General features: G+C 37.2%; 1 protein-coding gene across 1 annotated transcript; it reads right to left on the bottom strand.

The window, feature by feature from the left end:
- Positions 1-34,310: 34,310 nt before the first annotated feature.
- On the bottom strand, positions 34,311-97,158 carry CWC22 (CWC22 spliceosome associated protein homolog). Its single transcript, XM_019931591.3, has 20 exons — positions 97,031-97,158; positions 76,227-76,361; positions 71,297-71,364; positions 69,839-69,949; positions 67,016-67,255; positions 62,917-63,045; positions 61,205-61,373; positions 60,767-60,820; positions 58,404-58,539; positions 58,107-58,313; positions 57,954-58,016; positions 53,657-53,761; positions 52,309-52,390; positions 48,671-48,731; positions 44,846-44,923; positions 44,065-44,217; positions 41,789-41,916; positions 39,743-39,844; positions 39,432-39,649; positions 34,311-35,140 (listed from the first exon to the last, which is right to left on the bottom strand). The coding sequence occupies exons 2-20, from the start codon at positions 76,251-76,253 to the stop codon at positions 34,569-34,571; spliced, it is 2,703 nt and encodes a 900-aa protein (XP_019787150.2). The 5' UTR covers positions 76,254-76,361; positions 97,031-97,158; the 3' UTR covers positions 34,311-34,568.
- Between the last annotated feature and the right edge of the window lie 46,771 nt (positions 97,159-143,929).

Below are 143,929 nucleotides of genomic sequence, written 5' to 3'. Positions count from 1 at the left end.
GATTCTTCAATATATGCAAATCAATCAATGTGACACATCGTTTTAAAAAATTGAAGGAGAAAAACCATACGAACATCTCAATAGATGCAGAAAAAGCTTTTGAAAAAATTCAACACCCATTTTCGATAAAAACTCTCCAGAGAGTAGGCATAGAGGGAACTTACCTCAAAATAATAGAGGCCATATATGACAAACCCACAGCCAACTTGGTTCTCAGTGGTGAAAAACTGAAACCATTTCCTCTAAGATCAGGAATAAGACAAGGTTGCCCACTCTCACCACTATTATTCAACATAGATTTGGAAGTTTTAGTCACAGCAATCAGAGAAGAAAAAGAAATAAAAGGAATCCAAATTGGAAAACAAGAAGTAAAACTGTCACTGTTTGCAGATGACATGATAGTATACATAGAGAATCCCAAAGATGATACCAGAAAACTACTAGAGCTAATCAATGAATTTGGTAAGTAGCAAGATATAAAATTAATGCACAGAAATATCTTGCATTCCTATACATTAATGATGAAAAATCTGAAAGAGAAATTAAGGAATCACTCCCATTTACCATTACAACAAAGAATAAAATACCTAGGAATAAACCTACCTAAGGAGACAAAAGAGCTATATGCAGAAAACTATAAGACGCTGATGAAAGAAATTAAAGGTGGTACAAACAGATAGAGAGATATACCATGTTCTTGGATTGGAAGAATCAACATTGTGAAAATGACTATACTACCCAAAGCAATCTACTGATTCAATGCAATCCCTATCAAACTACCAATGGCATTTTTCACAGAACTAAAACAAAAAATTTCGCAATTTGTATGGAAACACAAAGACCCCAAATAGCCAAAGCAATCCTGAGAAAGAAAAACGGAGGTGGAGGAATCAGGCTCCTGGACTTCAGACTATAGTACAAAGATACAGTAATCAAGACAGTATGGTACTGGCACAAAAACAGAAATATAGATCGATGGAACAGGATAGAAAGCCCAGAGATAAACCCACGGACATATGGTCACCTTATTTTTGATAAAGGAGGCAAGAATATACAATGCAGAAAAGACAGTCTCTTCAATAAGTGGTGCTGGGAAAACGCGGCAGCTACATGTAAAACAATGAAATTAGAACATCCCTAACACCATACACAAAAATAAACTCAAAATGGATTAAAGACCTAAATGTAAGGCCAGACACTATGAAACTCTTAGAGGAAAACATAGGCAGAACACCCTATGACATAAATCACAGCAAGATCCATTTTGACACACCTCCTAGAGAAATGGAAATAAAAACAAAAATAAACAAATGGGACCTATGAAACTTAAAAGCTTTTACACAACAAGGGAAACTATAAACAAGATGAAAACACCACCCTCAGAATGGGAGAAAATATTTGCCAATGAAGCAACCGACAAAGGATTAATCTCGAAAATATACAAGCAGCTCACGCAGCTCAATATCAAAAAAACAAAAAACCCAATCCCCAAATGGGCAGAAGACCTAAATAGATATTTCTCCAAAAAAGATATACAGATTACCAACAAACACATGAAAGGACGCTCAACATCACTAATCATTAGAGAAATGGAAATCAAAACTGCAATGAGGTATCACCTCACACTGGTCAGAATGGCCATCATCAAAAAATCTAGAAACAATAAATGCTGGAGAGGGTGTGGAGAAAGGGGAACCTTCTTGCACTGCTGGTGGGAATATAAATTGATGCAGCCGCTATGGAGAACAGTATGGAGGGTCCTTAAAAACCTAAAAATAGAACTACCATATGACCCAGCAATCCCATTACTGGGCATATACCCTGAGAAAACCGTAATTCAAAAAGAGTCATGTACCACAATGTTCATTGCAGCTCTATGTACAGTAGCCAGGACATGGAAGCAACCTAAGTGTCCGTTGACAGATGAATGGATAAAGAAGATTTGGCACATATATACAATGTAATATTACTCAGCCATCAAAAAAAAATGAAATTCAGTTATTTGTAGTGAGGTGGATGGACCTAGAGACTGTCATACAGAGTGAAGTAAGTGAGAAAGAGAAAAACAAATACCATATGCTAACACATATATATAGGCAAACAAAATGGTTCTGAAGAACCTAAGGGCAGGGCAGAAATAAAAACGCAGATGTAGAGAATGGACTTGAGGACACAGGGAAGGGTAAGGGTAAGCTGGGATGAAGTGAGAGGATGGTATGGACATACGTACACTACCAAATGTAAAATAGATAGCTAGTGGGAAGCAGCCGCATAGCACAGGGAGATCAGCTCAGTGCTTTGTGACCACCTAGAGGGGTGGGATAGGGAGGGTGGGAGGGAGATGCAGGAGGGAGAAGATATGGAGATATATGTCTATGTACAGCTGATTCACGCTGTTATACAGGAGAAACTAACATACCATTGTAAAGCAATTATACTCCAATAAGGATGTTTAAAAAAAAATGATGAGGCTACCTAAAAAATATCTGGACTGCCACAGTGAAAGGGGAGATCTCCACTGTGAATTCCTGTCGAAACAACACCTACAAGGTCCAGCTACAGTCTGCTTGGTGGCCAGTGCTGACTCCTCTCCCCAAGACGGCTCCATGCATCTTGCTCATGATGCTCCCAGTCTGCACACTGACGTGAAGAGTCACCTTTACCCTCTGGGATACAAGCCTCTTAGCTCCAGCCCTGCCCATGACTGGCTTAATTCTCTTCATTTTCCTTTACCCATGCTGTGTCTTAACCCTGACTGACTGGTTTATGTCTCCTGGATGAATTTCCTTTCATCCATTTAAGTATCACTAATGAACTTGTGATTAATTAATTCCTTCTCAGTTTCCAGAGTAGGAGTTTTATTAATAGAAAAGTAAATGCTGATATTACCCACACTTTCAAAAGAAGAATTCACTGATTTTTTTTGAGATAAATGTAGCTTTACCTACCACTGTTCTTTTTAAAAGAAAGGAGCCAAAATCTGATGATGAAATTATTCTTCAAAACTACTTCTTTATGATATTTGATATATCCAGTGTTACGGAAATGATAACATTTTTGTCAAGTGAGAGGAAAACACAAAAGTGGAAGGCATATAATGAATATTCAAGTCTTTTAATACACTAACATTTACCATTTGGATTTTCAATAATTTAATGGAACACCAAAGCAGGTTTTTATTATTCAACATATCTGCCTCTGGATTATCCATCAGAGATGTAAATGCCTCTAATTCAATCATGTTTATCTTTTAAGTATATTAATAACTGTACTGTTGATGGCTTTTGTGTTCTGTATTCAACTGTATATTTGTTATTATGAGAACAATAATTTTAGAAAAGACACAAAATTATATAAAGTAGAATGGTATCTAAAGGGAATGGAATAAAGTAAAAATTAATAGAAACAGAGCTATAGGAAATAAATTGATTTTAAAATTAACATTATGGTACAGAAGGTTTTTAAAAATCTGTATACCCTACAAAGAATTAAGATGATTCATGGATGGCTTTTGGCTCTGAAACTTATTTAAATTTAATAATTTAGCCTGAAAAACCCTTGGTATTTTATTTTAAAGTTCAATAAAGAATAACAAATAAAGTATGATCATCACAATCTGCAAGTGGTATTTATTAAGCTCCCATCTTCTTCCTTTAAAATCATATCCAGTACATAAATAACAAAATAGGGGCTCATTAAAAATTGATCTTCGTGCAGCTTCTACATTCATTCTCCTGTTTTTATTTACAGCATTTTCTATACCACCACCACATTTATTAGGTACCCACCACAGGTCAAGTACTGCACCCATCACTCTAATGCACAATCTCGCTTACCATTCCAGACAATCCTATGGCTAATTACTCAACAAGGCACAGAAGGGGAAACTGAGGCACAAAGAAGTTAAGTAATTTGTCCTAGTTCACACAGTTAGAGGTGGTAGAGCCAGAATTCAAATCGTACCTCTTTGACTCCAAAGCCTGAGCTCTTATCATTCCACTATGAGAGGGATTAAGAATGTTAAATCTCCTTCAAAAGACCTGCTGCTTCTCCAGCCCACAGAAATTTCACTCCCTTTTCTAAGTCAAACTTTTTTCCATATTTTGAGTATATACTGCTTTATATTGTTATGTACATGTTTAACGTGTGTAAAATTTGTTCTTCAACTAGACTGTAAACTTCATGAAGGTAGGCTTATGTCTAGTATGTGCCATACTACTATCAGAAAACAAAAGACAACAAGTGTTGATGAGGGTGTGGAGAGAAGAGAACCCTTGTACACTGTTGGTGGGTATGTAAATGGGTAAAGCTATTAAGGCACAGTATGGTAGTTCCTTAAGAAACTAAAATTAGAACTGTCATATGATCCAGCAATCCCTCCTTTGGGTATATACCCAAAGGAAATGAAATTGACACCTCAAAGAGATATCTGCACTCCCATGTTCACTGCAGCATAATTCACAATAGGCAAGATATGGAAACAACCTAAGTGTCGATGAATGAATGAATAAAGAAATTGAGATTATCTATCCTACCTACCTAATGAATATTATTCAGCTTTAAAAAAAGAAAGAGAGCCTGCCATTTGTAATGAACCTGGAAAATGTTATACTAAGTGAAGTAAGCCAGGCATTTACTCATATGCAAACTTAAAAAGTCATATACAGGGCTTCCCTGGTGGCGCAGTGGTTGAGAGTCCGCCTGCTGATGCAGGGGACACGGGTTCGTGCCCCGGTCCGGGAAGATTCCACATGCCGTGGAGCAGCTAGGCCCGTGAGCCATGGCGGCTGAGCCTGTGCGTCCGGAGCCTGTGCTCCGCAATGGGAGAGGCCACAACAGCGAGAGGCCCACATACCGCAAAAAAAAAAAAAAAAAAGTCAAATACATAGAAGCAGCAAATAGGATGGTGTTTAACAGGGACCGTGGGATGGAGAAACAGGGGGATGCTAGTCAGCGAGTACAAAGTTGCAATTATTTAGGATGGATAATGTACAGAATGAAGAGTATAGTTAATAATAATGTATTAAAAATAGAAATTTCTAAGACAGTAGATTTCAGGCACTCTCAACACACACACAAAGAGTAACTATGTGAGGGGATATGTTAATTAGCTTGACTGTGGTAATCATTTCACTATATATATGTTTAACATCATGTTGTACACCTTAAATGTATATAACTTTTATTAAAAATATATTAAAAATGTGCCCTATACTCTTCCAATTTACCAAATAAGCACTAAATAAGTACTAGATGAATTTAATTGAGGGTGACTATTTAAAGTAGGTGTCGATGGTTAATAAGGTATTTAGCACACTTATCTTAGTATTGTACTAGGTACTTTACATATATTATCTCATTGGATCCTGGAGGTAACCTGGAAAGTAGGCTTCATCATGCCCATTTTACAAATAAAGAAATGGAAGAAATATTAAATAATTTGGCCACGGTCACAAAGATAACTAGTGGCAGTGTGGGATTCAAATCCAAGCACCTAAAAAAAAAAAATCGATATTCTTGTCATCTACTACACTGTTACATTAGGACTTGGCTAGGGAAAGTGATATTAACAAAATTATTTTTGCTTCTGGGTACAGGGTGAACAAGAATTGATCAAATAGACAATATACATCATTTTTACATATTATGTGTCTGAGTACATGGGACTGAATATCAGCGATATGACTGATAATTTAATACTTACTATGGAATAGGGGAGAAGGAGGTGGGTAGAAAGAGAGCATTTCTAGATATCTCACTCACTTGGGGGACAGAAAATTGAATTTAGCCAAAAATATTATCTGTAATCCTTCTAGAACTAAAGCCTGACATTTAAATAGCTTCTGATTTCATATGAGATTGCCAACTATTTCTATCAGAGAAGTAAATCTACTTTTATTTTATTTCGACAACTTGACTTTTTGAGATGAACTAGCTTTAATATAAGAGATATCCCATAGTCCATTGTTATTGCATTATTGAAGAAAACAATCTCGAATATTCTCCTTTCACCACAAATCTCTTGGGAAACATCACCTGCTTTTCCTACTTCAAGTCTGTGTTATGTTAAATATTTTATTTTCTTAGCAGGGGTCAGTCTGGAGTCGTTCCTTCACTTCCTCTTGCTTTTGTCCTTTCACAAATTGTGTTCAGCAAGCAAGCACTGACCTCCATTGTAATTTCTCGTAAAGTGATGACTCATCTCTTTTGCGAACACTGGCTTCACTGATCGCTTCTGCTCTGTTGTCTCTATACCTTTGCCAAAGATGGCCATAACAGACTGGCAATATCTTTATTTGCTGGAAAGTAATACTTTTGATAGTTGATAAAGTAGCCGTATCAATAGTTAACAGCATCACCAATATCCAGGAGCAAACTTGATTTTAGTGAATACAGAAATAGAAAAAAGATTTAGCAGAGCTTTCCTTCAGCCTTCTTAAAAACTGCATTTAACTATATACCCCTTCATGGTATTATTTTTTAATGGTTAATATGTTGGCTGACCAAGGAAAAATATAGATCTTTAAAGAATTATTAATGATGAAGAATTAGAGATACACTAGGAGAAAGTGAGTTACTGCAGAATGAGGTACACCTGAGGAAGGCAGAAATTTAAAAAAGAGAAAAATGGCTTAACATCACCAACATTGAGAGGGAGATTGTCTCAATTCCAAGATGGGAAAAACAAATGCATTGCCCAGGAGAACTAACCAGAAGCACACCTCTATGTTCACTTCAGCATTATTTATAATGGTGAAGACTTAGAAACAACATAAATAATCCACCATTGTGGCTCACTCTCATGTGAGAGAACACTATGCAGCCATAAAAATAGATTGCAGAGGTATATTTAATGACATGAGAAAAATTCATTAAATATTATAAACAAATAAAAACCAGATTACAAAATGGTAGGTACAGCACGATGGAAATTAGATAGAAACACACAGATATACACATGCTCATAAATAATATAAAGACGGGAAAGATAAGCACCAAAATGTTATCAGGGCTTAGCTCTGGGTCATGAACTTGTGGATGGTTTTAATATTTTTCTCGGTACTTTTGTATACTTTTCAAATTCTCTATAATTAACATGTGTTACAATGTTACATGTCTTTACAATTCCAGGATAAAAATAATACATTGTATTTTTTAAAAGGAAGAAAACAAAGAGAAGGAATTCTCTTTTTGGCAATAAAGCTGACAAGGTACCCTAAATAGCACTTTTATTGAAAACAAGAAATTCTGGGCTCAAATAAAAATAAAACAAACAAATAAAATCCCTTTTAAAACATATTGCTAAGCTGGTAGAGATACACAGAAGCCTAAAACAAAGTCAAAGAGGAACTCCAAGGAGGTAAGCAATTACTCAAACGTCTTTCACTTTGAAGGATATGCCAAACTCTGGTGAATTGAGCTTGTTTTCAGAGCCATGTAGCAATGGTGTGACACAGCTACCTACCACCAGCCGAGAGCTGACTGTATACACCTCTTCCCAGCTTCAATTCAGTGATACCACTTTGGTATCTTGAAATCGGCCATGTGAGTATTTATAACACAGAAACTAGCAAATGCTACAAATCAGGGAACTTTTTCCAGAAAGCCAGTCCTTAGGCATTTACCAACACATCACTGAGCATGAAGTTCAGGAGACAAATCCTAGGGTCTATAGAACTTAGGGAATCCAATTGTAGACCCCATGTAAAGCTGGGATCCCAAAGAACAGCATATTTAGCATAAAAGAGAAGTAGAAATAAGCCTATTCCACAGACGGGATCATCAAGAAAACAAACTTGATGCTAGGCGGGGGATAAAATATCTTCCCTGAAAATTTAACCACAAGCTTACCCTTACAAAAATGTTAGGGCCTGAAACTCATACTACCTACTTTGAACCAAAATTCAAAAGTGGTCCCAGTTGGTAGTATACCCAGGCTTCTGGTTGATACAAATACAAACCCTTTCTGTAGGAATACACTTAAAACTAAGTCTCAAAAATTAGCACAAGAAAAAAATATCAGCCCACACTTTTAAACACCCAAGAAAATAAGGCAGTAAGAAACAACAGAGGGCAAAATCACATCTGCAAAAATTTAAAATATGTAAGCTAGGCACAAAATAGAAAACAAGTTGAACATTTTAAAGAAATTAAACAGAGAATTGTAAAAATATGAGAACAGAGTGAGATTCTATTAAAATAGAAGAAAGAAACAGGCTTGAGTCTATTAAAATAGAAGAAAGAAAAAGTCTATTAAAATAGAAGAAAGAAACAAATACAACTTCTAGAAAAAAAAAATCAAGTAATGGAAATCAAAAACCCAGTGAACAACTTAAACAGAATGTTAGAGCTGAAGAAAACATTAGAAAAATCAAAAGGCAGATCTAAAGAAAGTATCCAGAATGCAGCAAGAAGTGTCAAAGAAGTGACAAATATGTAAGAGAGGTTAAGCAATGTGGTAGAATGACGGGGACAGGGAGACACACATGTGGTAAATCCATAAATAAAGGCAGGGGAATAATAAATATTAAATTCAGGATAACAGTTACCTGTGGGATGGAGTGAAGCACTGGCTCGTGTGGGGCACATAGGGCTTTAAAAATACAATTGACCCTTGAACAACAGGGGGTTAATTCACATATAAATTATAGTCTACCCTCCATATCCAGGGTTCCTCTACACCTAGGGTCAACCAACCACCGACTGTGTAGTACTGTAGTATTTACTACTGAAAACTATTTTTGTATTAAGTGGACCCCATACAGTTCAAATCCATATTGTTCAAGGGTTAATTGTACTAGCAACATTCTAGTTCTTAAGATTAGCAGTGGATACACAGGTGTTCCTTTTTATTGTTATTCTTTATGCCTTAAAATACATTATAAGTGCTCTTTTTTATGTTTTCAATATTTAGTCCAAATATTTTATTAAGCTATTTTTAAATAGCCTAAAAGGAAATACCCCATGTTGTTAACTATAATTGCATTTGAATAATGCAACTATGGGCATTTTTATTTTCCCACCTTTTCTGATACTTTAATTTTTTTTCCTGAAACTGTATTAAATTTATAATAAAAATATAATGATGAACACACTTAATACAAAAAAAGAAGCATATGGTTTCACAACATGATAAATCTCTTTGCATACAATACCAAGCTCAGATAATCCTATTATCTAGAATCTTGTCTTTTATTTATAAATAGACAAATTTCTAAAATACTATAGAGTGGGAAGGCTCCTTTGTGTTCTGTTTTTTCTGAGTAAAAACATAATATCAAGTTTCCAATGAATTAAGGAAGCTTTATTACTCTTTGGAACTTATGAAGGTTTTTAAACTGAATTACTTCAGTTTCTTGATTATATTTAATGACAAATTAATTAGAGATCTGGGATTGATAAAATTATGACTGCTGAGAATTAAACTTGTTTCAAACAGTCTGTGACAAAGATGAGATTGATTTAATTTTGACTTAATATGTTTATAGAAAGAAAATGTTAGAATAGGCCCATTGGTAAGAGAAGCACTGACACTGGTAGACTTTTAGATAGAGAATTTGCTTACGCTTCAAAGCATTTTTAATAACGAGTTGAATAATCAAATCCTAAAGAGAAAAAGACTTTTTTTAATGCTGAATTCAACTTACTATAGAAATTACAGTTTGCAAAATCATGTAAGGGAGACAATGAGATTTTAAAAATCTCATTGGAAGCTGCTTCAGTTTTTCTAACATAAAAAAGAAAGCTAACTTATGCTTAAGGGTGAATACTGTTTCCTATTTGAAAAGTATAGCTTTGCCTGCAATTTTTATTTTAAGTGGTCTAAACTGTTTTTAGTTCTCTTTTAACTTCCAGCCATATTTATTGAGGTATAATCATATACAGTGAAATGCACAGATATTAAACGTATACTTCAATCCAATTTAACAAATGAATACACCTGAGTAACCCAAACACCTATAAAGATATAGACTACTACCATCACCCCAGAACTTTCCCTTGTGCCTACACCCTATCAACTTATAACCCCATGCAGCCACTTCCCTGATACCTATTACCATTGACTGGATTTGATTTTTCAAGAATTATGTAGTATTCACTCTTTTGTGTCTGGCTTTTTTTTTTTTTTCTTTTTGCGGTACGCGGGCCTCTCACTCAGCAGTGGCCTCTCAGGTTGCCGAGTACAGGCTCTGGACGCACAGGCTCAGCAGCCATGGCTCACGGGCCTAGCCACTCCACGGCATGTGGGATCTTCCCGGACCAGGGCACGAACCCGAGTCCCCCGCATCGGCAGGCAGACTCTCAACCACTGCACCACCAGGGAAGCCCTGTCTGGCTTCTTTTGTTCAGCATGATGTTTTAAAAATTGTTTCATGCTTTTTGTTCTATTGTATACCACAATCTGTTTATCCATTTTCCTGTTGATGGCCACCTGGGTTGTTTCCAGATTTTAGCTATTACAAATAAAGCTGCTATGAAAATTTTTGTATAAGGCATTGGTGAACAATATGTTTTAAATTCTTTTGGATTAAATACTTAGGTATGGGACTGCTGGATTATAAAGTAAATATATGTTGCTTTTTTCTTTAACTGCCAAAGCATTCTCCAAAGTAGTTATTCCACGTTACACTCCCACCATGAATGTATGAGAGTTTTGGTTGATTCACTCCTTGCCAACTTTCGTATGGTCAGCCACCTTCATTTTAGCCATTCTAGTGGGTGCGTAGTGGACTATAATGTTCTCTTCTTGAATATTCTTGTCTGATCTTGATTGATATCAGGGAAATCTGGCCTCATAAAACAAGCTGGGAAGCATTTCCTCTTTCTGTATTTTCTGAAACTTTGGAAAGCTTTATATGATGATTTTGAGTTCTTTACCAGATATAAGTCTATCAAGATTTTCTTCAAATTGTCATGTTAATTTTTGTAATTTGTATCTACATTGAATTTGCCTATTTCATCTAAGTTTTAACTTATTGGCGTAAGATTGTTTATAATATCCCTTTAGTATCTGTAGAATTTGTAATGATATCCCATCTATCATTCCTAGTATTGGCTATTTGTGCTTTATCTCTTTCTTGATCAGTTCTGTTAGATATTTAACAATTTTATTAATCTTTTCAAAGAACAAAATTTTGACATCATTCATTTTTTGGTTTTTGTCCATTTTCCATTTCACTGATTTTAACTCCTGTTTTATTAGATCATTCCTTTTACTTATATTTGGCTTAATTTGCTCTGATTTTTCAAGGTTCATAAGTTAGAAACCTAGGTCATTTAATCTATATCTTTTTTTCCTAATATAAGCTTATATTGAAACTTATATTATAAAAATATAAAAATAAAATATAAAAAATTAAGAAAAAAATGTAAGCTTATAATATAAAAAATATATTTTACAAGTTTATATTTTTTTCTAGTATAAGCATTTATATTTGAAATATAAATTTACCTCTAGGCACGGCTTTAGCTGCATGCCACACATTTTGAAATGCTGTGTTTTAATTGTTATTAGGGCCTAAATATTTTTAATTTCTCTTGTGCTTTCTTCCTTGGTCCATGAGTTGTTTAGAAATGTGTTGTTTATTTTCCAAATATTTAGGGATTTTCTAGACATCTTAATGTTATTAATTTCTAATTTAATTCTAGTGTGAAATAACAAATGTTGGTGAGGATATGGAGAAAAGGGAACCCTTGAAATGTTGATGGAAATATAAATTGGTGTAGCCACTATGGAAATTAATATGGAGGTTCCTCAAAAAACTAACACTAGAACTACCATATAATCCAGCCAATTCCACTCCTGGGTATATATCTGAAAAAAATGAAAACACTAATTCAAAAAGATACATGCACCCCAATGTTCATAGAAGCATTATTTACAATAGCCAAATTATGGAAGCAACTAAGTATCCAACAACAGATGAATGGATAAAGCATATGTGGTATATATACACAATGGAATATTACCCAGCCATAAAAAGTTATATTTGGCCATTTGAAACAACATGGATGGATCTAGAGGGTGTTATGCTAAGTGAAATAAGTCAGAAAGAGAAAGTCAAATACTGTACCTTATCACTAATATGTGGAATCTAAAAAATGAACAAACAAATGAATATAACAAAAGGTAAACAAATTTACAGATATAGCAAACAAACTAGTGGTTACCAGTGGGGAGAGGGACAGGGAGAAGGGCAAGATAGGGTTGGACATTAAGAGATGCAGACTACTATGTGTAAAATAAATGAGCAAAAACGATATATGATACAGTACAGGGAAATATAGTTATTATTTTGTAATAACTTTAAATGGAGTATAATCTATAAAAATATTGAACCACTATATTGTACACCTGAAACTAATACAATATTGTAAATCAACTATACTTCAATTAAGAAAAATACTATTGTGGTCAGAAAACATAATCCAAAGATTTCAACCTTTGGAATTTATTGAGACTTGTTTTATGGCCCAATATACAGTCTACCTTGATAAATTTGCCATGTGTAATTGAGAAGAATTTATATTCTCTTGTTTTGGGCGGTACTGTTTTGAAAGGGACAATTAGATCAAGTTAGTTGATCCAGTTTTTCCAGTCTTCTATATCTTTACCGATTTTTATTGTCTACTTGCTCTATCATTTACAGAGGTGCTAAAAACTCCCAGTAGGTTTGTCTATTTCATACTAATGACTTCAAGCATTTAAGAGCTTTATTAGATGCACACATATTGTTTTCTGTTTTATTATTATGAAATGTCCCTCTTCCATCTATGAATATTCTTTGTCTTGAAGAGTCATATTTTAAAGAGTCTCACTCTGATGCGTGAGAGCAAATTGTCTTTGAGTATGAGAATCTTAGGATTTCTGAAACATCACGCTAGCCTTTACTCAGATTTTCAAAATGTGTTAAAAAAGCCCAGCCATTTTCTTCTTACTCACTTTTGTGGCATCTTCCTCTTCCTCCAGCTGTTCCACCAAGAACGGAGCATCTGTGGATCTCCTCTCTCACTTTCTGAATTGTAGTTTATTAGGTTTCTTTGCATCCTCAGCTCTCTTCTGTGCTCCCCCAAAACAAAACAAAACTATGAATTTGTACATTATCTAGATTGTTCTCGTTGTTTAGGTAGGAATAATGCTTTCTTGTGACTTTCTATAGCCTACACCATAACTGGATGCAAAAGGGCCAACATAAGCATTTAAATAACATAAGACTCTCTCTCTTAAATCCTATACAATATTAAGTTCTTCAGATTAGTTTGTTACTTCTCCTTTCCCCAAGCAGGACCATGATTACATTAACCTAGACTTGATAGCAGGGGTCCTCAATCTTTTCTTGATGATGTTACTTTCAATATAATAGAAGTTTCATGTACCATCACAGAGATTATATCTAATATAAGTGAATCTTACCCTAAGCAAGTCCCTCAACTATGGAGTCTCCTCTCATTGGTGCCTCTCCACCATCCTTCTTTGTCACCAAGGCTCCCTCCTCTAATCTTGCTTGTTCTCATGTGCACTCTGTACACTGCTGAGAGATAATTCCTAAAACACAGAAGTGGTCCTGTAGCCAGTTTTGAAGCCCTTCAATGGTTCCCCACAGCACAGATTACAATGCTTCTTATGATCTGGCCCTGCATCAAATCTACAGCCTCTTCATTTTAGATCACAAGATATGTGGTTTTAGTTTCATCCAAAAACCCTCTGTTTTGAACTCTATTTAGTGACAGTAAAGTTAATCTAGCCAATCTGGGGTAAATCCAGTGAAGCCATGGTTTTCTTGTTCCCTCTTTTCTCCCCTAGATTGGGCCTCTCATTCTTTAGTGTTTGGGTCCATCTTGGAACACTGTAGTTATCACCACTCTTCTACACTGGCAAATCCTGTGATGTCTGAGTGCTCATGAACCCACAGTGTGAAACAGTTGTGGGTTTCACAGTGTATCTGCTGCTGTGCCTTCTCCCTCTTTTGATGCCCCAAACCACAAATCCACAGGTTCTCAGTGTCATATTCACAAGAAAGTCTTTTGGCTAGTTCCCTCTCCTAGCTGAGTTTTTTGAGGAATCTATAAGTCTTCCTAAGATTCTTTTGTCTATTTATTGTATTTAGACATTTCTAATGTATTCTCCAGTGCTATGATGATATAAAGAATTCTTCAGGGCTTGTTACCTTCCCAGGAAACCCAAAAGGGCAGCAGATTACAGGACTCTTTAACTCTGAGAATTTCAAATTTATACCGGTCATCTGTTCTCCCTTAGGATTCAGAGAATCTTTATCTTAGATGGGAGTGATAAAAAACGAAGTCCTCCTAATCACATATTCTTCAAATATCTCTGCCTTACTCTTTTGAAACTCAAAAGCGAAGACATCTTTGTTCTCTGATTCTACTGGGGCAACTCCCATTGAGGACAATAAGTCACCTGCCTAATGATTTAAATGCTGAAAAGGGTAATAGAAAGTAGAAATAGCAAGAATAGAGATAGCATTCTCTGCAATACTCCTGAACAGTCTTAATGATGGTGTTATTGAGCCTCTATCAGTAGAGCATATACTTGGGGAGGTTTTCTTATTGTGGCCACACAGTTGTGTTAATTATTCACCAGTCTCCCTCATCCTGCACCTCTGATTAGTAATACACATCAGAAAGACAGTGGCTAAGAGATAGGGACTACCATGCACAGCTAAGAGAACTGATTCATTATATAGAAGTCTCCTAAAAACTCAAATTACAAGCCAAAAGTCTCTCAGAGTGAGGAAAATTATAAAAATTACTGGCTGTCCTACTACACTGCAAAGAGATGAATGCCAACTTTTCCTGAGCTTGCTTCTTTATGTTGCATTTGTGGCATAAACTAAAATCATGGGTTTGGTAGGGATCAAAAGATTACTCTTAGATATGTCCAAAACAGAGAGAAGTCTTTCTTTCGAAAGCTTAAAGTAGATTCCACAACCCTCCATGGTAAATTTGTTCAACATTTCTCTGACAGGAAACATATTCCTTTAAAAAAAATCATGTAGTTGCTAAAGAACAGTTTTGACCATTATTTTCTAGACAGATAGGAAACAGTGATCAGCATGGTTTGTGGGAAAAACCTTACTATATCTGTAGGTCATTCCTGGAGTTTTCAAAGAGGCTGGTATAGTAAAATTATGATAAAAACAGTGCAATAGATATTTTAAATAGTTTAATATTTGTAAAGCTAAATATTGGAGGTTTATGTTGTAAAACTGACCACTAAGGAGAAAAGACTAGAAGAACAAGGAGAAATCTCCATCATTATTAAAACATTTGTTAACTGTGTAATAATATGTGAAAGGTATTATACTAGTTGCTGTGCAAAATGTTCAGAGATCATTGTTGTATGTATCTGTTAGGTTTTGTTGTATAGCAAAATACTCTTAAATCAGTGATTTAAAAGAGCAAACATTTATTAGTTCATAAAGTCCTGAGGGTTGACTGGGTGGTTCTTCTGGTCTGTGACAGCCAGGTCACGGCTCACTCATGTTTGGTGCTTGGCAGTCTGGTTGGTCTGGGGGCCTCAGTTATATGTGTGGCAGTTGTCTCAATGCAGGCTAGGGGGGTGGCCCCAGCCTCTCATCACCCAGCAAGCTAGCCTGGGCTCATGCACTTGGTGGGAAAAGGATTTCCAGCATCACGATATGCCATGCCCCAGTGACAAGACTACTCAAGCCTCCCTGTGCATGTTTGCTAATAGTCCATTGGCCAAAGCCAGTCACATACCTAGATTTAAACCTCTCACAGAGGTGTAAATTATATATTCTTGTTGTAAAAAGGCTGAAATTCTAACTAGGGTTCAGATAAATACTCAGATTCAGTATTGGGTATCTCTTTTGGTCCCAACAGTGGAGTGATAGAGTACAACTCAGTGATAAGGGGTGTGCAGAGAGAGATTAGATAAATTTGTGGCCCTGAATCTCCTTCATCGTGCATCTTTTTTTATAGTTATCATGAGGCAATAATTCCAGCTGTATCTGAGTTGGAAAGAAGGTCAAAAGCACCTATAGATTTTACACATCTGTATCGTTTTTTGGCTTTGCTACTGAACAGAAAGTGTACAAATCCAAAGTCAATGCATTAGCTCAAAATGAAGACAATTATGTAACTAATACCCGGGATGTATTAATTTTAGTAACTAGTTTTAGTAATTAGTTACAAAATTAGTTTTGTAATAATAACTAATGTCTGGAAATAGAACAATACCAGTACCCCAATAGTCCCATTTGTCTCTTCTCCCAACATCGTCCCACTCTCCTACCCAAAGGTAACCACTATCCTGATTAGGTCAGTTTTACTGTTTTCCTATTTCATATAATTGGGATCATATAGCATGTGTTCCTCTGAGTTCTTTCGTCAACACTTATGTTCTTTACATTTATCCATGTTGTTGAACACAGCTGTGGTTTTATCATTTTCATTTCTGTATAGCATTCCACTGCATGAATACAACACAAGTTTATTTATCCATTCTACTGTTGATGAATGTTGGGTTGTTTCCAATTTTGGGCTATTATGAATAATGATATTATGAATATTCTTGTACTCGTCTTTTGGTGCATATCTGTACACAGTTCTGTTGAGAAGAAAGGAGATTGAAATGTTTGTAGTGCTCTTAACTGTTCAAGTACCTAAGTATGTAACATGTGGTGTTTTGGGTTTTTTTTAACAGCTTTACTGAGGTATAATTGACAAAATTGTAAGACATTTAAAGTGTACAAAGTGATGATTTGATATACATTTACACTGTGTAAGAATATCCCCCCATGGAGTTATCTCTTACCTCACATATTTATCATTTTTGTTTGTTTGGCTGGTTGGTTTTTTTTGGTGAGAACATTTAAGTTCTGTTCTCTTAGCAAATTTTATTTATATAATACAATGTTATCAACTATAGTCACCATGTTGTACATTAGGTTCTTAGACCTTATTCATCTTATAATTGAAGTTTGTACCCTTTTACCACCCTCCCCCTATTCAACATGCAGTATTCCACTGCCCTGTTGAGTAATTAGGAGTGAAATTACTGGCTCATAGGGAGCACCTATGCTCAAATTTAGCTGATAGTGTCAAACAATTTTCAAAAACTGACTTTACTCATTTACCCTCCCATCACTTCTGTACTTTTTTTTCCTTTAACACACTTTTATGCATACATCTTTATCTTTCTTTTTTTTTTTTTTTGCAGTACGTGGGCCTCTCACTGTTGCGGCCTCTCCCGTTGCGGAGCACAGGCTCTGGACACGCAGGCTCAGCGGCCATGGCTCACGGGCCCAGCTGCTCTGCAGCATGTGGGATCTTCTCGGACCGGAGCACGAACTCGCGTCCCCTGCATCGACAGGCGGACTCTCAACCACTGCGCCACCAGGGAAGCCCTATCTTCATTTTGGTGTCCTAGGTTTGAAGCTAATGCATTCTTACCTTCTATTTTCTCTTGCTCTGCTACAAAATACTTACATTCGGACTCCAATTAGGTTAACAATAATTGATCCTGCATTTAAAATTTCATAAAACCCAGAGGATCCCAAAGTGTATCAAATCATTCTGCCTAGCAATAAACCAAAATAATCTGTTTGCCCATTCACTCATCAAATGCTTATTGACTACCTATAAGAGATAGATTTGAACCTGGGGACACAAAGGAATGTAAAATTGAATGTCTGACCTCCAAGGAGTGTCTACAGTAGTAGAAGACTCTTTTTCATTAGTACTGCTTGTTCCTCTCCAGTGCCTCCCGTCTCTCCTATCGATTCTCCAATACTTGCCTCCAGCCTAGGCGAGAAATGCAGCATCTTTCATTAACCACAAACACAACTTTTCCTCCTCTCTCTTTTCCCTCTTTAGACAACTATAATTAAGAATTTTGTTTCTTCCTTTTTGGACAGAAAATAATATTAAGGACATAAGGAAAATTGTTCTCAAAACTTGAGGAATGGCAATATTTACTTTCTGCGTTTTTTCTATATTTTGAGGAAGCATCTCTGTGTATCATGGGGTTTTCAGGCTGCATTTATATTCTGTAAGAAGATTGCAAATGTTCGAAGTCTTCTTACTGTTCAGTATTTCATAGTGTAAAATGATCAGGAGAATACATTAGTTGTAAAGGTAATGAGCTCAAGTATCTTTGTGGTTTAAAGGAGGCATTACAGCTCCCAAAATAGCTGCAGTTAGTCTTTTTCACTGGTAATATGAAACCAATTTTTGTTTGTGAACTGAATTGTTACATCTGTGCAATACATTTCAAAGCCCAGGAAGAGTGCTGTAGGAAAAGTGAGGTTCTGTTATAAAAATAGAGCACTAGTAATAAAATTAACCTCATTTAAAATCACTCATTTAGATATTTCCGTGAAGTATTAAGAGCCACCCAAAGGTCCTTTTTTATATTTTTCACAGGTTATCTTTATGGAGTATATATTTATTTTCTTCTATACTCAAAAGGAAAGGCTACATGCAGAAGTATGTAAGCAAAAGTATAGTGTGGTGGGAAGAGCTGTCCTTGTCACCCAAAACTGCCGAACAACAGGAATCACCCTGAATTAATACAGATGCTTTTAGTGCAAGTGGTACAAATCCAAATCAAAGTAGCTTAAACAGAAAAGTGAATTCATTGGCTCATATAACTTGGAAGTCTAGCGCCAGCCACACTTAAATTTATTTAGGAACTCAAAATTGTTAGGACTCCTCCTCTATCTGGGCACTGCTTGCTTTTGAGTTGTACTCATCCTCTGTACTGCAGATTGGCTTTTTCCATGTGGCCGTGGATGCTCTAGCTTCAATAAACACCTTCCTTGCTCCGTGTGCCCTTAGATATGGCCCTGTGTTTCATGTTCCAAACTGAAAAACTACTGGAGAAGCTCTGAGTGGCCCAGCTTAGGTCACATGCTCACTCGTGAACCAATGGCATTGCCCAGGGGGATCAGGTACTTTGTATGGCTAGGCCAGGGAGTTCTTTCTTTGGCAGGTTTACCAGAATTACCTGATCAGAGAGAAGGAATAATCCTCATACAAAAACAGCGAATGTTCAATACAGCCCTCATAAGGCTTTTATGACCATATATCGGTCGTAAAAACAATGTTAGAGGTCCTTCCCTGGTGGCGCAGTGGTTACTAATCTGCCTGCCAATGCAGGGGACACGGGTTTGAGCCCTGGTCCGGGAAGATCCCACATGCCGCAGAGCAACTAAGCCCGTGCGCCACATCTACTGAGCCTGCACTCTAGAGCCCGCGAGCCACAACTACTGAGCCCACGTGCCACAAATACTGAAGCCTGTATGCCTAGAGCCCATGCTCCACAATAAGAGAAGCCACTGCAATGAGAAGCCTGCGCACCGCAACGAAGAGTAGCCCCCGCTCACCACAACTAGAGAAAGCCCGCACACAGCAATGAAGACCCAACACAGCCAAAAATAAAATAAATTAAATTAAATTTATATTTTAAAAAAAGTGTTAGAGAAGGGTAGCTCTCTGGTTAAGCAAAACGGGTGCTATATAAAGTATGGGACTCATAAGGACTCCTAATTCATACCAGGTACTGTTCCAGGATTTTTTCTAGGAGGGAAACCGACTCACAGGAGATTCAATCCCATTTGCCCAATCATTTAGGTCTTGTAATGCATGAAATTACTGATTAAATGACTAGTTAATTCACTTTAACAACCATTTGACTGTCACTGAAGTGTATGATCAAAAATTAAGGTATTTGGATACTGGATAATCTAATTCTCTAATATGGGATTAAAAATAATACAATACTCACAGCTGGTTGTTTTCCATTCCTAAAATGTGTTGGTTATAATAAACAGCTATGACAAGAAACCAGAACCTATATGAGACAATCATTTGAACAGGCTAATCATGCTTCCATTTGCAGAAAATCTACCTTTTAAAATGTCAACCAGAATGTGTTCTGTTCTCTATTAAATGGTGAGTTCCTCATTTAAAACAAATCTCGCCCTCACAAAAACAAGAGGGCTGTGTAAGTAGACACAGCTTTATATGAGTGGAAGACAGTGAAGTTCCCACAATAAACACTATCATTGTGATCCACTGAAGGGTATTTCCTATGTGCTACATCTATGGCCGTGGTCATCAACTAGAGATGATTTTGCCTCCAAGGGCCTATTTGGTAATGTCTGGAGACATTTTTCATTTTCAGGACTGGGAGGCTGGTACTACTGGCATCTAATAGGTAAGGCCAGGGATGCTGCTAAACATTCTACGATGTACAGGACAGGCCCCCAAACCAAAGAATTAACTAATCCAAAATATCACTAGTGCTGAGGTTGAGAAACCCTGGTCATTAGCAAGGTACAGACAGAAAGGCAATGCTTAAGACAAAACTCCTGCCACTGACAAATGTATAATCTACTTAGGTCGGTTAAGACAAAAAATAAAAACGATCTCATTGTATGACATACAAGTGCTAATTACAACGTGTTTACTATGTGTGCCTTGAAATGCATCAAGCGCTATAGAAGCAAAAGCCATTGTTGGGTTCTACAGCAGAGCAACCTTCAAGTTAGTAGCAAGGTGGATGTGTGTTGAATCTTGAAAGATATGGATGGGCAAACAGAAAAGGATATTTTAGGAGGAGGGTAGGAGGGAGGCAGAAATCCAGAGAGGAGAAAGGGTAGTATCTTTCCAGGGCAGTAAATAACCAGTTCAGCTATAGCAGTGTTTGTGCGACAGGGTAACCTTAAGAAAAAACTGAGTTCACCTGTCATGTGTGATCACGTGGGGGATAGAGTTCTGGCTTTGCCATGTCTTAGCTGGGCAGACATGAGCGTGTGAGCTGTAAAACTGGGATAGCTCTCACCTTTTAGTTGTCGTTGTAAAAACTAGGTACTCTAAAATGTGCCACATAGTAGTGCCCAGAGGATGGTCAGCTGCTAGAACCAACATTAAGAAAGACAAATGGAACTTGAACTTTAAAAAAATGCTAGAGAGTGTTCTTGTCCCCACGGTGAGCCACAGCCACACCACGCCTCTGCAGGAGGCCCTCCAACACTAGCAGATACACCAGAAATACATCTACACGTGGGACAACTCCTACAGAGCACCTACTGAACCCTGGCAGAAGACCTCAGACCTCCCAAAAGGCAAGAAACCCCCCACGTACCTGGGTAGGGCAAAAGAAAAAAGAAAAAACAGAGACAAAAGGATAGGGACGGGGCCTGCACCAGTGGGAGGGAGCTGTGAAGGAGAAAAGCTTTCCACACATTAGGAAGCCCCTTCGCGCGAGGAGACTGCGGGTGGCAGAGGGGGAAAGCTTCGGAGCTGCGGAGGAGAGCGCAGCCACAGGGGTGCGGGGGGCAAAGCGGAGAGATTCTCGCACAGAGGATCAGGGCCGACCGGCACTCACCAGCCCGAGAGGCTTGTCTGCTCACCCGCCGGGGCGGGCGGGGCTGCGAGCTGAGGCTCGGGCTTCCATCAGAGCGCCGGGAGAGGACTGGGGTTGACGGCGTGAACACAGTCTGCAGGGGGTTAGTGCGCCACGGCTGGCCGGGAGGGAGTCCGGGGAAAAGTCTGGAGCTGCCGAAGAGGCAAGAGACTTTTCCTTCCCTCTTTGTTTCCTGGTGCCGGAGGATAGGGGATTAAGAGCGCCGCTTAAAGGAGCTCCAGAGACAGGCGCGAGCCGCGGCTAAAAGCACGGACCCCAGAGACGGGCACGAGACACTAAGGCTGCTGCTGCCGCCACCAAGAAGCCTGTATGCGAGCACAGGTTACCATCCACAACCCCCTTCCGGGGAGCCTGTCCATCCCGCCACTGCCAGGGTCCCAGGATCCAGGGACAACTTACCCAGGAGAACGCACGGCGCGCTTCGGGCTGGTGCAACGTCACGCCGGCCTCTGCCGCCGCAGGCTCGCCGCGTACTCCGTGCCCCGCCCTCTCCCCGGCCTGAGTGAGCCAGAGCCCCGGAATCAGCGGTTCCTTTAACCGCGTCCTGTCTGAGCGAAGAACAGACGCCCTCCAGCGACCTACACGCAGAGGCGGGGTGAAATCCAAAGCTGAGCCCCTGGGACCTGTGAGAACAAAGAAGAGAAAGGGAAATCTCTCCCAGCAGCCTCAGAAGCAGCGGATTCAAGCTCCACAATCAACTTGATGTCTGTGGAATACATGAATAGACAACCAATCATCCCAAATTGAGGAGGTGGGCTTTGAGAGTAAGATTTATGCTGTATACCTTTGCTTCCACCATTTGTCCTCGGGTTCTATCCGTCCGTTTTTTGGTTTTTTTTTTTCAATTTTTTTTCTTAATAATTATTTTTTTTATTTTAATAACTTTATATTTTATCTTACTTTATTTTATTTTACTTTATCTTCTTTCTTTCTTTCTTTTTTCCTTCCTTCCCTCCTTCCTTCCTTCCTCCCTCCTTCCCTACCTCCCTCCTTTCTTTCTTTCTTTCTTTCTTTCTTTCTTTCTTCTTCTACTAATTCTTTCTTTCTACTTTTTCTCCCTCTTATTCTGAGCCGTGTGGATGAAAGGCTCTTGGTGCTGCAGCCGGAAGTCAGTGCTGTGCCTCTGAGGTGGGAGAGCCAACTTCAGGACACTGGTCCACAGGAGACCTCCCAGCTCCACGTAATATCAAACGGCGAAAATCTCCCAGAGATCTCCATCTGAACACCAGCACCCAGCTTCACTCAACGACCAGCAAGCTACAGTGCTGGGCATCCTATGCCAAACAACTAGCAACACAGGAGCACAACCCCACCCATTAGCAGAGAGTCTGCCTAAAATCATAATAAGTCCACAGACACCCCAAAACACACCACCAGACGTGGACCTGCCCACCAGAAAGACAAGATCCAGCCTCATCCACCAGAACACAGGCACTAGTCCCCTCCACCAGGAAGCCTACACAACCCACTGAACTAACCTTAGCCACTGGAGACAGACACCAAAAACAATGGGAACTACGAGCCTGCAGCCTGCAAAAAGGAGACCCCAAACACAGTAAGATAAGCAAAATGGGAAGACAGAAAAACACACAGCAGATGAAGGAGCAAGATAAAAACCCACCAGACCTAACAAATGAAGAGGAAGTAGGCAGTCTACCTGAAAAAGAATTCAGAATAATGATAGTAAAGATGATCCAAAATCTTGGAAATAGAATGGACAAAATGCAAGAAACATTTAAAAAGGGCCTAGAAGAACTAAAGATGAAACAAACAACGATGAACAACACAATGAATGAAATGAAAAATACTCTAGAAGGGATCAATAGCAGAATAACTGAGGCAGAAGAACAGATAAGTGACCTGGAAGATAAAATAGTGGAAATAACTACTGCAGAGCAGAATAAAGAAAAAAAGAATGAAAATAACTGAGGACAGTCTCAGAGACCTCTGGGACAACATTAAATGCACCAACATTCGAATTATAGGGGTTCCAGAAGAAGAAGAGAAAAAGAAAGGGATTGAGAAAGTATTTGAAGAGATTATAGTTGAAAACTTCCCTAATATGGGAAAGGAAATAGTTAATCAAGTCCAGGAAGCACAGAGAGTCCCATACAGGATAAATCCAAGGAGAAATATGCCAAGACACATATTAATCAAACTGTCCAAAATTAAATACAAAGAAAACATATTAAAAGCAGCAAGGGAATAACAACAAATAACACACAAGGGAATCCCCATAAGGTTAACAGCTGATCTTTCAGCAGAAACTCTGCAAGCCAGAAGGGACTGGCAGGACATATTTAAAGTGATGAAGGAGAAAAACCTACAACCAAGATTACTCTACAGCAAGGATCTCATTCAGATTTGATGGAGAAATTAAAACCTTTACAGACAAGCAAAACCTGAGAGAGTTCAGCACCACCAAACCAGCTTTACAACAACTGCTAAAGGAACTTCCCTAGGCAAGAAGCACAATAGAAGGAAAGACCTACAATAACGAACCCAAAACAATTAAGAAAATGGGAATAGGAACATACATATCGATAATTACCTTAAATGTAAATGGACTAAATGCTCCCACCAAAAGACACAGATTGGCTGAATGAATACAAAAACAAGACCCATATATATGCTGTCTACAAGAGACCCACTTCAGACCGAGAGACACATACAGACTGAAAGTAAGGGGATGGAAAAAGATATTTCATGCAAATGGAAACCAAAAGAAAGCTGGAGTAGCAATTCTCATATCAGACAAAATAGACTTTAAAATAAAGACTATTAGAAGAGACAAAGAAGGACACTACATAATGATCAAGGGATCGATCCAAGAAGATATAACAACTGTAAATATTTATGCACCCAACATAGGTGCACCTCAATACATAAGGCAAATGTTAACAACCATAAAAGGGGAAATCGACAGTAACACAATCATAGTAGGGGACTTTAACACCCCACTTTCACCAATGGACAGATCATCCAAAATGAAAATAAATAAGGAAACACAAGCTTTAAATGATACATTAAACAAGATGGACTTAATTGATATTTATAGGACACTCCATCCAAAAACAACAGAATACACTTTCTTCTCAGGCACTCATGAAATATTCTCCAGGACAATCATATCTTGGGTCACAAATCAAGCCTTGGTAAATTTAAGAAAATTGAATACGTATCAAGTACCTTTTCCAACCACAATGTTATGAGTCTAGATATCAATTACAGGAAAAAACCTGTAAAACATACAAACACATGGAGGCTAAACAATACACTACTAAATAACCAAGAGATCACTGAAGAAATCAAAGAGGAAATCAAAAAATACATAGAAACAAATAACAATGAAAACACGATGACTCAAAACCTATGGGATGCAGCAAAAGCAGTTCAAAGAGGGAAGTTTATAGCAATACAGTCTTACCTCAAGAAACAAGAAACATTTCAAATGAACAACCTAACCTTATACCTAAAGCAATTAGAGATAGAAGAACAAAGAGACCCCAAAGTTAGCAGAAGGCAAGAAATCATAAAAATCAGATCAGAAATAAATGAAAAAGAAATGAAGGAAACAATAACAAAGATCAATAAAACTAAAAGCTGGTTCTTTGAGAAGGTAAACAAAATTGATAAACCATTAGCCAGACTCATCAAGAAAAAAAGGGAGAAGACTCAAATCAATAGAATTAGAAATGAAAAAGGAGAAGTAACAACGGACACTGCAGAAATACAAAGGATCATGAGAGATTACTACAAGCAACTCTATGCCAATAAAATGGACAACCTGGAAGAAATGGACAAATTCTTAGTAATGCACAACCTGCCAAGACTGAATCAGGAAGAAATAGGAAATATGAACAGACCAATTACAAGCACTGAAATTGAAACTGTGATTAAAAATCTTCCAACAAACAAAAGCCCAGGACCAGATGGCTTCACAGGCGAATTCTATCAAACATTTAGAGAAGAGCTAACGCCTATCCTTCTCAAACTCTTCCAAAATATAGCAGAGGGAGGAACACTCCCAAACCCATTCTACGAGGCCACCATCGCCCTGATACCAAAACCAGACAAGGATGTCACAAAGAAAGAAAACTACAGGGCAATATCACTGATGAACATAGAAGCAAAAATCCGCAACAAAATACTGGCAAACAGAATCCAACAGCACATTAAAAGGATCATACACCATGATCAAGTGGGGTTTATCCCAGGAATGCAAGGATTCTTCCATATACGCAAAACAATGTGATACACCATATTAACAAATTGAAGGAGAAAAACCATACGATCATCTCAATAGATGCAGAGAAAGATTTCGACAAAATTCAACACCCATTTATGATAAAAACCCTGCAGAAAGTAGGCATAGAGGGAACTTTCCTCAACATAATAAAGGCCATATATGACAAAGCCACAGCCAACATCATCCTCAATGGTGAAAAGTTGAAAGCATTTCCACTAAGATCAGGAACAAGACAAGGTTGCCCACTCTTACCACTCTTATTCAACATAGTTTTGGAAGTTTTAGCCACAGCAATCAGGGAAGAACAGGAAATAAAAGGAATCCAAATTGGAAAAGAAGAAGTAAAGCTGTCACTGTTTTCAGATGACATGATACTATACATAGAGAATCCTAAAGATGATACCAGAAAACTACTAGAGCTAATCAATGAATTTGGTAAAGTTGCAGGATACAAAATTAATGCACAGAAATCTCTGGCATTCCTATACACTAATGATGAAAAATCTGAAAGTGAAATCAAGAAAACACTCCCATTTACCATTGCAACAAAAAGAATAAAATATCTAGGAATAAACCTACCTACGGAGACAAAAGACCTGTATGCAGAAAATTATAAGACACTGATGAAAGAAATTAAAGATGATACAAATAGATGGAGAGATATACCATGTTCTTGGATTGGAAGAATCAACATTCTGAAAATGACTCTACTACCCAAAGCAATCTACACATTCAATGCAATCCCTATCAAACTACCACTGGTATTTTTCACAGAACTAGAAGAAAAAATTTCACAATTTGTACGGAAACACAAAAGACCCCGAATAGCCAAAGCAATCTTGAGAAAGAAAAACGGAGCTGGAGGAATCAGGCTTCCTGACTTCAGACTATACTAGAAAGATATAGTAATCAAGACAGTATGGTACTGGCACAAAAATAGAAAGATAGATCAGTGGAACAGGAGAGATAAACCCACGCACATATGGTCACCTTATCTTTGATAAAGGAGGCAGGAATGTACAGTGGAGAAAGGACAGCCTCTTCAATAAGTGGTGCTGGGAAAACTGGACAGGTACATGTAAAAGTATGAAATTAGATCACTCCCTAACACCATACACAAAAATAAGCTCAAAATGGATTAAAGACCGAAATGTAAGGCCAGAAACTATCAAACTCTTAGAGGAAAACATTGGCAGAACACTCTAGGGCATAAGTCACACCAAGATCCTTTTTGACCCACCTCCTAGAGAAATGGAAATAAAAACAAAAATAAACAAATGGGACCTAATGAAACTTCAAAGCTTTTGCACAGCAAAGGAATCCATAAACAAGACCAAAAGACAACCCTCAGAATGGGAGAAAATATTTGTAAATGAAGCAACTGACAAAGGATTAATCTCCAAAATTTATAAGCAGCTTATGCAGCTCAATAACAAAAAAACAAACAACCCAATGCAAAAATGGGCAGAAGACCTAAATAGACATTTCTCCAAAGAAGATATACAGACTGCCAACAAACATTTGAAAGAATGCTCAACATCATTAATCATTAGAGAAATGCAGATAAAAACTACAATGAGATATCATCTCACACCAGTCAGAATGGCCATCATCAAAAAATCTAGAAACAGTAAATGCTGGAGAGGGTGTGGAGAAAAGGGAACCCTATTGCACTGTTGGTGGGAATGTAAATTGATACAGCCACTGTGGAGAACAGTATGGAGGTTCCTTAAAAAACTACCAATAGAACTACCATATGACCCAGCAATCCCACTACTGGGCATATACCCTGAGAAAACCATAATTCAAAAAGAGTCATGTACCAAAATATTCATTGCAGCTCTATTTACAATAGCCCGCAGATGGAAACAACCCAAGTGTCCATCATCGGATGAATGGTAAAGAAGATGTGGCACATATATACAATGGAATATTACTCAGCCATAAAAAGAAACGAAATTGAGCTATTTGTAATGAGGTGTATAGATCTAGAGTCTGTCATACAGAGTGAAGTAAGTCAGAAAGAGAAAGACAAATACCGTATGCTAACACATATATATGGAATTTAAGAAAAAAAAATGTCATGAAGAACCTAGGGGTAAGACAGGAATAAAGACACAGACCTACTAGAGAATGGACTTGAGGATATGGGGAGGGGGAAGGGTAAGATGTGACAAAGCGAGAGAGAGGCATGTACATATATACACTACCAAACGTAAGGTAGATAGCTAGTGGGAAGCAGGTGCATAGCACAGGGATATCAGCTCGGTGCTTTGTGACCGCCTGGAGGGTGGGATAGGGAGGGTGGGAGGGAGGGAGACGCAAGAGCGAAGAGCTTTGGGACATATGTGTATGTATAACTGATTGACTTTGTTATAAAGCAGAAACTAACACACCATTGTAAAGCAATTACACTCCAATAAAGATGTAAAAAAAAAAAAAAAATGCTAGAGGAGTCACTGGACTTCAGTGGATAAGGACGAAAATAATGCTTTAGATTAACCTGAATCTAGGTAGTTGGTATATAAGTGGTCACTGCACTGATTTTTCTGGGTAGCTAATATTTTTCAAAGTATAAGTTTTTATTTTTTAAACTTGATCTTGTTTTCCCACAAAAATTTAGGCTCAACTGAAAACAGGTCCCCTGTTTGTGTGTCCTCTTTGCTATATCCTCAGAACAGTACCTGGCACACAGTAGATGACCAATAAGCTGTTGTCCAAGTCCAGCCATATGTAAAAAGGGCCAAGACTATGGTGGTGTCAGAGTGGGAAGATAGGGATATTTGCAGACTTCCAAAAGCAATATTGATAGAATTTGGCAATTTGAGGATAGGGGAACAGCTCTGAACATGCAAAAGTGACAGGAGATTGGTGGAATCATCTCACAGTTAAGTTGGAAAAGATGCAGATCTGAGGAAAAATGAATTGTATTTTGGATCCATGACATTATGGGGAATAGGCCAGTGAAATGCAGAACTGAAACTTGACACAAATTTTGGAGTAACTTAGCTAGAGGGGATTGCTGAGATTAGCAAAGTAAATGAGGTTTCTCAAGAAAGATGAAGGGCCTATTCTCCCACTATTATGAGAGCAGAAACTAAAGCTAAGATCTTCTTTGTATAATAACAGTGTTATTTCAAAATACGTGAAAGATCGTTTTTGAGGGTTTAGATTGGAATCACAAACCAGCTACTCGAAAGCTAATTTACCTGTAGAGACTGCTTTCTTTGGACCTTCAATAAACTTTGGGCTGTTTTAAACTTACTCAAAGTCATTGTCAACATTAAACAATCAAAAGCTACATACTAATTCTTATTCTTTAATCCTCTTGAAAACCAGGCAGATTTGTCAACCTCAGCCTACGGCACAATTGGGTGGAGCTGGGCACCTATTGCTGCCTTTAAATGACTCCAGTTTACCGCTGCATTTGATTGTTTCAGCTGTGTGATCCACCTGGCCCCTGTAGTTATTTGAGTTTGCAGTTCTTGGTCTAGTGGTACCATGTCAGTACACTGATAGTACAAACTGTAACGATGAGCACTTATTGCCAGGCACTGTTTTAAGCATGCCACAGAGATCATGTACTATTTGAGGGAGTTTCAATTATTAAACCATATTACAGATGAGAAAACTGAGACATAGAGGTTATAGGACCTGTCTGAAAAGTTAAAAAAAAAAAAGGACTGCCTGAATGAAGGTCAACAACCAGCAAGTGGTAAAAAGTTAGACTTACATGTGCAGTTAGCCAAATAGTATTCAATTTAAATGGTCATAAATTACTCTATATGAACCTGAGTCTTTTTCTAAAAGAAAGCCTGTGCTCTTCTGTACGTACACACAGACATACACACCCTATGTGACTTTGGCTAGCTGAGTATCTCCGTTCTTCTTCTACCTGTGCAAAGTTGGCCTAAGGTGAACTCAACAGTTTCATCCCTCCCCACAAAGCATGGTCTTGCGCAGTGAGGAGGGTGAGTCATAGTGGTAAGATGTCCACACATTTATCTCTAGAAAACATACAATGCATAGATAGGACTAACTTCAAGAAACATATGTTCTAGCTGGAGATATGTAATGTGCTCAAAAGTTTTTAAGGACATTTAAAAAGAAACATGTGGGTGGGTATAAATAGAAGTTGTGGAACATATCCAAGGCCGAAAGGCTGAGGGGACACAAGAGATCAGAATAAGGAGAGCCGGGAAAACCACGTGGAAGTGTTTCAGTTAGGGTTTGGAAGTGTGCACATGGAGATGTCCACAGGAAGGGAACACCAGGCACTCTGGGTTCCCTCCTAAAATATCAGCGGGCATTAAAGTTTGCTTGACTGAAGAAACATCCAGTGGAATAAACATGGAACAGAATGAAAGAATGTGAAAGGTCAGAAAGGACATCTGACTACATTGGAAAAAGTGAGAAAAGGATTAGGAAAAAAGGATCAGGGTTCTAAAAGATCTTGATGAATGAAAACATATAATTATAAAGTAGACATGAATTAGGGGGAAAAAACCCCACACCAGTAGAGTCAAAATGACAGTAGAATAAACAAAGTATTAAAATCAAGAACAAAAAATTCCCTCATAAAAAAAAATTCACTCATAACTATCAGAGATAATGAAAACTTTTTTTCCCCTTTCTGACAACACATTTGGGAAATGTGAAATCAGGGGTATAAGAAGCTAGCCGCTTAAATTAAAAGGATACATACATCTGGAAAAGAAGTACTATAATAGGAGAGAAATGATAGAGAATTACTCTTTGTCACACATTGACTCTAGAAAAATCCATTAATTTTCTGTGTAGCTATTTTAACACAATCCTTTTTTAACACTCTATCACAGATGACTTATAACAGAACAATCATGAGTCAGTCAACGAACCTCAATTTTCTCCTAAGTCTTTGCTAGATGCTGGGGAAAAAGAAAACCGGTATTTGTTAAATGCCCACTTTGTGCTGTGAATTACTACAGGCCTTTGACTGCTTTATTTCATTTAATCATCACTATAACTGTGTAAGGTGGGCACCATAAACTTAAAAAAAATTTTGAGGTATAGTCGATTTACAGTGTTGTGTTATCTCTGCTGTACAGCAAAGTGACTGTTTTACACATATATACATTCTTTTTTATATTCTTTTTCATTATGGTTTATCCCAGGATATTGAATATAGTTCCCTGTGGGCACAGTAAACATTTTAAATTTTAAAGATGAATGTGAAGGTTGGAGAGATGAAATAATTTGCCCAAGTCCACATAGCTGGTAGGTGGCAGAGCTGGTACTCAAATATTACTCCTCTCAAGCTGGAATAAAGCTTATCTGGGTTAAAATCTGGTCCTGCTACATACCAGTTTTGTGGCCTGACCTAATTAACCTCTGGATTTCACTCTTTTCTTCTGCAATACAGGAAGACAAAACCACTTCTCAAAGGGTTATTTTGTGGAAATTAGTTTATTCATTTGTTCATCTATCAAATGATGGACCACAGAACAAGGAAGTGAAGAAATGAGGGAGGGGGTAACATTAGAACAAAGTCAATAGCTCTAAAGTTGTGATGGAAGTAAAAAAAGGTTGCTAGAATAGCAGCATTAAAGCAGATGAGCTGGATGGGCAGGGGTCAAAGTATAGTGCTTAAAGGAGAGTTTTTAGAGCTTGTATGGATTTTGATGTCAACATGAAGGAGATGACCACAGGAGGGGGTGGCTAAGGATGTGAAAGGTAGGGATGGGGGAAGAGAATCTTGGAGGCAAGGAAGTTGCGAAACTGAAAAACAATGAGCAACGCATGCAAAGTATCTAGAACTCAGGTGATCCTTACAAAATGCTAATCTTGAAAAGTAAAAAATTAGACATAGCAAACATACTTCTTGTTTGCATATTAAAAAGGATGAAAGTGAGAAACCTGCCTGAGTGGCAGGCAGTGGACGGGAACACATATTTGACGCTATAGAAATGCATCAAGAAGGCAAATAGTTCATTGCAGCTCTATTTACAATAGCCCGGAGATGGAAACAACCTAAGTGCCCATCATCGGATGAATGGATAAAGAAGATGTGGCACATATATACAATGGAATATTACTCAGCCATAAAAAGAAACGAAATTAAGCTATTTGTAATGAGGTGGATAGACCTAGAGTCTGTCATACAGAGTGAAGTAAGTCAGAAAGAAAAAGACAAATACCGTATGCTAACACATATATATGGAATTTAAGAAAAAAACGTCATGAAGAACCTAGGGGTAAAGCAGGAATAAAGACGCAGACCTCCTAGAGAACGGACTTGAGGTTATGGGGAGGGGGAAGGGTGAGCTGTGACAGGGCGAGAGAGAGTCATGGGCATATACACACTAACAAACGTAGTAAGGTAGATAGCTAGTGGGAAGCAGCCGCATGGCACAGGGATATTGGCTCGGTGCTTTGTGACAGCCTGGAAGGGTGGGATAGGGAGGGTGGGAGGGAGGGAGACGCAAGAGGGAAGACATATGGGAACATATGTTTATGTATGACTGATTCACTTTGTTATAAAGCAGAAACTAACACACCATTGTAAAGCAATTATACCCCAATAAAGATGTTAAAAAAAAAAAAAAAAAAAGGCAAATACTGCAATTCCCCACCCAGGCTCTTATGTATTATGTCCTGATATGACTCCCTTACACTTTAAATACTTCTGCTTGAAGGTACTTAAGTGTTCCGTTAACTGCTTTTGTAAGAGTAAATAAAATCGTGAAGAGTAAAAAAAGCTGAATTAAGTACAACAGGAAACAGTTAACAGTATGCAACAATGGTATGTTATTTTAAGAATATTAAACATCCTACTTACAACTTTATTTATATTTATATTATTAATTCACTTAGCAGTTCCTTTCCTGTTTTAAAATACAGGAACATATCCAATCCATGTTGAATGATATCTATTATCATCTGTTGATAATGATTATCTGTTATCAGGTTATTGGGATTCCAATTAAAGAGACTTAACTATATTTATAGAGAAAAAATATAAGTAATTTTAACAATTAAAAAATAAAAGTACAACAGGAAACGTTAACAAAACTTTCCAGGCAATATTTATTATAAATAAATATCTATGCCTCAGCAGTTCCTTCTGCCTTGGTTCTTCCCACAGCAAACACACCTTATGAGATATCTTCTCTGTCCTTCCTACGTAAAATCATCACCCCCCGCCCCCATCCATTATCACACTCTCTTCTTCACATCATTTATTACCCCTGGGTACACTTACATTTCTTGTTCATTGTCTTTCACCATTCTCTCTCCCAACTATAAGAGTTGAGACTTTATTTCTTTCATTGTTTTACCTCTAATTCCTAGAACAGACTTGGGCACATAGAAGCTTGTAAAAGTTACATTAAAAAAAAAATCTACTTTAATAACTCTTTAAGGTCTTAAGTACTCAATAAAAAGAATGGCTTCCCATTTTTACATTTAGAAAAGAAATTATGAACTAAGGTTAAAGTAAAGAAAATAAAATTTCTAGTCCACTGTTTTTTCCTTGATACCACCTCTAAAGATCAATGTTTAGTTAAAAAAAAAATTAATGCTTATTTATTTCCTTTAGGGCTTACAGCCTATGTGTTCCTTAAATCCAATTTGCTGAGCTTCACAGTTCTGTGAAATGTACTATGTCTGTGTCAGTCCATTGTAATCACAACTCACCACCTTCCAACCACCACAGATGGAGAAAGTGTTGAAAAGAATTTTTCCAAGCTGCCATATTCGATTTAATACTTTGGGGGACACAGGAAGAGAAGGAGGAGAGCATAATATTTCTTCACTGACATGGACTTTATTCTTACTTATACTCAAGTTTTTAAATAACAAAAATAGAAGACATTTTGAATCAGAGTACGTCTCAAAGAGAAACATTAAAATGGTGGTCCCATTAGTCTTGAACCTGGATACTGGCTAAAATGGATTTTATGTACTTTTAAGGTGAACAAGTACAAGTAGTCTATTTAGTAAGTAAGGTTAAATGTCTGTCAGCAGATCTAAAATTTCAGAGGCAATATTTTATTTCAAATGTAAAAATAATACGGTCACATATTAACTGGTGAGAGTTACAATGATAGAAACCCTTAAAATTCTTATAAAAAAAACTAGAATTATTTCACAGTTAGTCTTGCCCACACTTCTCATGACTGTATGTTTTCTGGTTATCTATTAATCCAAATTAAAAATTAAATACATATTAACTTACCAACAGTGATATAACTTCAAGGCTGAGAAAAAGCACTAATCACAAAGAATTTCAATTAAACGTTCATCTAACAGTCCAGAAAGAGATGTTATCGAGAGAAGTCCTAATTATAAATCAGATAGCTGTGTATCTGTTTAAAGACTAACATACACCTAGCTTCACCAAAACACTTCCGAAAAAAACTACACATACCTATTTTGTTCAAGACATAATATGAAAATTAAAATCCTCTACTTTAAAAAAAGCGTGACTCCTAAGAAAGGTTCATAGCATCTCATTAACAAAGCAAAAATGTTAACCTGAAATGGTTCATCTATTTTGGTCTTCAGTTACAAATAAAAAGTCACTAACAATTTATTATAATAATTCTATAAACAATTGGAAACATTATTATGAGAAAAAAAATTTTGTCAATGGAAAACAATCACTGATTCAATGAGCATTTGATCATTTTATTAACAAAATATGGGCAAGAATTACATCCCTCTCTGGTGAAACTTTTCAAATAATTTTATGTGGAGGGCCTTGAGAAGTATCAATTACAAAACATTTTTTTAAATGAAAACATTTTTTAAATGTACAAATACAAACCAGTACTTTATACAAGCTACAAAGTTTGTCAATCAATGTAAAAAATAATTTGTTTCAACTGAATATAAGGCATGTTCAGTTTCTGTAATTTTGCAGAATTATTTTTTTTGCTTTGTTGGAGACTTTTCTCTTCGCTGGTCCTGATTCTTCTTTGATTCTCTGGATAGTTCAGAGTATCGGCTAGATTTTTCCCATCGTCTCTCAGCACCATTCTGATACCTATCTTCATCACTTCTAGAGGCTGAATGTTTTTTATCCTTTTCTCTTGACTTGGACCTATCCTTTCTTCTAAAATTCTCACTGTCCTTATTTCTGTATTTGTGCTCATTTTCAGAGAAAGAATTTCTTCTCTCTCCTCTTTTCTTTCTGGGATCCCCAAGATTATGTTCCAAATCCATGTACATTTCTTGGTCTCTGTCCTTCATGGCTCTGCTGTAGCTGTTTCGCTCAGAAGGAAGCCCTCTGTCTGAAGTGTACTTTGTTACGGGATCTTTTGAATCTCTGTCTCTGGGTTTCTCTGACCTCCTTGCTCTCTCGGTCCTTGTTTCCTGGTGCCGTTGCTCTGGTCTCCTTTCTTCTTGTTTCCTATCATTCGTGTGTTGTTTCCTGATCAATTTATTTACTTCTTTCCTTCTGTGGTTCCCTTGCCCCTTCTTTCTTACATCTTTATCTGCATGTGTAAAATGAAATATAGTTAGCTTTCATTTTAGTCTTAATTTCACAACTGAAAAATCACACTTATTGATGCATTACAGGTTTACTAATTCAGACAAACTGGATGCAGAGCCAAATCGATTGAATGCAAAGTCTGATGACAGACATTATACAATAGTGTAATTTTTAAGAATATACAATATATTAACTGAAGTACTGCTTTGACCCTTAACTCAAAAGAGTTAACAAGAACTTTAAGTAAACTATAGCAAATGTAAAAGTTTTAATGAAGTGACTAAAGTGGTACATTTCCACTCACAAATTTTATCCGAAACATAAATTCTAGCCCACATGCATTATGTCATATGAAATATTATGTCAGATCTCGTACATAATTAAAATGCAATGATCATACATGCCAGCAACATCACTTCCTAAGAGGTGGGCTGAGCGGGATGACTGGGTTTGTGTAATGATATGAATATGTATTTTTCAAATGAAAACCTCTGCCTACAGAAATGATAGTCCTGCTATCAGAGAAGTAGTAACTGTACTAGCAAAGAGAAGCTATATGGAGATATAATCATAGGCTTTATGAGAGCCACAAAGGCTTGATTTCTGAGAAAACTCTTCTAAGAAGGCCTTGAAACTTTGAATTTTATTGATATGATCACAAATATAAATATTAATTACAATGAAATATCTTACCATTTTAAGCTATAAAACACATTCAATCACGATATCTGTGTTATTTAGTTTGGGTACATAATCAAGGGTACTGAGATGACCACAGTTTCTGTCAAGTTCATATAAATACATACAAAAAGAAGGAAATATGGTGGAAAGTTGCCTACCCTTGTCCTACCTCCACCCAAACGTCAGTGTACCAGCCTCTGTTTCTCCTGCCAAATGCCTACCCCGGCACAGTCAGTTGGTTTGCCACTAAGGACCTATTTCTCTGGTTCCTATCAAGCAGCTCAGCTGAGCTGCAGCTACCCAAGCAGAAACCATCTGGCTCCGTGCAGAATCGACGTCTCTCTGACCCTGGTGTATGCCACGCTTGGTGCTTCTTGACACTAAAACCTGAGCCCTATAATAATATGCACTCTTCTCTCTCTTTGGTGTTTGCTTTAAAATTTTCTAATTTGGGGTAAGTTCATATTGCTTTTATGCTATTTAATATTTTACTGATAAAACTGAAAGCTCTCTACTGAAACAGTATGATGAGGCAAATTAATTCTGAATCAGCAAGCTTCCTTATTGCAGCAGTTCATGCTGTGTTATCATCTGTTCTCAAAACAGATACCATGAAATAACAAATTCTTTAGAGGTGAATGGTAAATGAACAATGTTAGTGTATTTCAATTCAAGAATAAAATTTCCTGTGAGCAAATGGAATCTTGCTCTAATAATATAAAACACTGAAAGTCCCCTAATTCTGCATGCCACTTAGTATGTAAAACACTTTGAAGTGAAACAAGCATGTAAAGACTAGCCTTCCAACCTACTAATAAGGCTGTGGGGAAAAGTGCTGCCTGTCTGAAATACGCATTGAAAGATTACAAGAAATGACATGCATTTTGGACAATCAGAGTATCTCTTATTCAAACTAAGATACTATGATGAAAGAAGCAGAATTGGCCCTGGGGAAAACAACATAGACCTTTTCAGAAAATGGCATATTTGAAAAAATCCTTTACTATAGCACTTCCCCTTCCCAAGGAGGACAGACAAAATTGTGAAAGACTAGTAATGCTGCTGAAAACAACTAGAAATGCCAGATAAAATTTTAACATCTTCTCTTGAAAGGCACTAAAGATCTGGAGCAACTTAAGATGCTATAAGGAAGTGCTCAAAAAAAGGGATGGGAGTATGTCAAAAGAACACTGGAGTCAACTTGAAGGAACTCCTAATTGCCAAAGTTGAAATGATCTGAACAAGAAAATAAATGATAGCATTGGACTTTAACCCATAGAATAAGATAAATATTCATGAGTCCACACTGATATAAATATATAGTTGAATTAATAAATAAATGGAGGAGGGCACAACTCTTTCTTACAGGAGAAATTCAATTACCAAATGTGGAAAAAGAGACAAACAGGAAAACCACCATTTGGCAAACACTACAGTAGTAAGTGTTGCAGATAAGATCCACAGATGGATGTGAAAACAGAAGACCAAAAGTTAGAGGAGAAAGAGGAGATTTGCATAGTACTGAATTATCTCCCTACAAGATATTAATTTATAAAGAAAAACAGTTTCCATGAAAAAACCCAATAGATACCACCTTAACCAAGTGGTCAAACTTAATGTCACCAATATCAGTATTATCAACTCCTCAATAAGGCACAGTAAGAACAACATATCGTTTCTATGGTATTCTGGCTAAAAATGAATAACCTCATTCTAACCATGAGAAAACATCAGACAAATCTCCATACTGCGGGACATTCTGCAGAATAAGTGACCAGAGGACTTAAAAAGGGTCAAAGCCATTCAAAACAAGGAAAGCCTGAGAAGAACTACCACAGGTTGTAGAAGATTAAAGAGAAATACAATTAAAGGCAAGGAGGGCCCTGGAAAAAGAAAAAGAACATTAGTGGGAAAACTAGTGAAATTCAAATAAGACCTGTTGTTTGGTGAATAGTATTTTCCTGATGTTAATCTCCTGGTTTTGATAAGTGAACTACAGTTATGGAAGATGCTAACATTAGGGGAAGTTGGGTGAAGACTATATGGAAATTCTCTGCACTATTTTTGCAACTTTCTTATAAGTCAAAAATTAGTTCAAGATAAAAACTAAAAAATGAAGACACCAGAGAGCTGGCAAAAAAAAATGAGGACTAGAAGGGCCAAGACTCAAGAGAAGGCAGAACCACAGAGAGGTAAGGTAATGTCACTTTCTCCCTGCGAGTATCTGCTGATTCAGAGGGCTGCTGCTGAGGGACATAGACCAGCAGAGCTCTGGCAGCCTTGCAGGGCTCGAGAGATAAGAACAGGACTAGTTACTTGCAATACATACATGTGACAAAAAATACATATCTGAAATACATAAAGGCACTTACAAATCAACAGAAAAGCCAACTTAATGAAAAGCGGGGGAGGAGGCAAAAATTCTGAACAGCCACTTAACAAAAAGAAAATATCCAAATGGCAGATAATACAGAAAACGATGCTCAACTTCACTACTGATCAAGGAAATGAAAATTAAAGCCACAATGCAGTACCATTACACACCCACCAAAATGGCTAAAATGAAAAAGACAGTCAGTTAAAGTGTTAGTGACGATGGGAGCTATGGGAACTCTCATACATGGCTGGTGGGAGTGTAAACTAGAATAACCACTTGGAAGGCTGTTTGGGAGTATCTACACACACCCTACAGCCCAGTGATCCCACCTCTAGGTACATATCCAACAGAAATGTGCATATATATATATATATATATATATATATATATATATATATGTATGTCGCCAAAAGATATGTACAAGAGCATTCATGGCAACACTACTTATAAATTTAAATTTCCGCTGAGTAAAAAGGACAAATGTTAAATATACTGTGGAATATCTGCATAGTGAAAAACTATACAGCAATGAGAATGAATGAACTATAACTAAATGCAATAGTATGGACGTATCTCACAAACATAAAGTTGAAAGATAAACCAAACATAAAGAAGTTCATAATATATAATTCTAAAGTTTAAAGCAGGCAAAACTAATTTATAGAATTACAAATCAGAACAGGAGCTGCCATGAGGCAGTGGATGGGAGGAGTGGTAGTAAGTACAAGAGGGAAAAAGGAAGATTTCTGGGGTACTGGTTGTTCTCGTTCTGGGTCCTGGCTACACGGATGTGGTCTGTTTATGAAAATTTATACAGCTGTTCACTTAAAATGTGTGCACTGAATGTGTGGTATGCGTCAATTACTAATATAAAGCTTCACTATTAAAAGTAAAAAATTAAATTTTCTTTAAAATATAACCATCAGGAAAGCTCCTGTAAAGTAGATTACAGACATTATGAATGGCATTTCAGTCAGCACTCAAATAAATATTTGCCAATGGAATATCTTCATTTCGTTGAAGAGGATTCCAAAAGATAATCTTAGCATTATAAATGCTGAATTCAGTATAGACTGCAACAGTGATAGATGATCATTTATATTATTAACTGTGGCTTTTAAACAAATGAACTCTAAAATAAATAAGCAATCAAATTATTCTCTTCCCTTGTAAACACCACCAGCAATACACTTGTTAGAAAAGAGCACGATCAACTATACATCAGTTTCAGTACCTGAGGCTGAGCTCTGACTACTGGCGGATGAAGTGCTTTCTCCACTAGAAGACTCTGAACTGCTGTCGCTGCTGTCCGAATCAGAGGCAGAGGAGTCAGACTCAGAGGAGGAGGACTCAGGGGAGGAAGAGGAGGCGGGGGATTTATTTGGCTCAACATCTGGTTTTTGTGCCACGATGACCTTTGGTATATTTTTGAGATGCTCACGCAATTCATCCCTAATAAGAAACATAATCTCTGTTAGATTCTGCCTTGAAGGCAACTGTGAAATAATTCTGTAAATTGAATAAAATTCTGATAATAATTCTTACGTTAAACCTCCAAGACCTATAGAAGTAAAGAAGTTGATGGCAAATCGAGTGTTTCTTGGGTTATCTCGGGGTAATAATCCTTCAAAGAATGGCTGCAGAGTTCTAAAAAGGAAAAAGAAAAATGAACAAAAGAGAACAGATTGCTTAAATATAAAAAGGCAAAATCCTTATATAGTCATTTTTCAGATATTCTATATATTAAATTAGTAAATGAAATACAAGCAAGTGATTTAAAAATCATTTATCTGGTCAGGCTGTATGCTATCTAAATGAGTAGGGTCAAGTCATAATTTACTAAAATTAATTTCTAGGGATTTTCCTGGCAGTCCAGTGGTTAGCACTCAGTGCTTTCACTGTCATGGGTCCTGGTTGGGGAACTAAGATCCCACAAGCCAAGAGGGGCAGTCAAAAAAAATAAATAAATAAATTGATTTCTAGAATTATACAAGAGGAGGTTTTTAAAAAACTTTCATATACACATACAACACTCAGAATAGATATACGTATATAACACATATAAACCTACATATACATATGTATATTTATTATATGTGAGTGTATGTACAGAAAAGTAAAAAACAAAACCTAACAAGCCTCCTCTGTTGTACATGCAAACACGCCTGTATACACAGCACTGTGGAAGGTACTGGAGGAGGGGAAGAGCAGTCAACAAAAGAGAAATCAAGGATGAAGACTGTAGGAATCACTGTTTCTAGGCAGGGGGAAAAATAGAGAAACATTAACAATATAATGTGGTTTTGGACATGTGTTTTTTTTTTTTTTTTTTTTTGCGTTATGCGGGCCTCTCACTGTTGTGGCCTCTCCCGTCGCGGAGCACATGCTCCGGACACGCAGGTTCAGCGGCCATGGCTCACGGGCCCAGCCGCTCCGTGGCATGTGGGATCTTCCCGGACGGGGGAACGAACATGCGTCCCCTGCATCGGCAGGCGGACTCCCAACCACTGCGCCACCAGGGAAGCCCGGGACATGTGGTTTTGAGTGCTACATTCAATGCACTAAGCTGCAGAGTTAGGAAAAACCATTCTTCATAGAAAAAGGTAACTTAATGTAAGAGGAACGATTAATACGAGTTTGCTGGATAGAACAAGAGAAGGAATTCCTAGCTCTGGTAACAGAGGTAAGGAGGCATGAATGAGCCGGACTTGCTTAACCAGCTGCGCAGCGTTGGTGCAGTGCAGCCGCAGTGCGGCTTGCTGGGGAGGGAGTATGTGAGCCTGGCAAAGTAGGTAAGGACCAATAAGTAAGTATACGAAGCTAAGAGAAGTGGATGGACCCACCCAGAGCATGCAGAATCCAGGACAGACCTTTACCAAATACCGGAGAGGCAGGCTGAAGAGGAGAGAGAGGTTGGGGGGAGCAAGGCAGAATAAGAAAGTGAGCTCATGAGCAAGTGGTCAACGGTGTAAGTGAGACCACGAGGTCACGAGGCATGAGGACTGAGAAAGACTGCGGGACTCGGCAGGTGGTCACTGAAAAAAATCTGAAAGGATTTCAGGAGTGTGAATGGAGTAGAAGCCAATGTGCATGGCAATGGGCAACCTGAATACACAGGAAGTAAGGAAGCTGGGACAGGGATTCCATAATAGTCCTGGAACAAAGCCCTAGTTCAGTGTAATAATTTCAAAAGTTACAGGACTGATATTCACTGGTATATGTTCACAATCATCCACTGATAATAAAAAAAATTATCAATCTTTGGCTCAATATTAGGGTAAAAATGAAAATAAAACTACAAATACTCATTACTGGGAAACTCCAGTGAGCATGCAAAAAAAATTTTGTATGTTCTAACTAAACTAAAAGAGGCGTTAATTCTGCATTTTCTCTACTTGAACTAATCGATCGTTAAAAGTTTCACGTTGTTCTGTGCCACACAGAGCATCAGAGTCAGAACAGTGTAACGGACAAAGAATGTCCTAAGGACTTAACTTGTATTTTTACAACTAAGGGTGAACTTACGGCTGCTAAAGTAGGGGAAAACCTCCGAGGGCAGTAAGAATAAAGAGTGCTTAATAATAAACTTACTCATCCTTTAATCTTCCATTAAGTTTAGGAAGACCCATGTATTCACACAGTTCTTGGAAAAATATTTTCACAAAAATTCTACTGGATGATGTAGTGGTTTCTTCACTCAGCTTTATGCATTCAAGAACCTGAAAATTAAAATTAGAAAACGATAATTTTATCTTGGTGTTCAAAAGATGAGACAAAGTGACCAATATCTGTAACTTATAGTGTCCCTTGAAATTAACGATTTGCTCTCATCTGCAGTTAGAATTATCTCTAAATATCTTCCCTTATGCTGATACGCATTATTACTTGGGAAAGTTTAAGACTGCTTCTCCATACAAATTTCCAAAATGTTAAGATGCTACAGAAATAGAGTTCATTCTCTTTCCTGAGTAATGTGCTTTTTATAGCAGGAAGGAATATTGTCTTGCGCATATAATGCTAAGATTATTAGCTCCTAAAACTCACTCATCAAAACATGGGTGTAAGAGGGTATGGGGAAAAATGCCACTTAAAGCATCAAGCTACAGTTTTGTCCAGGACTAGAGTACACAAGACGAGTAAAGACGAAGAGTGATGGCTTGTTCTGAATAGTTAAGATTGGGCTTACTGAAGCTCACAGAGAGAAATTTTAGGGTAAATAAAAATAAAAGCAACCTCCAGTTTTTTATGGATGTGTTCCAGGAGCTCACTTATTTCAATTGTTTAAAACTTTGATTTCATTTTCCCAGAGAAGGGAGTAAAAACAAAGTAAAAGTTATGATTAGCCTGCTGGGTTAGCTTATAAATACCTATTAAAGTAGCTGGACACACTTAGTACTTAAAGTATTACAAAACTCTATCCACCATTTATAAGCTCAATGATGCTGCTTCATTCTACCACTGGGTTGTGGTATTCTACAATATGATTCTCTTTTTTCTTCCATCTTGGATATAATTTCTTTCCGATTTTTCAGTTCCTTCAGCCTAACCTACTACTTTGTATTTTGCATTATTACCTTGGGCATCTTACCTCTTCTGTTTTATGGTACTAAGCTTCTTGAAAGCAGGGACCATATACAATTCATTTTGGATGCCCAGTGTCTCTTTCTGGGCACAGAGTTGGTGACTAAACAAGTGGCTGTTGAATGAATAGTAATTGTACAATTAAGTGCCAGCTTAATGAATGCAGTTCAAATTCCAACCCAGTGTACATTTCCCCATCGAGAGTATCTTTCCTTGTTCTAACTATGACTACAGAACTTCCTCCCTATCACTTACCCAACTTCAATGCCTGCTAAGAAAAATACATCTTGCCAGAACAGTCATTTCTCTCATGTCCTTACCAGAGGAACTATTGACAGTTACTCCGTCAGGAAACAGGCAGTAACTCAGAGGCTCATATGCCACCAGACTATTGGTGTATGTGAATATGAATGTGCACACACGTGTGTATACAGAGAAGATGAAAATCTACATTTTCTCTGAAAACACTCCTAGCCATCACTATCAGAAAGAACTGTAATGTTTGGACTGTTAATATCATCCAGGATAGTATTTCTTACACTCACACATTATTTACTTAGCTTTTCTTTTTTTAAAATAATTAATTAATTAATCAATTGATTTATTTTTGGCTGCATTGGGTCTTCGTTCTTGTGTGCGGGCTTTCTCTAGTTGTGGCGAGCGGGGGCTACTCTTCGTTGCGGTGCGCGGGCTTCTCATTGAGGTGGCTTCTCTTGTTGCGGAGCATGGACTCTAGGCGTGCGGGCTCAGTAGCTGTGGAGCACAGGCTTGATTGCTCAGCGGCATGTGGGACCTTCCTAGACCAGGGATCGAACCTGTGTCCCCTGCATTGGCAGGCGGATTCTTAACCACTGCAGCACCAGGGGAGTCCCTACTTAGTTTTTTGATCCCATGTTATATGAACACAACCTCAAAGACTGCCGTTATAGTAAAAGTTTGCTCCACATTTCTTTTTTTTTTTTTTTTTGCGGTACGCGGGCCTCTCACTGTTGTGGCCTCTCCCGTTGCGGAGCACAGGCTCTGGACGCGCAGGCTCAGCGGCCATGGCTCATGGGCCTAGCCGCTCCGCGGCATGTGGGATCTTCCTGGACCGGGGCACGAACCCGTATCCCCTGCAGAGTCCCGGCAGGCGGACTCTCAACCACTGCGCCACCAGGGAAGCCCTCAACATTTCATTTTAAAGTACATTTCCTACATAGGAAAAGTATGGCTGTGCTATACTTAATATCTATTTCATAATAACAGGGGATTAGGAAAGAAGTACAAATATTGACCTATCTACTTACGCTCCATGGAAGTGAATCGGTGTATAAGAGGTGAGCAAACATCTTAGCAACATTTCTCAATTTGTTTGTTTCCAAGCGATGGATGGTATCATATTGTTCTTTGAATATACTTTCAAAGGATTCCATGTATTCTTTTTTTAGCATGCAAAATCGCTAATAAATTAAAAATAAAAATGTCAATACCATTATGAGCATATTAAATACTAATTTTATTCAATCAAAAGTTAATAAATATTTGTATATCATATCACTCAATCTTCTTGTGCTGTATAATGGGATGCTCAAAAAAGAAGTTAATATATATCACCCCTATCTACCTGGGATTTATATGCTAAAACAAAGTTATACATGTAGCTGACCACAGACATACACATTTGTATAAGATAAATATACTTCTCTGTGGGTTGAGTTTGGACTCAAAAAATTATTTTAGCTCATGCTTTATTTGTGCTGCCTGAGCATGTACTTGACTTCAGAAATTGCTGTGAAATTTTGAAAAGACAGCATTTAACTGTCCTCTTTGGGAAATTTTACAAAGCATGTGGAATTTCTCAAAGTTCTGGAAGAGTAATACGTAGTATTAAGGCACTACAAAAATGAAGTGGGAAAGGAGGAAGCTGCAGAGTGGGAAACCTGTGGAAGGGAAGAACAATTTGCTTTCAGCGAAGATATGTTACTAGACCAGGCAACAAAGCAGACACATTAATTCGCAATACTCATGTTAAGAATTACCCTTGTGATTTCATCAAAATCCAACAAGAAAAATGAGGTTGGAACTCACCCCAGCTAATAAGCCAAAAAATTTCTCATATGTCCTTTGTTGGGCACAGCAGTCAAGTATCATGTTGCACAGTTCTTTCTATTTGGAGAACAATTACATTAATGATTCAAAACACAGTGAATCCATGCTATATGATAATTTATCAATATGATAGAGACAGCCTGAATTTTTAAATAAGGTTTTAAAAACACAAAACTCTGTGAACTTTAGTTGTGCAGACAAAACAAAAAATTCAATCTATTCAAGCCTATAGATTTTTAAAGTCTTCTGTTTGCCTGACAGAAATTCCATAGTCATTTATGCTAATTAGATTGATTATAAAATTCTAAATTCATATAAGTATGAACCACTTCATGAAAACCTAGTATAGGAAACAGATACATCAAAAAGAGACTGAATATACTGTATTCTAAAAAGATTCTACACAGAAGTCTTTTAAATATAGATCACCAATATGACATATAACAATTCAGTTATACATCTTCCAAAGATTTAAACCCAATTATGAAGGAATATATTTTGTTAGTATGGAGAAGGCAGAACATGGTGAGTCTTTACAGAAGCATACATGGGCACAGCTTCAATGTTAATGTAAATGACCCTCTGGCTGATAAAGAAGAAAATATATTTAAAAGAGCAACAACAAAAAAAGACCTTTGTGGCTAAGTTTTTTAGCCTCAAAATAAATGTTATACATATAGATCTGTCAATAGATGAATCTCTATAAATAGATGGAATCATTTCATAACTGCTATAATAACACACTGTCCAATCAGTTATTTATGGGCCTTGAAAACTCCTTTGTGAAAATTCTGTTGAACTAAGAAATGCAAGAATAAATCCAGGATCAGGAAATACCATCATCACAAATGACTTTAACAAATAAATATTATTTACTAATTCCTGAAATAACCTTAATGAAATATGTGTTGATTATAGAAATTTCATAAGTGAAGAAACTCAGGAAATGTGGACAAATCAATGGAGACAAAATGAAAAAAGGCATAACCCTACCCCTAACCCTGAGCACTGCTGTAGAATTAACTAAATATATTTCTCAACAAAACATTTCTTATCAGAAAGTTTAAAATTAGTTTTTTTAAATACAGTAACTGCAATGTATTTGCTTTCCACAAACAGAAACCAAGCTTATAAAATATAATGTATACATTTCAGTTCATTTTTACTTTAATTTTACCTTTATATCTTCAATTAAGAATTTTGACACTTTTGTCTCTTGATAACATTTTGTAACATTTTGTCACTTGATATAATAATTACTAAGATACAACCTAAGCAATTATTGTAAATTATTTAAAAAATGAGGTCAATATGCATTTACTGCAAATATCTATGTGCAAGAGGAAGCAAGGGGACCCTGAAGAAGCACAGAACAGACACTCTAAAACTGTGCTGTCCAGTATGGTAGGCCCTAGCAACACATAGCTATTTAAATTTAAATTGCTTAACATTACATCAAATTTTAGTTTCTCAGTCACACTTTAAGTACTCAAAAGCGACATGTGACGAGTATAGTGGCCACTGTACTAAACAGTGCAGAATATGAATATTTTCATCACTGCAGAAAGTTCTATTGGACAGTGCTGTTCTAGAAGCTGATAATTCACTTATAAAACTATCTACTCAAAGGCCTCCCTTCACAATATAAGATTATTTTTAGATGTAATTATATAACTAAATTATTATAATTTTTTAAAAAATTAGTCACGAGTTGCGTCAATTAAAATGTTTATAAATGTCTAAGTTCTGAAGAGATGTACTTGTCAAAATTTAATATAGTACTAAAAACTTAAATGAGGCTTTTCTGAGTTCTGCCATATAATGTTAATTTGATATACTAAAATACATTTTCAACTTCTTCTACCAACACTGTATTTTACAATAACCTAACAGGTAATCAGGTTTTAAACAATATAACATGGCAATATGCTGATAGCATTGCTAATAAAGTCAGCACTACCTGAAAAACAAATTACTTTCTTCCTTAGACTAAGTGCAATTACAACAGTTATTCCCTGTGGCATAAAATAATTAAATACTTTAACATTTTAATTAAATATCATAGTGATTTTAGGAGAGTCTTTTGAGTGCACGAAAATAGATGCACTAAGACACTCTTCCAAATGTTATCAAAATATGTTGAAGTTAAGTTCTAGAACAACTATCCTCTGGATTAATATTAATAAAATTTATAATGACTTAATTGTATTCCTCAAATAATGTGACAAGATCATACTATAACTTCAGTTTCAATTATAATTTTAAAGGTTAATTCACTAATTTATTCCCTTCCAATGACAACACATCAAGTGAACCATAATACAAATAGGTACACTATTATTAATATACCAATAAATAAATTTTAAGAGGGAAAATATAATTTTTTAAATTTGAAAAGAATAATCTCTTTTCAAAATTCCATACCATGGCATTTCAAGAACTAATCTATATTCTTGAACAAAGGCTGGGAAACTTTTTCTGTAAAAAGCCAGAGAGTAGGGTTTCTCTGGTGGTGCAGTGGTTGAGAGTCCACCTGCCGATGCAGGTGACACGGGTTCATGCCCCGGTCCGGGAAAATCCCACATGCCGCGGAGCGGCTAGGCCCGTGAGCCATGGCCGCTGAGCCTGCATGTCCAGAGCCTGTGCTCCGCAACGGGAGAGGCCACAACAGTGAGAGGACCACGTACCGCCGAAAAAAAAAAAAAAAAAAAAAAGGCCAGACAGTAAATATTTTAGGCTTTAGTGGCCATATAGTCTCTGTTGCAACTAGTCAATTCTGCTGCTATAGGGCAAAAGCAGCCATACACAATACATCAACCAATGGGCACAGCTGCACTCCAATAAAACTTTATTTACAAAAATGGGCAGTGAGCCTGGGCCACAGTGTGCCTATCCCTGTAACAGAACATATTTAAAGCCTTAAGACAAAGGACCTCCACTTAACGTTAACTTAGCTCAGATAGTCAAGAAGATCTTTTAGAAGAACTAGAAACCAAACAGCCTAGTAGAGCTGATACATTCACTCTGCACCTGTCTACTACATGTAAAGGAAGGTGTGAAAAACAAAACCTTGAAAGCCTTGGCTCAGGTTCCAAGGATCTAAAATCCAGATGGACAGGGAATAATATACATAAGAATACAACTAGAAAAAAACACCCATCTAGTCTTTATTATCCTTGGTATTAGGGTTCTATGATACTTTGAATACTGACGTTTACTAACTAGTTATAAGACTAATGGGCTAAGAGGGGGCTAAAATGTACTTTATGGCCAGCTGAATCCCTGACACCTTGCAGAGTGCCTGACATACAATATATGCTGAATACATTTTGTTAAATGAATTAATGCATGAAAAAAATGGTACAGATTCTTCTGTATGCAATTAAAGTAATGTAACAACATGTATGGTGATCTTCACAACTTCTATGACAAAAGAACGTTTTAGTGCATAAAGTAGACGAACCAGTAATTCATTAGAGAACAAACTTCCTATTGTATTTAAGCCACCATTTGATTTACAGGCAACCACTCAGAAATTTGTGTGAAGTGTGGTGGTTCAGAGAGACTTCATCCTTTTCCCAAAGCCAAATCAAACAGCCAATTTAAGTCACTGGAATGAGTAGCATATATGAAGCACCTCGGAACTCCTAAGTTTTGAGTTACTTTAAAATTTTAGAAAATCTACATTTAAAAAAATGAGTATTCAGTACTGAGTTACTGTTTCAATTCATGAAACCTATTAACTGTCTTAACCATTTTTATAACCAGTATATATTTCCTAAAGAAAAAAAAGTATTAACTTACTGTTTGACCCTCAGGAAACTCCATTTTCAGCAATTTGTGAGCACACTCTTCAAAATCTAAACTGTAGAGATAAAATGGTCACAATAATTAGGTTAAAAACCTGCAGCATATTTAAACTGTAGCACTCTTTCATATATAAAAATCTTACTTTAATAATTGTTTTAAACATTTTTTTACTATAATTTCATATTACTGCATTGTATATATAAAAAAGACATAGTTCTTAACTCTGCAAGGAATGAAGTACTGATACATACTACAGTATAAAATGGATGGACTTTGACTTATGCTAAGTGAAAGAAGCCAGACATAAAGACCACATACAGTATAATTCCATTTATATACAATGTCCAGAATGTGCAAATCCATAGACACAGAAAGCAAGCAAATTTTTATTACACTGCTAAATATTTCCACTTCTCCTGATCCAAGTCAGGAAGAGGTAAAAGATGTTCCAGGAGCCCAGCATGACATCCAGTGCTTAATCACCACCTTTACAAGTTATCTTGATTCATACCCAAACACAGGGCTTCTATTGTACATTATATAAAAACTAAGTATAAAAACAGTACATAACCAAAATCACTTACAAAGAAAAAAATGTTTTTATACAACACTTATATAAATTACATGAAAAATATCTTCAATATGCTTCACTTAAGAGAATTATCAAACTCAGTGTGAACTTGATTCAGGAATAATGCTAATATCTTTTGATAACAGCAGTGTAAAATAATCACCCACTGAAATATAAGTACGAATTTAGTTTTATACTTCATCTCTATTCCTCAGCTTCTGTTACTGATTGGGTTTCATAAACACAAAAGGGGTAATAATTCAAGATGGTAGAATGGAATTTCAAAAAAACTAAAAAGAAAAAAAGAAAGCTATCAAGAAAGAGCTTTCACAACAGATAATATTAAACAATATCTAGCTCTAAGATTAAAATAGTTGACTGGAGTTGATAAATTTCAATAATACAGCAATACCAGAAAGTATTTTAAAAGATGTGATATTTTCTAGTTTTTATTCAAAAAAAAAAAAAAGAATTAGTACTCAGGAAGAAAATCCTGTAATTTCTGAAAAACAAGTCAAGTAGGTCATGGAAATTTTTACAACTTTCCTTTTATCTAGTAAGTGAAGAATAAGGGAGAAGGTATGACAGTCTATTTCCCTTGTTCCTGTTTTACTTTAGAAGTATTTGGTGACTACTTACCATGACTGTTTTGAAGCTGCACTAAATGTAAATATTAAATGAATTAAATTTGCTTGATACTTTAAACCAAATGAATTCCAGGTTTAGCACAAATTAATAGTGACTGAGGGAAGGGGAAAGAAAAAAGACTTTACATGATGCCAGTTTTCAAGCCGTGCTTACAAATGGTTTGTTGATGTCTCCAATTTAAGAAACTTCAAATTGTTGAGGACATTGAAGTCCCACCTCCCTCTGATGCTACAGCTTCAACATCACTTAAAAGCAAGAACAACCAGGAAAGTCTAATTTTTAATAGCAAAGCTAGTTGTGTTGTTTTATGTTTCCATAAATAAAAGAAGACTGCTTAAGGAGCCAGAACATTAAGATCAGAGTACTGTTGAGGTCAGTCAACAAGTCTAAAAGGAAAGAAAGTAAAAAAATAAAATCCCCAAATAGTTCAGTTGCCAGAACTTGGTTTTGTTCAGAAGATTTCCAAAAGTGAACAGTTTATATAAATAATCCAACCTCCTCTCAAGATAACCACTGGTGTTATGTTAATGTATTATTTCTAGAATCTGCCTTCCTATTTGTATACTTAAGATAATGCTACCAGCATGGTATTATATAGTCTATATTATTAGTTTTTATCCCCACCTAACAATAAATCAGACCACTTGCCCACATCAGTACCAATGCTCCATTAACCTAATTTTCAATGGTGGTATAAATTGAACATTTTGATTATTCATACTGGGCAATAAGATTCTCTCTCTCTCTCCCCCTCTCTTTTTGCTTTGAACAATTCTGTGTATAATTCTCTGTCAATATGTATTTCTTTGAGAAACAATGAAAAAGAAGGGTCAAATGGCAATCAAACTAAGCCACTGATTCATGCTGCCAGAAGGCTTTCCATAAAGAATGCACCAATTTAAATTTCCACCAGTAATCTTTCCGTGTATCTAACTGAACTCATCATTACTACTAAGTACTGTTGCTTTAAAAAGATAAAGTAAACCACTTTAGCTGTTTTAATGACCAACATTACTTATTCATCTAGAATAATATTTGTTTCGTAACTTTTTCACATTTTATAATCCCATTACGTGAGTCTCCCAACCAAGTCCTTTAAACACCTTTTTATCAAAGTTGTGTTTACTTCCTAAAATTATTTTTACTAGGCATTTAGGGGCTGAGACTCTTAACAAATAACACATAAGACAGTACTTATTGTACTGTTATTAGAATTGGTGCCACTATATAATAGTGGCTGTCACTTGTCTAATGTTTTAGTTTTTCAAATCTTTTTGTGTGATTCAGAGGTTATCAAGGTTAGATCGCTTAAAAAACAAAGTTTCTTTTAAATAATAATTCAAAGAGCTCCACTGTGACTCGTCAAAGTTAGTGTTAATAGCAATATTAAAGCAGTGAATCTGCTCTTTACAACTGATTACTATTGAATTTCTAAAAAAAAGGACAAACAAATAAAAGGTCAAACTCTAAGAATAGCTACTTAAAACAAAAATTTCTCACTTTTAAGTTTGTATAAAAAAACATTTAATAGGTTTTCCTTTCATGTGAAAGGCAAAGAAACATGTAAGGGTAAAGCAAAAAAATTTCTTAGCAATGTTTTGCTGTTTAACATTTCTCTTTTTGAAGACGAATCTAAGCCAAAAAGTTTTCAGACAGACTGAAAACAAGACGACTCCTACTTATGAATCATTTTTGCTATTACATCATACTAAATGGAAATATACAAAACCTAGTAACAAAACAAAACAGAGAAAATATTCCTTCTCCACTGTAAAATATACACGGTGCCCACTAAATCAATAGGCTGATTACCATTCGAAACAACAGATGTACTAAGCATTTAATATTTTCATTTATTTCTCTTTAAAACCAAAGTCACTGCCTTCAAAGGGAATAGGTTGTTTTCATGACATCACAGTAGTTCTTGCTTAACATTACTTCAAAGGGTCCTTAAAACCTTCCTAATTCCTACTTCCGTTCATATTCATTTCCATTTGCACAACAAGTCAAGTGTCCAAACGTCATCATAACAGTGTTTCTCTGCTTAGAGCCAGAGTTAGAAACCAAATTAAAAAAAAATAAAACATTAAACTTCCACTACACAATTAAACACTGTGCTAACTCTGTAATGTAGAATTGTTTTCAGGTTATTAGTGATATTTAAACATAAGAAATGACATAGCTTTAAAAAGAAAAACATTTAATTACGCAACAGATAAGTAAGGACAATTTGCTCTTGAAGTGAAGAACCAACAGCAGGAATCTATTAACTGGGGCTTGGGATGGGGGTAGAGGCAAGTAGTTTGAGACTCCCTGCAATAGTGTCTAGTTTTCTGTTAACAGATTCTAAAAATCCCATCTGCTTGCCCATCCCCTGTCAAAAATAAGGATGAACTGATCTACAGTACCTTACCTTGACTGAATAGCAAGATAAATTGTACGACGAAATGAGACTAGATTAATTTCTGTTTTGTCATGAATAGTCACCGTTTGTCCTGAAATTAAACATAACAAAATTATAAAACTACACAAATAAATGTGAACTGAAAATGTATCCCTGTATAATATTTTCATAATCTATTTAGAATCTATGAGTTTAATAACACTCTCTTCTACAGTATAAGTATTTCCAGAATTCAAAGTAACTATTTCTAGGCTTTTGCCGTATCTTAGAGTATTTTAATAAGTTTATTCACCTCAAAGAAGTCCAGAACCAAGCCAGGAAAACTATTTTTGTTTCTGTGTCACCTGCTCATTTAGACATTATAAAAGGCTGCACTCATGCTGTTGTTTGGTAAAACATTATTTCCATATTTACAAACCGTTACCTTGATAATTTGAAAGAACTGTAATTTATGGGTAGAAATTCAGTTTCAGAGAACACTGGATCATCATGACAGGTTTAATGGGTCCAACAGTAATATGAATATTTGTTAAAATTTTCTCTTACCTAATGCATGAAAACTTTCCTTATAAACATTTAATAGTTTTTATTTGAATAGTATTTTCACATTAAAACAAAGAAATGCTAAAGTTAAATAAATGTAGTACATGGTTAGGAGATGTTTTAAATGAGGAAGACATTGGAAAAAATCAAACTCATTTTTATAAACTATGTTGTAGAAGAGCTACTATACTCTAAGACAGAACATTACGCCCTAAAAGGGAAAGATATACTTTTAATATTTTCAAATATGTAACGTAAGTAAATATTGACCAGTGTTATGTTCTGATGTTTTAACTGAGACTTAACCAAAGTAAAGTTCTGAGCTTATTTTCCTGTGAAATAATATAATCAAAGCTGAAGAGGAAGAACATCATGCCTGCTTCTGTTCAAGTATAGCTTTGGGCCTCTCCACTCTATTTTTCCAACATAAAGAGCAAATATCTAGTCACTCTCATCTGTTACATTCATGTCAGGGTAACATAAATCACATGCCCTCAACATGAATGTACCCTTTTCAGAGTTTATAACCAAAGTCATAAAATGTCAAGTTAAAATTATGTTGATATTAAAAAATGAATTTCCTTGTTTAATACTTTCCGAGCAGGGTCTTCCAACCTTGCCAATACTGATACTTTGCTGTGGGGGGCAGTCTTATGACTCACAGGATGTTTCACAGCATCTCTAGCCTTCACCCATTAGATGCCAGCAGCATCGCTTGCAACCCTCCACAGATTAAGAGCCACTGTTTTAGAGGAGTACAGCAGATTACCTTGGGAGTATTTTACAGTTTCATTTGAATAAGCTATACTTTTACCTTCTTCATCTTCTTCTCCCTCTTCCTCCTCTTCTTCCTCCTCCTCTTCACTACTCCCAGCATCTTGGTCTGTGTTTGAGTCACTATCTCCTTCATCAAGAATTTCTAAAAGAAAAAAGTAGGTTTAGAAAATATGAATGAGCAAGGGATATAAATGCATCTCATTCCAAGAAGATAATTCTCAGTTCACTGCAACCCACAGTGGTGTAACAGTTTATCAACCAGTGAAGATGATCACACAGGCCGTATGTTATTGCCTGAGTGTTCACAGAGCATTGTAACTAATTTGACTAGAGAAAGCCATATGTGTAATTCTTCTGCCAGATAGAAAGTGGCCATGAAACAAGCAAGGGATGAGAAGAACAAAGAAAAAGCAGATGAAGGTTTTCCAAAAGAGCAAGAGCACTGGAACAATAAATTAGGAAGAGAAGTTAGCATATCGGAGTCAAAATATTAGTTCATCATCAGAAAGAAGATAATTTATCATAAGAAGCTAAGGCTAGCTATAGAAAACAAGAATTTAGGCTAAGAATGTTTTTTGAAAGACAAAGAAGGGAGAAGAAAAAATTGTGTAATTTAGCATTCACTTTACATAAATAGTGGTGAGATTTTTATTAAAATATATACTTATTAAATAGAACATTACAATCCATAGACTTTGCATATGTACAATAGAAATGGAAGTTTAAAGGCCTTTAAGAAAAACTGGTAAGATGAGCACTTCATTGGAATATCATTTCTTAAAATACATGTCACATTAAGAACTGGGCGAAAACAGTGATGTAAATAAGAGACTACATAAGGCCTGTCATCATGTTAATAGTAATAAATGACAAAAACCAGAATCGTATTTTGCCCAATGGTATGTGCTCTATCTGTCTGACAAAGATTTTACAAACCTAGACAACAATTCACTTTTGCCTTTTTATTATAATCAGACAGGACTTAATATAGTTTGGGGGTCAACTAAGTTTTAGGAAAATTCTAATTTCCTTATATTTAACCAAGTAATATACATCAGGAGCCACATGTAATACTTAATGTTAGCAGAGAACTTCCTACTGTGAGAAACAAATCATTTTACAAAAATGGAGAGTTGTCATTCAGGCCTTAGCTGGCGCACAAGTCTCCTTGAGAATACTTCTAACAAATTGTGACTTCAAGAAGTGATCTTAAGTGTCTAGTTTATTATGACATAAAGTGGCTTAGACAGACCTTTAAAAGAGGAAACTGTTTAGTATTCAATAGTAGGAAGACAGGCACTCCTGCTGTTTTCCCAAATGCTGTAAGACCTAAAACACAAGTACACCTGGGTCACTCTAAGGTGCTAATTACTAAAGCTGTGCCCACTTCCTGCTGCAGCCATTTTTTAATGCCAACTCTAGAACATTTTCTGAAAGAATTAAGGTCAAATGGATTGTCTAGTCATTTACATCATCCTCTCCTTATCTCTTCACTTTAAGATCTACTTACTGAAATCACTTAGGCCATGACAACTGGATTTTATTAACTGAATAAAGCAGTGGTTTCCAAGCATGGTCTGTGAGTCCTGGGGGGAATCACTGAGACTTGTCAGGTAGTCTGTGAGGTCAAACTATTTTCATAATAATACCAAGATATTATCTGCCTTTTCACTGTGCTGACATCTGAAATGATGATGCAAAAGCAAGAAGGGTTAAAACTTGCTGCATCTTGAGCAAAATCAAGGTATTGAACTGCACTAGCAGTCATTGTATTCTTTACTGCCACACTATTGTAGTAGGGGGAAATACACACACACACACACACACACACACACACACACACACACACACACACTTTCATTTAAGAATGCCCTTGAAGAAAAAATATAAAATTATTAATTTTGTTAAATCTTAGCCCTTGAGTATTGGCATTTATAATAGTCTGAGTAAGAAAATATGGAGTTTATATATAGCACTTCTGTTAAAGACAAATGTACAACAGTGGTGGCTATCTCAAGGAAAAGCACTTGTGTGACTGAGTTGCAAGATGAATTAGCCATATTTTTCATTTTTACTTGAAAGAATGGCAGACAAACTAGAGTTGTTAGGTATTTACCAGACATTTTCTCAAATATAAACAAAGTGAGACTATCATTTCAAGGAAAATGAACATAGGTATTTTCAGGTATTTGCCACCATGATCAAATTAAGAGTTTTCAAGAGGAAATTAGAATTTTGGAAAACTTGTATCCATCCCTGTGAGCTTGACAGCTTCCCAATACTTAGACTTTTCTGATAAGATAGGTGGTAATATGAATAAATGTGATTTCTTGACATTGTATTAATGTGTCAATTTTGAAAATGTTAACAAGTTAATACTTGGAAGATGTGAATAATTCAGTGAATCAGTATTTTCCAAATGACCAATGCAACATGTTATGAAATCACGCATGAGTAAAAGATCCATTCAAAGTGACAGGCCAATGGATTTTAATGTTAACAAAGTATGAAAATTTGTGGATATTGTTTCAGGTTTCACAATGCAATTAAATCATTAAGAAGCTACTAAATATTGATTGGAATAGTATTAAAGAGAAATATACACAATTATAATTCTGAAAAGGCTATTAAAATACTCCTCCTTTTCCAACGACGTATCTGTGGTTAGGCTAAATTTCCATCATATATTTCACTCAAAACAACCTACTGCAACAGATTGAAATCAGAAACAATATGAGAATCCAACTGTTTCCTATTAGGCCAAACATTAAACTGCACAAAATATATAAAACATGCTATTCTTTTTCTTAAATTTCTTTTTGTAGTTATTTTCATAAAAACATGTAACAGGCAAATATGTACTATGTTTATTATTATTTCGAAATCATCTAATATTTTTTATGTTATCAGTTTTAATTTCTAATACGTAAATGTCAATAGATACAACTCACATAAACAAAAGCTCTTTGGAGTCCTCAACAATTTTGAAGGGTGTAAAGGGATCTTGAGACCACAGAGTTTAAGAAATGTTGTAATAAAGAAAAGTACAACTTTCTTGGCCAACTGCCAAGAGCCCAAAGAAATGGATGGGGAATTTCCAAGTTCAAAAAAAATAAATAAATAAACAAAACCATACCAGGTATAATAAGAATTCCACAAAATCATTTGCCGTCTTTTAGGGAGACAGTAGAAAAAGAAGTTCATAAGAAAAGAAGAAAATGGGTTTAAGGGGTTTCTGCATGTTTGAAAACTAAATTTATTAGAGAAAAAGGAATCTGGCTGTTGCAGTGAAACCCCCCCCTAGGAAAACAGCAACTAAAGAGAGAAACATATTTGCTGTACCAGATTTTTAGGATAACGTATAAAACTGGAAGCTTCTTACACCTTTACCCGTCAACATTTCACTTCTAAGCATGACTAAAGCATAGAACGCAGCAATGACAAGAGTTCTACGTCTCTGCTCTCTCTTCCTAGGAGCTTTCAGAGCTGCAAGTATTTGTCAGGTAAAATCACAACTCAAGGTAAAAAAACCGATGAAATTATTATATAATTATAATATATAAAATAATATATATAATTATGTAACAGAATATAATAGAATGATATAAGTAGCTCTGGATATTAGCTTTAGAAGAAAAATAATGACACACATGAAAAAAACCCAAAAAAAACACCCAGTACCAGTGTCTAAATACATGCTCTGTGGCAATATAAAACACTGTGTTTTATTTATCCTTACACAAACAAGTAACATTACATCAAACAAGCAATTTGTTCTAGGTGACTAAGCTAGTAATGGCAAAAACAAAATACAAACCAGTATCTGTACAAAGTTAGTGCTTATAATATACTAATGATGTACAAATGATAAAATAATCAATTTATCCATTTATTAAGTATATTAAATACCAATACCATATCTAGCACTGTGACTGATTTTATCAGAAAATATCAACCTGCCCTCAACAAATAATGAAGTATAGAACTTTATAATAAAGTACAGCACTGAATTGAATGTTAAATTGGGTGGCAATTTAAGTTAAATAAAGGCCATTGGTAATACATGAATATTTCTTAAGAGGGATGAAGCTTAAGAGCTGAATAATTAAATAGAAAGAGGAGAGGGAAAATTAAATAATTTAGAATGAACTAATACCATGGATAAGCACTAGAGAGAAAAATAATGCATGGGCAAACAGTGAAGAGAATGGCTTCACAGAGCAAATATTTCAATAGGTGGCAGTCAGTGATCTATACCATTCTATCAGTATTACATAATTACATAAATTGCTTCTACTTATCCAAAGGAAATTATTTTGTAAAATTCTACATACCCTTCTTAATAGCTTTGTACTTCTCTTCATTCTCCATAAAATTAGGATCCATCTTGAAAACATCTCAAAAAAAAATTAAAAGTTAAGTTAGCGTTTATTTTCTGTATTTACATTTGTTTGTACTCCACTTCCCAACGCCTACCCCTGACTTACTAAGAACATCTTCTGGATTATAGTCATCTTCCAGAGGGAGCATATGGGTGAACTGATCATCTTCTTCCACTAAGTCAAGTCCTTCTAGAACAACAGGGTGGTCCTTGAATCCATCCTTCCTTACAGCAAACATCACTTCAATCATATACTGAACTCTTTTGTCAATTTCAGACTCATGGAGAATGTTTCGAAGACGTTCAAATATAGCTAAAGTTAAGCCGAAAGAAAATAAACTAAGCAATACATATTACAATACTCAAATAAAAGCTCAATATCAAACCAAGGATAAATACTTACCATTGATTCCTCTTGGTGACACTTGTGTTAATTTGAGACCACATTCCTTAAGAAAACCAATAGCTACTTCAACACTATCATCTGTTGGTCTTTCCAGGAGCAAAGTGAGCATTTCTAAGCATAAAACTTCATGAGCCTTGAACAGAATGAAGACACATAGAATAGAGAAAATGCTTTTACATATATTAATCTACTACTGACGGTCATTTTAAAAATTAGTAAATCTAGCTTTTGCTAGATGATGATGAGCAAAGATTTATAATGTACATAAAAATACTCCAAATATGGGATACAATTTTTCTTTCACGTCCATTATGCATCTGTTAAGAATTTTCTGAGGACTTTTCCAAAAGTCTTAATTTACTACACTGAATACAATTATATGATTTATTTCCAGAAGAAATATTCTCCTTATACTCTCTATATAGGAAATATATATTAGCTATAGGAAATGCCATAATTAACCTCAAAATATAAGTTAAAAAGTCATTTACTAATTTTTAATCTGAGATATTTTCATAATTACTATATGAAGAACAGTAACATGATTCTTTTTATATCCTTCTCCATGACCACAACTCTATATCCATTTCCCAATTCATTCTCTCAGCAACTGTTAGCAAATAGTTCTTAAGTTACATGAATACTGATTTTCTCAGAAAATATCTTTCCAGTAATTTATAGCATACAACAACAGTTTTGAATACTCCTATTTTTAATTAAATCAAACTCTACACTGGCCATGGTCAAAATTTAGAATTTTATAAACAATGCCAGGTAGAGAGGGAATAAAGGTCTACTGACAAGCTTTGCTGTAAAAGAAAATGGACTTAGGAAGCATGTTCAAAAGACCATATATATGCCTTTTTAAAACTAGACTCTTATTTGAGATGGAGAGAAACAAAATCCAAATCTCAACACAGGAAAATATTCTCTTACATTTAGCACAACATCAAAATTACATACTGCTTTTATTTTGGAAAGGCAGGCGAGGTTGAAGTCTTACGTTAGGGACAAGAAAACATTGCCCAGTACCACAGTTTGGAAGATTTAAAATATTTATCATTTTAACTGGTTTATGTCAATGCCAAAAATATCTCCAATATAAGTGTAATATACATTCAAAAACTGAAACATAATATCTGTGCTGTTACAGATTATGAAATTAGGTTTACAGACATGTGAAATTTAGTTTCCATGGTCTTAAGTAGAAAATTATCACTGTAATAATATGACTAGGTTAAAATCTAAAAGGTTTCTTAAAGTGAATAGTGGAAAGAATTTCATATAGGAAAAAACTAAAATATTATTAAATGTTAGAGAAATAAGATTAAGTGTGACTTCAAAATTCTTCCTTATGTATAGATATAATTTTAAAAACAACAGTATATATCTGAAGGAAAACTGTGAGTATGAACAAGAGCAAGTTTACTATTTTCACGTTTAAAATGGAGCTAAATCAAAACTCTCAAACAGTGGAAGAAAATAAAAACAAAAACTAAATAATAAAATGATAAATTTCTGCATTTAAAATAGATTAAAATTATTTAATCTACAATATTTTATAAACTGATTCTAAGAATATATGAATATATGCATATACTATGTAGTTATATATATGAATATACACATATACTATGCAGTTGTGGGAAACAGCATTCTTTTTAAAGAATATCAGCTATTAGGTTTTCATGAACACTTAGGTACAGGGAAAAGAAGAAATAGCAACTTTTTAAATAAAAACACATTACACGGGCTTCCCTGGTGGCACAGTGGACAAGAATCCGCCTGCCAATGCAGGGGACACAGGTTCAATCCCTGGTCCGGGAAGATCCCACATGCCACGGAGCAACTAAGCCGGTGCACCACAACTACTGCGCCTGCGCTCTAGAGCCCGCGAGCCACAACTACTGAAGCCCGTGCAACTACAGCCCGTGCTCCGCAACAAGAAAAGACACTGCAGTGAGAAGCCCACGCACCGCAACGAAGAGTAGCCCGCACTTGCTGCAACTAGAGAAAGCCCGCGTGCAGCAACAAAGATCCAATGCAGCCAAAAATAAATAAGTAAATAAGTAAAAAAAAAAAAAAAAAGAAAAAGAAAAACCCAACACATTACACTCTTTGAAGGAAAAATATGTAGTAAAGTAACCATGTACAGTATTAAGAGTTAGATAAATTTGATAAAACACTTGTTCTGGGTTCCTCTTTATATTAAAAAATGCACTTATTATAGTTCTAAAATTAAAATATTCAACACACTTTTCCAAAGGACTATAAATCAAAACAAAGATGTCACTGAAGTGGCATCAAGCCTGTGGTCTAATGCCACTGAATGGAACCAAATTTTGAAATTAATTACTTACCACATTTTGGTTAATAAGATGTGCCACAAATTTTGAAGCTGTCAGACAAAGTGGCTGAAAAGAGAAAGTAGGAACAAAGTTAATCTATAAACTAAAACCAATTTTCATTTATCTACAGAGTCTACAGTTCACTTACATACTCTCCTTAAAATATGTAACACGCAAGGTAATTTTAACTTGTAAGAAAGTTATAAAATAAAAACTAATACATATGAAAAGGTGCCATTTCTGGATCAACAGTTATAATTCAACAGTTAACAGCCATCATTTTTGCTGCTCATTATCAGAGGCCAGGAATATTTACTAGAAAAAAGTTCTCATGAAACATGCAATTTTAAAAAGAATTTCTACATAGAAATCAACATTGCTCACTACAGTTGATACTGGTTTATTAGTCTGCCATGTGTAGCGGCCTACTTACAAGTCCATTATACATACCTTATCATTTCTCCGATAGCCTTTTCGAAAATTAAGAATTAACCTTTTGAGGATTAATTCTCCAATTTGTGGAAATTTTGAGTTGATAATTGCCACTAATGCTGCATAAACATGGGTGAAGATTGGAGAAGCACTCTGTGCTTGCAAAACAGATCTGGATAGCAGGCCTCTGATTAAAAGAGAAAAGAAAGGGAGTCAATAATAATTACCAGTTTAATTAGAAGGAAAAAAAACTCAGTTAAAATCCAGCTATACTACTCCTCTGTAAATCATCATAAAAGCTAAATCAGGACTAAATTTTCACCGCTCTTATCTAGGGGAAAAGTTTATCTTACTAATAAATAAAAACTGGTTTTGAGGAAACAATTTTCAATTTGTATATATATAAAATAGACAGATTTAATACAATATTGTTTTCAAAAATTTTTCTAAGTATAATTTCTCTTTTCCAGCTCCTGTTCATTACACCTAATCATGAATTTGAGTTTTTAACTTCTTGTATTAATTTGCTTAACTTTATCAAAAAAATAAAGGGAGAAAAACCTGCTTCAAAAGTACTGAACTTAAAGTAAAATTTCCACTATGGGCCCATCATTCGTATAAGTTAATTCTGGGATTAAAGACAAATCTGGGCGGTTTCCATCTTTAAAGATAGGTGTATGTCTATTGTTCTTGAAAATAAAAGTGGAAATATGGAATTCTCCTAAGAGAGATAAAGACATAATCAAAGCACTGCAAAAATAACGCTAAATCAAGGACAGGAAAATAAAAGGTTCTACCTTCTAACTCATTTTGAAATGGGCATGTTTCTACATATATTTGATAAGAGGAGAGATACAAAGTGGGCTAAATGAAGAGTTATTTTTAGAAATGTAATGACAAATAATTATTGGATTGTCAAAAGGCACAAAAACAATGTCTTTATAATTATCAGGTTTAGGTATGACATCTGAATCACTACAATAGAAAATGAGAAAAGAGAATTCAGCTTATAAACTGTAAGATCTTAATCTACCCTTCTCTGAGTCTGTTCTTTCTGAGTAAAATGTGAGAGCTCTTCCCTACCTCGGAGGACAGTGGCTGCCTCCTGGTCACCTTACTAACTCCCACAATCTGCTACACCTTACTTTATATCCCCAATGTTTTGAGATGATGAATCAAGGTCCTATGAAATGACATGGGAAAACAGCCCTCAGATTTTAAAATAATAAATAGAATACAGAATATGTCTATTTCCTGACCCTTTAAAATATCACAACTACTTAAAAACCACACAGAAAATGGTTGTTATTCCCTTCTGCTTTTCTAAAATTTATTACTAATCTTTCTCATTTCGTTCACATTCCCACTTTGCTTTCATCAGAAATTAAACTGGTCTGAGGTAGCACTTTACGTATATATAAAAAAATTAAATGTTTATTATTACTCATGAGTTTAAAATTATTGGAAGTATTCAGTAAACAAATATACGTGTAAAAATCATTATGTGACATCAAAGCTTCTTAAAAAGTAAAAATTCCACATAATCTCTAACAGTGGAGTATGTTATCTGTTAGTAGCTTACATTTTTACAGGAACTGCATTTTAAATATTCCTTGAAACTTCCTTTGAAATGAAGTAGCATAATAAATCAATGATTATTATTCATGTACATATTATGTTCCTTTGAAAAAGTACTATGAAATACTACAAATAAAATAGCTGATGCTTACCTTCCTCTAACTATATTTTCTTGAAGAAGTTCTTGAATAATAATACCAATATTGGAAATGTTGACTTTGTTGATCAGACCATTGATGGACTTCTTTAGGGCTTCCCAGCTCATCCTCTGGTATGCTAAGCTAAAAAGAATTGATTTTAATAAAGAGGAAAACTTACTCAACAATTACAATACCAAGAGATTATAATAACATAAAAAATACTTAGCGTTCCTTTACTTTCAACATTTTCACAAAGTGACCCCAAAGTGCAGTAAAATATATGACCATGTAGATACACAGATTATATCCTAAACCATATTTTACTCTCTGTAAATGTGATACTCAGGTACAGACTAATTCCTTTTAATAACATAATAAAGTAATACAAGGATATGTAAGGATAACATTTTGTTCTTATGTCCATGAATACTGTAGTTTATAATATTTATTAGTTAGATTCAGTACATGCTTATTTTACATTATAACAATTTACTTAAACTTGTCTTCAAAGGAAATGTTTTAAAATAAAAGCAACTATTTCTCATTTTAAATTACAATATGAAATACCTAAATATAAGCCATGAAAAAGAAATTATTATTATGTCCCTTCTCAAAAGCATGACAAGAAAACAAAATTAAGTGTTGTAAACCATAAAGAAACAGTATTAATTACAGAAAAAGGGAGAGTCATACGAAATCATGGGGCTGCAAGACTGTTCAAAGTATCTTAAAGAACATCTCTATATTTAGGCAGTACCCACAGGTTTATCAGCTGAATCTTAGATGGCTACACTGTTTTTTAACTTAGAGCTTAGGTAAATTATTTAGTCTAACTGGGTTTCTTTACAATGAACTTGGTAATATCTAAGGGTCTTTCAAAGCTCTAAAATTCTATGTTTTTTATAATTATTTCTCTGTGGAATATGATTTCAACTGAAGAAAGTCTTAACTTTTCTTTTTCCTTATACTTCTCTGGCAGTCTGGTGAAGGGAATGAACTTCTTAGAATAATATATATAAATACATAGGATTACAAAGGATACCAATCATATTGAAAGAGTTTTCAAAGCATGAAAAGAACAGAAGTTTGATATAGTATTCTATGTGCTTCTTAACACATTAATAACAAGAAGTGGTGATAGGCATGATAACTTCTTTAATTTGCAAGTAGCATAAACAGTATTTTGAGGTATTTGCAACAAATAGTCTATTAATATCATGGTCTGTTGCCTACATTCCTGATAGAAAGAAATGCTAAATTAGATCAATTTTAAAAAATGCAATTTTCTTCCCATTCACATTCATGGACTATCTGAATTCTATCCATGGACCTCTTGAAAGTTTGTAGGTTAAGAATCCCTGTTCTGAACCCTCCTACATGCTAATGGGAATGTAAACTGGTACAGCCACTATGGAGAACAGTATGGAAGTTCCTTAAAAAACTAAAAACGGAGTTACCACATGATCCAGCAATCCCACTCCTGGACATATATACAGAAAAGATGAAAACTCTAATTCGAAAAGATACATGCACCCCAATGTTCATAGCAGCACTATTTACAATAGTCAAGACATGGAAGCAACCTAAGTGTCCATCCACAGATGAATGTATAAAAAAGATGTAGTATATCTATACCATGGAATATTACTCAGCCATAAAAAAGAATGAAACATTGCCATTTGCAGCAACATGGATGGACCTAGAGATTATTATACTAAGTGAAGTAAGTCAGACTGAGAAGGACAAATAAGATATTATCATCATAGTATCATAATATTATGATATCACTTATATGTGGAATCTAAAAAATAATGCAAATAAACTTATCTACAAAACAGAAACAGATTCACAGACATAGAAAACACACTTATGTTTACCAAGGGGAAGGCGGGAAACAGATAAATTAGGATTATGGGATTAACAGATACATACTACTGTATATGAAATAGATAACAAGGATTTACTGTATAGCACAGGGAACTATATTCACTAATTTGTAATATATAATGGAGAAGAATCTGAAAAAGAATATATAACTGAATCACTTTGCTGTATACCTGAAACTAACACAATTTATATTTAATCAACCATACTTCAATGGAAAAAAAGAAAAAAAAAGAGAAAAAAGAAAGAATCCCTGTTCTGGAGTGGTATACCAGGTATACCAAGGAGAGGTGGTGAGGAAGAGTATTTTATCACTGACATTGTCCTCAGCAGACACTGAAGATAAAAAGCAGACTGACTTGCAGTTAATTTCATTACTGTTGCTGAATTCTCTATAGATTACAGACTCCTTTACTGCCTGCATCCAAGGTGGAAGACTCCTCCGGCCCCCTAACCCCAACCGTTTAGTATGCTGCTGTCTAGAGTAATAAGATCTATGGCTTAACAATTAGCCTGATCAATAAGATATTGCTGATACATAATCACAAACTCTCCTATTAAACTTTGGTCAACAGATGATAATTAAGTACACTTGTATTTCTTAATTAGGAAACCTACACTTAACCTGATTTAGTATCTACTGAAAGCAAAGACTACACTTCTACTTCTCCTGTCCCTTTTATAGCCTATAAGCAGAGTTCAACTGTATATAAAATTATCTTCCAAGAATCTGTTTAAAATTGCATATACTGTGGACTCTTCTCTGCCCCCTTTATAAGGAAGCCAGACTTGGGGATTAACAACAATGTACCCGGTCTTTTACAATTAGGATTGCTTTGGACTGGATTTGGACTGGATTTGCACTTCTCACTAATGCCGTCACTACTGCCTCCAGTAAGAGCAGAATTCTGACATGATCATGAAGCTCCCACAAACCACAGAAAGCATATCCCAATCCCTTCTCAACATACCACTCCAGGCATCACTACCAAGTGCCAGAATATGACGCATAGAGAAAAACTTACTTATTAGTTTTAAATTTAATGTCATTTAAATGTCTCCCTTCTAGCTCATAAATTTTTTAAACTTTATTTCAAATATTTATACTTTATATAAATGACATTTCTACTTCAAGCTAATTCTTGCAACAAATTTAGATTTCATTTATATAAGGTTCTCAAGTACTTTCAAGTTGCCAAGAAAATACCCAAGAAAGATGTGGGAAGATTTTCTTGACTCACCTGGAATCTGTTTTTCTTAAAGCATAGCTATCTTCTATCCCAATCTTTTTCCTGACTACCTGGCAATTGAGTGATCACTTCAAGCTTGGACCACAGTTTTCCTGGTTATCTCATTCCACTAGAGAAAAAGACCTTGAAAAACTCAGCTGCACTTTCCTACATAGTTCCTCTTCATCCCAATTATTTTGCAAAGGGAAGAAAAGGTACTTAAAGGGTGAATGGTCATATATGAATTTTGATTGTTTGCCTTAGTGTAGCAAAAAACTATAGTCTAAGATGTTATGGTCTAAGAAAAGGAGGGAAAAGAGAAAACTGTCAACTGTTTCAGAGTTTAGTACAGGGGTTGGCAAACTATACCCATGAGCCAAATTTAGCCTACAGCCTGTTTTTTGCAAATAAAGCTTTATTGGAACAAAGCCATTCTCAATTGTTTACATATTTTATCTATGACTGTATTCACTACAATGGTGAAGGGGAGTAGCTATAACAGACAGAATAATGCACAAAGCCTAAAATATTTACTATCTGGCCTTATACACAAAGCCTAAAATACTTATTGATATTATCTGGCCTTTTATGGAAAAGTCTGCCAACTCCTGGTTTGGTACAACTGGAAAGATCCATTTTAGTTCTGAAATATCAATATTACTCTTGATTATCGACGAAGAATGGACATTACTAATAGGCATGCATGCAACTACAAAAGGAATAGCTTGAAACCAGGAAAGAAAAAAAAGATAAGCGATCTTTCCTCAAACTTTTCCATTCATTCATGCAAAAAGTAAAGAGCTTATGAGCTAATGTCAGGGAAAATAGTAAGCAGAGCTCCAGTGGAGCTTCTGAAGGTAGGAAGGAAAGAAGTCTAATTTGAAGTCTCTATCATTGTGGACTCATGCAAATTCTCAGCAGCCAAGGTTAATTAGAGCACAGATGATTTTTTAAAATGAGGGTATCACTTCCTTGTATACTTAGTGATATTGACATGCCTGTTTTTATCTGTAATCTGTTCTTGCATCATCCTGAGCTTTGCAGGAGGAATATATGCTCCACCAGTGCGCGTAAGAAGAGGATCCACCTCCTCTTTCTTCTTCTTTGCAGTAGGTTCATCCTGAGCAGAGGAACTCTGGGTTACCAATGGTTCTGGGCTTCTTCTCCCAGGAGATGGAGATTTCCGGGACCTTTTCCGATCCACATCTCTTTCTCTGCGTTTTTCTCGGTCTCTACTTCTGTAATATATTTTTTTAATGGAGAAAAGACAATACAAATTACATTCTTAAATGAACTGCATACCAAATGAGTGAGACTATTTGGGGGCCACAAATTCAGACAAGGAAAAGTGGTTAAGGAAGTGCCTCACAGAGAAAATGTAACAAACTAGGTCATCAAGGCTTAACAGGATTTACATTGGGGGCAAGGTAGGAAGGTGGGAGGGGGAATGGAGGATGGCATTCTGCAACTAGTAGAAGACAGAATAACTACTGAAAAGCTGAGCAAGGGTATTTGGGCCAGAATAAGTAGAAACAATAACGAATCATATATAACAGTAGTTGGAAAGGTAAGTTCAAGTCAGACTATGAAATCTTAAAAGACAAGCAAAGACTTTAGGTTGTTTATCCTGGAACTGATGAGGAATCTTTAATATTAGTTTCTGAGTGGAAGAGTGATGTGAAAATAGTATTTTAAGATGACAAATTGGCCTGTGATGTACATGATAAGTTGTATAAAGGAGAAACCAGAGTTTATCTCCAATAATGGCAATTTAGGAGTAAGAATGTTATAATAAACTGTAACATTTGAAATTGTCTTGATAGAACTCGTAATTTATTATAAATCTCAAAATATAAGAAGCTTCTGGTTGAGACAATGTGAAAAAATAAACCATTTTCTAGCACAATAACTTTTCCCTATTAATGCAGGTGACTATCCCTTTTTAAGTTAGCACTTTTAAAATGATTAGGGTATTTAATGTTCCCAAACTATCAAGAATGAGCAAGAAATAATGCTTTGCCTTGCTTTTTGCTATCTTTCCCCAGAGAAGAGTTTGTCCACTTGGCTGTTTTTTACTTATACTGCCTGGAAAGTCAGATTATTCTGCTCATGCTTTGTGCAACCATGAGTTATATGAATACAATAAATAAAAACAAGTTTCATATTATCACTGCATTACCAGGAAACCACTCAATAGATTTTAGCTAAATCTAGAGGGTATATTTGAGATAATATGTCTTAATAAATAGAGAGACAGAAGCAAGTCACCTACCCAGGCAGCTGTGGAGGAACTCTTTAAAACTGAAGTATAAAGAGACCTGAGTGACTGCCCCATGAAGACAGAGTCCGTACCTACTAAGACAACATGAACAGTGGGGGAAAAAAGTGGTTCCAAACAGAAACCCCAATTAGTCAAAGGCAGGTCCTCTGAAATCTAGCCAGAGATTTGTAATTGAGTTGCTTCTTACTGTAGATGTAAAATGTTCCAAGAGAATAGCAACAGAAGGGATTTACTGACACTGGTTATGATTCTTCTGAGAAACGCCAGGTAAGACTCTCACTGGCTGGTAAAATCATGTCCTTACATGATTATAGTGTTTGTTCCTTTAGAGTGCAGAAGTAATATTCTTCTGAGTCTAAACAGAAGTATTTCTCTTCAAGTGTTTTTGTACTACAGCCTTTATATTCTGCATAATACACAACCTGCTTTCTTCACAGTGTGACTGTGTGGAACAAGTGAGACTTTATATACATACAGTGGACCAAACACAGAGTTAGAGTGAAGTAATACAGTTAGGGCATATGGAAATAAACATGGGTTTTGGAGCCAGAATTGAGCTCAAATCTCAGTTTCATCATCTACTAGATGGGTAATGGCAACCTCAGGTTAGTTAATCAGTTCAGACCCCAATCCCTTACATGTTAAATTGTGAGATACAGTACCTAGTTTGTAAGAATTTTGACAGTATTTGAGAAGGTATAGGAATGCCTAGCTCACCAATTATGGTGGTAGTAGCTTTTCTTATTAAGGTGTCATTAGGGTAACAGCAGAAGAACCTGGCTTTTGAGGTTAATCTGACATTTAAGGATTGGTTACATATTAGAAAGTAAGTAGTGAGAAGGAAATTTTGGCTGCAGATATCAAATAACGTGTTTAATATGTCCAAACTGGAGATATTATTTCTCTACTCCAAACTGCGGAGAAATTTGATCAAAATTCTAGTGGGTTATAGTCTCAGTAGTCATAGAGTGGATAATGTGAGAGAGACATCAAAAAGGATATAGAACTAGGTGAACAGTAAAACATGGTAGGCAAGTTTTTGAAACTGGATGACTAATAAGGTGGGAAATCAAGTTCTTCAAGACTCAAGTAAGAATAATTTACACTTAGATAAAAACTGCAGACTGGTAACTTCATTCTCAATGTCCCTCTGCCATTATGTAGGAAAGTAAATTAAGATCACTCTATGTCATATAATATAAATGGCTTTCATTCAGTAAACAATCTCAAAAACTCACATAAGCCAATTCCTCATGTAGTACAGTATAATGAATAAAAGCTTGGGCTCTAGTCAGACAGACCAGGACTTGCCACTGATACACTTCTAAAACACAAACAAATGACTTAACTTCTCTAAGTCTCATTTTCTTCATCTATAAGAGACATATATTTACTGCAATTAGGAGTTAATTCACATTAAGTCCTTGTTAGAAAGCTTAGCTCCTAAAAACATCCATTTAATACTAGCTGCGATTATTATTAAGCATAAAGAAAATTTAAACAAATATATGTTTCTATAGTTAAAATATCCAATACTAACCGTGACTCCATGCTATCATCATAAGAACGTCCTCTTCTTGAATGCTCGTAGTCTGACCTGCTGTAATCAAAGTAATCTCTATCCCGAGGGGATCTTTCTTGTTCCGTGTATCTAACACATAAAAGAAGAAAACCAAAGTTTTAAGTTGAAAATAATGATGTTATACTTAGGAAAGTCATATATTGGTAATGGCAACATAACTCTATGACTGAACAAAGTCTTATCAAGTGGATTTTAACAAACAGCTTATTTTGATGACACCTATTCATTTAGTCATGATTATAAAAGCTTTCAGCTGGTGTGCAACAAAACAACTCCTGGAATTCACTTAACCAAACTTGACACCCTGATTCGTACTGTCCTTAGTAAAAGATATATATCTGCATATCATATATAGTTTAACATGAAAAAGGCTATCCTCCAAATGATTCCTTTTGCTGAGTTGGCTCATTTTACCAAAGTACTGAACAAATGACATTAGTGTCATTGGTTGGCCTCCATAAAGACCAGTTTAACTCTACTCCAAAACACTATTTTTATCAGCTGCTATTCTTGAAATTATATTATTAGATATCTGTGAGAATGGATTGAAATTATTAGCAAACAGGGATAGACAGTATAAATCTGCTATTTGAATCTTAGAAGTAATAAAATCAGAGAACCTTAAGAGAAGTTAAATACATACACACACGATAAATAGACACAGTAACATAATCCATGTTTTATATACATATCTACAATTAGTTTATACACACACACGTACATGTGTGTATGTCTGCAGAGAGATTTAAAAATATATATATATATAGGGAGGAGGTGATCGTAGATGCATACCACAGTGATTAACGTGATGCCCATAAAGCAAAGGTTTTTAGAGACAGCAGAGTGGAATATGAACAAAGTACATAGGGAATAAGAAATTAGACAAATGAAACAAAGGTTAGAGGATGCTTTTCCTTTCACAAGTTATTTTTAATGGTTATAGCTTACTAAGTGAAATAACTAAAGTCCTACTATGAATGCATGATGAACATTAATGGTAATATTTCTGGATCTTTGATCTTAACATAATTATGGTAAGATATATATAAAAACATTTGAAAACTTATATAAAGAGCTATGTAAATATAAAGGATAGTATTAACAGTAAAAGCACTTCAAAATAATGTGATTTCAACTCACCTTTCCATTTTATAAACTTTCATTCTATTTAGTATCTGAGATATTAAAATTATTCCCTTTCACCTAAAAAATTTCATAAAATCTAGAATTATTTACTAGAAATTCCTAGAACAGCCATTCAAGGATGATCTGTTCTCAAGCTCACTCAATAATATTGCCTGTAAAACCATCAAAAAGAAGTTGCTTACCCTAAAATTATAAATCTAAGAGCTAGATAATTTCTTAAACTCATTATAAAAAATTTAAATGGTATTTGGAACACATAAAACTGTTTACCTGTCTTCTGGAGAGGAGGTCCTCTGATATGAATTATAGTTTTCCCTTCTGTCATGACTAGAAGAATGCTTTCAAAGGAACAAAAGAGGGGAAGGGGGCATTTAAAAATTCTGTTAAAAAACATATAGACAATGACAAATGTATCTTGGAAAGTTGGAAGTGCTTTAAAAAATTATTTCAAAATATTTTTTTAACCATAAGAATAATTTGTATTACCTAAATAGTATATAAGATAAAACAAAATTTTCAGGTCATCCAAGGTAAATGTTTGTGGTTTTCACTATAGATCAAATACTGTTTTTAACAAAAAAACTCAAGGTAGAAGAAAATTCTCTAATTTTTGATGCCACTTAGTTAATATTTTATTCCTATGTAATAATATATAAATTTACAGAACATAATTTTTTTTTATTAATTTATTTTATTTATTTTTGGCTGCGTTGGGTCTTCGTTGCTATGCATGGGGCTTTTCTCTAGTTGCGGCGAGAGGGGGCTACTCTGTTGCGGTGCGCAGGCTTCGTGGCTTCTCTTGTTGCGGAGCACAGGCTCTAGGTGCGCGGGCTTCAGTAGCTGTGGCTCACAGGCTCTAGAATGCAGGCTCAGTAGTTGTGGCACACGGGCTTAGTTGCTCCATGGCACGTGGGATCTTTGCAGACCAGGGCTTGAACCCGTGTCCCCTGCATTGGCAGGTGGATTCTTAACCACTGCGCCACCAGGGAAGCCCCTAGAACATCATTTTTATAAAGGCCTTTCCTGGTGAAAACCAAGGCCAAAGCTTTCCTTTGGTGAAAAACATGACCAAGGGCCAGAGATTTTCTAGCAAGAGCTCGCTTCTGTAGTTATGCCCAAGTCTTTTATAACACTGAACTTACTTTCTTATCTCCATTAGCTTACAGAAACCACAACATTAGTCCAGGTTACTAACTCTGGATAAAATAAATAGCTAGAAGAAACTGACTCCAATGTATTTATGAAAATTCATTTTTGTTTTCAGCAAACAATATTTGAGTGTCTGATATGGCATGTATGGTAATACGGTAGGCTGTAAGGATTTAAAAAATATGACTTGTAAAATATAGCTCCTAAGCCAAATCCTTTGAAAAATAACAGACATACAAATAAGTAACTTCAATGTAACATGAGATTGAAGATATGTCACACTGAGACAGAGATATGAACCATCCAGTTTAAGAACATATCCTAATTTAAAAGTCCAAATATAGTTAAGAAGCCAAAATATTTCTCTATAAATAGGTAAATTTTTTAAACCACTGGTATAAAAACATTCATATTGACAAGCTTATTTTTAAGAATTAAAGTAATTTTAATTAACTGAACTGTAAGAAAGGAAAAACAGTATGTTTTCAAAGTATCTTTATCTTGAAATCTAAGAAAAAATAATTCAAATAATGACTAACTTGTTCCACATACTTACATGCTTCCCTCCTTAATGGCAAAAAAATACATTTAAAAATTGAAAATTATACTGCAAAGAAACGTAAACAAGCTCCAACTTCCTCTTATGTTATGACTATCTAATTACCAGCAGTGTGAGTATAACATTATCACAAGTAAATTGCCAATACAATCTTCTTAAGTATTGAATTTTTTGAATAGCATACACTAATTAGACTAATGCATGTTGGTGAATAAACATGTGATCAAATTTATAATTTAAAGAAGCCAGTCTGGCTGTATTTCACACTGAATGCAAACATCTTAAAATCCTGTTTCCAATGTGTATAACTTTTAAAAATTATTTCACTGGGCAGCATTAAATTAAATAGAACTGTTCAATATATATGATATAGGTTTTCATAACACTTGACATCTAGATTCTAAACCAAATATAGAGCACAAGATTCATTCAATTCATGGTAACGCTAAACACAATATTTACTTATTTATTATAAGACACAGCCCTTCCTGCCTAGACACTCTGGGGGATACAAAAGATAGGAAAAACCTTCAAGGAACTTGAGATCTTATGGGAGAGAGATGGTTATAAAGATTTCTACAATTAAACACATCAGAGTATATATGAGAGAGACAGAGAAGGGGGAGAAGGGGAAGGAGGGAAGGGAGGGGAGAGAGAAAGAACAATAAAATTGCACTGTCTACTTTTTCTTTTACAAGGTATGACAATTATTTTGACTGCATTAGGGAGCAGGCCTCAATTCTGTGCTAATGATTTTTAACACGTCTACACAATATCTGTTGTGGGTAAGAGGGAGAAACCAAAAATACCGAGATCGTGAATCAGGATTTTGTAAATATGATCAAGTTAACAAATGACTGGCACACTAGTCAGTGCTAACAGGAGATCTTGACTAGGAATAAGCACTGTGGTACAGAGTACTGAGGGTGACAGTGAGTAAAGGGAAACCTGAACTGGGCTTCGGTAGGTTTTACTAAGTGCAAAACAATTTCGAAGTGTGATCCAAATAATAATAACCTAATTTCCCTATTTCCCTTATCATAGAGTTTAGATTCTAAGAGCAGTAGTTGAAAGTAACATAGTTTAAATTACCTTTAAAAATTCTCTAAATTGTTCATTCAGCGAAGCAAATATGGTACACAGTGCAGTCACCTGTAGTCTCTGACGATGTAGAGAGCAATATGGGGAGGTGAGTGGAGCAGACAGCCTGTGTTCAGAGGCTCTGAGCATCCATTAGGCTCAGGGAACAAGTCTTCAAGAGCCAGAGGGAGGAGGGGCTGGAAGAGTTAGGGAGCTTGCTTCCAGCTGGCAAAGGAAGTTACGGGAAGGCTCAATAGAAAAATAAGGGATCCTCAGCTAAAGCCTCCTGAACCTTAGAGATGAGGTCTCAGAATATCAAGAGAGGATCTGAGCTTCACCTGAGGTAAGATTGGGCCCAAACCAGCTAGTGGACCTGCTTATAGCCAACAAGATGGAGAGAAGGAGACAAACTAAACTGAGAACTGGCTGGAGGGCTGAGCCACTAAGTGTGAAGGGCTTGCTGATTGAGGACATCCCTTCCTAAGCTGGGGGAATGCCCCAGACGACCACAAGAGGGAAACGTGGAGAAGCACAGTCTAAGAGAAGCAGGACAAGAATTCTGAGAAAGACCAAACACTTCTCCTTTTGTGTAAATGGTACAGAGTCTAAATCTCTGTGCTCTTACCTAACACGGCTCAGTCAAGAGCCAGTTCCCCACAAGGTCTCCTTTCTCCTTATGTCCCCAGCTCCTAACACAGAGTCTGCCACCTACTCGGCCCACAATTAATTGTTTAATTAACTGTCATTGGACCAATCAGTACAAGTCCCAAAGAGGCAAATTTCAGAACACTATATGAAAGTATCTACTGACAGATGGGGCCAGCTTCAGGGACAGTGAACCCCCTGCCAAAGGAGCGATGCAAGCACAGCCTGCATGTCTACCTAGGAGGGAGGCTGGAGAGTGTCTTCTCACACTCAAAAGAAGTTCAAAGAGATGGCAGCAGAGTCTGCCTTGGCCTGTAAGCATATCAATTCAGTTTATTAAGCATTTACCACATCCCAGGTCTGGTACCTGGTGCCTGCTGTTAAGGAGCTCCCATCTACTCACACTCTTTAAAGTAGGTTTAGGGGTGCAGAGGTGGTGGAGGAGGGCAAGGGACAAGTGCCGGTCTTTACAATCAAATAAAAATCCACCTTTCCCTTTACTGACTCCAAGACCCAGGAAGTGATGTGCCTGCTTGTATCAACAGATCTGTGGACTACACAGATTGGCTAGCAGATCTGTGCAGCTGAAAAGAAAAGGAAGTAGAGTGGCTTGCTCTCCTGCCAAGTCCGCTCACAGGCAGAGGAACAGTTCTGAAGCAGATGGAGTTACTGGTTCCTGTGACTGCTCTGACCTCCTCTACTATTCTACTTTTCTCAGAACCTGCTCCAGCCACACTAGACTCTTCACCTTTGCCTCTGTTGTTCCCTCTGCTTGGCACACTCTTCTCCCAGACATCTATGTGGCTCACTCCCTCATCTCCTTCAAGTGTGTTCTCAAAAAGGCCCATTTTCACTGGGCCCTCCCTATGAAAAATTACATCATTCCAATGCTACTCATCAACCTTACCCTACTTCTTTTCTCCATAGCGCAAGTCTAGCATTTAACACCCTAATATACTATATAATTCACTTACGTATTAAGTTTATGATTTTTCTTTCTCCCCCACTAGAATGCAAACTCCGCAAGACCAAGGATTCTTGTTTTATTCACCATTTTACCCAAAGTACTGGGACATAGTAAGAATTCAGTGAATATCTGCTGAATAAATGAATGTATAATGTCTAAAGTACAACACAGAATAAGGAGCTCATTTATGCATATGCAATATGCAACAAGAGGTTCACTTGTAGACAGACATGTAGGAACTGTGACCAACTAAGGAAGAAGATACTCATCTTCCATTTCATGCTCACGCAGGTGAGTGGAGCAGACAGCCTATGTTCAGCGGCTCTGAGCATCCATTAGGCTCAGGGAACAAGTCTTCAAGAGCCAGAGGGAGGAGGGGCTGGAAGAGTTAGGGAGCTTGCTTCCAGCTGGCAAAGGAAGCTACAGGAAGGCTCAATAGAAAAATAAGGGATCCTCAGCTAAAGCCTCCTGAACCTTAGAGATGAGGTCTCGGAATATCAAGAGAGGATCTGAGCCTTTGAGAAGAATGGTGGAATTTCTCGCTGTTTATTTTTCTTTTGTATGTGTTCACTCACATGCACTTTCTTGATTAACACACACACACACCCTGTATGTTCTCTCAACTGCCCACCTGCACATCTGGCCAAGTATCTACATTTGAAATTGTGTTAAGTTAAATGTGCATATGATGCAATTCTACTGTCTGGTTCTAATGTCCTAATTATATAAATGCATTTTGGTTTAAGGGTAGATAATTGACTACAAGTTTATGTTCTTTATTATAAGTTTCAAACACTTACCTTTATTTGTGCCACGCTACTTTTCATTTTCTGTTGCCAGTTGATCTGTCAAAGACTCCTTAAGCTGGTCCAAATAACAAGTACCGAACGGTATGAATTCCTTGACAGTTTAGTTTTACTGTCTGCAAATGACACCTATAAAATATGCCAAAGGAACCTTTGTTAACACTTATAAAATGTGTGTAAAATAACAACATACTATTTCCACACAATGGACATTTGACTACCTTATTTTTCTTAATAGGCAAAGATATAATCAATAATTAAATGTAAATTCAAAAACTCTTTAAATAGTTCCATATAACAATGTGTAAAAAACATGTATTAGTAGAAAAGACTCAGAACAAAAGAGCAATAACAACAAAGGCTTATTAAACACCGTAAAGTATTCTAATACAAAACATCCAATGTTTCGATTTAAACTAAGAATGAAATAGCCAGTGTTCTTGTAGTAATGATCATTCAGAAATATACACCACATGGAAATATAAGGTGCTAAACCAGAATAATCAAGTCTTAATAATGATCTATTAAAGGCACAGGGCCTCAGATACGTGCACATATGAGAACTAATATTTGGTCACAGTAAACCTAGTCATCAATGTTAGATGCTAAATAAAATGTCTTTCAGTAGCCATCTATTAAGTAAAATTTAGTAATTTTGAAAAATGCTGAACTGATAGTTATGTTTGCACACAACTGCCATTCAAGTATTTTACTGGAATTGCATATCTAAATAGTTTATAGTTTATGGTATGGTATAAGGTAACTAAATCAGAAAAGTAAAATGAAACATAAAAAAATTTAAAAATTAAAAGAAGTGAGAATATAGAGAAAAAACTGTGCTCAGTACCAAAATAACCGAATACAATTAAGAAAATTTCTAATTTGAATGTGAGAAAGGATGTTACAGATTATCTGGTCCAATTCCTTCTTTTTAAGGATAAGAACACTGACGGTCAGATAAATCATTTCAATGTCCTAAGCTATAATAATGTCCTAAGCTATAAAACAAGCTAGTGGTGGACTAGAAACCTAGCTTAAGGACACCCAATTAAGTATTCTTTTCACTGGACCACAAACACAAATAATCTAGATACTATAAAGTTATACAGAGTTGCTATCATTTAATGCAGATGGGGATGTACACAAATCACTAAGTCAAGAAAAATTTCCATTACAATGGTTAGCATGCTATCTAGGTTAGTAAAAATAATATACACCAGATTAATTTGTCAATCTATAAAATATAACTGCAATCTAAAGCACATCATTGCTCAGCGGCTCCCAAAGTGGAGAGAGCCAAAGAAAGGAAGCCCCACGGGCTAGATATACTCTCCCAAATCTCTGACCACCGCTGAACCAATACATGTACTAAATAGTGTCCTACTCAGGATCACAGGACTGAACTGAGATGTGAACAACTGCGTAAGAGACAGAATTTGCAATTTAAGCCTAATCAAATTAATTGCCTGAAGGGTCACTATTCCTCAGAGGAATGCACCAGAATCGAAAGCCTTAACATAATAGTAAAATGTCCAGGATACAATTAAAAAATAACTCAACTTATCAGAAAACTGTGGCCCAATCTTAAGAAAAAAGACAATCAAAGGAAACCAACACTGAGACACCAACCCAAATGCTGAAACTAGTATACGAGGTTTTTAAAGCATACTCAAAAGTGCAAAGGAAAACATGCTTGCAAGGAATAAAAATATAGAAAATTTCAGGAAGAAAAAAAAAAACCCAAAAACCCAAAACAAAAAATGAACCAAACTGAAATCCTAGAACTAAAAAATATATGAAGCAAAAAATTCAAAATGGAGACAAAGGAAAGCCAGTAAGCTTGATGTAAGATCATTAGAAATTATCCAATCTAAAGAACAGATAAAGAAATTTAATGAACAGTATCAGGGACATGTGGGACAATTATCAAAAGGCCTAGTGCATGTGTAATTAAAGTCCAAGAAGGAAAGAGAGAAAGAATGGGATAGAAAAAATATTTCAGGAAATTACAGCCAAAATTTCTCCAAATTTGGTGAAAGGCACAAATTTACAGATTCACAAAGCTTGGAGAATCCCCGGCAGGATACACATAAAGAAAACCACACTTATACACATAGTCATATATAGTAGTCAGTAGTTAACCACAATGCAAATTTGCAACAGGGGAGAAAAAAGAACCAAAACTTCCAAGGCCCTGACTTTTTTCTTAAAGTACTTAAAAAGGAAAATTTGTATTTTTTATTTACATTTTATATTTTTGTACATATTGTTAGGGGGTCAGCCATTTTTAATGATCTCAGATGACCAAACCAGCCTTCAGAGCATTCTCTGTCCTACTTCTGACTTTACTTGTGGTGTGATCATGTTCATTATAATCTCAAAGGAGAAAAAAAACCTTGTAAAAAAAACAAAAACCACCACAACAAAAAATCTTAGTCCGAGCATTCCAGTAACCTTTTTGTGTATGTACTTAGCTGTACTGTAAGAAGTTGGTTTGTATGAGACGGTTAAAAAGGCCAAAGATAAAAGGTTTCTTTTTTTTCCTTTTTTCCCATCTATGAAGTTGTTATTTATTTATTTTTGGCCTGTTTGATATATGTGAGAAACAATGTTGCTGAAAATCAAAGATAAAGAGAAAATCCTGAAAGCAGCAAGAGGAAAAAAACAACACATTATGTAAAAGGAAATAATTCAAATTACTGATGACTTCTTATCAGGAACTAAGGCGACCAGAAGACAGCAGAATAATTTTTAAAGTGCTGAAAGAGTAAGAAACTGAATTAACCTAGAATTCCAGCAAAAATAATCTTAAGAATGAAGATGAAATAAAAACATTTACTGATTGAACAAAGCAAACAAAAACAACGAAGAGAAACCAAGAGAATGTATCACCAGCAGACCTGCACTATAAGAAATGCTAAAGGAAGCTCCTCGGGCTTATTGGAAATGATAGGAGATGGAAGTCTGGATTTTCAAAAAGGAATGAATAACACTGGAAATGGTAACTTTCTTGAGAAATATAAATGACAACTTTTTCCTTTATCTAAAATACACAGGTTTGTTTTAAAGCAAAAAGTACAATGTCTTGAGAGGGCATAGTGTATGCAGATGGGATATATATGGACTAAAATGGACCTACATGAGGCAAGGTTTCTGCATTTTTTTCTGAAGCAGAGTGAAAAGTTAAGGCTATATAGTGTGTTCTCTAGAGCAATGACCAAAAAAATAACATAAATAAATATAGCTAAAAACTCTACAGACAAATTAAAATGGAATTAAAAAAAATATTTAACTTATAAAGGCAGGAGAGAAGGAACAGAAGAACAAAAAACAAAGGGGACAAAATGAAATAAAATAAGATGGCAAACCTAAATCTATTAATTATATCAAATATTAATGCACAAACATTTTTAATTAAAAAACAGAAGCTACTCCTCCCTCACCTCAGGTGATACAACCCTGAAGGCACCTTGTCTTGGATGGATTTTATGTCCCAGTTGCCTCAAGATGACTTACACAATGTGTATGTGCCATACACAAATCACATGATTCTTTTCAAAGATCCTGTTTTTATGGCTATAAATGTATAGAGCTATAAAACTCAAAATTTTACTCAACTAACTTTTGCTCAAAGGCAATGGTATTTTTGTTTTTTACTTCTACTAGCACAATTGTTATAGTCTAGCATATCCTTATCACCTAGTATTATTTATACATATACTTGCTCAACAACAACAAATATTTATTACACTTGTATTATTTTGTCAGGCATTTTTCTAGGAACTGGGTAGACAGCAATGAACAACCATAACAAAATCCCCTGCCCACATGGAGCTTATGTTCTCCTTATAAAAAGTATATCTATAATGATAAGCAAAGCACTAAGCTACTAATAAAGCAAAGTGGCTGGTTGGGCTTTTTTCACACACACCAGTTTCAGATCATTACTTAATATTGTAAAACCAGATCCCTAAGTCACTATGTTAAAAATAATTTGAAGTAAGAAAACTTGCATGATCAGAAAATTACGTGTACATCTACTGGGGCCCACCTGACTTACCACAGCAGAAGATACGTATGTGGGGGTGGGGGGAATACCTAGGCACGCTGGTTTTATGAAAGCATCCCCAAGGTAATTCCAACATTCAACTCTTCCTCAAGACTGCTCAGCTTTCCAATTCTGCATGAGAAACTGGTTCTCAATTTGTCTTAAACCATGAGCCACTTAAGGTAAAATACAGAGACTCCACAGCTTACCTACTTTATAATGACGAACTTAGTCATAAATCATTTGGAAAGGGAAACATAAATTCCAAATATTAATCCTTAACTCACCGGTAAGAAGCACATACATGCATGTAAAAAAAAAATCAGTATCAGTGCTTTTTTTTTTTTTTTGCGGTACACGGGCCTCTCACTGCCGTGGCCCCTCCCGTTGCGGAGCACAGGCTCAACGGCCATGGCTCACGGGCCCAGCCGCTCCGCGGCACGCGGGATCCTCCCGGACCGGGACACGAACCCGCGTCCCCCGCAGAGGCAGGCGGACTCCCAACCACCGCGCCACCAGGGAAGCCCCAGTATCAGTGCTTTTTAAATCTGAGAAATTCTGGGCACAATTTATAGGGAGAAAATTCTCACTCATAATGCACTGATGACCACAGCGCAGGTTTTCTGGAGCTTAAGATATCAGTCATGGGACTTCCCTGGTGGCGCAGTGGTTAAGAGTCTGCCTGCCAACGCAGGGGACATGCGTTAGATCCCTGTTCTGGTAAGATCCCATATGCCTCAGAGCAACTAAGCCCGTGTGCCACAACTACTGAGCCCACGTGCTGCAACTACTGAGCCTGCATGCCTAGAGCCCGTGCTCCGCAACAAGAGAAGCCACCGCAATGAGAAGCCTGTGCACCACAACAAAGAGTAGCCCCCGCTCGCCACAGCTAGAGAAAGCTTCGCCACAACTAGAGAAAGCCGGCGCGCAGCAACGAAGACCTAATGCAGCCCTAAAAAAAAAAAAAAATCAGCCATGATAATTAAAGTAACACTATCTACTATAACATGATCACAAACACAAATTTAAGCACTGAAATGCAGTCATCCAGATGATTAAATATGTTCATAAAACACTTTTATTATCCTTAAAATGAAAACAAAACATGAAAAATTGAGAGAGGAAAAAAACCTGTATTGAGTTCAGTCTTCCTATATATACGAGATATGTACCTGATAACAATAAATGTTTCAATGAACTTCTCAAGTTAAAAAAAATTCATATACATAGACTGAAATAAATTCTATAAATTTTATTTTGCCTGTAGGCTTAAATATGCTTATTAATTGGTGAGATCTGGAACATACTTTATATAAAAATTAAAAGTCTAGAGAACTCTCAATGTCCTTACTATCCATAATTTGTTCTTACTCCCAGGATGATACTGTATTATACCTCAATAAAGGATTCCACTCTCCTCTAATAATGTTTTTATATAAATTAATAGTTTTTGCTCATTCCTTACATTCACTCCTCTATGAATGAGCCTCAGGAATTGAATCGTCCAGAAGGAACCTCAAAAGAATCCAAGTAAAAGCCTCTACCTAGTACTCTTTACTTTTTTCAGGGAATATGCTGATGGATACTGCTGCCATCATCACCTGTGACTGATTTCCAGGACTTTTCTGATCCTGAAGGAGAAAACACTGAAGACAGAACAAGGGCCTCCTTCCCCTGATGCTAGACAGCAGTGACTGTCATGCACTTCTTTGCATATTTTTGTCCTTGATACTCTTGGTTATTTTTTTCCCTCTCTGCTGGCTAACACTTCTAAATCAGCACTGTATAACAGAACTTTCTGCACTGATGGAAAGGTTCATATTCTGCCCTGTCAGTAGCCACCATACCAATACAATAGTCACGTGTGGCTACTGAGCACTTCAAATGTACCTAGTGGGACTGAGAAAATTAATTTTATTTAATTTTAATTAAGTTTATATTTAAACATGAATAGCCACATGTGGCTACTGGTTACCATACTGAACAACACAATTCTAAATGATTAGCAGACACTGGGGCCTTTCAGTCATGGTACTCCAAAGATCCTTGTTTTCTGACCATCTCCAGATAGGATACTAATTAATTCTTCAGATACTGGCAAAGTTAAAAAAAAAAACTCATATCCAAATTAACGGGAAGAGTTGTTTGGTTATTTTCCATGGCAGATTCAGATTATGGAAAATAAGGGATAATATAATAATGCTTATCTTAGAGTTTGTCTATGTTGCAATCATCAATGTGTGATCTCCAGAGTCTTAAATGCTGCTCTGCAGCTACTATGATGCCAAATGATCATTTTACATAAACAACAAGAAAAACCTGGCACTAGAGATACTACTACCATCACAAACTTGATATACAATCATGACCCACTGAATAACAGTGCAGATAGGGATTGATTACATCTCCAGAAGATAACAGTCTATCCTTCAGCTTAGATTGAGTGACCAGAAGGGGTATTAATAAAATGAAAAAAACAAAACAAAAAAACTGCCTTGATGACAGCCAAGAATTGACAACTGACAATTGACAACAGAAACCACAATTTGTAAAATGGATTTCCACTCATTTGCAAAAGAGAAAAATTAAACCAATCTAAGTCATGATATACAACATGGATTATTTAGGGTCAAATTCTTATTTCTGGTTAGTCCAGACCCATCTAACCCACACAAAATGGTGTCCGCATGGACTCGCGCGTTCTAAAGATACGACCACTTACTGTTCCAGCAACTCTTTAGTTCACAAATTTTCTCTAGTCTACAAATTCCTGCCAAGACCATCTGATGACTACTAGGTACGTTACTGGGGATTTTTCATTGATGGGCTTTAACATACAAGACAACTGAAGCACTTTCTCCAACAATTCAATAGCATGGGGGACAAAAAAGGAAACGAATGGCACAGCTGTTAAAGAATAAAAGAGGTCTAACAGACTTAACATATGTAATATGTAGACCTTGCTTAGATCCGAAGTTGAACAATTTGCCCTACTCTAAAATGGGATTTCTTTATATAGCAGGACTCATGCTAACTTGAATTCAGCACTAACTCCTCTATGGAGCCTTTCTTCTAAAAAAGGAGATGGACTGAAGGTCTTTTCTCTTCATGGGAGACAAAATAATGGAAGAAAACACTTTCTAGTCCACTAAGACTGTGAACTTGCTGACAATTTTTATATTCACATCATGGTTTTCTGGGTAGAAGAATGAGAAAAGGGTGGGATCTGGACTCTCAGAATTACTTAAATCCTTAGATACATATTTTCTACCCAAGAGAACTTATCTTAGCATGTACCCGAAATAAGACTCATTTCAAAATCAGCTGTTACCTATATAGTGTGCCCAAATTGATAATAAAGGAGATAGTTTAAGCTTTAGTGCCAATAATATACAAACTTTAAAATAGCATTTTCCTCAACTATATTACAGTTCTTCAATGAGACAAGTCATTTTAAAATAATACGATGATGGGACTGCCCTGGTGGTCCAGCGGTTAAGACTCCGTGTTCCCAATGCAGAGGGCCTGGGTTCAATCCCTGGTTGGGGAACTAGATCCCACATGCCACAACTAAGAGCCCACATGCCACAACTAAGAGCCCGCATGCCGCAACTGAAAAAAGATCTCGCATGTCGCAATGAAGATCCCGCGTGCTGCAACTAAGACCCGGTGCAGCCAAATAAATAAATAAATAAATATTTAAAATAATACGATGATCAGTGTCCCAAAGCTGATAGGAATAGTGCAGTGGTGTACGCAGGCGGCCCAACACCATTCAAAACCAGCCAATGGAAGAAATGCCAATGTATACAGTAGCCCCCAACAAACTAATTTGCCATCCACACTAACAGATTCTATAGCACATTACAATGATGTTTCTGAGATATCCAGAGATGAACTAATTACATTTCCTGTGTTAGAAGTCAGAAACATGTAATTTAGAGTAAGATAACAATAACAAGAATAACAAATAATAATACATTATTATAGCCACAAAGACACTATGCCAGGCACTTCATTTATATATTCTTAATTCAACCTTCATGATTACCCTGCTTTCGTGATTTTTTAAGTCTTATTTTTCAGTGAGAGAATTGAAGTACAGAGTTGAAGCAATGTGTACAGTAAATCACAGCTAGTAAACAGCATTAAAATTCAAAAAAGTTTATCTGATGCTAAAACCATCTGATATTGTATCCCAATGAAAATGCCAACATTAATAAATTGATGCCAAATTGGTAAATTATAAAATGTAAACAGATATGATCTCTATTATCCAGAAAATTTTTCTTTTCTAAACTGATCCATTCTTCTGAAGTTCCAGATAGTAAAACTTTTGATGTTAATATAATGAGGCACTACTTCTTTTTAAACATGAATAATTTTAAGGATTCCCTTGTTTAATTTGCATACCTAGAATTCACTGTGACCAGGTAGGTACAATATGAAAAAATAAATCACTTGACTCTATTGTGCAAGACCTAGTATTTTCCTTGACTATCCCTCTTGGGTATTAAACCTGGTTTCTCTTCTCAACCTACCTACACACAGACACAGGGCAATTTTTAATGCCTTTTATTTCAAATTATCTCATCCATTTAAATTTAATGACTTTTCTGATCAGTGTCATCTTTCACCTTTCTTCCGTTTAACCATCATCATCAAACATTTTTCTGGCAATCAAGTACAACCTGTTACATTTCTACCTCCCAAAAGGTAAGTGTGAAATTGACAATACTGCAGACTGCTACCCAGTTCTAACAAAAAATGCATGAAGTACTATCATCATCCACATTTATATAGAATATGCCTGTAGGGAAATAATGAGAGTTCAACATGTGCATGCTTGATACTTAGACTAATTGGAAATTCCTGCAATGAGAGCAATTTATCTAGAGTTTATAGCTCTCACTGCTCTTCTTAGCATCACTGTGTGGATTTTATGATGAATTATTAAATTTCTCTCTCCTTGTCACAAGTAAGCAACTCAGCAAAACCACACCTGCTCTCCTGAGCAAGAAGGATATTTTATAATAAGATGTAGCTTCAGCAAGCATCAGAGAGCAAAATATTCAATAAGATTTGTAAGAAATGCTTTAGACTGTTAACTGGAAACTCTGAAATTATAAATTCCACAGTTATCTCAAATATTCAGAAAATGAGAAAATATTCAAGTAATGGCTGAAACGCAATGCTTTCTCAATCATTTCGGTATAACACATCTATCATTGTCCCTTAGGTGTCCTCAACCTATGTTGGAGGAACTTGTGGAAGCATACTGTCCTAAAATTGTTAAAAGAAGTCAAAGAAGGACTTCCCTGGTGGTGCAGTGGTTAAGAATCTGCCTGCCAGTGCAGGGGACACGGGTTTGAGCCCTGGTCCAGGAAGATCCCACATGCCTCGTAGCAACTAAGCCCGTGTGCCACAACTACTGAGCCTGCGCTCTAGAGCCCGTGAGCCACAACTACTGAAGCCTGTGCACCTAGAGCCCGTGTCCCACAACAAGAGAAGCCACTGCAATGAGAAGCCCATGCACCACAACAAAGAGTAGCCCCCACTCGCCACAACTAGAGAAAGCCTGCGCGCAGTAAGGAAGACGTACTGCAGCCAAAAAAAAATTAAATTTAAAAAAAAAAGTCAAAGAAGTGGATTTCCTTTAGTTTGCTCTTCTGCATTCTAAATAGTAACAGCAGGTGTGGCAAACTCCAAACATTAAAACAGAGTTAAAAACAAACGTTAGTTGCCCAGTGGAGAAAATAGAATATTAAATAGTATTCAAAATAAAAGCTAGTTTAAATCTGTTCTTAATAAAAAAAGGCGATGGTACCCTCGGGAAAATCTACTAATAGGACCCAAGCTCCTGACCCTTCCAAATAGTGATTTTCCTGTTCAGGGAACAGATAGGAGTAACAGATGGGTCACAGTTCTTTGGGTTTTTTTTTTTTTGTTTTTGGCCGCAGAGCATGGCTTGTGGGATATTAGTTTCCCGACCAGGGATTGAACCCACGCCCTCCACAGTGAAAGTGCAGAGTCCTAACCACTGGACCACCAGGGAGTTCCCTGGCCACAGTTCTTAAGCATTAATGACAAAATTGATATGGCTTTTCCCTATTTGTACTGAAGGAAAACTCCATTGTTTAAGAAAAGTGATTCCTTAGTTTTTCTTGCTGTATTTTTGGATATATACATATTAGTGAGAAATTTGCCCCATGATATGCCACATAAGAAAAAAATGATACTGTAATTTGAATTCAGCACAGGTTCACAATTTCAAGAAAATAAAAGGGCCAAAACTTTTTAGGAAAAGTCACCAGGGTGACAATCCCTTATCTGCAATTCTGAAATCTGAAAAGCCTTGAAATTCAGATTTTTCTTTAGCTTGTGCCAAACTCATTTGGCAGCAAAATTTGACATGCACTAACTTGAGACGTAATGTGATTCTTCACTTGATGCACTGTGGAAATATTACATGTATTTGATTACAGGATGTTGCCCTGGATCCCCAAAGGGGAACTACTTAATAAATATATCTGCACTGTATTTCTTCTCTATAATCTGAACAAAATTCTGAACATCAAATCAGAATTACAAATAAAGAACTGCAGACCTGTCCTCCCTGTTTGCTTCCTGGTACACCATTGTACATCAGGTATGCACTCTGATGCATAACCATTTGAATAACTGAAGGTTACCATGTTGAAGTACAGGGTTAAAAACTGTGCAGATAGTATTGGATATTGTTTGGGTTTTTAAGTGATGAGGAATAAACAATATAAAAACCCTTGACTGGTCTCTGACCCTATGTAGGGGAGACAGGACCAACTTGGGGACATCTTAAGACAGTGAGACTCAGATGAGTTAAAAAAATGACAAAAATCTAAAAGTTCTTATCATTTTAAGGAATCAGTAATACCAATATTCATATTGAAAATTACTCATTATAAACTGGGAGGAGGTATTACCCCCCCATTCATTTCCTACACGATGAAACCAGTCCAAATTAGTCTGTGTTTAAGTTACCAAAGACATTAAAGTGATATGATCATTTGGATATACTAATTAAACACTTTTTAAGTAGCATTCTTTTGCTGGTACATAGGAAGATCCATCCTGTTATGTGCTGCTTTTCACCAGAATGCAGGCTCTATGACAGCAGGGAAGTTGTCAATTTTTGTGTTTCCAAATTTCTATCAGCTATTTCTTGATTTATAGTATTGATTTCCACATGAATTGGTTTTAAAGACAAATTCTATATGTTGAACTTCTTTACTGATTCATTTAAATATAAATTATGTCATTTATGGGGCAAATGCCCTGGATCCTACCCCCTTTCTACTTCCAGTCTCTTTCTCTACACAACCAGGTTTTTTTGGTAGATGAGTCCACACTGGCTGCCTCTAATTCTTAATCTCCCATTAAGCCCTCTTACGCACCACAATCTGGTTTTCCACTCCCACTATTACATAGTACTTGTCAAGGTTACATAATGACCTCCTTGTTGCTAAATCCAGGGGCCACTTCCTTATTTTATGATGTTGTTTCTAGCACTTGGTACTGCTAACCCCCTTCCTGAAGTTCTCACTTCTCAACTTACGGGGGTGCCAAGTTCATCTGGTGTTGCTCTTGTATGTCTCTTCTTCTGTCCACCCCTCTAACATTTTACTATCCCATAGAGTTTAATCTTTGCTCATGGATTTTTATCTGTTTTGTTCATTGCTGTAATCCCAAAATAGAAGTCTCAATATTTGTTAAATGAACAAATGAATAGTGCTTATCTTTTCTTTCTCCATATTCTTTCTGGAAGACCATCTCCACCCTCACATCTTCAACTCATATTCATAAGAATGACTTTATTCCAGCTCAATCTTTTCTACAGTGTTCCAAATCTTTATCGCCAAATGCCTATAGAAACCTCCATGTGGATGTCCCAAAGGCCCTCTGAACTAGGGGAGTCCAAACTGGAACTCATTTCCTCCTCTCCTCAAACCAGCACTTCCTCTAAGATATTACCTGTAAAGCTAGCCAAGTCACAGTTTCCTTTTCCTCACTCCCAGTCAGTCATCAAATCCCACTGATTTTGCTTTCTCAGTTAATAGGAGATAAAATCAAATCTCCCCATTCTCTCTGCCACTGTATACAAGAGAAAGTAGGGGGAATGCTCCATTTAGGGAAGATCCCATAATAAGATAATCCTCATTTCATTTTAGAAGAAGGCAAGTCGGTTTTGACCTAACAAGATTTCTCACAAGGTCTTCATCTCTTGGCTATAAGAACTTGCCCAACTTGCCTCTAAAAAATATATGCATACTACTAACCTGTAGGGTTCCACTGCATTCTACCCATGCAGGGTAAAAAGATCATTTAAATATCTGCAAAGCTACCCACAGAGAAATCAGGCCTTAAATTAAAAGTACATCTCACTATGATAAAAACTGTAAAAAATACAAACACATGAGGGCTAAACAATACACTACTAAATAACCAAGAGCTCACTGAAGAAATCAAAGAGGAAATCAAAAAATACCTACAAACAAATGACAATGAAAATATGATAACATAAAACCTATGGGATGTAGCAAAAGCAGTTCTAAGAGGTAAGTTTACAGCAATACAATCCTACGTCAAGAAACAAGAAACATCTCAAATAAACAACCTAACCTTACACCTAAAGCAATTAGAGAAAAAACAAAAAAACCCCAAAGTTAGCAGAAGGAAAGAAATCATAAAGATCAGATCAGAAATAGAAAAAGATATGAAAGAAACAATAGCAAGATCAATAAAACTAAAAGCTGGTATTTTGAGAAGATAAACAAAATTGATAAATCATTAGTCAGACTCATCAAGAAAAAAAGGGAGAAGACTCAAATCAACAGAATTAGAAATGAAAAAGGTGAAGTAACAACTGACACTGCAGAAATACAAAGGATCATGAGAGATTACTACAAGCAACTATATGCCAACAAAATGGACAACCTGGAAGAAATGGACAAATTCTTAGAAAAGCACAATCTTCCCAGACTGAACCAGGAAGAAACAGAAAATATAAATAGACCAATCACAAGCACTGAAATTGAAACTGTGATTAAAATTCTTCCAGCAAACAAAAGCCCAGGACCAGATGGCTTCACAGACAAATACTATCAAACATTTAGAGAAGAGCTAACACCTATCCTTCTCAAACTCTTCCAAAATATAGCAGAAGGAGGAATACTCCCTAACTCATTCTACGAGGCCACCATCACCTCGATACCGAAACGAAACAAAGATGTCACAAAGAAAGAAAACTATAGGCCAATATCTCTGATAAACATAGATGCAAAAATCCTCAACAAAATACTAGTAAACAGAATCCAACAGCACATTAAAAGTATCATACACCATGACGAAGTGGGGTTTATCCCAGGAATGCAAGGATTCTTCAATATACGCAAATCAATCAATGTGATACACCATATTAACAAACTGAAGGAGAAAAACCATATGATCATCTCAACAGATGCAGAAAAAGCTTTTGACAAACTTCAACACCCATTTATGATAAAAACTCTCAGAAAGTTGGCATAGAGGGAACCTACCTCAACATAATATGAAAAACCCACAGCCAACATCATTCTCAATGGTGAAAAACTGAAACCATTTCCCCTCAGATCATGAACAAGGTTGCCCACTCTCACCACTATTATTCAACATAGTTTTGTAAGTTTTAGCCATGGCAATCAGAGAAGAAAAAGAAATAAAAGGAATCCAAATCGGAAAAGAAGAAGTAAAACTGTCACTGTTTGCAGATGACATGATACCATACATAAAGAATCCTAAAGACGCTACCAGAAAACTACTAGAGCTAATCAATGAATTTGGTAAAGTAGCAGGATACAAAATTAATGCACAGAAATCTCTTGCATTCCTATACTCTACTGATGAAAAATCTGACAGAGAAATTAAGGAAACACTCCCATTGACCACTGCAACAAAAAGAATAAAATACCTAGGAATAAACCTACCTAAGGGAACAAAAGACCTGTATGCAGAAACTCATAAGACACTGATGAAAGAAATTAAAGATGATACAAACAGATGGAGAGATATACTATGTTCTTGGACTGGAAGAATCAACTTTGTGAAAATGACTATACTACCCAAAGCAATCTACAGATTCAGTGCAATCCCTATCAAACTACCAACGGCATTTTTCACAGAACTAGAACAAAAAAATTGCACAATTTGTATGGAAACACAAAAAAATCCCAAATAGTCAAAGCAATCTTGAGAAAGAAAACCAGAACTGTAGGAATCAGGCTCCCAGGCGTCAGACTATACTACAAAGCTACAGTAATCAGGACAGTATGGTACTGGCACAAAAACAGAAATATAGATCAATGGAACAGGACAGAAAGCCCAGAGATAAACCCACGCACATATGGTCACCTTATCTTTGATAAAGGAGGCAAAAGTATACAATGGAGAAAAGACAGCCTCTTCAATAAGTGGTGCTGGGAAAACTGGACAGCTACATGTAAAAGAATGAAATTAGAACACTCTCTAACATAATACACAAAAATAAACTCAAAATGGATTAAAGACCTAAATGTAAGGCCAGACACTATAAAACTCTTAGAAGAAAACATAGGCAGAACACTCTATGACATAAATCACAGCAAGATCCTTTTTGACCCACCTCCTAGAGAAATGAAAGTAAAAACAAAAATAAACAAATGGGGCCTAATGAAACTTAAAAGTTTTTGCACAGCAAAGGAAACCATAAACAAGTCGAAAGGACAACCCTCAGATTGGGAGAAAATATTTGCAAACGAAGCAATGGACAAGGGATTAGTCTCCAAAATATACAAGCAGCTCATACAGCTCAATATCAGAAAAACAAACAACCCAATCCAAAAATGGGCAGAAGACCTAAATAGATATTTCTCCAAAAAAGATATACAGATTGCCAACAAACACATGAAAAGATGCTCAACATCACCAATCACTAGAGAAATACAAATCAAAACTACAATGAGGTATCACCTCACACTGGTCAGAATGGCCATCATCAAAAAAAATCTACAAACAATAAACGCTGGAGAGGGTGTGGAGAAAAGGGAACCCTCTTGCCCTGTTGGTGGGAATGTAAATTGATACAGCCATTATGGAGAACAGTATGGAGGGTCCTTAAAAAACTAAAAATAGAACTACCATATGACCCAGCAATCCCACTACTGGGCATATACCCTAAGAAAACCATAATGCAAAAAGAGTCATGTATCACAATGTTCACTGCAGCTCTCTTTACAACAGCCAGGACACGGAAGCAACCTAAGTGTCCATCGACAGATGAATGGATAAAGAAGATGTGGCACATATAGACAATGGAATATTACTCAGCCATCAAAAGAAACGAAATTGAGTTATTTGTAGTGAGGTGGATGGACCCAGAGTCTGTCATACAGAGTGAAGTAAGTCAGAAAGAGAAAAACAAATACTGTAGGGTAACACATATATATGGAATCTAAAAAAAAAAAAAAGCGTCTGATGAACCTGGGGCAGGACAGGAATAAAGACACAGACGTAGAGAATGGACTTGAGGACACGGGGAGGGGGAAGGGTAAGCTGGGATGAAGTTAGAGAGTAGCACTGACATATATACACTACCAAAGGTCAAATAGATAGCTAGTGAGAAGCAGCTGCATAGCACAGGGAGATCAGTTTGGTGCTTTTTGACCACCTAGCGGGGTGGCATAGGGAGGGTGGGAGGGAGACGCAAGAGGGAGGGGATATGGCGATATACGTATGCATATAGCTGATTCACTTTGTTACACAGCAGAAACTAACACAACACTTTAAAGCAATTATACTCTAATCAAGATGTTAAAAAAAGGGCTTCAGTGGTGCAGTGGTTGAGAGTCCGCCTGCCAATGCAGGGGACACGGGTTCATGCCCCGCTCCGGGAAGATCCCACATGCCGCGGAGTGGCTAGGCCTGTGAGCCATGGCCGCTGGGCCTGCGCGTCCGGAGCCTGTGCTCCACAACGGGAGAGGCCACAACACTGAGAGGCCTGCGTACCACAAAAAAAAAAAAAAAAGATGTTAAAAAATAAAATCTCACTATGATATATTCAATCATTCCACACTTTCTAAATTTCCTTCTAAATTTCAAAAATGAAAATTCTGTCTCAGTGTATCAACAATCTATATCCTTATATTACTCTTTGACAGAAAAGAGTTCTTGGGGTAGCAGTCCCTCTAATTGCTGAATAAAATAAATCCTAAGGGACATCGTTACTGCTACTGTACCCTCAATCACTTGTACTTGACCCCACCTCCCACAAGCCCACCTCGTCTCGCCTCAGTTTCCCCACACTTCACTTGGTTCACAGCTCAACTGGCTGGCAAAAGAATTTTAACTTTCCTCATTAACCCCAGCACCTCATTCACTGGACAAATATTACCACTATCGGTTTTACTGGTCTGTGATTAAGCTCAATTTATACCCATTTTCAAGATAACAAAGAGACAAAACCTTACATTTCAAACCTATATCACAACGCTCACCACTTTACTTAATATATATCTTATGGCAAAGAAGTAGCTCTAGTGCTTCTAATCACCCACTGAATAGCTCCTTTTTCATTTTGTCTTAAAGTTTGTATTTGTGCAGGGGAGTCTCCTTTGTGAGGTCATAAAAACTGAAAAATTTTGTACAGATGAGAAAACAGAACTAAAAAAATAATAATAATGAGGCTGGTGCCATAATTGATAATTATATTAAAAAGTGGTTCACTCTGTAATGACCTATATGGGAACAGAATCTAAAAAGAGTGGATATATGTATAACTGATTCACTTTGCTGTACAGCAGAAACTAACACAACACTGTAAATCAACTATACTCCAATAAAAGTTAAAAAAGACAAAAAGCTTACAAACTCCTAAAAAAAAAAAAGTGGTTCAGAAAAGCACTTGCTGAGAAAATGAGGAAGTATAAGGTTAAGAGAAAAAGCCAGATGGTCTTTTTCTACTTTCTTACCTTACCCCCATTCTTCGGAAACAAATTAAGAATAGAGGGTTAAAGGCATTGTCTGTTGTATAGTGAGGGGAGATATATGTTAAGCTGCACAGGAGGCATTGAGGTCTGAGAGATGAGAGTTCCTATCATCAGGCAGAGCAGAGAAGTGCTATAGCAAGGTTATAAACTCAATACTACTGGAAAAAAGGAAGTGCAACTAGGTGGGTCTGGGGCATATAGAAAGAAATGGGTTTAGAAGCTGAATTTTGAAGGACAAGTAGGAAAGGGAGAAAAGGTCATTCCAGCAATGAGACAGCATCAGTAAGGACTCAGAGAGATGAAAGACCTTGTAGAAGAACACTGGATCCTTGAAGTTCGTGGTCACTGTTATATATCCAGAACTTAGGACACTGCCTGCTACTTAATAGGTTCCAATTCTAATATCAAATATAAAAAGAGGTGTGTGGACTTTTGATTATTGCTCCTATTTCTTAACTCCCTATAATGATATTTTGACAACTTCTTTACCAAGGAATACCACAGCAGCCTTGTCCCACATATCAACTCCTATTTCTAGGAACAGCCAAGCTATATGTCATCAATTGCATCATGACAGTCCTATCAGGTGCCATTCCTTATCTGTCTTCATCCCACATTAACCTGGAGAGCAGCTTGAATATACCTCCCTATTGCCATGAAAAAAAGAAACAAGAACAAAAAAAAAAAACAAAACAAAAAAACCCAGTTCCTTTGAAGGCACTGCAAGAGGAAATCTGATCCTGGAGGTGCAGTTACTTCAACTTACCAAAACAAGTCTAATTATTGAGGATGCTGCATGCTTTCCAACATTCATACCACTTTGTCTCCCCTCACCCCAAATCTGTTCATCAGCTTGCCTAACTAAGTATATGGGCCGGATATGTTCACCAACTCTCACTGCACAGCTTTATAAGTGGGCTTGCTGAAGATTTAATGAAAGCGCCATTTAGTAAATCACATTCTAAGTTTTAAAGAAAACTTGGATGCCGTGTCCTCCACAGAGAAGTTTATGAACTATCCCCTAGACACACAGCACTACATTCTACTCCAGAGGCTCCTGTCCCCAGGTTTAGAAGAAAGCTGTCCTGGTAAACTAATTCAGGAAAGGACTCAGACAGTAGCTTTTGAGATGGAAGTACTGAATTCTAGTCTGATCCATTTATGAGTTAGGATCAAAGTCAAGTTAAACATGAACCTCCACTGGGTCTCTCCCTCCAATTAGCCAAACTATTCGATAATTCCAGGAGCCCTTATGTCCCCAGGCCAAGGCAGCCCACACCATCTTTTTGGTATCTGTTCACTGGGAAAAATTTATTAACTTAGCTACAAATAGCAAAGGCTTACTTTAATCATTGCTTCCTCTCCAGATATATTATTTCTGAAGAAAATGCTTTGAAAGTTTGTACTCTGTTGTAGGCCTTGAAATGTCTCTTCCAATGTCCACTTGGGAAATGTATATACTGAGATAAAATATTCAGGCTACAGGTTTATTACGTCTGGAAGTTTGCTAACGCTAATACGTCAGAGGCCTTTTTGTTCCATTATCCTCCCACGCTAGGATTCTCAGATTTAAACAGAGAAGTAGAGAACTGCAGCAAGGAAGCCCTCCAAGTCATTAGTGGGATCAGCTATATTACCAATAGCCACTTCTTTCTTGAACTAGCTCTAGGCCAGTCATGACTTATATCAAGTTAAGGATATACCAGGTAGTACAAGATTCAGTCCAAATACAAGTGAACCATAAACAGAAAATAATGTTCAAGTTAAGGCATGGGCATTATAAATACACAATGTATCACTCTGTACACTCTTAGGTGGTCTCAGATACAAGGAGCCACTGCAGAACTCTTGGCAATGCACAATCATCAGGGAGGAGACTTAACCTCTAACAATGCAGCAGCTGGGAAAAAGGACAGAGCTAAGAAGACTGGTTTAGGAAAGACAGTCGAGCAATCTAGGAAGTGTCAGAACTCCAGAAGTGATTGGAACTAAGCTATGCAACATGAGGAAGGATGTGGCGGCATAATAAGGGAAATACTGGCTGGCCACAGATCAAACACTTTGGAGCAAAGAAGGCAGCAAACCTGATTCTGGGAGTAGGGGTGAACCACAGCCGATACCTAGGAGATGGGCTAGAACAGTGGCTCTCAAACTAACTGGCATGAGAATCTTGGAAATGCTCTGGCAAAAAAGAGAGTGAAGGGTCCCTCATTCCCCAGCTTCTGATTCAACAGGATTGGGGTGAAGCTCAGTAATTTACATTTCTAACAAGTTCCATGGAGATACTGACGCTACTAATTCTCCTGATTCAGGACACCACATTTTCAGAACCACTCGGTCAGGCAGGATATTAAAGGTTCTTGGCCTCTGAAGTCTCAGTGCCTTACATGCATTATTTTTCTTCAACTTCAAAACAACCTGTAATTTTTAGACGAAGAAGCTGAGACTAGAGATGTTAAGTAATCTGCCCCAAGTGACAGACCTAATAAGTTCTGAAACAAGACTGGAATCTTTGGTTTACTAGTCTTTCATCCAGTACCAATTCAAGTAGGCCTCCTCCTCCTCCTACAGATACTAGACGCTTCTTGTAATCAAGATCACACTTTTAATGCCAATTCTAAATCCACTTTTCCACAGTAGGATGTTAACTGAGGTGAACTGACAATCCTAAAACAAGTTTAAATACAGATAAGGAGGAGGCCAGTTAACTGGTTTTCTGAAGCCCAAGTTTGCTTGTTTCTCTATCTGTTATTCCTAGTCTGTGGAAACCTAAAAAAGCAAACTCTTACCACACTTTCAATCACTTAATTCTTGCATCTGGAATAGGCTTTCCCCATTTTTTTCGTTCTCCATTTATCTCAAAGAATTGTTTTAAGAATTAAGCGAAAATCGGTAAACTGATGATTGCAGTTGGAGTCAGTAAAATTAACTATGATATTATATTACCGTTACGTGCAAATGTACGTACTATAGGATTGGAGCTCGACAGAGATGTGGAGACTGGAGACCCAAGTTTGAGAGTTATCACCTTATTGGTGGTAGTTCAGGTTATGGAAGGATAAAGGATGACAGAGGAAGAACACATGTAATGAGGAACGAACAGTCTCCAGTAATAAATACTAGTAAGCGTCAAAAATTACGCGGCAAATGAATGAAAAAGAAACGACTAATGAAATTCTAAAGAATCAGTCACATTACGCCGCAAAGAGAAATGAGAGTGAAACTTCCACTGTTTTTAAATTAACTACCATTCATGGATCCCACAACCGTGGCCCGAGGCCGGGGCACTAAGAAAAGGGCCTTGGGAAGCCCAAACGACTCGGGAGGCTCTAAGTGATCCGCGCCCAAAACACACGCACACGAAAGGCGAGAGTACCAGCACTGGTGCTGGATTCCACAATAAAGCCACTGCGGAGAGACAGGCCCAGGAACCTCTCGAGGAAGCTACTCTGTCCGCACAGGCGGGGCGGGAGTTCACCGCTGCCCCCTCCCCACCCGACCCGCTGGCACTCCTCGGCCCGACCGACACTCACAGCCCAACCTCATGGGCCAGCGCGCGGCGGGAGACCCAAGCGCACCCCAGAGTCGCCCACGGCCGTACCAGCGAGTCCGCACCCACTCCTGGTTCCCCTTCACTTCCCACCTGGTCTGGCAACCCACCACCCCCACTTCAGTTCGCTGCCTGTAGCTAGTCTACGGAGTTCGGTAATTACCTGGCGCTCCACCGCGCCGCCATTACACCGGACGCACGTCACTTCCCCTTCCCGGCCCGGCGGTAAGAGGAAGGCGGAACGTGAAATACATAAAAACCTGACGCTAAACTGACTTTGATACCTTATCCTATTAATTTATTTAAAGTACCATCTTGTAATACCAGATACAGAGCCGTCGATCCGGCCACATTTTTCCCTTCCCAAGACGCCGAAAAAAGAGAAGTTGACACAAACTACAAAATCCAGAACCCACCGCCAATGAGGACGGAAATTACGTGCTCAATTGTAGGCTGAGAAGGCAGCAAAGCACGACGGGAATTGTGGTTCTTCCGGATAAGCGCCCGAGAGAGCGTGCTGGAGGCCCGCGAGAAACCCGGTTGTGTTTAAGAGTTTTTAAAATTTACTTTAATCTATAATTATTTCTCAGCAGTTGGCAAGAAAGTAGACCTTAGTGTAGTCACTTTTCCGTGAAAATCTTAAGGAGAGCAGACACCTTCTTCAGACTTTTTACAATAGTTAAACCAGGAACCAAAAAAAGCAAAAATGTTACCACATGTTAAGTGCCTACTAAATTCCAAGATTTCCAGCCCAAGTGAATGGGAGAATATTGGACCACAGAGTGAAGTAATGAGGAGAAACTAATTCTGTAGAGAAGATGGTGCCTCTATTTTAGGTTAAGGTACCAGCTGGCGAGATATGCTGAGGAGAAGGAGATTGCCTGACCGACTTGGAAACAGCAGTCTGTACGCAAATCAGAGGTAATCCGTCGAAGTATTTTCTTAAACATTACTTTTCAACAGTAACAAAACCTAAAAGTTAACTGCTTGTTACTGTTTTGGAAACTCTTTTCCTAAAACAACTGTATCTTTATGTTCCTCAAAACAAGTGTATAAACCAGTCCTGGTTGCTTCAAACACTGATTTATTACAATGTTAGGGTACTGCTAAACCCTTCCTAGAGTCAGAAGAGTAAAGTGATTACGGATAAAGACACTGGAGCACAACTTATGTTTAAATCATGAATCTATTGATATATTCATGGACGATTGACCTTAGGCAGGTTACTTCACACTGTGTGCCCATTTCCTGATTCGTTAGATAGGACTGATAATAGTACCCACCCCACAGAATAGTTTTAAGACTGAATTAGTTTTGATATGCTTGGTGCATTTGTGATAATTCCTACCATATGATAGTATTATCTATCCTTTTTCATATGTAAGATATTTGGCCATAGCTTAAGGTGCATTTTGGTGTCTTAAAATATTTAAGTGGATAGATTTTAGTTGTAATAATAGGAGATGAATCTGGTAAGCATTTGTATCCACACCTGAAAAAAGCACAATACCACCTCTACAATTGTCAACAGAAATAGGAAAGTTGGAGTTGAACCTAGCGGGGCTGGGTGGAACTGGGAGAGACTAGGTTTGTCTTTTGGGTCCTCAAGGAAGTAAACAGTGATAAAATTAAGAATGTAAAAAAGATGAAAAGAAAAGGGAGAAAACTAGATGGGGTAGGGGTAGCTCCAGAGCAAAGATGAAGTCCCTCCCTGGGATACAATGGTGAGACCTTTACAACACTGTCTTGCTTGGTCATTGGCCAGAGCCTCCCCGAGAAGCGTGTGGCCTCAACTCAAAACCTGAGGTGAACTTGAAAGTGGTAACAGTTAAAGGCTGTCACCTAACCACACTCCTTGTAACCAGGCAAAAGGCCATTTATTGAAGAGGTATCTGAGCAGCACATCTCTGTGTCTGTCACAGTCCACCCATTGCACCATGTAGATTCACTCTCCCTACACATTCAGGGAACTGTTGTCTTCCTGAAGAGAAACTTCCAAGACAGAAGTTAGTGGGACAAACTACAGTCCCCATCTTTGCAGTTGGTCTTGAGCCACAACTGAACTCATTGACTCTCTCCTCCACTGTTCATCCTAAATTTTCCTCTCTCTCTCAGCTACCACTTCTGCTGGTCTCAATAATTAAACTTGTGGTATGAAAACCCTGATTCCTGAGAAATTTGAGCCCCTGGTAGGTGTTGCTGCACTTGTCCATTTACAGTCACTATTGGAGAAGGTAGAGGTGTACAAGTGGATCACCTGAGTACCAAGTGTATTCCTACTTTCCTCCGTCGAATAATATCAAGCCTGCCTCCTCCTGGTGATGAGTTAGCTTCCCTGACAGGGTGTTGACTCCTTGCCTACTTGTCCCTGAACTCAAGAATTCCAAAGTTCCTAGGCAGCAGATGAAGCTTAGTTCAGTGGGACCCTTCCTGTGTCCCCTAGCAAGAATATACCACCTTTGGGGACTAGAACCTCTAATTCACAAAGTTCAGAGTTGCAGGAATGGGAAGTACTATGTCCCTTAGTGGGTCATTGGGAATGATGGTAAATGGGGCTATTCCTGTTTGAAGCCATTGTTTATGGCCCCACTTATTGTTTCTATCTGGGATCCTGAGCCATATCGAGGTCTACTGCATCCTGGGGAACAGTACCTCATTCTTGCAGAGTATTGTCTTTTAGAAAGTACTTGAACTTCACCCTGAACAGACCATTCCAGTGCTATACTAGGCCACCAGATTCTGGGACGTGCAGCATGTGGTGCAACCAGTGGAACCCATGGCCACAGGCACCTTCCTGCACCTGAAAACTGTAAATCAGTTCCTGTAAACTGATTTCCCTGTTTGGATGCTATATTGTATTGTATTCTGTCCCTGTGGATCAGGCATTGTGTAAGTCCCCAGATGGTTGTGCTCGGTGAAGGTTGGTGGGCTGCACCTTCCAGGATGGAATGACCTCAATGTAGTCAACTTGCTGCCAAGGGCTACTTGAGTAGGAGTGATGACATATTAGGAGCTCAGCATTGGTCTCTCCTGCTGGCAGGTTGAATTTTCAGATGAGGCAGTAGGCAGCTCAGCTCTGGTAAGTGGGCTCCATGCTGATAGGCCCATTTCATAGACTCCATTCTTGTTACCGTGGCCATTTCATTCATGTGTCCATTATGCCAGCACTGGGGTGGCCGCTAACAAAGACAGGCTAACATCAACTAGCTGAGTAATTTTGTCTACTTGGCTGTTTAGTTCTTCTTCTATAATGTATACTTTCTGGTGGACATTGACATGCGACAAAAAGATCTTCACACTTTTTGCCCACACCAGTATTTATATCCACATATCTCTAAGCCTCTAAGACCTCCTTGTCTGCAACCTTCTAAATCTCTTTTCAGACCTCTGACCAGCCAGCCAGGCTATTTGCCATTGCCTATTAGATAATATTCGAAAGCCAGGCCACTTTTCCCTCCATACCATGTGTACCACCCAAAGCTCTGCCCATTAGGAAGATTTTCCCTCTCCTCTGTCTTCAGGGCTCTTCCTGACTAAGGCTTTAATGTAGCTGTTGTCCAGTTTAAGCCTTCATCCACATACTTAGCCAACCCACCTGTGAACTACATTTGGCCCTTTTTTCTTCCTTCAGCTTGTTGTTCAAGACCCCACCTCCTACCCCACATGGCCATCAATATGAGCTGAGAGAAGAGTATCGATAAAACTTTGATGGGTGATGTCAAGGTCTGCACTATGTCTGGTCTTCTTCATGCTTTATCCCAAATATAATGCTTTCATCTTGTGACTGGGCCCCCAGAATTTATGACATGGTGGGTTCAGTAAGACACGTTTCATTTTGTACCAGTAAGTGTCTCGTGATCAATCGTTCCCTTTTTATCAGTAGCATGCCGAGAGCTATTTTTCAAAAGTTGTACAACCTTGATCCAGAACTCTATGAACCTGAACTGTGATTCTCCTACTAAGATTTCCATAAACTCCATACTGCATCTTTTCCCAAAACTGACAACTCTAACACCGTAGGATCTGCCAGATCCTTTAGCCCAAGTATCAAGGCTGCTTGCACTATAGCTCATACCTGGTGCAGAGCCCTTTCTTGTGCCAGGTTGCACCTGGTATTATAGGCCAGAAATATATTCCTAGGTCTGGAGTACGTTGTTTACAGAACCCAAAGCATCCTCTTGGCCGTGTGCTTTCTTCCTTCTTGTAGGGGATGCAAGAGGCAGCAATTTGTCTTTTACTTTGAAGAGGATGTTCTATCACTTCCCAGAACACTGCACTCTAAAACCTCTAACGAGGGGACAGGTCCCTGATCTTTCATAGGGTTCATTTCCTCCAGCATGCTATCCACCTCTTGCTCAACCTGTTTGATCAGCATGATGTCATTGTTATAATGGATCTATATGACCTTCGACAAAATTTCCAGATGATCTAGATCTCTCTGGACTGTATCATGAAAGAGGAGAGTTAACATAGCCCTGGGGCTAGAGTGTCAGTGCATGTTGTTGTCAGTTTATTTCATGTGGACATTAACTATTTCTAATTGTCTTTCTTGACTGGGATAGAAAAGAATGCTTACTCCAAATCAATGGCTACATACCATGTACCTGAGGTCCTATTATCCTGCTTTAGCCATGATACTATGCTTGGCATGGCAGCTGCAACTGGGGCTGCTTCTTGGTTGAACTTGCAGTAGTCTGCAGTCATTCTGCTAATTCATCTGGTTTCTGCAGGCGCCAGACTGTCAAATTAAATGGAGATATGCTGGGAGCTATTACTCCTGTATCCTTTATCTCCACCATACCCCAGGCATTGTGATTTAATGCTTTAGATTTGCTCTCTTGTCTGGGAGAGACAGGTTCAAAGACTTCTGCTTGACTTTCCGCCACTATGATACCTCTCACTCCACAGGCCAAGGACAATATATGGAAATGGCTCCAACTGTGAAGTCTGTCAATCCCAATTATACACTTGAGACTAGGTAAAGGACTACCAAGTTAATCTGTGAATCCAGGGGACCATTGTGGGCCAGACTCTGGCCATAACTCCATTTATTACCTGGCCTCCATATACCTCTGTTCCGATAGCAGAGCCATGATGTTGCTTCAGATCTTCAGGTATCAATGTCAACTCTGACTTGCATCTAATAGTGCTCAAATATGTGGATACTCCCCTTTCCCTGTGTACAGTCATTCAACTAAGTACAAGTGGGTCCCTTTGGGAAAGGGTCAGGAGAATCTCTACAATATATACTTGATATGGTGTTTCAGGGTGCTTCTTCTGAGACCCAGCTAAGTCTTCAGCCAATGGTTTGAAAACTGGTACAGGTTCAGGCACTGGGCAAGAGATGGTGACTTTTTATTGGGGCAACCACCTTCAGCCTCCTGCTCATCCATTCCTTCTTCTTTTAATCATGTATAGTGAGCAACAGTCTCATTGGCTGCCCATATATTTTGCCCCTAGTGACACCCTATTCTGTCAGCCATCTTCACAACTCCCTCTGGGCTGCTGCTCCTGTATTCTGGTCACTATAATTATGACCTCCTAGCTTCTGGGGGTTAAGTGTTGCTCATCGTCTATTGCTTCAGGGCCCCATTGTCCTCACTGCTACTAATAAACCAAGCTCCATGGCGGGCTCTCCTGTAGTCAGCCCTTGAGGAGTCAGCATTGGATGTCTTTCTTTGTGATGCTGGTGCCCCTCTTACTAGCACATTCCTGTTGGCCTTGAGGAATGATATGTCCTCTGGTCCTCCTGTGCAAAATAAATTTGTGGTAGGTTTTCTGGCCTCACATAATATATTTACTCCAGCATGTCCACTTTCCTGAGCTTTTTGTGTCTTTTCTCCAGGGTCAGCTATGGCAATTCAGGCATTTCATTTCTCTCGCCATGAGCCATTACTTTCTCCAGATGTCTGGGAATCACCCTACCAGCACATTCGCTCTGCCCACTCAGATTCTTTCCAGAGTGTTTAATTCTATATTCCAAGAGAGTGCCCCAAAGTCAGTAAACTCTACCTATCTAGTATTATATGCCAGTGCTCTCTATCAGTGAAAAGTTTTAGCAATCACACTCCCATATTGTGCCACGTACTAATTGTTCCCCATATACCACCTGAGATGGGCTTTTCTTTGCCAGTCAAGAAGTGAGGGATCCAGTTTCAAGCTCCCAACTTATCACTTGCTTTTTTGGGTCTTTCCTGGAACCACTGTGTCAGTTGGGTCCTCTGAGAAGTGGCCTTTGAGATGGAGACAGGAGAATAAAGGTTTGTTGGGGAGTAACACCTGTGAAAGGAAAGAGCAGGAGAAAGTATTGAGCAGAAAGAGTCAACAGACCATAATGCAGATCTGACAAAGTACCTGAAAGCCCAACAGAGAGGCCCAGAGTGAGGATTAGCTCTTAGAAGAGTCTTGCATTGGATGAAAGTCTAGACCGTGTAGCACATCTTGCTTGGTCTTTGGCTGAGGCCACCTCAAGAAGAGCATGACCTGGACTCAGAAGCTGAGGCCAATTGGACCTGAAGGAGTTAATAGCTGGAGGCCACAAGTCCTTTCTTGAAGAAGGATCTGAACATCTGAAGGTTGCATTTCTGTATCTGCCACAATAGGTACTAGCACTAGAAATAATTAGGTTTGTTTGGCATGTTCTGTATTTCTTAATTAGCTCACTGCTATTATAAGAATTGCATTGGAGGAACTGACAAATCAGAAGAGATCTCAGCCTTCCCTGAGTTAAGTTCATGTAAGCATTTCAGAGATTGTAGCTTTTAAGGGAAAGACCTGGAAATTTGCCCTCATAGTAGGTTCTTAGTTTATGGGAAACATTGATTAAATCCTTACAAAATAGCTAATAGAGAATTTTACTCTCCTTCATTTTGATATTATTGGTACTGTACTAAATTGACCACAGCAATTCAGTCTCATTATTAAACAGGTTTCTGCTTCTCTCTGAAGCTTGCCTGAGACTCTAGTTTAGGCAACAGGCTAGTGATTGTGTCATTAACAAAAAAAACTGTCTCAGACCCCTCAAGATTGCACTAGGTACTCTGAACTATGGTTATTCAAAGAACAGTCTTGGGTACAATCTTCCAAGGTAAAATTGCTTAGGAAACTTTTAGACTGTACAGTGTACCAAGTCAGGATTCCCAGGACTCTTTTCTGTCCAAAAGCAGACATACTTCAACAAAACTAACTACTTGATCCAAGGCCCAATGAAATACGAATTAATTTCAGTGGACTTAAGAAACTATTAAGGGAAATTTTAATGTGGTAGTTTATTCAGAATACTTTTGGTATTATTTTAATGTTCTATTTTTTGTAGATATATGAAAAAGCCTTTTCCTTTTCTTCTGAAGCTATTTCAAATCTTCAATTTAATAAACTCTGCCTTTGGGATTTGATTCTTACTGATACATAAACATTGAGAAACAGATATTTTCACTGAGGCTCCTTACTTTCATAACTTTTCTTCAATAAGAATATTTTCTCCTTTTTACCAGGGTGTAATTGGACAAATCAGTGGTGCAAAAGTCACACCTGAAGTGTCACATTTGAGAATAAGTCTCATTTAATTGTGTATCAACCAGGGTTAACTTTATATGTCAAGATCAGCTCATGAATGGCACCAGCTGTTGACTTTAGCTGTGAAGGCCAGCCAGCTGAGTAATGACCATTGTCTTGGAGACCAGAGAACCTGGGAACATTGCACTAATCTAAGGATCCTCACTAATCCTTTTTCCTATAAAGACCAGATGCCACCTTGGAGAGGAGGTTGGGGAGGGATGGATCTGGCATGCTAAAAGATTTACCTAAATACACGAGCATTACTTAGGTTTCTTTTTTTTTTCTTTCTTTTTTTTTTTTTTTTTTTTAGGGACATGGGCCATACTTACCTGCAAGGGGCTGTTTGGAAATGTGTAAGGGTGGTGAAGTTTGTCGTCGTGCCAGGAGAGGCTGCTTTGGCATTTTGTAGAAGAAGGAAGTAGGGATGAAGAGGGGCAGGGGTGCTAAATGTTTGCAGAGCTCTAGGAAGAACTGTCTCCCCAGCATACCACTTGAGTTATCATGAGAAACACAGAGAGGGGGAGGTTAAATCATACTATCCGTTTGGGTTTAGAGGAGTGGCTTAACAGTTTGGTTTGGTTTCTGCACACAATCCAGTGGGGAGAGCTCTTGAGGAAGGTAGGATTAGTTTGAAGCAAATAAAGAATTACTTTTCCTTCCCATATTTGTAACGTGATTGGTCCTGTTACAGCTCTACTTAAAACAGAGTTAATCCAAATGCAAAGTAATTATAGCCATATTTTCAAAAGGTGGGAGTATAGATTCGTGGAAGGAACAAAAGATATTCTTTAACTGATTTTCTTTAAGATATGTTTTTGTCCAGAGTGCCTCATTCTCAGATGATCATGTTAGTCACACTAAAAAGCCAAAGCTTTGAACCACTGTTGTGTGACTCAATTCATATCATATTCTGAAAGTTTTAATAAGCCTCTTGTGCTTATGTAACCCACATGTAATAACTTAAAAGTGCTCTTGGAACTATTTCTGACAGTTTCTACAAAAACACTTTAATTGGGGTGACCAACAGCTTTTAACTGCCACAGGGGTTGTTTTGATATGGGAAGTGGGTGGGAACAAAAATCCACTAAAGAAGAGGGTTCCCTTGCCCACACCCCCCCACCTGTGTTTTTCTTTCTGATGATGTTTCCAGAAAGCTGTCCTTTTTAGACAAATGTTAAAGTTTCCAGAAGGCAAATTGTGCCTTTTTCTGTAAGTGAAAGCAGAGGCAGGAGAAAACTGTTTATAGGAGAAAGTGGAGATACAGAGGAAAATTGGTTCTAAGAGTAAAGAAGAACAAAAAGTAGCATAGAAGCAGTGAAAAAAGAGAAAGTAGAGAAACGCAGAGAAATTCATGAAATGGTAATAAGAGTGGGTATTTCTGAGTCATAATCCAACAGGACTGATCGATAATGACTTTGTGGTGCAAGCGAGAGGACACAGACTCTTCTTTAGTGTAAGAAAAGGAGTTGATTATGGCCTGTGCTTTGTGCTGGAATCTCAGCACTACCTGGGGGCCATTGGGCAGCAGGAAGGAGCACACTGAGCCTGGCTGCAAATGCTGGCCTCTGAGAGGGATGCTGAGAGAATCAATCCCAAGTACCAGGGAGCAGCAGAGCATACTGGCTAAAATATGATGTCCAGAGCCAGATCGGCCAAGTCTAAATTTACCAGATGTATTATTTATTGTCACATAACAAATTACTCTAAAGCTTGTGCTTAAAAAGTACACTTATTATCTCACATTTTCTGGGAGTTAGGAATCAAGGGCAGCTTAGCCTAGTCCTGGGGTTCAGGGTCCCTCACAAGGTTTCAGCCAAGGTGCTGGTCAGGGCTTCAGTCATCTCAGAGGCCAACTGGGAGAGGATCCACTTCCATGCTCACTCACATAGCTGTTGGTGGCCTCATGTCCTTGCTGTCCATTGGCTGGAGACATCAATTCCTTGCCACGGATGTGGACCTCTCCATAGGGCAGCTCACAAGATGGCACCTGGCTTCCATCAGAGCGAACAAGTGAGAAGGCTTCAGAGAGGGCACAGTCTAATCTTGAAAGTGACATCTCATCATTTTGTCTATTCCTTTTGTTAGAATCAAGTCACTAGGATCATTCCACACTCAGGGGGAGGGGATGACCCAGGGACATGAAGACCAGGAGGTCATCTGAGAGGCTGGTTTATCATACTGCTAAGTAACCCAACCTACCTTCAGTTTCCTTCACTCTAAAATGAGGATGAATAATAGTATTTACAACATTAAACAATACAATAAAGAACATATATTTGGCCTACGTTATTTGAGAATGGACTAAGATAATGTATGTAAAATGCCAAATGTGGTGCCTTACACACTCACTTTTGAAATAGTGACCATCTTTCCTCCTAGGGATGTCCTTTTCCTTTCTCCCATGCAAGTAATTGGTTTCCTTTGCTCATTCCTCCAGAGGGAGATACGGCCACATGGGAAGCTGAGGCCTGCTGGTCTTCCCAATTTGGTTTCCAAAAGCCTAGAACCTTATGGAAACAGAAAGTTTGGGATGGAGACCAAATAACTGGGAAAATCATTAGGGAAAGAGCAGGTCCCGGGAAGGAAGAGTGGAGCGAGTGCTGAGCTTTCTCTTTCTTCAATCAGGCATCACATGTTATCGATAGAAAGGTCTTTGTTTTCTAATTCTTTGAATAAGCAATCTGGTGAAAATTATGGACATTTGAATAAGCAATTCAGTGAAGGAAAATGACCAGACTATATTATGCAGAGGGAAGGTCTCTACAATCTTATTGAATCCTGCAGCATGTGTTCTGTAATCCTTGGATTAAATAAAATGACAGTACCCTGAAAAAGCAATAATGGGGATTTCACTGCCTGGAGTTTAGGTTTAGACTGCGTTAGTATTTAATACCACTTGGCAGTATTTTAAAAGTTGCATATCTGTAGTCAGCAAATTAGTTGACACTATTTTTGAATACTATAAGTATTCTATCATACAATCAAACCTGTGCTAAGGAAAATGCTGACTGGATGGTTGAAAAGTCAGTGTTCAACATATTGAGACATTTAGGGATAAAAAGAAATAAAGGACATTTCTCATACTGGTATGTTTGATCAATAAATAGGAATTATTACCAAGCACAGGTTACAGTAAGAGGTACTGTGAGAAATATGAAGTTTGTGAAATATTTTCTCTACTTTCAAATCTTCTATCTAGTTGAGAGCTTTTGTCAAAGCTGAGTTTTTAAAAGCTAGTTGAGAACCTCTGCAAAAGGCCTGACATACAGTGTCTTTTATCAGGTTTCCCATCTGACTTTCGGAAATCCCCAGAGAATAGGTCCTTGTTCCATAAACCTGTCACAAGGGACAGGATATCATAGTGGTTAAGGTGACTGGCCCTGAAGCAAAGGTGACTGCCAGAATTTGTACCTTGCCTCTGCCACTTGGTAGCTGTTGGATCTCAATCAAGTTACTTAAGCATCTCTGTACCTCAGTTTTCCTACCTGTGAAGCAGTAATAATGTGACTCATGTCATATGGTTATCGTGAGAACAAAATGAGATAATCTGTGAAAATACTTAGAACGTGTTAGTCCAAGTGTGTCTGGCTCAATAAACATGAGCATGTTCTTACTAGGTGGTTGTTGTTCACTTTTCTCCATAAAATGACTGCTTCAGGCTTTTCTGCTCACTGGCTATTGCCATCTTATAAGCACTTCATCTAGTTGCTATTTTCTTCCCATTCTAGTTATGCCCCAAAGACAGACATGGCTCCTAATCCTTAATTGTTCAAAGCACAGCTGTGGCATTTTGTAAAACTTCACTGACGCATATATGGGTAGATAATACAATTAGAAAAGGAAAGCCTAAGACAAAGCATTGAGTGCCATTTCTCCTGGAATCTGTTAGTCATGCCCTTCCAAAGGGGCTCCTTGGCAAGCTGACTCTGTCCTTTACTCTGCCTTGCTACCATGATCTGGGGCTTGACTCATTTTCTCCAGGTGGATATCCCCTCAATCTTGCCCTTCTTCTCAGGGTCCAGGGCCTACACCCACTCTATCTCTAACTTTCTCAAGAGAAAGCAAAAACCAGCGAACACATCATAATCTCTGCAGAGAAAACAACATGCCCACAAAGAAAACAGAGCACTTCCTTTCTCGTTGTCTCAAGTATCTCCGTTTCCACTTTCTTCTTTGCTTTGTACAACACAAAGGTCCATAAAAATGTATTTTACCAAAGACCTGCCTTTTCCCAAATATAAATTTTCTGCCACCCCTAGAACAACAGGCACAAATTTCAATCTGATTTTACCTTCACCAAATTCCATCCAAAAAAACCTCTTTAGAATCTCTCTCACAATTCCTAAATTAATGTTTTTTAGGATGGAGGAAAGTGAGGAAAATATTGAATCAAAATGATCAGGCTGTTCCTGGGGGCAATTGCAGCTCATTTCTGCTGGAGATCCTATATACAATGTTGTCCCACAGAAATGTAATGTAAGCCACATATGTAATTTTAAACTTTCTAATAAGCAAAATTTTAAAAATTAAATAAAATTAATTTTGATGTTATATTTTACTTAACAAAATATGTCTAAAATATAATTTCAATATATAATCAATAAAAATATTAATGAGATAGTTTATCCTTTTTTTCATACTATGTTTTTGCAGTGCAATGTGTATGTTTCACTTAAGATGCGTATCTGTTTGGACCAGCTACTTTCAGGTGCTCAATAGTTACATTTGCTAGTAGCCATATTGGACAGCATGGAGAGCATACCTAGGACTTGCCCCTAACAGGACAGTGGTCCTTCGTTGACTGGGAGCTGCTCCTGGGGAAGTTGACTTCTTCTGGCCAGCCTGGCATTCCAGCCAAGCTTGCTCCTGCAGCCAGAGAAAGTTTTCAGGCAAAGAATCCTTATGCTAGAGAGCCAATAGGGGAAGTGTCCATCAAACTGCAGGTAACCTCTGCAGAGACTAGGGGATATGGTCAAGTTATCAACAGTGTTCACTACAACCACCTAAAACAGTAGCTGGCACTATTCCATTCCAGTGCTAACTAAAAATGGCCAACTAGTTACAAAATTAGGACACTGTATCAGGAAAATTACTAAACAAATGTTCCTTTTTTCTCTTCAACAAAAGAGATTCTTCTCTCCTGAATGTGAAATGATGTCTCAAGTTTTTTTTGGGTTTTTTTCCCCCCATACTTTCTATTTCCTCCAGGAAGTATGCTCTGGGTGAGACTCTTGCACATTTGCAGGGCCCTAGGTCCTAGGAAATTTGAATTTTTTTTTTAATGGATTGGTTTCTTAAAATTGTCAACATTATCTCTAAAAAGCTCTCAGTTGATTTTCTGGAAGTATGGGTGGAATATTTAAAAACCTCAGATTTCATGAATTAAGCACAAAATTTTCACTTTTCACACTCTAGGACTGTGTCTATGTATCTGTTTTTCTGGCTTCCTGAGGAAAAAAAAGAGCATTTGTATTTTAAATAGTTGATGTTCTTCTTACATGCACATATTTATAAGATATCAAATCATGCATTCCAAAAATAATAATTAAACCTTGAAGCAGTAGCCAAAAAATGACATATGCATTTTAAGCAAATTGAATATTTTAATAGAAACATCTTCATTATTGCTGCTATTTATGGATTCTGAAATTTTATTTTACTTTAATTTTAAGTAAATATACTTTCAGGCTTACAGGAAAATTATAAGAATACACAATGAATTCTTATACCCTTAAGCAAGATTTCCTGAATTTAACATTTTACCACATCTGCTTTATCATTCTCTTTCTCTCGCTTTCTCTGTCTCTGTCTCTCTTCCTCCCCCTCAATCTCCCCCCACATATCCACTCTCATACATGAGTGTGTGTGTGTGTGTGTGTATATATATATATATATATACATACATACGAGATTGTAAGGAAGCTGTAAAAATGTCTCCTTACCTTTAAATACTTTAACATTTATTTTCTAAAAGCAAAGACATTCTCTTACATAACCACAGCACAGTTAAAATCAGGAAATTAACACTGATGGAATACTATGACCTAATCTACAGACCTTAGGCAAATTTTGCCAATTTACGAGTCCTCAGTGGCAAAAGGAAATCCTAGATAACACATTGCTTTCAGTTGTCATGTCTCTTTTGTTTCCTTTATATTATATATACATATATATATATATGTATGTGTGTGTGTGTGTGTATATATATATATATTTATTTATTTATTCATTCATTTTTGGCTGTGTTGGGTCTTTGTTGCTGTTCTTTAAATATGTGGTAGAATTCACCCAGTGAAGCCACCTGGTGCTGGATTTGTCTTTGTTGGGAGGTTTTTGATTACTGATCCAATCTTTTTCCTGGTAATCAGTTTATTCAGATTTTCTATTTCTTCATGATTCAGTCTTGGTAGGTTGTAAATTCTGGAGTTAATCCATTTCCAATGTGTTGTCTAATTTGTTGGTGTATAATTTTTCATAGTAGTCTCTTCTGATACTCCTCTGATACTTTGTATTTCTGTGGTGGTTGGTTGTGATTTGTACTCTTTCATTTCTAATTGTATGTATTTGAATCCTCTTTCTTTTTTTCTTGGTAAGTCTACCTTTTAGATAGGCCTAACCTATGATCCATCCTAGGTAATATTCCAAATGTGCTTGAGAGAAGGTATATTGTACTGTTAGTGGTTGGAATGTTCTGTGTATGTGTGTTAGGTTCATCTGATCTAATGTGTAGTTTAACTCTAATGTTTACTTGTTGATTTTTTGTTTGGATGATCTATCCATTTTAGAAAGTGGAGTATTGATGTCCCTTGCTATTACTTTATTACTGTCTATTTCTCCCTTAATATCTGTTAATATATGCTTAATATATTTAGATGCTTCTATGTTGGGTACATAAATACTTACTAATGAATTGACCCCTTTATCTGTATATGATGACCTTCTTTGTCTCTTGTTGCAGTCTTTGGCTTAAAGTCTAGTTTGTCTGATATGAGAATAGCTACCCCTGCTTTCTTTTGAAATATCTTTTTCCATCCTTTCAGTTTCAGGCTCTGAATGTCCTTAAACCTGAAGTGAATCTCTTGTAGACAGCATATAGTTGGATCTTATTTTATTTTTTTTCAATTCATTCAGCCACTCTATATATTTTTCTTGGAGAATATTAGTCCATTTTTATTTAAAGTAATTGTTGACAGGTATGGGCTTACTATTTCCATGTTGTTGTTTTCTGGTTGTTTTGTAAATCCTTTGTTTTTTTCTTCCTCTCTTCCTTTGTGGATTGATGATTTTCTCTAATGGTATGCTTTGATTTCTTTCTCTTTTATCTTTTGTGTATTTACTATGACTTTTGCTTTGTGGTTACCATAAGGCTTACATTAAAATATTATATTTTTAGCAGTCTATTTTAAGCTGATAACAATTTAGCTTCCAATGCATATGAAAGCTCTACATTTTTACACCCACCCATTTTATGCTTTTGATATTTTTATATTCTGTATCCATTAACAAATTATTGTAGTTGCAGTCATTTTTAAATACTTTTGTCCTGTAACCTTCATACTAGAGTTATAAATGATTTACCTACCTATTACAATATTAGAATATCGTAATAACTAAATAGTATCCTTACCATTGAGTTTAATCTTTCATGTTTTTGTGTAACTAATTAGCATCTGTTTGTTTCAGCTTGAGGAAGTCACCTTAGCATTTCTTGTAAGGCTGATCTAGTGGTGATAAACTCTGTCACCTTTTGTTAGTCTGGGGAACTCATTATTTCTCCTTCAATTCTATAGGACAACTTTGCCAGGTAGAGTATTCTTGGTTGACAGTTTTTTTTCTTTTCCAATACTTTGAATATATCATCTCACTGTTCTGACCTGCAAAGTTTCTGCTGAAAAATCTGCCGATTATCTTATGGTGGGGGGGGGGGTCCCCTGTACATAACAATTTACTTTTCTCTTGCTGCTTTTAAGATTCTCTCCTTCTGTTTAACTTTTGACATTTTAATTCTAATGTGTCTCAGTGTGGATCTCTTTGGATTCTTCTTATTTTGAACTCTCTGAGCTTCCTGGATCTGAATGTCTGTTTCTTTCCCCAGATTAGGGAAGTTTTTGGCCATTATTTCCTTGAATAAGCTTTCTGCCCCTTTATCTCTCCCTCTTCTCCTTCTGTTACCACTATAATGTGAATATTGGTCTACTTGATGGTGTTGCATAAGTCCCTTAAGCTATTGTCAATTTTTTACATTCTTTTATCTGTTTGCTCCTCTAATTGGATGAATTCCACTGCCCTGTCTTTGACTTTGCTGATCCTTTCTTCTGCTTCATCTAGGCTGCCACTGAACTTCTCTATTGAAATTTTCAATTCAATTATTATATTCTTCAGCTCTGTGATTTCTTATTGGTACTCTATTATATTTTTTAATCTACTTACTGAATTCTCACTGAATTGTTCTTCTGACCTTAGGGAGCAGCTTTATGACCAGTGTTTTGAACTCTTTATCTGGTTAATCACTTATCTCCATTTTATTAAGATCTGTTTCTGGAGTTTTATCATGTTCTTTTGTTTGGAACATATTCCTCTGTTTCTTCATTTTCCTTGACTCTCTGTGTTGGTTTCTGTACACTAGATAAAATAGCTTTTTCTTCCAGTCTTGATGTAGTGGCCTTGTATAGGAGATCAACCTTATTAATCAGTCCAACCCAGCTCTTGTTTTTCTCTCACACCATTTTGATTATCCAAGCTGCCTTCTTTATTCTTGTTGCCTCCCCATAGTTGAAAATGTGCCAAGACCCATCAATGTCCCAAAGGGGAGGATCACAGTTGGCACCTAGATGTAGGCTGATTAGAACATGGACCTTCAGGCAGCAGCTGGGAAAGTACGTACTTATGTCCCTTCCAGGGAGAAACTGGGAAATAGGTGTTTTTGTCTGCTCTGTCTGTGCTGGGCCTGGTTGTATAGTCAAGGAGACGGGGTGGTCCTCTGCCCATTAAGAACTATTTCTTTGTTTGCTACTGTGGGATTGGTGAATGCAAACCCCATTGGCTATCAGAGCGAAACAATCTGGAGGCCCATCTCCCGGCAGCAGATAAAAAAGCTTGGGTGCCATATGTGTGTATAAGCTCTTTCCAGGGAGACACTAGCAACTTGGTTTTATTGTTGGAGCAGGATGTAGGGAGAAGGCAGGAGATGTCTGCCAGCTTCCCCAGTCTTTGAGGGAAGGCCTAAGATCAGCCAGGCCTAAGATCTATACTAAAGTTAGAAACCTGACCCTCAGGCAACTGCTTTTAAATTAGGTATGTAAATCCCTTTCAGGGAAAAACTGGGAGATTAGATGAGCTCTAGGGGGATAGCTGGTTAAAAACTCTTCTTTGTTTGCTACAGTTCTGTGGAACTTGTGAATGGAAGCCCCATTGGCTATGAGTGCCAGGTGATCTGGGAACCCATCCCTCAAGTGGCATCTGTAAAAGCTGGAATGCAGACATATGTACAAGCTTCTTCCAGGGAGATACTGGTGACTTGGAGCAGACTGGAGAGAGAAGGTGGGAGAGCTATCTGCCAGCTTTCCCAGTCTCTGGAGATGATCACAGCCAGCCTCTAGATTCATGATAAATTAGAAGCCTGGCTGTCAGGCAACAGCTTTTTAAAGTATGCAGATAAACCCCTTCCAGGGAAAGAATGGGAGATGGGCATTTTTTGCCTGCTTCCTCTGTGCTGATCCCTGGGGGACAGCCAGTTACGAACTGCTTCTTTGTTTGCTGTAGTCTTGTGGGTCTCATGGATGCTAGCCTTAGTGGCTTTCAGAGCTACGTGTTTTAGGGGCTTGTCCCTCAGCTGGGAGTTTTAAAAGCTGGAGTGCTAGATGTTACTCAGCATAATGTATTCAAGGTCATCCATACTGTAGCATGTATCTGCAGTTCATCATTTGTTGTGGTTGAATAAATACATCAACTGTATGGATATATCAAACTTTGTCTTTCTATATTCATCCATTGATGGCCATGTGGATTATTTCTGCCTTTTGCCTATTGTGAACATTGTTACTTAAATATTTGTGTATAACTATTTATTTGAATCCTATTTTCAATTCTTTTGGGTATATACAAGGAGTGGAATTGCTGGGTCATATGGTAACTCTGTGCTTAAATGTTTGAGGAACTGCTAGACTCTTTTCCAAAGTGGCTGCACCATTTTGCATCCTTACCAGAAGTGTATGAGGGTTCTAATTTCTCCACATCCCTGTCAACACTTGTTATTATATGACTTTTGATTTTAACCTCTTAGTAGGTATGAAGTGGTATCTCATTGTGGTTTTAATTTACATTTCTCTGATGACTAATTGTGTTGAGCGTCTTTTTATGTGTTTATTGGACATTTGTATATCTTCCTTGGAGAAATATTTATTCAAATCTTTTGCCTATTTAAAAATATTGGGTACTTTCCTTTCTATTATTGAGTTGTAAAAGTTCTTTTTGTATTTGGGATACAAGTCCCTTATCAGATATATGATTTGCAAATATTTTCCCCCATTTTGTAGCTTGTCTTTTTATTTTCTCAGTGGTATCCTTTGAAGCACAAATGTTTCTGATTCTGTTGAATTTCAGTTTATCTATTTTTCCTTTTGCTGCTTGTGCTTTTATTATCATATCTGAGAATTTTTTTGTCAAATCCAAGGTCATGAGACTTACCCTTTGGTTTCTTCTAAGAGTTTTATAGTTTTAGCTCTTATAATTATGCCTTTGATTTATTTTGAGTTAATTTTTTAATATGGTGTGGAGAAAGGAAAGAGTTCAGCCTCTATCTTTTGCATTTGTCTACCCAGTAATTTCAGCACCATCTGTTGAAAGACTCCCCATTAAATGGTCTTGGCACCATTATGCAAAAGCAGTTAGCCATAAACATGTGATTTTATTTCTTGGCTGTCAACACTATTCCCTTCACCTTTATATCTATCTTTTTGCCACTACCACACAATCTTGATTACTTCTGCTTTGTAGTAAGTCTCAAAATAGGGAAGTATAAGTCCTCTTACTTTGCTTTTTTTTTCAAGATTGTTTTGTCTGTTCTGGGCCCCATGCAATTCCATATAAATATTAGAATCAGTCTGTCAATTTCCACAATAAAGTCAGTTGAGATTCTTATAGGCATTGTGTTGAATCTGTAGATCAATTTGGGGAGTATTGCCTCTTAACAATATTAAATCTTCCAATCCATGATCATGGATTTTTTTCCATTTATTTAGATCTTCTTTAATTTCTTTCAATAATGTTTTGTAGGTTTCAAATATGTAAGTTTTGCACTTCTTTTATTAAATTTATTCCTAAGTATTTTATTCTTTTTAATGCTATTGTGAGTGGAGTAGTTTTCTTATTTTTATTTTCAGACTGTTTATTGCTAGTGTATAGAAATACAATTGATTTTAATATATTGACCTTGTATCCTGCAATCTTGCTGAATTTATTCTTCAGTTCTAATAGTTTTTTAGTGGATTCCTTAGGATTTCCTGTATACAGTATCAAGTCATCTGTGAAGAGAGATAGTTTTACTTCTTCCTTTTCAATCTGGATGTCTTTTATTTCTTTTTCTTGCCTAATTGTCCAGGCTTGAACCTCTACTACAATCTCAAATGTACTGAAAGAGGCCATTTTTGTCTAATTCCTGATCTTAGCGGGACAGGTCTAGTCTTTTACCATTATGTGAAATGGCACAAGCTGAAAGGTCTCCACTGACAAGGTCTGGATGTTTCAACAGTTATAAATTTATTTTGTGAAGATTATTTGGTACTGGAACCTCTGGATTTCCAGTGATCTTATTTCCCGTGGTCAAACAGGTTTGGGGGGCAGAATTCTGGTTGCAAAAAGAAGAGAAGTAGAAAGGTTTTTTTTAGCTTATCTAAAACTAAGACAAGGAGAAATTCAATTTGTGAACTGGGGTAAAAGGAGAGACTGATTTCTTGCTTAGGTATTGTGTGTGGAAGCAACAAAATAAGAAAGGAGAAAGAAACAGTTACAGAACAATGTAATTTATAGTTAGGGGGAAAAAAAAACAGGGTACTTCACTCAAAAACCTTTTTTGCTTCCATCAAACCCACATACCTTCTAGTCACTTTTGCTGTAATTAGATTCTCAAGAGATACAATAATGAAAACAATCCTGGTTGAATGAACCCTTTATTCCTAGACAAGGCTTCCATCCTGAATCTTTTCCCACTTTTCTCCCCAGATGAATTAGATATAGATATCTCTTTTATAAGAATCCTTTAAAATTACTACAAGACCCAAGTCTGGGTATCCAGATTAGTCTTCTCTGTCTTTAGGGTAGAACTCTGGTCCCCTTAGATAACCATAGTCAGAGGTAGCCTGAAACAAAAGTCTGGATCACCAGAAGTTTTTGGAAAGAGAAGAAAAAAATGCAGAATGTAATTATATTTCTGTGATCATTTAATTCTATCCATAAAATGTTCCATCTGCTTATACTGGGAAAAAAGGGTGAATTCAAGGCATCATTCCATGGTGGCCTTACTGTGTGCCCTTACCAAGGTATTGTGCCATGAAGCCGGAAGCTTTGAGGCATTCGAAGTGGGGATATTGCTGAAGATTGCTTCATCACTAATTCTGGCAAAAGGTTTTGTGGAAAAATTACTGTGGATCTTATGAATTTATTCTTAATATATTAACATTTAATAATGTAACTAGAAGCAATGACTAATAATGCTTAATGGACTTTAACTTCTTGGTAATAAACAGTTTTTAAAGCTAAAAAAGGAAGAGAGTACAGTAAGAGTAGACTATATGACAAGTTAAGTTTTATTTTTTTTATTTTTATTTTTTTTGCGGTACGCGGGCCTCTCACTGCTGTGGCCTCTCCCGTTGCGGAGCACAGGCTCCAGACGCGCAGGCTCAGCGGCCATGGCTCATGGGCCTAGACGCTCCGCGGCATGTGGGATCTTCCCAGACCGGGGCACGAACCCGTGTCCCCTGCATCGGACTCTGAACCACTGCGCCACCAGGGAAGCCCGACAAGTTAAGTTTTGATTAGAAGCTAGTATGAAGTACGGACCTAGTTAATGAGGTCCTGCTTGGGATGGGCCAGTCAGAGGAGGATACCACATGGGAGTACCCAGCCCACCGGGAGACACTAAGGGGAATTTGAGTGCTGAGGGGGCTTCATAAAGAGACAGAGTGCAGAGTAAATGATATTTGGAGGGTGCCAAAGAAAACTTTCAAAATGTTATGTATTAGCTAATTAATTTTTAAATAACACCATTTATTATTTTGGGATTACTTTCTCAGATTGCATCAACCTATTACAGCAAGTAATGGTGGGCATTTATCACTTTTAATGATCCAAATGAGCACTCCCTGTACCTCCCATACCATTCCAAGAGTTATTCAGAATCACTGCTTGGCAATGCAGAGATTCTATGGAACCCTCACTTTAAGTTGCTCACAGGACTCCTTGGTTTGAGAAATAAGCCTTTAGAAACTTAATTTTTTATAAACACTTTTAGTGCCCCAACTGAAGCAACAGTTCTAGAAGGGAGTATCCTTTTGGGGACTCTGAGTGCACCAAAGAGGTGGTATTCATCATGGAGGTAAAAATAATCCTTAGAGCTCTGTTCCTAAAGCCCCAAACTCTTGTTAGATCAGGTTGTCCCAAATCTAGAGGCCCCAAGGAATGAAAGACCAGGCTCCTGGGCATTGCCCCCGAAGTCCTAACTTACATTAAGCCTGAAGGAGTTCAAGATTATCACGGGAAGTGTATGTGGAAATATAGTATTATGTGTGTGTATGTTTTGGAAGAAGAAGTGAGGAAGGAAGAGAGAAGGGAGCCAATTCCAGATCTTGCATGACTTCAAAGCTTGAACCTTTTTACTGAGCAAATTAGAGCCAAATCTTCAACCTAAAAATGTCAAATGCCCCTTGAGTCACTTAGGACCATGCTTAGAACATCAAGAACAAGTCGTGGCAAATCTTCAACCCCTGCACCTCCTCATATTTCATTCCTGTTTCCCCATATCCAAGATCTGAGGGCTTATTTTTATGCTAGATTAAGGTGAAGGATGGATTTAGGCCTGAGCTTTCCTCCATCTCCCACTCCCAAGCTTCCCATTGTCTCTCTTGATTTTGTTCTTTCAGGAGGAGTAAAGAGAGACCTGATTCCTCTGGCTTGATTTGTAATCCCTTTGTTTCTCCTTGTAAATATCAAATGGAGAGAAAGAACTTTGATCCCCTTTAAAAATCGTACCCTTTTCCCTCTCTCAACCCTCTCTTCTCTCCCAGCCCTTCCCCACAATGATGACAATATTGAATACTGGAGGATCTGGTTTTAGCCCTGATCCAGAGAAGGTCTTCCCCTTCTTAGACTTAGAAGACATCAAGGGAGGCCTCTGCAAGGCCATATCTCTATTGCCATAGAAACTGAGAGGAGAAAGTTGTTTCAGAAGTTGAAACAGCAATTTGGGGGTGATATATTTCCCCCATATTATGATTTCAGCAAATCATAGTAGTAGTATGTTATATATGAGAAAATTCAGTCTCAGCCAGGTTAAGAGACTTGCCTGAGGTCTCAAAATGGCAGTGTTCAACCTTCCTGACTGGACTAGTTCTCTTTCCACTACACCATGGCTACTACTTAACAGTTTATTATTTTATGCTTTATTATTCTCTATGCTTTATTTTTTCTCTTAAAAACTTGTGGCTAAGGGAATTTCCCCACCATAATTTATGAAGTTAGTCTGATTCAGGTTAAAAGAAAGAAATCTTGGGAACATTTCCCAACAGAAAAAAAAATTTTTTTTCCAAGAAGATATAATTGCTGAGAATATTTTAATCTGTGAGGGTATTGCACAGTTTTAATCGGCACAAAACATTTGTACCAACCAAGTTAAAAATTGCTAAGAGAGGCTTCCAAACAAAATTGTCAATTTGAGATGTTGACTTCTTTTTTCCCCATTGAAATAGTGAAGGTCATAGATTCCAGTTAATATGTTTTGGTTAGTTTTACAAAAATGAATACTAGAGACCAACTTCTGCCCTCCCTTTCTCTTCTTTTTTCTGGATTCATTTGTTCATTGGTTAACAGAATTTTTGCCTTTCAGTTAATTTCATTATTTAATTGTTTTTGTTTTAAAGAATATAGAAAAGTTTTCTTCTTGACTTCAGTAACATAAACCAGGCAGAAATCACACACACACCCAGCCTTGTATTTGAAACCAAGTGAATATTTAAAATATTTTTCTCAGTTGTTTGAGTTTAGTATTATATGACACTGAAATTATGCTATTAAGGCAGGAAGTAGGATGAAACTGTCGGTAAAATAGTGGCTAACCGTGGATATTTCTTTGGAAATGCTTAGTTCACATCACTGCTATGATGTTTACAGAGCACCCACCATGAATACAGGTGAGAGACCATGAAAGACTTGCTTGGCTGACATTTGGCCCAAACAGATGATGGATCTCCCATTCATCAGAATGGCCACACAGACATGGTCCCCCGGCCTCAGGCTGCACCCTTCCTTCTATCTACTTCAGCCTAGGATCTTCTCACCCTTGTGTGTTTCCTTTCCTCTTGCTTCCTCAAAACCATCTCATCCACTGCTCATTCTCTCACTATCTTTTAATATAGATTCTACAGAAACAGGAGGGTAAAGGTTGAAGAGAGGTGGGGAGAATAAGGCTATAATCCACGGAGCAGCTGCTGTTCTCCTTTCTACCCTTCTCCTCTCTCAGCCTCAGGGCTAATCTCAGATTGTTTGAATATTTTCCACCATTTCCCCCAATATACCCCTTTCCCTGTTCAGCTTCCTACTAAGAGACTGTGCCCCATGTACTCTTATGAAATGCTTCAGGATTCTTCTGAACACAAGGCAAATTTTACTACATAAACCTGCCCTATCACTTATGTCATCTTTATCTTTTCTTTTTAAAATGTATTTTATTGAAGTATAGTTGCTTTACAATGTTGTGTTAATTTTTACTGTACAGCAATGTGATTCAGATACACACACACACACACACACACACACACACACATTCTTTTTCATATTCTTTTCCATTATGGTTTATCACAGGATACTGAATATAGTTCCCTGTGCTATATAGTAGGATCTTGTTTATCCATTCTATATATAATAGTTTGCATCTGCTAGTCCTAAACTCCCAGTCCATCCCCTACCTCCCACCCCTTGGCAACAAGAAGTCCGTTCTCTATGTCTGTGAATCTGTTTCTGTTTTGTAGATAAGCTCATTTGTGTCATATTTTTGATTCCACATATAAGTGACATCATATGGTATTTTCTTTCTCTTTCTGACTTACTTCATTTAGTATGATAATCTCTAACTCTAGGTCCATCCATGTTGCTGCAAATGGCACTATTTCATTCTTTTTTATGGCTGAGTAGTATTCCATTATAGATATAATATATATACACACATATATATATATGGCACATCTTCTTTATCCATTCATCTGTCGAGGGACATCTAGGTTGCTTCCATGTCTTGGCTATTGTAAATAGTGCTGCAGTGAACATCGGGGTGCATGTATCTTTTCAAATTAGAGTTTTGTCTGGATATATGCCCAGGAGTGGGATTGCTGGATCATGTGGCAACTCTATTTTTAGTTTTTTCAGGAACCTCCATACTGTTTTCTGTAGTGGCTGCACCAATTTACATTCCCACCAACAGTGTAGGAGGGTTCCCTTTTTCGCCACACCCTCTCCAGCATTTGTTATTTGTAGACTTTTTAATGATGGCCATTCTGACCCGTGAGAGGTGGTACCTATCTTTTCTACCAGAATTGAAGCAGAAGGATGAATTTAAAAACTGGATACATAGTAATCAATCTTCTAAGTCACATTTTTATTCATTCATTTTTTTTTCAGTTTTATTGATGTATAAATGATAAAATTGTAAGACATTTAAAGTGTACCTCAGGGTGATTTGATATACATATACATTGTGAAAGTCACATTTTATCTTTAAATAACATTTTGTCGTTAACTTTAAAAGTAGAACTGTGAGAAAAACCACAAAAATAGGTCCATACTTGCTTAAGGCCAAGAGAATAGGGTAAATGCTGTAAGATCACTATGTTTCTCATTTGTCCAGAGACGGGCCCTAGACACACACAAAAGATGTGGTACTAAAATAGAAGTAGCTTGGCTGATTCTTGAGGCTTTTAGGAGGTAAGGAAGGTGGTGACAGGGCTGTTGACGGAAAAAAAAAAAAAGCACAACCTAAAAGTTGAGAATTATGTTTCATTTGAGACTTGCTGAGGACTTAGGCCCTGTGCCTCTCAGATAGCTCTGGGGGACTGCTCTGAAGATGTAAGGGAGGAGCCATATATAGGAGTTTTTGCAAAAAAACCCAGTTACAGATAGCTCTGGGGGACTGCTCTTAAGATGTAAGGGAGGAGCCATATACAGGAGTTTTTGCAAAAAAACCCAGTTAGTCGGAAGTCAAAAGATTACTGTTAATTAAAGGAAAAGAGACCTCTCAAGTTAATGAATTTAGTGCTTTTCTGTCTATATATGGGAAGATGCAAGAGTCTGGGCTCATTGAATTCATTCCTTTGATATGTACCCTTTGATATCTAGGGCCAGTATCCTGCTTTTCTCCATTCTGAATCCCCTCAGGGTGCATTCACAGGCAGGGTGGCTGCAATGACTAATGGCTTGATGGCCACAGCATCCTTTGTTTACTGATATGGCAGGTGATACTCTTTGTTCACTGAGCATTGGCCAAGATGGTGGCCTTATTTATCCTCACTCCCAGGAACCCCTGACTCCAGTTCCCCAAATCCCCATCAGGCTATATTCTGTTGGAGCCCCTCCCCAGGCCATGATAACTGCATCAGAAACTGGGATTTGGGAGTGTGAAGAGAAACCTTAGGGAGCCAACTGATGGAACCACAGCTGAGTTTACTCTGTTGATGTATTTTCATTGGCCAACATGGTGTTTCACTGTTTTTCTTTAAATTTGAAGGCTTTCAGGTGTGGAGTCTTTAGTGTGCCACTGTTTCCACCACTCCCTGTTACTAAATACACAACAGCTTCAGTTACTTACGTAGTTGCCCAATCTTGAAGACATTTATGATCCTCATTACAATTCCATAGCTGGAAATGGAGTATGGGGAGGTATGTTCTTACTTCTTCCCAGGACTTATGTAGGGTGAGGTCTTTTATGGCCAGATCTTGGGGAGAGGGGGAGGGGGTTGCTCTGAAGCTCTGTGTTTTATTTGTTTTGTTTTTAATTTTTTTAAAGCTTCATTTCTAAAGCTAGCTCCAGAGACTTGCATTCCCCACCATTGTTTACCTCAGAAGCCTCCATTTTGCTCTGTACTGACAGTGTTCATGCCAAAATGCTGAACAGTTCCCTACAGGAGTATGAATGTATGTGTATATATTTATTATTCTTTTGAAAAATCAATAATAACAAAATAGAGCAAAATTCTGATACACGCGACCACATACCCCTGACCTTTGTATTTTTTTTCCTCCAGCAAAAATTGCTCAATTGAGAAGAAATTCATTTGTTGAAAGTTGTAGTTTTAAATTTAATTTAAATGAAAAGGCAATATTTATTAATTAGGATTTCAAATACATATGTCTTACCTTAATGCATTGCCTATAATTTTTGATGAAACAGAAAAGTATTATTGTAAGGAATTTCAAACCTCAGCCTCATTACTAGCAATGCAGTCTATTTTCTTTTCGCTGCTGGATTTTACTGGTAGATTCTGTGGATAGTTTGACTCTCTGGCTATAAAGAATCAAAAACTGAAAGAAAATAAAAGAACTTAGAAGGGGTTAAAAAGAAGAATTTTTCTCTTCCTTGGTAATTTCCCTGCAGAATCAACAAAGCAGGGAGCTGTGTTAACTTCATCTCCAGGGAGGACTGGGGGAGAGCTGGACACAGACTGAAGAAAAATGTCAGATAAAAATAAATCAACAGCTTTATTGTTTGAGGTGAAAATGAAATCTAATGGAAAATAGTGTGTTTTTTTGTACCTGTGAATGATATCCTATAGAAACCAGTAAGAACTGAAAAATGGTCAAGATAGTAAATTTTAGTTATGTGTATTTTACTGTAATAAAAAACGTGGCAGAAAAAAAAAAGAAATCAGTAAAAAATGAGACAAGCCATGAATTGTGATTTGATAGGAGAGCTTTTATTTCAGAAGATCACAAACTCAGTATGAGAATGGCTATTCAAATAAAGAACCTAATTAGCATGCGTTTAAGTTCTTCAGTGTCAGCTGTGATTAAGTTTGGATTTTTACCCCTTTAAACTATGATAGCTTAATCAAAACAGTAGGAACGGTAAAGCGAAGGAAAAGAAACATAAAACTTGTGGCAGAGAATATTCTTGGAAACTGATACCCTCCACTGGCATCCTGTGCAATTTGAATGAATGTTTTAATTGGATGAAAATCAATTAAATATCCATTAAGGAGCTGTCTTAGAATATTGTATCATTAAGTAATAGAAGTTGCTAATTTTTCTTAATCACAACTGGGAAATGTGAATAAAAAATTGGAGTGAAGAGGACATTTTGGAATGCCGTAGTTGACCTGTAAAACCTGCTCTGAAGTAGTTATAGTTCTGTCTGGCTCATTCATTGTACTTTTCAGGATTTCAGTGGTGCTTATTGGTAGGGAGAAGGAAGAAACTAAAACTATGAGGGAACAGAAGAGGAAGAATGGACCTCTCTTCTGGATGGTGGATCTTAAGCTTCTTCTGGGCTATAGATCCTTTGAAACTTGGAAGAAAATTCATTTGCATATATCAAAAACTATCTGTAATAAAATTAATGTTGAGGGTTCATGGATTGTCAGAAACTCATCCATGTGTTATCCAGAGTTCTGTGGACATAGTGATAGGAACCTTTTCTCTAAGGTTTGCCTTCAAGTTGGATAATCAGCAATAATGCCCAGAGTCAACTTTGGCCCGATGGTGGCCCAGTCTGGAAGATGGTAGATAGAAGTAAGAGAATTTAGGCAATGCTGACATGCAAAGCTAGGGAGGCATCATAACAAATTCTCCAGATCATCACATTATTCCAAATCAGACTCCAGATTGCAGCTGAGACTACAGGGGACAGGGCTCAATGTCTCCATAAATGAGCAGTTTCAAATAATTAACCAGGATCACAATCCTTATTAAACAAAACAGCCCTAATAACAGAGTAGAGTACTGAGTGAGAAATTGAGGCACATCTTGTAGCTTGGACTAGCTAACCCAGTAGGGATTTGGAGAGTATATGCTACTTGGAGGGTCCACTGGTTTGCCAAACACCATACCTTTAGCATCAAACTAAATTTACAAGCATCAAGGAGATTCTTTTTGTACTTCGTGTCCTGGTTATGATTGTTTTAGTAATTTCTGAACTCAGACTTCTGGGTAAACACTATCAGAGACTGTAGTTGGGTATGGCTAAGAATGTGAAGAGTGAACTGTGCCTGTACATTTTATTCTGGACATGAACTTGGACTGAAGTATGTAGACGGTATGGCAGTAGCATTAACCCTTTACATGCAAGACCACACATAAAGCCCCTTCGTATAGAAATGATATCTTAAGCACTGACATTCTCCTTGGGTGAACAGCAGACTAGATCTCATTATATTATGTTGTTTCCTAGTGGACTTTCTGTGTCAACCCAGTTCTTAACCATTACTTTATTTTTTCTCTTCTAAGTCAGTAAGGCTTACTGAGGCTGTGCTTTTAGGAGAACATATCTATTATTTGGTATTTTTTCCTCCCTCTAAATGGTTTGCATCATCAGACTCATCCCTCTGAGCGCAGTCTGACTCAGTGTGTCATCTGGCATATCCACACCTGCCACATTTCAGCCCTGCTCTGTCATGCATAAAAGTACAAGCAACATGCTGTTTAAACGGAGCCACACTGACAGTTTCCATTCATTCAAATAACATCTGTGAGGTTTGCATGGATTAACATTCAGATGACAGAAATCTAGTTCTGATTCAAATAAAGAGATAAGGATTGGTTCATTTTAACCATGGGCAGGCACTAGAGAAGACTCACATCTCATTGGAATGAATTGGTGACTATTATTTTACCAAAGGTTTTCCATCTAACGTACCATGTGTTTAGGCCAGGGTCCTGGTACCTCTATAAAGAAAACATCACTGGACATGCAAATAATACTATGTTTCTTATTACTGGGAAATTGCTCTCAAGAATTAAAAACTTCAGTAAGTGCCTTCTCTGCTCATTGCAAAGGAAGAATATCTTTTTGAAAATTGTTAGGTTTGCCCAAACTCATCCACATAGCTGCCTCATTCTTCAAGAGATGTAAAAGACTGTGTAGGTTAGAATGACAGACATCCTTCAGGGCTTGATTTTGTTCAGTCAGATAGCTATTATGTGCTCCGAATGAGACTGAATGAGACTGAGGAGGATTGGTGGAGGGGATAGTAGGGATGTAGAACACAGGGGTGCCTATAGATTCTGTCTATTGTGGGAGCTGCTGGCCTTATCTCCGTGTTGGAGTACAGATGCCTTGCAAAGAGCTGCCCATCAGCAAGTGTAGACCTAAGGACAGTTTACAGAACACCAGTCATAAGGAAAGTGACTTTATGTAAGCTTCTTATTTGTGTATCATAGGCCAGGTTGTGTAATCATAGGCCAGAGTGAGGAGTTGCTTTTTTATTGTTATAAATGCTGAATCATAAATATAAGCCTAGACATATCCCTAGAGTCTAGAGTTTCTTGAAATCTTTTCCCCAGGCCATCCCTAGGAAACATTGGAAGGTAGAGTAGATTAATGTCTGATGCCTTGCTGTTCTTGGTTTCCACCAATGCTGTCTTCCCTTCAGACACTCCCTCAGATCGCCTTTGTTTCTTATCCGCATCAAAGTTTGGATCTTGTTAAAAAAAGAAAAAGTCAGAATCATATTCACCTCCACATTAAGCTTAAAAAAAAAACTGAGTGCTGACTTTTGCTTTGCTGAAACAAATAAGAAACTGGACAAAATATATAAAACAATGGTTTTCAAGACATCAGATGATGAAGGACACTAATCCCTGAGAAACAGGAATAAATGAGGTGAGCCCTATGTTGGCCCCAACTGACTGCATTGAGAGAGCCCCCAGACCGTGGTGTGCTGGCAGGGGAAACCCAGGTGTAACCTGGTGGACTAAGTGGAGAAAAATGAGTATGTTTTTAGTTGTTTCTATGACTGGACATGCTGTAGATATCTAGTGGACAGCAGTTGATGGGAAATTCCTGAATAACAAAGAATCTTCCCAGCCAATTTGTACAAGTGCCACTGAGGAGAAATACTGGTGGATGATCTCTGCCCAGAATGCTGAGGAGGTGAGGGAATATCCATGACTCTCTACTGGAAGGACACTGGGATGCTGAGGATAGAACAATTTCTAAAAACACGAGCAGCATACAATGAATTCTTTAGTTTAAGAGTTATTTGAAGAAGAAAATATTTTGACATTGTATGTATTTCAACCAGTCTGAAGGCTTCAGGGCGAATTTTCTTTGATGTGATGTTGTAAAAACCCATGATCCTGAAGCACTCTTTCATTAGTCATACATTCTGATCTCTTCTGAATTTCAATTTTATCATGGCATGGCCTTTGGTGAGCAATTGTCTTTAAATAAAGAAACATATGGTTTTATTGTGGCTTCATGAACTGAGAGTCACATTCCTGCGGATGAAATGGCACTTCAGGCAAAGTGCAGGCTGCCCACCTTATAGCATCCTGATCATTAATTATAAGTAAACATCTTGCCCTCTTGGTGATAAATGAAAAGAATCAACTCTTCCTATTTAATGACTATATTCATTATGAAAGCAAAACACAATTATGCTGGAAAAATAAATCTTTGGTTTCAAAGGATAAGATTATTTTGTCTTAGAGCTCATTAACGTAGGTAGAAATCACTACTTGTGTGCTAATAGATGATTGATATATTCAACAAAATTACTTTTATAAATACTGTAGCTTGCCTTTGCCAAGGAGAGGTGGAGATAACTGTTGGCTAGTGTGCATTTTCCTTTCTTCCCTTGATCAATACTCCTTCAGTGTGCTCTGTGGAGAGGGATGGTGCCAGATGCTGAGACACAGGGGAACAAGACAGACACTGCCTTGGCTCTCTTCCTTCTTTGAGTTGCTGTCAGTTCATAAAAGTGAAGGGATTGGAGCTGAAGAGGGTGCTTCTCAAGTGGATTTGGTGTGGAAAGGATACAGGGAAAGAATTACTCTGGAGTAGAGTAGGACTTAGGGTCTGGGAAACAGCTCTGGCACCAATACCTGACCCTGAGCAAATCATATTAGCCACTGGGTGTCAGTTCCTTCATCTGTGAATTGAAGGTATTACTCTTTGATCTCAAAGGTTGGTTTTTTTTTTCAGCTTTAATTTGTAAATGAAGAAGATCTGCTCTTTGCCCCAAGTAATGGGTTTTCCTCCCAAAGCAAAGTTTATGTGCTAAGCAGAGACCTTACTTGACCCTCCCCTGATGATTCTTTCACTGCTACACCCAGTTGTACAGATCAAGACGACAGAGTGCCTGAAATCATGGAGTATACATTCTTTTCTCCTGACCTTTTTCCCTTAGGTGAGAGTCATGGTTGTCTCAGATGCCTTAGGAGAATTTTCAGAAGGCTGAAGGCTTTTCAGTTCCAATGATTATGTATTCAATACAATGCATGGACAGGCCCAATGTTTTTATATACGTAATTCGTCTTAATGACCTCAGACAGTCTGACCTGGCCTAACTTAATACATGTGTAGCTTTATTGTGTATCTTTCCTATTATTCTGGTTTAACATTAATGCCCTATAAATATTACTATAAAAGCTTAGAAAATTACTTTCAGATTTTCATCTGGAAGCATGAAGTATAATAGCATTATTTATTTGTCATGACAATACTTTGAACAATGCCTAAGACAGTGTAAGCCTTCAGTAAATGATAGCTGCTATTCTTTTCTGATTACTAAAGTTTAGGGATGCTTCAATGTTTGGTAGGGCAAGTGTTCCCTCATTATTTTAGTTTTTAAAAAATTATTGGTTATTATCACTGAATATTCATAAAGATGACCTTAAGATGCTTTTATTAAGGCCCGAAGGAGGTGAGGAGAAAAGAATAACACTGTCATCTTTGCAGTGTAAGTTTCCCCCTCTGTCTCAGTTACCTATTGCTGTGCAACAAGCCACCATAAAACTTAGTGCTTTGAAACAGGAACAATATTTCTCACAATTTGGTAGGTCAATTAAGTTGAGTTGGGCAGTTCTTCTGTTCCATGTAGTATAGGTTGAGGTTTTTTACATTGTCCTATTCAACTAGGAGATCTGCTGCAACTGGGCTAGAAAGTCTCTCACATGTTTGGAAACTTAGTGCTCCCTGTTGCTTGGATGCCTCAGGTCTTCTCCACGTCGCCTTTCACACCAGGTAGATAGCTTGGACTTCCTTCCAGTATGGCAGCATGCTTCTAAGAGTGCAAAGGTGGAAGCCGCAGGTGCCTTAAAACCTGGGCTCAGGGCTGCACAGTTTCACTTCTACTGCATTCTATTAGTCAAGTCAAGTCACAAGTCTAGCCTAGTTTCAAGGGAAGGAGAAACAAATTCCACCTCTTGGTGGAAGGGGCAACGTGTACATCCAGGGAGGGGAGAATTTGATGGTGTCTGGTAATGGGCTGGAACCCATGTTGGTTAGCATGGACAGCAGTCAGGAAGAAGTGCTGGACATGGAACAAAAGAGAGGGAGGACAAGCTGGAACTCAAACCACTGTATCTGTCACTGCAAATAACCATTATTAGCAATAGCTGCTGCTTCACTTCTACCTCCCAATTCCCATTCAAATATTTCAAATATTTCCTTTGGCCAATTCTAACTCAGGACCGTACAGAGATGAGGCATCTGGGAACATAGCTCTAGCTTAACCAAGTTGAAAATATAATGATCTAGTACACTATTTAAGATCATGGTTTATTTCTCCATTCATTTAAGTCCTCTTTTAGTGGTGGTTTATAGTTTTGTTCACATAAGTCTCTTCATATTATTCACATGTGTTTAGGGAGGTTTCATTGTCTTAACAGCTTTTCGTTGTCTTAGCGGCATGTATTTTTCTTATTTTTTGTTGATGTTAGTATTTATGTAGTGCTTTTCAAAACATGTTTATAACTGGACAGGTTATTGATAAAATTAGTTCCCATAGCCTTTTTACCAGTACAATTGTATTTTGTAGACAATCAGGTGAAGACATTCAGAGTTATACTTTCTTCTTTCCAAAATTTATAACTTATATGTTTTGAAGACTGGATACATTGGTTAGCACTGACAAGGAGGCCCTCTGATTGAAATTCGTACTTTATAGGGCTCCACATATCTCAGGAAAATACAAAAATAAATTTATTAAAGAGCTTATGAGTGTCACTGCCGTTTGAGATTGTATACTCAATCCTGATATAGTACAGCCTGTAACCTTAAACATCCACTTTTCTGACTAACACTGTTCAGGATCCAAAAGAAATGCTTCTCCCCAGCTCTTGCCCAGTGTCCTTGAAACAAAAACCAATAAAATATTTTGGAGATTGTGCCAGTGTGAATGTTTGTGGATTGTGCCTCTGCCGACATTGGTGATGGGCTCTGTTTTGAAATGCAAGGAATCTTTGAACCATGTAAGTGCTTGGGTCATAGAAAAGACATATTCATTAACTCAAAAAAATCCTTTCTGTCATAATAGCATGGATAGAATAGGATTTTGTAAGCATCTGTTTTCTTGCTTTTCTTCATGTTCTACTCACAGTTCTGGAGGTGCTTATAGATTAGCACAACCTTTGCCACAGATACACTTGGCAACTGAGAAATATTTTGCAATATTAAACAATTCTTATTACTCTAAATTTTGTATATATGTAAATATGAATATAATGTATGAAAACGAATACAATTCTTTACATTACTCTGTGGATCTGATGTTGTTTTAATGATGGTGAAAATTGCAATATAAGTATCATAAACTGACATGAAAATAAATATTTTGTAATATTTTCTGTAATGATAATTTATAATATGTAACCCATTATAATATTGGAACATAATATAGGGACTTTATGGACATTTCTGAATCCAAACATTGGTTTAAGATTTTTATTTACATTTCCAGTTGCTACTGTCATGGCAAAATGAAGTTTCTCAAAATTGAAATTGTGAAAAAAATTATCTGAAATTTACAGTGAGTCAAGGAAGGTTGTCCACTTTGTGTTACTATCAATAGAATACAAATTATGTGAAAGTCTTGACCATAACAATATAATTTGTGATTTCTTTGAAATGAACTAAGAGAATGGATTTATGGAATAAATCTATAATGATTTATAAATTGTGTATATTTTTATTTTCTACTCATATGTCTCCATCCCATCGACAGAATACTAAGATAGGTGCACTAATATAAAAATCTAGCTGTCTTTGATATTTTGATGACTTTTTTTTTTTGCGGTATGCGGGCCTCTCACTGTTGTGGCCTCTCCCGTTGAGGAGCACAGGCTCCGGACGCGCAGGCTCAGCGGCCACGGCTCACGGCCCAGCCGCTCCGGGGCATGTGGGATCGTCCCGGACCGGGGCACGAACCCGCGTCCCTTGCATCGGCAGGCGGACTCTCAACCACTGCGCCATCAGGGAAGCCCTTGATGACTTTTAAGTTATATAAAATCATTGCTTTACATAGTTGAAAAATTTTTTGAAATCAGGGCTGGTAAGTGGATGGGTGGAACCAAGAAACAGATTCTAGATTATGGATGCACCCATGTGTCTCCTTCAATACATGGACTCTAATGCTGTGTGGGAAGTGAAACCGCAGAAATGCATCTCGGAGGGCTCTGAGGAGCTCTGGTTCTTTATGTCTCAGCACAGAAAGAATTCAGTGAGAGGCAGAGTGATAGATAAGAAGTGATTTATTAGAATAGGACGCTTGTGAGGTTTACACGCGGGAAGGCAAGAGGGTGCTGCCCCAAGAACATAGTGGGCTACAGTTTTATAATCAAAGGAAAAGTGGGGAGTAGAAGATCACCTTCTTCCTCATTCTTGGGTACATGTCAAGCTTCCATCATCAGTTCCTCCTCCACATTGGGCAGGGGAGTTTTCTTGTCTGTACATGGTCAAACTGGGCCTGTCATGGCACAATGGAAATGAGGAAAAAGGCAGTAACATATACTAAAGTATGGTAAGTCATATTAGGTTTCAGTATAAAGTCACCTTTTCTGTATATTTTTGTTTTTAGTGTGCGTAGAGGGGCATGTCCTAGCAATCATTAACTTACTTAGCTCACTGCGCAGGATGTAGGTCTCATTCCACCATTGTTTTATTGTTTTGGCGCGTGTCTCACGTTTCTGTTGCATGATTTTATTGCTAAGCAAGCCTTCTTGGTTTTGTGGTTAAGCAAACCTGCTTTCTTGAGTGATAATTAACTTACAGGGGTCTCCAATACTTTTTTCTTTACGTATGATCCCTTAGTGGGATTAACTATTTAATCACCTACTTTGTCCCTTTACTCTGTCCCTGTCAGAAGCATCCTAAGACAGTGACCTCACACACCTATGTCAAGTTACGGGATAGAACAAATTTTAATTGACAGCTTTTTAGCCTGATTTTTATTTTTTTATTAAAAATGTTTTTTTTATTGAGATATCATTGACATATAACATATTAGTTTCAGATGTATGACATAATGATTTTATATTTTTATACATTGGGAAATGATCACCACAATAGGTCTAGTTATCATTGTCACCATATATAGTGTCGACAGAAAAAAAAATGCACAACCTAAAAGTTGAGAGTTATGTTTGTTATTCAGTGGACAAAACTGAGAAGTTAAGCCCAGGACACAGCATCTCAGATAATTCTGAGAGACTGCTCTGAAGAGGAAGGGGTGGGGGAGAAGCCAGGATATATAAGAGTTTTTACCAAAAAAAAACCCCAGGTAGCTGGAACTGTCAAAAAATTACTGTTAATAAAAGAAAATCTGATATCTCAAGTTAGGGAATTTAGCACTTTTCTATGTATGGGAAGATGTGAGAGTCTAGGTTCACTGAAATCATTCCTTTGATATGCACCTTAGCTACCTGGGGCCTGTATCCTATGTTTTCTTATCCAGAGTCTCCTCAGGATAAGGGGGGGCGGTGGCTGCAGCAGTTGACTGCTAGATGGCGGCATTCTTTGTTTCTGTCCTGAGTTCCCTCAGGGCTCACTGCTGGAGGTGAGGGCAGCTGTAATGTGATGGCTGGATGTCTGCCTTTGTTTACTGATATGGCAGGCAGCATTCTTAGTTCACGATAGTTATAAAAAAATTGTGATAAGTTTTAAGATCTACTCTCTTAGTAACTTTCAAATATGCAGTACAGTATTGTTAACTATAGTCACCATGCTGTCCATTACATATCTGTGACTTATTTATTTTATAAACGGAATTTTGTGCCTTTTGACCCTCTTTTCTCATTTGTCCCACCCCCTTCCTCTGGCAACCACCAGTCTGTTCTCTGTATGTATGAGCTTGGGTTTTTTTGGGGTTTTTTTTGATTCCATATATAAGTGAGATCATATGGTATTTGTCTTTTTTCTGTCTGACTTATTTCACTTAACATAATGCCCTGAAGGTCTATCCATGCTGTCACAGATGGCAAGATTTCCTTCTTTTTTAAGGCTGAATGTATATACACCATTGTGTATATATGTGTGTGTGTGTGTATATATATATATATATATATATATATATATATATATATATATATATATATATATAAAAAATGCATTTTCTGTATCCATTCATCCATCTATGGACACTTGTTTCCATATCTTGGCTATGGTAAACAATGCTGCAGTGAACATGGAGGTGCATATATCTTTTCAAGTTAGTGTTTTAATTTTCTTCAGATAAATACTCAGAAGTAGAATTGCTGGATCATATGGTAGTTCCATTGTTAATTTTTGGGGAACCTTCATACTGTTTTCCATGGTGGCTACACCAATTTACATTCCCACCAAGAGTGTACAAGTGTGCCTGTATCTCCACATCCTTGCCAACGCTTGTTATTTCTTGTCTGTTTGATGATAGCTATTCTAACAGGTGTGAGGTGCTATATCATTGTGGTTTTGATTTGCATTTCTCTGATGATTAGCGATGCTGAGCATGTTTTCATGTACCCGTTGACCATCTATATGTCTCATTTGGAAAAATGTTTATTAAGATCTCTCTAAACACTTTTTTTTTTTTTTTTTTGCGGTACGCGGGCCTCTCACTGTTGTGGCCTCTCCCATTGCGGAGCACAGGCTCCGGACGCGCAGGCTCAGCGGCCATGGCTCACGGGCCTAGACGCTCCGCGGCAAGTGGGACCTTCCCGGACCGGGGCACGAACCCGTGTCCGCTGCATTGGCAGGCGGACTCTCAACCACTGCGCCACCAGGGAAGCCTTCTCTGCCCACTTTTTAATGGCATTGTTTCTTTTTGCTATTCAGTTTTTAGGAATTCTTTATATATTTTAGATATTAACCCCTTATCAGATACATGATTCGCAATTTTTTTCTCCTATTCAGTAGATTACCTTTTCATTGTGTTAATGGTTTCCTTAATGTGAAGAAGGCTTTTTAGTTTGATGTAGTCCCACTTGTTTACATTTTTGCCTTTGCTTTTGGTGTCAAATCCAAAAAAATCATTGCCAAGACTGATGTCAAGGAGCTTACTGCCTATATTTTCTTCTAGGAGTTTATGATTTCAGGTCCTTAACATTCAAGTCTTTAATCCATTTTGAGTTAATTTTTGTGTATGGTATAGGATAGTGGTCCAGTTTCATTCTTTTGCATTTGGCTGTCCAGTTTTTCCGAACACCATTAGTGAAGAGACTGTCCTTTCTCCATTGTGTATGCTTGGCTTCTTTATTGTCATGAATTAGTTGATTATATATGGATGGGTTTATTTCTGGGTTCTCTATTCTGTTCCATTGATCTATGTGTCTGTTTTTATGCTTATACCATGCTGTTTTGATTACTTCAGCTTTCTAATACAGTTTGAAATCAGAGAGTGATGCTTTCAGCTTTGTTTTTCTTTCTCAAGATTGCTTTGGCTATTTGGGATCTTGTGTGGTTTCATACAAATTTTAGGATTATTTGTTCTATTTCTGTGAAAAATGCCGTTAGAATTTTGGTAGGGATTGCATTGAATCTGTAGATTGCTTTGGGTAGTATGGGCATCTTAACAATATTCTTGCAATCCATGAGCATGATATGTCTTTCCATTTATTTGTCTCCTTCAGTTTCTTTCAACAATGACTCATAGTTTTCAGAATATAGCTCTTTCACCTCCTTGGTTAAATTTATTCCTAGGCATTTAATTCTTTTTGATGCAATTGTAAATGGGATTGTTTTCTTAATTTCTCTTTCTGGTAGTTTGTTATGATTATAGGAAAGCAATAGATTTTTATATACTGACTGTGTTCTGATAGCTTGATTTTTTTAAAAAACATCTTTATTGGAGTATAAATGCTTTACAATGGTGTGTTAGTTTCTGCTTTATAACAAAGTGAATCAGCTATACATAAACATATATCCCCATATCTCCTCCCTCTTGCGTCTCCCTCCCACCCTCCCTACCCCACCCCTCTAGGTGGTCACAAAGCACTGAGCTGATCTCCCTGTGCTATGTGGCTGCTTCCCACTAGCTATCTATTTTACATTTGGTAGTGTATATATGTCCATTAATAGCTTGATTTTTAACTTCTAGTTATTTAAGTCATATGGTACATGGGCCTCATTTTGTTCTCTTGTCGCAGAACCCACAAAGTTAAGGGAAAGCGTGACCAAAACTCTATTAAATAAAGTTGTGATAACTAAATCCCTATCTTGATTCTTAATTTAATAGAAAAGCTTATTTTTTAATTTTATGATTTCATATGGTGCTGGTTATTTTGCTGCTTGAATTTGTTATTTGTTTGATTTTAGTCACCAGGATTATTTCCTTGAGTGAATGTTTTAGGAAAAGTTAATATTTGTTATATTTTCTGTATTAAGGGATATCTGGGAATGTCTTTTTGTTGCCCTTAAATATGATCTCTCACTGTCTGTTGAATTATTATGTCACTATCTTTTTCCTAAAATGCTTCAATTAATTTTATATTTGAAAAGGTTATATTGATACCAATATGATTCCTATTTCATTCAATTCATTCAACAATTACTTATTGCAAGCCTCCTGTATGTAGTGTAGGTAACTTGATTTCTCCTCCTTGGGTGTTTATAATTTTGACTGTTGACATTTAAATTCATTTTCACTTACTATGTTTACCTCCTTATCCTTTTCTTCTGAGTTTGAGGAGAATTTCTTGAGTGTTATTCACATTGTGATATTTCTGCAGTATGCAGTCTGCTGTTTGCTGTCCACATAATGTTTGTAATTCAGCTCCTTCCTTTCATAGAAAAGTGGTTTTTCCTGATAGCAAGCAGAGTGTTCTCTCTTTATAGATGCAATGTTCTCTTAAAGATCTTTGACAATATAAATTGATATTTTAGTTATTTAAAAAATCTGTTTCATAGGACCACATTTGCTTTATCCCTCATTCATTCAACAAGTATTTACTGAATACCCATTATGTGGCAGGCATTGTTCTAGGCACCGGGCATGTATTAGTGTGCTAAAGAGGTCTTATACTGATATACGATATATCAATGAGCTGAAGGGATTTTTAAATCCCTGGCCTTGGGGAGCTTATATTCTAGTGGGAGAGGACATATGATCAACAGTGAACATAATTTTTTGAAGGTCACATGATCATTCACATGTTTGGTGACTTGCTGGGAAGACTCACTGGACTCAGAGGTAGTTGTACTCACAGCTCTTTCCCCCCTCTGTAGGGGGAAAGACTCATCAGGCAGAGTCTGGAGGGGTCCAGGCACAGCCTTCCAAAGTTCTCTCACCCGGGGGTTGGTATGTCACAGAAAACTTGCTTCTTCCAGCGATCAAATGAAACAACACGTGTGCAATGGCATTGTTTCTGCTCAGGGAAGCCTGCTTGAGACTTAGAGTCCAGAGTTTTAATTAGGGGCCAGTCATATAGGCATTCTCTGTCTATGAAACCAGCTGCATATTGCCAAAATTCCAGACTCCCAGAAGGAAAGAAGGTGTTTCATTGTAAATCATGCTGTTTTCACAAATATAGGCAGACCTTGTTTCATTGTGCTTCACTTTATTGCTCTTTGCAGATATTGTGTGTTTTACAAATTGAAGGTTTGTGGCAACCTTGTGTGGAACAAGTCTATTAGCCTCATTTTCCCAACAATATTTGTTCAGTTCATGTCTCTGTGTCGCATTTTGGTAAATATCCACTATTTCAGACTTTTTCATTATTATATTTATTATGGTGATCTGTGGTCAGTAATCTTTGATGCTTTTATTGCAAAAAGATTATAGCTTGCTGAAGGCTTAGATAATGGTTAGCATTTTTAGCAATAAGAAATTCTTAAAGTATGCACTTTTCTTTAGACATAATGCTATTGCACACTTAATAGAGTACAGTATAGTGTAAACATAACTTTTGTATGCACTGGCAAACCAAAATATTCTTGTGACTCACTTTTTTGTGATACTTACTTTATTGCTGTGGTCTGGAACTTAACTCGCAATGTCTCTGAGGTTTGCCTGTAGCCTAGGCAACCAAACTTATCAGTAAGTAAAATAGGGAACATTCTAAAATCCAACTTCCCAGGCCCAGCCAAAAACCAGCCCCCTAAGCAGGCCCTTTTGAAGACAAACATCAGATGTTCTATGTGAACAATTTTCTGCACAATTGTAAACAAATAAATCTTATAGTTTAATATAACATGATAAATACCATGAAAAAATAGAGCAGAGTAGGGGGGAATTGTGGGTGCCAGGTGGGGCTGCAATTGGCAAATAGATTACAATTTTAAAAAGCTTCTTTGAGAAGGTGATATATTTGAGCAAAGGCAGAAAGGAGGTGAAGCAGTGGGCCATGTGGATAGCTGGAGAGAGAGCTGGCTTGCAGAGGAACACCCAGAGTGCAAAGCCCCCTAGCAGGAAGGTTTCTTTTCTTTTCTTTTTCTTTTTTTTTGATACATGTATTTATTTATTTTTGGCTATGTTGGGTCTTCGTTGCTTTGCGCGAGCTTTCTCTAGTTTCAGCGAGCGGGGGCTACTTTTCGTTGCAATGCGCGGGCTTCTCATTGCAGTGGCTTCTCTTATTGCGGAGCATGGGCTCTAGACGCGCGCGCGGGCTTCAGTAGTTGTGGCGCACGGGCTTAGTTGCGGAGCAACCCATGTCCCCTGCATTGGCAGGCGGATTCTTAACCACTGCACCACCAGGGAAGTCCTGTTATTTTCAAAGCACAACAAGGAGTACAATGTTGCTGGAGCAGAGAGTATGGAGGAAAGATTAGGAGAGGTGATCAAAATGGCAAATTTGGATTTTCATTTACTGCAGATTTTCATACGCTGTTTTTTTGTTTGCCTTTCCTTATGTGGAGATTTCTATTAGGGGGAATTGCAAGTGGTTCTGCAAAAATCTCATGGCTTTCTAATCAAAATTTTAGTCCTAAACAAAGTAAAGAAGAAATTTTACAATTTTAACATTTTTATATAGATGGATTAGAGGTTTTCTTGCCTCGAGGGTAGGGTGGAATGAGGGTGGGGACTGTTTACAATTCATTGCCTAATTTCTATAGCAAAGGAGATTTCTTTCTTTGCCTTTTACAAGTGGGGTCTGCTGCTCCTTGTGCTGAATTCCATTGTGCTCACTGGAATTTGTTCTCAGGTTGACCTTTGCCCCCCACCCCCAGTTGCCCCAGGACCAGTCTTCACATCAAGCTCCTGAATTAGGAGTAAGTTAAATTGGAGTTCTAGATGCCTGAGGAAGGCAGTAGACCTGGTCTGGGAGTGCATTTCAGGTCTCTGCTTATTGTGTGTGCTGGTCCAGGGTCAGCTGGAACAAAGACCTCTTACTCTAATTGGCAACAGAATCTATTGGAATCTACCATGGCAATTCCCTTTTGAATTTAGATATTTGGATTTTAAGAGGGCTTTTTCAGCCAGGACTGCTAGGTAGGTGGCACCTAGAAACAGTCTCTAAAAGAGGGATGTGCCTGTGAGCCTTCTTCGGTAGATGGATCGTAATGCTGTTTTGGGAAGCACCCCAGGGTGCTGAAGAGATGTTGTGATTAATAATTGATGCCTGCTCTTACACAGGGGAAACGAGTAGGCACACATCTTCCATGTATTGGGCATCTCTGTTCTGGATCTGGTGAAAGAATGACTATGACTGCAGTTGCAAGCACTGTTAAAAGCAAATCCAGGAGTTCTTTGGGAACTGGAAAGGGACCTATTCTGGTATCCCTCAAATGGTACCGCAGAGTCATCATTACATGTAATCTCCACATTGTGTAGTACCAGCAGCAGCATAAGCCTTCTTGCAGTTAGTCCAGAAAGGCTAGGCTAGGTTTCATATAACTGGATCCTGCTATCCTGTAACTGGGGAAGAGGTCCAAGAGCTGCTGCAATCATTAAAGCATAGCACCATGCTCAAAAAGAGGGCCCTTCATATTGGTATGTAAGAGATCTAGTAGATGTCATCAAAGACCAGAAGCATTGCTGGGATTTGTTCTAGTTACCTATATTAACAAGGCACTTGGGAGAAGTTTGGGTTAGAAAGAGCACAAGAGCAGATTTTTATGGAAACATAAATTAGTGCTTAGCTCTTAAGTAACTCTCTATACAAGTCCTAAGTTTTCAGCCCTTTAAAATCAGGGACTCAGTTCCAGCCAAGGCCTCTGTGAGCCCTCAATACACATTTGTTGAACGGCCAGCTCTTGAGGGCCAATCCTGTGGCTTCTAAAGTCCAAATTAATCACTTAGTTCAACCATTTTTCCACATAAAGAGATTAGAAATATGCTGTGGAAAGACTGTTGCTCCCAGGTCAGTCTTTTTGGGCATATTGATAAATAGCATAGCATCATTATTTTCAAATCTGAAGGTCCTTGGCTGCACTCTCTGGAAAATATTGTATTCTTTCCAGAGAAATTACAAGGGTTAAATAAGATAATTCACAGTTTCTAAAGACACTTTACTGGAACATAATAAATGGTAGTTTCCTCTTCTCCTCTTAAACATGGCAGCTTAAGAAAAAATATAGCAATAATCTACAGATTGAGAGTAAGGTAATAAAATTCAAAATGGCTTTTGAAGTTTGTTAAAGTTGAGTACTCTTGACTAGATATAGTTTTGCTTTTTTTGTTTAAATGTAGCTTAAATCAAGAATCAATCCAAACAACTTTTTCAATTAATTCTGGCACAAATAGAGCTGGTTTGCTCATTATGTTATTACTGTCCGAAATCCTGTTTTCTAGTTTACTTTACGACTCTGGAAGAAGCTTTTTGGTCTGATCTAATGTGCCTTTTGAGAATTATTAGACTTGAGTGGATTTCAAAGAAGAATTCTATGAAAGTTTTGACTATTATTTTTGTTCTCTATTACTCTTAAAAATACATTGATTCATATGTAAGTCTTTAAGATAATTAGAATTATGTTCACTATCCCAAACATTTGTAGGATTATCACAAGATTATAATGGTAATGATATAAAGTTCTTTCAGTTTTTATGTTATAGATACCACGCCAACTTCTTCACTTCCAGGTAGGAAAATACAACGTAAGCTGAATGGCAAAATTTCTATCAGCAATGCATAGCCTCTGAAAGAATGTTTTTAGTCCTCAGAACTGTCAGGAACTGAGTTCCTGATTTGTGTGGGTACCAGACAACAAGAAATGAATTTTTTTAAAGAATTAATTAATTTTTGGCTGCGTTGGGTCTTCATTGCTGTGCAGGTTTTCTAATTGTGGTGAGCAGGGGCTACTCTTTGTTGCGGTGGGCAGGCTTCTCGTTGTGGCTTCTCTTGTTGCGGAGCACAGGCTCTAGGCACGCAGGCCTCAGTAGTTGTGTCACGTGGGCTCAGTAGTTGTGGCTTGCAGTCTCTAGAGCGTAGGCTCAGTAGTTGTGGCTCGCAGGCTTAGTTGCTCTGCGGCAAGCGGGATCTTCCTGGGCCAGGGCTCGAACCCATGTCCCCTGTATTAGCAGGCAGATTCTTAATGACTGCACCACCAGGAAAGTCCCAACAAATGAATTATTAAGAAGATAGAAAGGGAGTATTATTCAGCTTTAATGATGCTTATTCCCCCAAATTTATAGTTGTCTCCACAGCACACACATTATGGGGGAAAAAGACAAAATTAATTCATGAATCAGGAATCATAAAGTCTCCAAGGATGATATTGCTGTTTAATAAATAAAGTACTAAATACTAAAGATTTTAAATTTTATTAGAAAGCTACTCTCTGGATTTTTTAGCTTCTGGCATTTTTTTTCAAATCTGAAAATTTAGCAGTTTTGATATTCACTTGAGCTCTAAATTTTTTATATTTGAAAATAATATTTTTTTCCAATAAGCCTCTGGCAACATCAGCCTGAACAAGAATATAGCAGAAATAAATTGACTTCATATTTGAAAATCTCAAAGGACTTAAGATACTCACAGTTGAAAAATGCTTTAAAAGACGTATTTCCTTCAATTTATAAAAATGGCCAGTTTGAAATTATGCTTTTAAGAAACAATTTTAATATTTATGATGATTGTGAAATAGCGTAATTGAATGCTGAATTGATATTCTATTAGAATATCTAGAGACCTCTTAAAATGATTTTAAGGTTACCTAATAGGATCTCCGTGTTTTGCATTACATTTCTGGGAATTTTAATGAAAAGTTCAGCAATTGCAGTCAGTAGATCTTTAAAGCTCATGTGATTTCTGTTATGTTATGCTTAGCTTCTCAAAGCTGTCACATTGTTTAAATCCCAGTGGAAGGACTGGAGCCAGGTAAAGTCAGAGTTGTGAAGTATAGTAGGTGAAGTTTGTATTTACTGGCCAGAACTTCGATATTTGGTGCCCTTTTTACATTCTTGATGTGAGTACCCCCCAGTCCTCATTTAATTATAGATATACAGTGTTCACATATAGCCCTCTGTGTCAAAACCTGTTTACAGATAAAGAGTAGATAAGAGATAGCCATAAATTTATTTAAACAAGTAAACTGGTAACATCATTTGCCCTTGACTGAGAAATTAGAAAAACAAATTTTCTTTGCTGCTATCAGTGATCCCAGAAGGCAGGCACCAAAAATACAAGATCCTACATTTTGCATCAACTTAATAGCTGCTTTCATAACGTTGTCATGAATTATGAGCCAAAGAAAAGCCTTGTACATTACCTAGTCTAGTTCCTTTATTTATGGAGGTGACAGGTAGTGGGTGGTTAGTGGTGGTGGGTCGGGGGAGGCCCAGTATCACAGGTGCAGTGTCAGTGGAAGACTGAAATTCAGGCAGCCTGAATGCTAGTTCAGAACTCAGCCTTGTGAAAAGCAGTGTATTATGCAGATTAAGTGCACAGGCTCTGGACTTAGACCTTCTGGGTTTAATTTTGGCTCCAGCCCACTCCTTGCTATTTATTTAACCTAAGTACCTGTACCAGTCTTGATGTGAAGATTAAATGAACTAACTGAAGTTTAAGATAGCCTGGCCTGTGAGTACTCCACCGATGTTAATAACACCACGGGCCTTGAGGAGGCTAGTCTCCTCTGCCATTTGACCTATATTTAGAATCATTTCAGCCCATTAGTAGTTTCATCCCATGCTGTAGTGTTATGTTTTACTTTTTCAGCCCATTAGGAAGGTTATTCCTATTGACCTATGACTTGACCCATGAATAAAAAGCCATTAGACCCCACCATAAAAAGAAGCCCTGGACTATATATCTTTGCTACTTGTATATATTAAACTGAAGTTCATATAAGTCAATTCTTTAAGCATGGGGTAGAGAATTCTTTGTAATAATTCTTGCTATGTGTTTCCATGGAAAAAGCCATTTAGTTTACTTGATATTTCCCAAATGGACCATATTAGGGTGATAAGTAACACTTGATTTTGTTTCTTTTGCACCTACTAATTGCTGCTGCTGCTAAAACAGCAATGTGCTCTCTAATCTGCTTCTAGAATAAAGGCAGCTTGAGTGGCTGGGACTAGAACTACACATCTGTTCTTTCTACTCTGGTTGGCAGACACTTCATCTCTACACCTGTGTTAACCCACGAACTTTTTGTTTTAGGAATTATTCAAGTATTTCCGGAAATGTAGTACTATGATTTTTTGTTTGTTTGTTTTTGTGGTACTCCCGTTGCGGAGCACAGGCTCCAGACGCGCAGGCTCAGCGGCCATGGCTCACGGGCCAAGCCGCTCCGCGGCATGTGGGATCTTCTCAGACAGGGGCACGAACCCGTGTCCCCTGCATCGGCAGGCGGACTCTCAACCACTGTGCCACCAGGGAAGCCCTATGATTTTTAAAAAAAATAAATTTATTTATTTATTTTTGGCTATGTTGGGTCTTCGTTGCTGCGCGTGGACTTTCTCTAGTTGCAGCGAGCAGGGGCTACTCTTCATTGCAGGGTGCGGGCTTCTCATTGCAGTGACTTCTCTTGTTGCGGAGCATGGGCTCTAGGCATGTGGGCTTCAGTAGTTGTGGCACATGGGCTCAGTAGTTGTGGCTCGTGGGCTCTAAAGCGCTGGCTCAGTAGTTGTGGTGCACAGGCTTAGTTGCTCCGTGGCATGTGGGATCTTCCCCGACCAGGGCTAAAACCCGTGTCCCCCTGCATTGGCAGGCGGATTCTTAACCACTGTGCCACCAGGGAAGTCCCAGTACTATGATTTTTTTTCCTCATGGCTACGTGTTACAGTTGACATGGATGCTAAATTGTTTTAATCTTGACATATTATTAAAAGATGTTCCGTGGCACCACCTCAGTGAATTACATACATTATGCATTTGACAAAGGGATTTTTAAAAAAGAAATACTGCCCCCTTGTGCTGTGATGTGGTACACTACTGAACGAGGGTAATTTTAAGAATATCTTGTAAATTCTCTGAATTCTCTTTAAGTACAACAGATCTCATTTAGAAAGAACACTAAATAATGTGCGTTGTGTTTAACACTTTTTTACACATTAGCAAGTAGTAATAGAAGCAAAACCAGACAGGATGACTATTTCTTTTATATAGTATTACAAGGAGCAGCACAAATGTTGCATTTTAGAATGATTATAATCTATCTATAGTGAAAGTTCTTTGTGTTTTTGTTTTGGTCTTTGCACACCATTTCACCTGGAAGAAATACTACTATATAATAATAGATTTGTAGTAGTGCTTTACAGATGACCATGGGGCCTCACTTAGTCCTCAAATCAAGTGTGTCAGGAGAGATATTAGTGTTATTCTTCCCACTTTATAGAATAAAATGAATGAACATAAGAAATATTGAATAACTTACCCATATTAATACAATTAGGAAGTACAATTGGTAAGAACATAAAGAAAGCTAATGTACTCAAACTCATACAATTAAGATCTT

This window comes from Tursiops truncatus, chromosome 7, assembly GCF_011762595.2.
Source record: "Tursiops truncatus isolate mTurTru1 chromosome 7, mTurTru1.mat.Y, whole genome shotgun sequence".
Lineage (NCBI taxonomy): Eukaryota > Metazoa > Chordata > Mammalia > Artiodactyla > Delphinidae > Tursiops > Tursiops truncatus.
Note: the sequence above shows the minus strand (reverse complement) of the source record. Positions and strands in the feature narration are given on the sequence as shown.

What these genes read in the sequence shown, in the direction of transcription:
- CWC22 (XM_019931591.3), bottom strand. Translation starts at nt 76,253, where the DNA reads ATGAAAAGTAGCGTGGCACAAATAAAG. An exon ending in GTACAAAGCTATTAAGAAGG is followed by an intron (nt 53,762 to 57,953) that starts GTATGTAGAATT and finishes TTTTTCTTTTAG; the next exon opens with AAATTCTTGATGAAGGAGAT. An exon ending in TATCTTGCTATTCAGTCAAG is followed by an intron (nt 48,732 to 52,308) that starts GTAAGGTACTGT and finishes TTATCTCTACAG; the next exon opens with TTTAGATTTTGAAGAGTGTG.